Genomic DNA, 144,179 nt, shown 5'->3' with positions numbered 1-144,179 from the left:
AGTTTAATGCTAATCAAATGTCCAGTGCGCTTCCGATGCGACAATGTCCCATTACAGCAGAGCATTTCGCACAGCGGCTCAAGAAGGGCTGGAGAGTCAGCATCTTTTCAATAAAGGAATCTTGGAGCAAGCGGTTTGGAACTCAAATAAAAGGTTTATTTACACAAAACAAAAAACCCTGGTGAAGAACCACACATTTCAGCAAACACGCCCCAAAAGAAAGGGGAAGGGGGAGGGGACAAACACACGAGTGAGCTGACTATTTATACAAACTCACATTCCTGGAAGCTTAACGACCTCCAGCTGCTCAGTGACTAGAGCGTCTTGATTAGAGCTTCTTAACCCTTTAATACCAACACCCCCTCTCGCTCGTAACACTGAGCTGTACCAACCTTAATTCAAATTTAAACCTGAACAGAAATATTTATGAGATTGCGGACTCAAAGCTTTTGTAAAACCGTCTGCGAGATTTTCTTGGCTTGGACAATACTTTAGTTCAATTAAACCTTGTTTTACACTTTGGCATACATTTTGATAACGGATATCCAAGTGTTTTGTGTGCGCCTTGAATTGACCTGATTTAGCTAGTTTAATACAAGGTTGATTGTCTTCCCACACTCTGATAGGTAGGGAACATTCTCCAAACAATTCTTGTACCAGTTGCTTATAAAATTCCAGTTCTCTACATACATCTGATAATGCATTGAACTCAGATTCAGCTGAACTTAAAGCTATAAGTGATTGTTTTCTTGATCTCCAACCAATTAGTGCATTTCCAAATTTTATCGCCATTCCTGACACTGATTTTCTATCTGGTCCAGCATCTGCCCAACTGCTGTCGGCCCAACATTCAAGTTGTGTGCTGCCCTCTGCTGATAATTTTAAGCGAAACCTTTTGGTAGTTTGGAGATACCTTAAAACTCTTTTTACTCCTTGCCAAGCATGCATTGATGGTTTTTCAGCTTGTCTACACAGCATGTTGACAGCATATGTTATATCGGGCCGAGTCCACTGTGCAATGTGGAGTAGACTGCCTATCGCTGACTGATAAACCCCGGGATTACAGAACTCTGCCTGTTGCTCAGTTTGAGCATCCTTTGTGTAACTTAACTCCATTGGGGTTTTAACACCAGCACAGTTGTCCATTTTAAACCTTTCCAGCAACTGCTGGATCTTAGCTTCTTGGCTGAGCCAATAGTTCCCATCTTCATCTTGCTGAATTTTAACTCCTAGATAAACAGATACATTGCCTAGTGATTTTATCTGAAACTTTTCTCCAAGCTTTGTGGCAAATTGTTGTGCAAGTTTATCGTCCTTTCCACTGTATAATAAATCGTCAACAAATATCAAGACTGCTTCTTGTTCACATCCCGAGCCTTTTAGATAAAGACACGCATCTGCTGCGCTCTTTCTGAACCCCATGCTCTCTAGAGCATCGTTTAAGCAGGAATTCCAATTACGGGCGGACTGTTTCAACCCATAAATGGATTTGTGTAGGCGCCAGACCTGGTTTGGCTTGTCTCCTTCAAAACCTGGTGGTGGCGTCATATAGACTTCCTCCTGTAAGTCTGCATTTAAATAAGCCACATTGACATCAAAATGAAACAGCTTATTTCCCTTCTTAGCTGAAGAGGCTAAAAGCATTCTTAATGACTCCGATCTTGAAGTAGGGGCATAGATTTGAGAATAGTGAACTCCTTTGCGCTGCGAAAACCCTTTTGCAACTAGTCGGGCTTTATATTGCAACTCCTCAGTAGTTGTGGGCTTTAAACGATATACCCATCGACAACCTACAGCTTGTTGCCCTTTTGGAAGCTCTGTACTTGTAAACACACCGAGAGACTTCATTGAAGCCATCTCTTTTTCCATTGCTTCCTGCCACTTTACGGCTTCTGAGCTTGGAAGCTGTTGTACCTCTACATAGCTATCTGGCTCACACTGTGCCATATTTACGTATACACTTGTCACCTTAAAACGCTCTGGCGGCTTGCCCTTTGTGGCACGTTTTGACCTGCGCAATTGCTCCTCTTGTGCCCCCTCTGACTGTTGGCTGTCAGAATCTGTCTCAGACTTTATGTCTGGACGTGCCTCTAGGGATAAAGACCTCCGTTTAGATACCTCCCTTGGGCTTGGTGTTGCAGGCGACCTGCTTCGCTTTTGCTGTCTGCTAGGCCTAACGACTGGCGATGTTGGAACACTCTTAGATTCTGGCTTTTCTACCTTAGGAGAAGAACCTTGTGCCTGGTCAGAATCTGCATCTGAACCATGTGCACCGTCCCCTTCTGGCTCATCACCCTCTGGACTTTCTTTCTCAGCATAAATGCCTAAATCATCTCTCAAAATGTCAGGGTTAGCATGTAAGTGAGTCCATCCGGATTGCTCACAAAATTCAGCGCTCCTACTGAGGACCACTCTTGTAGTATCCCCATCTGGGTTCACGAACCTCCAAGATTTGGCGTGTGGTTCGTACCCACAAAAGATGAGTTTCCTAGCCCTTGGACTTCCCTTTTTCCTTAACGCTTTTGGGATAAGTACATAGGCTTGAGATCCAAACACCCGAAAGTAATTAACTTTGGGCTTCTTCCCATATAAAGCAAAATATGGCGTAGTATCAATTACCGAATTATATACTCGGTTCAGAACATGAGTAGCCGTCTGCCAGGCTTCCGCCCAGTAACTTTGAGGAAGTTTAGCATCAAACAACATAGAGTTTGCCAACTCTTGCAGAACCCTGTTTTTACGTTCGGCCACACCTCCTTCTTGGGGGGAATAAGGTGTAGACAGACGATGCTTAATTCCTTTTTTCTTAAAGAAATTCTGCAACACAGACCCGGTAAATTCTGACCCTCTGTCTGTCTGAAAAGCAAGAACTCTAGTACCAAATTCAAGTTCTACTGCATGAACCCAATTTTTAACTGTTTCTGCAGTATCTGCTTTTGTTTTGAGAGGAAAAAACCATGTAACCTTTGTTTTGTCATCCGAGAGACACAGTGCATACCTCGAACCTCCCATGCTAGCAACAGGCATTGGGCCACATAGGTCCATATGCACAAGTTGGAATACTTTGTCAGATTTCCTATTTGAACTGGGATAGCTGCATCTATGAACCTTCGCCCTTTTGCATGCAGTACAATCCAAATACTTAGTACATTTGTTCAATTTGCACCCTTCTGATAATTCAGGTTGCCTTTTAACATACTGAAAATTAATATGTCCCAAACGGCGGTGCCATAAATGAACACAAGAATTATGGGTAGGCGAGTTCACACAACCAGCATGAACCTGTTCAACTTCATCTGGACTTGTCTCAAAATAATATAACCCATCTCTGCATTCCACCTGCAAAAGAGATACGTTATTCTTTGAAATAGTGCAAACCCCATTTTCAAACACAGTTTTAAACCCATTTCTATCAAGTTCTGACACAGACAAAATACACCCCTTCATTCCCTTTAGCACATAGGCATCAATTTCTGTTTGCAAACACTTCAAAAACACTGTGCCTACGGTCTCTAAGGAACGTTTAGTTGAATCTGCCATTGTCACAACTTTAAGGGTTTGCAAATGTCTGCAATTCTGCAAACGGACACTAGATGGCGCCACCAGGTGGTGAGATGCACCACTGTCGATCAACCAGCGTAGATTGCTGCCTTGGCCACGCCCTTGCATCAACGCCATTGCTGAAGCCATGTGCTGTGTGCTGTGGGAGTAGCCACGACCTCCTCCTCTTCTTCGACGTCCCCTGGAACTCCTTGTCTGGTAACTAGGGGTAATGGCCTTGGTGCTGTCTTGACCAGGTTCACGTGTACAATTCCTGATTAAATGGGAAGAGGAACCACAGCGAAAACAGTGTCTAGCTGCAAAAGCATTTACTGTGTTCTCAAACTCAGCATCCCCACTCTTAGGCACAGCATAACTCCCCTTTGAAGACAAACCTCTTTCTCTTTGCCTTTTATCCTGTTCATCTGCAAGTCGAGAAGAAATGTATTCAAGGGTTAATTCAGTTGAAGGCATAGCTTCCAAAGTTAAAGCTAGAGTCTCATAGCTTTTATCAAGAGAAGACAACAATATGTATGACTGCTGCTCCATAGAGAAAGGAATGCCCAGCTGTCTTAGTTGATTAAAGGCAGACACCATTTTGGCAATATGTTCTTTCACACACGCTCCCGGTTGGAGACGTAAATCAAACAAACATCTTGTAGCATGGATCTTGGCCCCCGCAGTGTTTCTGGAATTTAGCCGCTGCAGAACCGTCCAGACCTCATGCGTGTTCTTTAACTCAGAAACATAAGGCATTTGCTCTGGTCCCACTGCCAAAACTAGTAGACCTTGGGCTTTCCTGTCGCGTTTCTGTGAAGCTGCCGCTGCTGCTTTGTCTTCTGCAGACGCGTCTGCAGCTGCCTGTAAAGGCGGTGCTTCAGTACAACTCCACAACTCTTTTGCTTGCAACCAAACCCTTACTCTAGCCTTCCAATCTTGCCAATTTTTCCCATTGAGTCGCGTAAAGGGGACAGTAAAACTTTCCTGGGACTCTGCCATCCTCCCTGGGGCTTAGGAACGATACTCACAGACCTGTAGACCGTCTCCCAGCTGCTGAGGTGGCTCCTCGAGGAATAAGACGTCTTCCAGCGAGTACAAACTGCGCAGTGCCTCTTTAAAACTTTTCCTAGGCACGTTGCAGGACTCAAGCTGCTTTGAAGGCTTTCGTTGTCGGCAACCGCTTCTGTCTTCGCTCCAGTCCTTTCATAAATCACTCTGAACTGCACTCCTTATCTCCTTCTTGACGTACAAACAGCCATAACCTGTCCCATTAAACTTTAATTAGTTTAATGCTAATCAAATGTCCAGTGCGCTTCCGATGCGACAATGTCCCATTACAGCAGAGCATTTCGCACAGCGGCTCAAGAAGGGCTGGAGAGTCAGCATCTTTTCAATAAAGGAATCTTGGAGCAAGCGGTTTGGAACTCAAATAAAAGGTTTATTTACACAAAACAAAAAACCCTGGTGAAGAACCACACATTTCAGCAAACACGCCCCAAAAGAAAGGGGAAGGGGGAGGGGACAAACACACGAGTGAGCTGACTATTTATACAAACTCACATTCCTGGAAGCTTAACGACCTCCAGCTGCTCAGTGACTAGAGCGTCTTGATTAGAGCTTCTTAACCCTTTAATACCAACAATGATGACAACATGACCTAAGTAAAACTGTGGGTGCTCCCTAGGGAGCAGCGGACTTAATTTGTAAATGGGTTGTGAAGAGATCAGAGCCGGATTTAGGTTTGATGAGGCCCTAAGCTACTGAAGGTAATGGGGCCCTTTATAAGTCCAGCTGTCCTTTGCCAACAACAAATTGCCGCTGTTTTTATGTGTTGAATATATGCTATCTGGTAATTTATGGACCTAATAGGTATCTAAAGCCATTTGCACATAACATTTGCAACCAGTCCATGCAGAATGTAGGCACCCTATATATAGAAATGAGCAAACCAGTGATATTTTAGGGAGCAGGCTAGCAGGCGGGACCCGTTACTTACATCATAGGAGCCTACACAACACAAAACACTGTTGCTGTATGTAGGTTATATATGTAGGTTCTTTGTTTTGTAACTCATATTTTGGAAATGTACATCCAGGTTTATTTTCCTTTAAATTTTTTGGGGGCCCCCAAGAGAGTGGGGCCCTAAGCCATAGCTTGTTTAGCTTATACATAAATCCAGCACAGGAAGAGATCATAAGCCAGTCATTGGCAGCAGGTGCCCATCCCCCCAATTTATCAGATTTACCCCCTAGATTTCCAAGAGAAACCCCATGGAAGGTTCTGATGTTACCTTTTCCCCACTGTCTAGTCTTCCTACCAGTGCTGCTGCTGCTCTTGTGGGGACAAATGGGTTTTGTCAAGTGAATTTCATTGACTGGCATTTATTTCTGTTGTTTCTTTCGTTCCAGCGAGAGGGGAGGGCTCTAGTAATGAGCATTCTAATCAGGGACACACTTCACTGGGCATTTCCATAGCAACTGAAAACACTTCAACTCTTTTTTTACATGTACTTTTCTCGCAGAGTCCCTTAACCAGATCCTTTCGTAGCCAAGCTAACCATAAACAAATATTTAGCATCATAAAGGAGATGATATTCATGGAAAGATGAAAACCGTGGGTTTTTTATGCATCCGTTGTCGATGATGGAATTTTTTTCTCTCAATTCTAGAAGGTTTAAGGTTATGTCGTACAGTTAATATGGTTTTAGTTTAGTATCTTGGGCAATTATTTCAGAACTTCTTTCACTGTAATTCTGCCTGTTTGTCCACCTATTCCTGGGGTCCCCAATATGGCACCTGGACATACCATGATGCCCTCAGAAACTCCCTTAGGTGCCTGCCAGTGACTTTTGACCCTCCCAATTTTATTTTTGTCTTAAAAAAAAAGAGATTGTGGTTTTTGCCTGTTTGATGGGACATTTCCTGGTTTTTTTGGGGTGGTCTCTGGGTTTTTGGTTTTGTTTTAGGGGCTATTTGCCTGTTTATTTTGGGGTGGGGTGGGGAGATTCTGATCATTACCAGTTTTTCTTCTTTGAAATTGTGTTTTGTGGTGTTCCCAACAATTTCTTAAATTTCCAAATACGCTCCTGGGCCCAAAAGGTTGAAGACTTCCAATCTCATCTCCTTATCTTAAACCACCAGGCTCAATTTGACAACACTGCTGGCATCCAAAATCCAGAGCAAAAATTCTTAAAATGTTTCTGCACTCAGAGGTACAATTTGTATAAAAATGCCATCATAAAAGCATAAACATATTTTAAAACTAAAGAAATGAGGGTTGTTGTACAGCCTGAATTCCCCAGACATGTCCAAGATTTAATTGGCAAAAATAGCGTCCTGCAAAATGTTCAGGATTTTGAGGTTGACAACAGCTTTGTTTTTCCGGAATTTTACTTCTAGAAATATGGCAGCCCTAATAAAATATTAACCATTGGATGTTGAATAAAGAAAGTCTGGCAAGTGGCTAACTGATCAGGTTAAGGGTTGGGAAACAATTAAGATCCATATCTGAGGAAGCATAGCTGCTTTCCGTTCTTTAGTTTTGGGGGAATTAGATATAAGATTAAGATCAACTGCTTCTCTGTTATAGGATATAGGTGTTGGCCTGGAAGGATATTACTAATGTTTATTACATTTTTGCATGTTTATTTGAATTCATCTGGACTTTATATAAAACAGGAATATGTTTAGGTTATTTTTATATTTTCATACAATGAATCACACATTTATATATTGATCAAATTTATTTTTTTTAAAAACCAGCAGAAGTATTAACACCATCGAAATAATTTTTAACATGACATCCTCTTCTTGTGTTTGATAAACCACCACCATTTATGGTTTTGAATGGGTGAGGCTTCTGCTGTTCCCAGTGCCTTTTTGTCCAACTCATCTTTTTCTCTTGGCTTTTTAAGAGAGCCTGTGATTGTTCATTAATGAGATACTTTAGTCCATTCAAGCAGACGAGCTCCCAGGCCTCTCCTTGCCTCTGACATTAGTCATCCATTCAACAATCCTTTCTTTCCCAGTCAAATAGCACTGATTGTAAGTGCAGAATCTTTTTAAAAGGGAAAGGTGAGCTTCCTTCACTTCACTGAGGTTTATCCTTCGAGAGATTGCAGAAAACTCTTTGCCACTTCTAAATGCCAAAAAAAAAGGCTATTGTGTGCCAGACTCGCACACAATTCATTTCAATCCATTCAGAATTCCTTGAGAGCATAAATTTGCTAAAGTTGCTCATTGATAACTTTCTTCAGACTCTTTTTTCCCCACCTATCCATTCATCCTTTGTTCCGCTGCTTTTCCTATCCAGCTGAAAATGACCAGATCATTACTCATTCTTCTCTTTCTCGTTGGCATGTGATTCTGTCTCAGGGAGGAAAATATCTTCTTTTATTGCTTTGGAGTAGGATCTGCAGTATCCCACCCACAAATGGAGGCTCTGCTTTTCTTCCCAGATTCATAAACCTGAAGTGTGAGGTTTCAAGCGGAGCACAAATTGAGAAGAACAGGTTGATCCATGCAAGTGATGAGCTTTGGAAAGAGGCAGCTGATGAAGGTGAGATCCAGCAGGGTAGCAAGTGGGGAAGAAGGAAAACCCACGCAATACCAATATTCTGGTACCATACAAGCGCAGATCCAGCTATTTGCACTCGGTCATAACAGCTTTTAGGAGCGACAACAAGAGCAAATATTGGAAATCATCATCACCTGGGCTGAGTCAAACCATTTGCCCATCTCTGTCAGTATTGTCTACACACCAGGCATGGCCAAACTTAGCCCTCCAGCTGTTTTGGGACTACAACTCCCATCATCCCTAGCTAACAGGACCAGTAGTCAGGGATGATGGGAACTGTAGACCCAAAACAGCTGGAGGGCCATGTCTGGTCTACACTGTCTGATAGTGGCTCTCCAGGATTCCAGGCAGGATTTTTCTTCCAGCCCTACCTGGAGATACCACGAATTGAATCTGGGTCCTTCTTCACACAATGTAGATGGTCTACCACTGAGCCATAGCCCTTCCCCAGTTGCTCTTCTCTGAGCTTTGCCAGTTTGTCTTCCGTGAAATGGGCACTTTATTGTGTTGTGTGGAGGTCAAACATGTGGTTACACATTTGGGGCTCAGACCCAGGCTTTGCCTTGGACTCAGCTTCTTGTGCTTTGTGACTTGCCGTAATCCTCTTGGCAGCCATTTTGTGACTAACCACACTCTTCACAGCGGCCATTTTGTGATGGTGCCCTTGATACTTCCGTAGATTTCAAAATGTGCTGGTGACCCCATTTTGGACATTCTCCCCTAGTGGTTTCATGTAGATGGTGATGTTTTCCTTGCCTCAGTTCTCCAGTGCTGAGAATTCCAGTGTGTATTGTGTTTTTCCCACCCCTGTTGTCACTAGAGCCTCGTTTACACAATGTTAAGGGTGTGTGTAACATTTCAAAGGAAGGGAACAAAAAGGGAACTTAACTTGGAATTTTAAACTAAACCTGGCCCTTGCAATTGCCAGACCAGGGCAAATGTGGAGCAGCTTTAAGGATTCCTTCCACAAAGACAATAAGTCTAGGAGATAATGTAGGGGGTACTTAGGTTGGTAGGGTTACAATAAGTTGCATTGCCCCTGAAAACTGATTGATAAACCTACAATGTGCTGTATTATCTATAGCCGTTCATTTCAACAAGCACCTGCTGAGATCCTTCTCTCTGTATTCTTCTGCATATAGGTTATCCCTCCGGTTTTCCTTTGAAGATTGTAATGCAGCATTTTTAATTAAAGAAAACTGTCCTTGATTGATCAAACAAGTGTGGTGTTTTATTTACAGCCATGATCCCATTTCCAACAATTGTCAGCATCTTCACATTTTTTTCCCCTTGCTATTTGTCATCACTAAATCCATTCACCTTTGATTTTTCAAACTATTCTTCAATTTCTTTTCATTCTGCATGGAGGGATTTACCAAGTACAAAGGAAAGAGCTTTCTAAATTGCCTTTTTATGGTATAAGAAATCAATGTGCTTTTGTAAATATACTTTTCTTCATGTCCTCAACATCCAGTATACTAAATCTCTGTAGCCAAAATGCTTTAACCAGTGAGACATAAAACTTTTGCAGAATGTGCATCAAACTAGAAGGCAATTTTCTTGCCTAATATAGAGACTCCAATTCCCATCAGCTCCAGCCAGCATGGCCAGTGGTCAGAGTTGATACGAACTATAGTCCAAAATATCCAGAGGGCACCAGATTAGGGGAAGCTGATTAGTCCAACCCTCTGCTCAATACAGGATCTGCAATACAGGGCAAAACTATGTCTTCTCTATCAGATGTCAATTCAGCCTAAAGACTGCCACTTATGAAGGCATATTGCTCCACTGCTGCCCTTACTGTTACAAAGTTCATAGAATCAGAATCATAGAGTTGGAAGGGACCAAAAATGTCATCTATTCCAACCCCCTGCAATGCAGGAATCTTTTACCCAATGTGATGCTTGAACCCACGACCCTGAGATTAAGATTCTCATGCTCTACTGACTGAACTTCTCTTACTGTTTTGCTGAAAGGTGCTTCCTTGTATTTTCCTTGTAAAATTATTTTAAAAAATTAAAATATGACTAGACCACCCTTTATCCACTCAGACTCCCATGCGGTATACAATGGGCATAAATAAAAATTATTCATTCCGCAGTAAAACAATAAAATATAACAATGCATTCCAAAGTCAGGGTGCCATCACAGAATGCCCCTGTATTGTAAATCCAGAACATACCTCCACTAAGGAAAGCACTTGGGGGAAAGACCCAATAGATTTTTGTATTTTATTCTCAAGAATACATTGAATGTAAAGCAACAAGAATTAAACTGGTTGGCCTTTCTTTCCTATCCTTCCCCACACCCCTATCCTTGAATGTCTAGATTTCTCATTACTTACATTCCGTATAAATTCCATACTTGTTTGGATGTTCACATAGTGTAACATAACTCATCTTATACAGTATTTATCTCAACAGAACCCTCATAATTGGCAAGTGTTGCCGGTGGGACTCCACTCCACCCCACCTTCTGTATGTCCAATAGGGTCTCTCTTCTCTCTATAAGCCCAGAGCTCTGATGTTGTCAGAGACAATGGGCTTTGTGCTAATTAACTGTGTGCTACTGTAGACTATGTGTGCTGAAGTCTCATAACCTCCTTTCAATCTAAATGAAACAGGGGTGTGGAAGATCAGTCTCAGAAATTATCAAATAATGGTCGCTGGATTGGCCAGACCTATGTGAAATTCTAGAAACCTGGCCTTCTCCTTTTGCTTTGGCAATAAGGCAGTAGCTCCTATCTGCTGAGCTTCCAGCTTCTCTGACTTCCATCTCAGGGACTCTGAGCAGAGGAACACAGACTTCAAGACTGGAGTGGGCATGATTTAGCCATGACCCTAACCCAGTCCTAATGACGACATAGCCACTCAATTCCCAATGCAATCCCTTGTGCTCAGACATTTTATCCCGTTTGGTCTCAGTGATCCTGACGTAAATAATAGATGATGGATATGTGAGAGAAATAGTAAGTCTAGAGGATAATATGGGGAAAAGATATGGAATAATGAACAGACAGCATCCAAAGTAAATCACAGTGAGACAAGCTGTCATGGGAGCTGAAAGAAAACCTGCTGGTGCTTTTTTGAAATATGGATGAATGTTAGAAAGATTTTCATGAATTATAGAGTTATAGGAATCAGCAGTCACTTGTTTTATAAGTTCTCACCTTGCTGACATTTACAGGTCTTTCCATCCACATGAAGGTGATATCCATCTATCTGTCTATCCATCCATCTATCTAGTACTAAGATAAATAGTCTGTTTAGAAGAACAAAATAATAGGAAGGGCAGAAATCTAGTACTATTGTTTTTCTTTAAAACAAACACAGCAGTCTGTGTCTACTCAGAACTAAGCCCCACTGGGTTGAAAGGGACTTATTCCCTGATAAATTAGTACAGGATTAATATTTGTTTAAGGAATAAAAACAAATGAATGACTGAGATAGTCATATAAACCTGGCCTGAGATATGGAGAAGACACGTACCAAAGAGACAGCCTCTACTAGCAGCTGCTACTAGCACTTTAGAAACGAACTGCTCAAAGATTGGCATCAATTATATGTGTGATAGATATAAATCGGGAAAGGGGCTTTGTCAAGTGGTGGGCAGTTCAGGGTACTCTTTAACACAGCCCAACAGCGACTTCATAATAAGCCATTCTGGGCTATCCAACCTGATCTGTAGCTATCCGTGGCTGTCTCAATCCACCTTGGTCAATGCCCATATCCTTCCAAGTAGACCCATTTAGGCTCAGCCCTAATAAGCAATGCATCTCAAAATTCAGAAAAAGTGTGAAAACCAAAGGGTAACTGTATTCTGAACTATGTGTTTAGTCCTGGAAGTGTGAATCAGGTTAGTTCACTTTTAAAGGTGGACTGAACAAAATCCTTGAGCGTCCCAAGATTCTGCATACAGTGTTTGTGGTTGCCCACTGAACTATAGTTCTTCTGTTGACGTTTCAGTCTCTGATTATTTTAGTCCTCCTCAGCAAATTGCCCTCAGCTTTCTGCCATCCTGGCATTGACTCTGGGTGGTGTCGAATTAGTGGAATGTTACAGTGGCCTCTCATCTGTATTTTTGGTTACCTACAGCTTTCTCTTCTATTGAGTCTGGGGTAGAGCAGCTTCTTGCAAGGTTGAATAAGGCCTACAGCAGATAACTCATCCATCCATAAATTTTTAATGCATTATGACAACATATGAGCAATCCGAAGGCAAAAATAGATTCCCTGCTGTTTTTATTAATCCATTCATTTTGTTTCCGTGACTATAATGCAAGAAGGTGAAAGAGATACTATTTGTCTAAAATGCCGACAACAAACCTTTGTCGAGAGTTAAAACAAGTGTTGTGTGTTGCTTTCGACCTCTTTTAATAGACTCTTTGAATTTTGTGCAAAAATCGCTTCTTATCGTCTCTTACATATTTCCTTTGCAAGACAGCTGATGTCTCCACATAATTATATCTTAGGATATTTTCAGATAGGAAGCTCTGGGTGCCATTGTTGAAGAATGGAAAGGGCTGTAAATAACATTTTTAGCTTTAAGGGATGAGAATGATGTAAATGTCATGTCAAGCACATATCTTATAAATGTAACTTTAGACTACTAATCTCTTCCTGTTGAAAAATGCAAAAACTTCCCATCACCTGTAAAATGACACCAGCTGAATTTGCCTTATATTTTGTAGGTACCATGTAAGACTGCAACTGGGAGGTACAATTTCTAAATCCCTGCACACAACCCCATACCCTATATGCAAGAAAAGACCTGCCGCAATCAAAATAATGTGCATCGTATACTCTTTTCTCCACCATTTAGTTCTTTACTTGTAGGACTTCGGGGGTGATGTATTTGTTTTGAATGCTCATCTGAGGTGTCAAGTTGTCCACTATTCTGTCATCTTAGGAAAATTCTACCCCATGCCCTCCTAATTCTGTGACATGTGTGGATCCAATTTAGGGCACAAAGAATTATGAATCTTTTAGCTTTAAAGCTGTGTACACATTGGACGGAGTCACATATCACAGCAAGGCATGGTTTAGCATGAGATGTAAGGTAAAGGACCCCTGGATGGTTAAGTCCAGTCAAAGGCGAATATGGGGTGCAGCGCTCATCTTGCTTTCAGGCTGAGGGAGCCAGCATTTGTCCACAGACAGCTTTCCAGGTCATGTGGCCAGCAGGACTAAACCACTTCTGGTGCAACGGAACACTGTGACAGAAACCAGAGCGCATGGAAATGCCATTTGCCTTCCTGCCACAGCAGTACCTATTTATCTACTTGCACTGGCATGCTTGAACCCTGCCCAGCAGTTTAACTATGGTTTGCTTACTGTCAACAAACCACAGTCTGAAGTCATGGTTTGTTGTCAGTTTACAAACCTTTTACTACGGTGTAGCATTATGTGTACCCTTTCTTAACCATGGCTTGTTTGCCAACCTCACCACTGACACCCACCAAATGACAAAGGCATGAAGCAAGAGTAGCTGGAACACAAAACACACTTTGGAGAAACAAGCCATGGCCTGTTTGATCATCTGGGGACAACTCGAGGTTAAGCCATGGCTTAGCATTATGCATGAACACAGGTCACTTTATTCTTCTTGGGCATTTACGGCTCTCATCTAATATCACAGACTCTGCTATGTCATCCAGAGGCAAGAAAAGAATCTGGACCAGCCCCAGTAATGATAATGGGGCTCATAAATCCAGTAAAGCGGAGAAACCGATAAGGATGGACTCCTATCTCACCACCATAAGGTCAACGCCAAACGTGAGCAAAGGAATAACAGCTACAGGATCCCCCTCTAACCTCAAAGAATAAGACTCAACAGAAGGCAGCTACAAGCCAAGCTTCTTCCCCGACCCTAAAAAACTGCAGCCCAGGTCACTCCCCGGAAGAGGAAGGATGCAGAGATACTGCATTTTTTGCTCTATAAGACTCACTTTTCCCCTCCTAAAAAGTAAGGGGAAATGTGTGTGCATCTTATGGAGCGAATGCAGGCTGCACAGCTATCCCAGAAGCCAGAACAGCAAGAGGGATTGATGCTTTCACTGCGTAGCGATCCCTCTTGCTGTTCTGGCTTCTGAGATTCAGAATATTTTTTTTCTTGTTTTCCCCCTCCAAAAACTAGGTGCGTCTTTTGGTCTGGTGCATCTTATAGAGCGAAAAATACGGTAATTTCCCGGACCAAGTCTCCTGCACCCCCCGCAACTATATCACCCAACCTCTCCAAGAGGTTTGTTTTCTGTCTGTGGAAACTTTGATCCTTATATTGCAACAGCTAAATAACACAGACTGTGTTGCAAAACAGTTGCAAATGAACACAAGTGCAGCTGTTTGGGCAATGAAAATGGGCATTTATTTTGAGAGCTGCTGATATTGCGGGAATGGTGTAGTGCGGCAGTCATGACCACCTCTTGATTACTGCCTGAAAAGCATGACAGGGTTTTTGATATCACTGCCAGAAGATCAGGAAATTCTGAAATTGCAATATTTGACCACAGTGCAATTTATTGTTAATTTTGATAACAGGTCTAAATAACCCCACAGCCGCATTCGTGTTTTGTTTGTGCGCTGTCTGCCGTGATTGGTGACTCTAGTTCTCACTGTTTTGTTTTTGGATTTGCATTGCAAAAGCAATAAAGGCTTGAAAGAGAAGAATTTGCTAATTGCTATCTTAATGAGAGGCATTCGCAGAAAGTTAATTAGGTCATTCCCCTGAGCTACAGTAATTATGTTTGGGGGTTTCTTTAAGAAAAGAAAATCTTTACAAATGTCTGTCCTGTTGTTTGTCAAGGAAGAAGGCATCAGGTTCATTGCAGAGACCCCTTTTATCAGGGATAACAGTTGCCAAGCTGAGAAATCATTGTTAGAAATATGCTATTCAAGAAAATGAAATCAGACGTGCTACTAGTACATGCAATGTTTATTCTCGAAAATTCAGGAGCTAGCAAGGCAATGGTGGTAATTCAAGCAAATATATCTTAAAATTCAAGGTGCTGCAATCCTATACCCACTCTCAAGCGAATAAGACCAAGTGATGTTAGAATTTTTATCCACCGGTGCTGCTCCAGTACGTAGCACTATGTTGTTTATATCATGTGAGTTTCTGAGAGCGTGAGACAGGAAGTCTCAGTACTGTTGGGAAAGTTAGTTTCACTTCTGTGTGTGATGCTTTTTCTGTACTGATGCTGAGAGAGCACAGACATGCTGATGGATTCTTTGTATACAGACTGTAAAATAAAGTACAGTGGTACCTCGGGTTAAGTACTTAATTCGTTCCGGAGGTCCGTTCTTAACCTGAAACTGTTCTTAACCTGAAGCACCGCTTTAGCTCATGAGGCCTCCTGCTGTCGCTGCACCACCGGAGCATGATTTCTGTTCTCATCCTGAAGCAAAGTTCTTAACCTGAGGCACTATTTATGGGTTAGCAGAGTCTGTAACCTGAAGTGTATGTAACCTGAAGCGTATGTAACCCGAGGTACCACTGTAGTTTAGAGCTACTGATTGACTCTTTCTTCTGCTATGAGATGCAAGAAGACGAGTGTGCTCCTCTCAGGAGGGAGGGGTCGCTTATCACCAGCCTCTCTGGACTGAGGAAGATTTACAGCCAGAGAGTGACCACCGGAGAGACACCCCGGTGTCTTGGGAAGTTGGTGGTCTTCCTGGGTGCTTTTCCCAACAATGAATTCATAGAATCTTAGAACTGGAAGGCACCCCAAGTGTCATCTAGTCCAATGCCCTGCAATGGAGGAATCTCAGCTAAAGCATCCATAACACATAGCCATCCAACCTCTACTTAAAAATCTTCAAGGAAGGAGAGTCCCCTGTCTCCTGAGGGAGACCGTTCCACTGTCGAACAGCTCTTACTGTCTGAAAGTTTTTCCCTATGTTTAGTCAGAATCTCCTTTCTTGTAACTTGAAGCCGTTGATTTGAGTCCTACTCTCCATAGGATTTAGTTCATAGGCCCACATAGGTATGCACTGTAAAGGGCATATAGTACAAAACCTCAAGGACCTACTCACTCATCATTATACAGTTCTATCATTTTGCAAAGTTTGATATAAAGAATTGGGGGGAGGGGGAGTTGAATAATTGGCTTGAGCAAACAGATGGGGAATAGGCTGCTGGTTTTCTCTCCTTGGGCTTTTCCACACTTCTGCTCGTCACATGCCTAGGATGCACAGGTCTGAGCAGTTTTCTGTTTCTCACATGATTTCTAGGCAGTTTTGCACCTGCCCCACAGCTTTCCCCTGGAAAACACACTCTTTGCAGCTGAATCAGAACAAACAGCAGTCACCATAAAACTGGATTCTTTTGATTCAGGGGTAAAAAGTGTGTTTTCCCTGGGTGAAAGCGGCAGGGCAAAGTGAGGTGTGGATGAGACATTTCTCTCTCTCTCACACACACACACACACAGAGAGAGAGAGAGAGAGAGAGAGAGAGAGAGAGAGAGAGGTGTTAAAGTGGTTTTCTTCCGTGTCGTCTGGTAACAAGGCTGATTTTAGACACAACTTGCATATTTTTATTAGAAGTTCAATTTTTTCCCTTTCAGGTTGAGACAGGTTGATGGTGCCTGATTTAGGTATTTGAACTGTGAACGTGATATTGGACAGTATTTCAACAGCTGGAATGCAGTGGCATTTCATATTTAATGGTATTGACCATTTAATGTTAGATAGCCACTGACGATCAAAAGAATAACCAGATGCCAACAAGAACTCACATTTGGAGATAAGATTTCATTTAAAATTCACATTCAAAACCAGAATGGCAAAATTGGGGAGTCGGGCAACGTTTGAAGAGTCCTAGATAATTGTTTCAGCTCTAGAAAAAAAAGTACAAAGAATACCCCTCTGATGTTTAAAAGCCCACCCCATGTTTTCCTAGGAGAACCTGTGGCTCTTCAAATGTTGTTGGACTCCAACTTTAATCATCAACCTCAGCTAGAAGAGCAAAGAGTCAGGGATGATGGGATCTGTACACTTAGCAACATCTGGAAGATCATGAGCTCCTCAATGCTTTTCTAAGATTTCAATCACAAACCTGCTTTCCCAGCCTTGTCACCTTAGATCCCTAAAATAGGAAAACTAGGAACTGAACCGTAGGGCTTTATGATGCAAAACATGTGCTCTACAACTAGAAAGACAAGTATGAAATGATGCTATGAAATTTATAGTTCTTTGCTCCTGTTTCTCCTTCCAAATAGGGAAGCTTTTGTGGCACAACACATTTTGTTTTTTGTTTCCCCATATTTATACATGCAAAATGTTGTCACATTCTTGTATAAACTCTCTTCAGCAAATCCTTAGAGAACCAAACACCTTTTTGCAGTTGAAACCATGCCCAGAATGTCTTCCTCTTTATATTCAGAGCAATGTAATGTTTCCATTTCCCCAAGAATGCTGTACATAATTACACCTGGATTATTTGTATGCCATGAATATTTTTTATAAAGCTTCATTTGCTAGGGTTACCAACCAATGCCCTTGTGTATTTCATCCATCTACTCCCACTGTCCTGGAGATATTCATAAAAGTGATGGCATTTCTCATGGCCTTGTGATGCCTGATAAAACCACATTGTAGGCAGATGAAGCTGGTGAGAATGGAAGAGGAATTTCTGGAGAGTCTTAGGACCAAACAACACTTGACATGGAATGCAAAGCTTGCACTTGTGTCCAGAAGCAGCAGCAACAGCTACCCGAGATGCCCAGTCTTGATTGTGACCATCGCAGGGGTGTGTTTAAGAAAAATCCTGGACAGCTGCTGTTTGCTTGATTCAAACATATTTGGATATCCAGCAAGGGTGTCAGGGATAGGACTAGATTTCGTTCAATACTCCAGGTTCAGTGTCATACTTGCAGGTGTGAGGGTATTGGTGGCGAGCCTTCAGCTCAAGTGGTTGTTGTTTAGTCGTTTAGTCGTGTCCGACTCTTCGTCACCCCATGGACCAGAGCACACCGGGCACTCCTGTCTTCCACCGCCTCCCGAAGTTTGGTCAAACTCATGCTGGTAGCTTCGAGAACACTGTCCAACCATCTCGTCCTCTGTTGTCCCCTTCTCCTTGTGCCCTCCATCTTTCCCAACATTAGGTTCTTTTCCAGGGAGTCTTCTCTTCTCATGAGGTGGCCAAAGTATTGGAGCCTCAGCTTCAGGATCTGTCCTTCCAGTGAGTACTCAGGGCTGATTTCCTGCACAATGGGTCGGTTTGATCTTCCTACAGTCCATGGGACTCTCAAGAGTCTCCTCAAGCACCATAATTCAAAAGCATCAATTCTTTGGCGATCAGCCTTCTTTATGGTCCAGAACCTTGTTTGGGGGATGGGAGGTGTGGCCATCACCTGCCCCTCCATACTAAAGGGTATGCTGTTAAAGCAGGCATGGCCAAACTTGGCCCTTCAGCTGTTTGGGGACTACAATTCCCATCATCCCTGACCACTGGTCCTGTTAGCTAGGGTGATGGGAGTTGTAGTCCCAAAACAGCTGGAGGGCCAAGTTTGGCCATGCCTGTGTGAAAGGAATCCGGGGGTCGTGGTTCCTGTCTGAAGCCTGGGTGGAGGCTAGGGCCATGGCACAACCTTCTGGTGACCCGGGGGGGGGGGGGAGCTTCAAGTTGATGTGCATCAACAGGGCTCCTCCTACTGGTGCTTAACCCTTGTGAGACTTCCTGCAGGCAGGCAGGAGTCAGATATAGAAGGTTCAATTCCAGTGCCTAAGCCAATGCTGCTCACATTCTGTAACCAATAAAGTTGTGGCCTAAATGTTGCCCATTAACCTAAAATATGGTGTCCACATATTATTATTCAACATAAGGGGGAGGCCTCGGGGTCTTGACACGCAACAGTAGTAGCCCTTGCAGCTTACTGAGCAGGGCTCCAACTGCTGGCCGCAGTTAAATTGTTTCATCTGTGCTTTGACGAAGGGGAGCCATTCCGGGCCACAACCGCTACCCACCTGGAATACCAGTGCGTGGTCCCAATGTGAAAGGACTGCCCACGGTTTCTGGTGTTTTAAAAAAAGGTAAAGGTAAAGGTAAAGGGACCCCAGACCATAAGGTCCAGTCATGACCGACTCTGGGGTTGTGGTGCTCATCTCGCTTTATTGGCCGAGGAAGCTGGCATACAGCTTCCAGGTCATGTGGCCAGTATGACTAAGCCGCTTCTGGCAAACCAGAGCAGCGCACGGAAACACCGTTTACCTTCCCGCCAGAGCGGTACCTATTTATCTACTTGCACTTTGACGTGCTTTCGAACTGCTAGGTTGGCAGGAGCAGGGACCAAGCAACGGGAGCTCACCCCATTGCGGGGATTCGAACCGCAACCTTCTGATCAGCAAGTCCTAGGCTCTGTGGCTTAACCCACAGCGCCACCCGCGTCCCACGATGTTGTTGTTTTTTTAACGCACAAAAAAGACACAATGGAAAGCCACACGTTTCAAATGATGTAAAATGCCTCTCCAAAATGCCTCTTGTTCGACACAGAAGAAAAACTGCCTTAGTAGCACTCATTTGTGCATGTGATTCATGCAATCCATCTGGGGAAAAGCACACAGAAGCCTTGTCTTGCACCCATCAGGCTCCACAATGGCCATTTTTTTAAGCTGCCTTTGAACAAAAGGCTTCAGACAACAACAGCTACTATTATTTATTGCAATTTGTTTCTATGAGCAAATTATCTGCGTTACACATTGTCTAATCTCCTTGTCAAATAGCACAATCCAATATTCCCCGGGGGGAATATAAGGAAGACCTAACCTAATTCTGAGCACATTTACTTGGAAGCGAAGCTCATTAATTTCATTAGACCTTACAATGAAAGGCTTATACCAGGCACTTGCATTGGAGATCAAAGCCCTGTCTGAGAAAAGAGAGTCGCCACTCATGCAAATGGCAAATGTAGCCTTAATAAGAATAAGAACACACAAATTATTCCCCAGTAACTTTTCAGGTAAACTTTGTTTTCTGGGTGTCTTGAATTCCTTTGGTGATGAGCTGAAATCCAGCAGAGTAAAGGTTGTTCCCATTACTGCAATTGTTTCCCAGGAAAATTCCAACTGTTGCATTGTTCCCTGGTCCTGAATTCCCTGGTCCTGAATGGGGTAACTGTGCTCCTGAAGGACCAGGTACGCAGCCTGGGAGTCATTTTGGACTCGCAGCTGTCCATGGAGGCGCAGGTCAATTCTGTGTCCAGGGCAGCTGTCTACCAGCTCCACCTGGTACACAGGCTAAGACCCTACCTGCCCGTGGACTGTCTCGCCAGAGTGGTGCATGCTCTAGTTATCTCCCGCTTGGACTGCTGCAACGCGCTCTACGGGGGGGGGGTACCTTTGAAGGTGACCCAGAAACTGCAATTAATCCAGAATGCGGCAGCTAGACTGGTGACTGGGAGTGGCCGCCAGGACCACATAACACCAGTTCTGGGAGATCTGCATTGGCTCCTAGTACATTTCCGAGCACAATTCAAAGTGTTGGTGCTGACCTTTAAAGCCCTAAATGGCCTCGGTCCTATATACCTGAAGGAGCGTCTCCACCCCCATCGTTCAGCCCGGACACTGAGATCCAGCGCTGGAGGCCTTCTGGTGGTTCCCTCATTGCGAGAAGTGAGGTTACAGGGAACCAGACAGAGGGCCTTCTCGGTAGTGGCACCCACCCTGTGGAACACCCTCCCTTCAGATGTGAAGGAAATAAGCAGCTATCCTATTTTAAAAAGACATCTGAAGGCAGCCCTGTTCAGGGAAGTTTTTAATATTTAACGCTGTACAGTGGTGCCTCGCAAGACGAAATTAATCCGTTCCGCGAGTATCTTCGTCTAGCGGTTTTTTCGTCTTGCGAAGCAACCCTATTAGCGGCTTAGCGGATTAGCGCTATTAGCGGTTTAGCGGCTATTAAAGGCTTAGCGGCTTAGCTGCTAAAAGGCTATTAAAGGCTTAGCGGCTTAGAAAAAGGGGGGGGGAGCGAAAAAAAATCTCAAGACTCGCAAGACATTTTCGTCTTGCGAAGCAAGCCCATAGGGAAATTCGTCCTGCGAAGCGCATGGAAAAACGGAAAACCATTTCGTCTAGCGGGTTTTCCATCTTGCGAGGCATTCGTCTTGCGGGGCACCCCTGTACTGTTTTTAACACTTGATTGGGAGCCACCCAGAGTGGCTGGGGAAACTCAGCCAGATGGGCGGGGTATAAATAAATAAATTATTATTATTATTATTATTCCTTTTCACTCAGCTATTTATGGAAGAGGAGCCCTGCCGGTGGAATAGCTGGCAACCCTTGTTGTTTTGTGAACAAATAAGCTATAAGGATTCCTGTGCAATGGAAGGCTTGCTGAGATTCACTAAGCAGGCAAAGGTGAAATGGAAGGAATAAATTGATTCTACTCAATGCAGAATCAATTTCCTACATTGGTTTTCTTGTTAATTGAGTTTTTAGCAGCAAGAAAGCCGAAAGAAGGAAAAACGGAATAGGAAATTTTAATCTGAGTTTATTACAGATATATTAAGCAGAGAACACTAAGCCTTTGAAAAAGTACCAAAAATAATTCCTTTTTTATAGAGAAAAAAGCACCTCTCTTTCCTCCCCCAACATCGTTCCCACTTCATTATATAAAACACTTTGCATTGGATTATGCACCATTTTTGGTGGTGAAAGTACTGCCAAACACACCAGGAGACTTTTTCTCTGATTAGTGTGATAAGGGAGGGTGGGGAGAATATCTGTTTCCATAGCAAATACTAAACTTGCTGCGCTGCTGTACCGTTCTGTCAGTTTTGGGATTATATAAGAACCTGAAGCATAAAGGTTGAGCAATACACTGGAATCATTAAACCCCGTTTGTGAATTGGAATAATGATGGCTTTTTGTCATTATGGAATTTAAGTTGCGCAAACCCCCTTCGTAAGGAGTTGACATCGCACGGTAAAGCTATTCCAGGCCTCAGTTGCTTCAAATTACAGCTGTTGGTTGGGGTTCTTTATAGTATTGTTTCAGTCTTCTATGAGAAAAACCCTCCCTGTATATTGAAAACTAGTATTTCGGGGGAGCAACCTAGACTAGGTTACTGCCCTTTCCCTTGATACCAAGTTTCTCTCTCTCTCTCTCTCTCTCTCTCTCTCTCTCTCTCACACACACACACACACACATTCCTGCTTTCTTTCAGATTTCTTTTAAAAACTGCTTTATTCAGACAAGCCATTCAAACCTATCTATGGTGCTGGAGCTGTCCATATATCAAGTGCTGAAAAATTGTGGCAAACTGCTGTAACTCAGTGCATCATAAATCTGCCCTGCTTTTAAAAGGGCAGGAAGACAGAGCACCCTTTATGTCAGCAGATATTGGCCATAGTTCTTAAGTGCAACTATTACCAACACAGCACCCACAGAGGCCTTCCTTAGTGCCCAGAGGGTCCCCCTTCCCTTGGTAGTGGTGATCAGGACAGGTTGGTTTGAAAATATGCCCTCACATCCCCCAAAAGTAGGCAACCCTTGCTTTAGTATGTTGGTTTTCATTTCTGGTTGTAAATTGACAAGCTTTTCCAAAACAAAACAAAAAAAACTGTGCTGTGCATTGTTGAAAAGAAAAAGCATGTGCAAGTCACACACTTAACTACAGTGGTACCTCAGGTTAAGAACTTAATTCGTTTTGGAGGTCCGTTCTTAACCTGAAACTGTTCTTAACCTGAAGCACCACTTTAGCTAATGGGGCCTCCCACTGCTGCTGCGCCGCCGGAGAACGGTTTCTGTTCTCATCCTGAAGCAAAATTCTTAACCTGAGGTACTATTTCTGGGTTAGCGGAGTCTGTAACCTGAAGCGTATGTAACCCGAGGTACCACTGTATATTACACAGGTAGAGTTGCCCTTTAACAGACTCGTGCCAGACAGGAATTACCGTAGTTTTCCATGTGTAAGACTATGTTTTTTTCTTTAAAAATCATGCTAAAAAGTGGGGGTTGTCTTATACATGGGTACTGCGTAGAGTGAACATTTGATTGGTTGCTGCTGAGGCTCTCAGTGGCTATTGTGCATGTTATTGGTTGCTTCGTCAATGGGTGGTGTTGACTGGCTGATGTTCCGGCAGTTGTGTGGGCGATTGGCAGCTTCTGCCGGCGATGAGACAGACGGGAGGTGGATTATGCGACGCATGTGGATGAGCGATTTTTGGCAATCCCCCCTAAAAATGCTCAACTAACCCTGGGTAATCCCCCCCAAAATGTTCAACAACTCTGTGCCATCTCCCCCCCATTTTCTTAAATCTGAGTCCCCAAATATAGGGGGCATCCTATACATGGGGGCATCTTATAGGCAGAAAAATATGGTAAGCATATAGTTTTGGATTAGACTGAATGGTTTGGCATGTAGGTTTCCAGAGACCGGCTTCTTATGTTGTTCACTTACTTCACTACATTCCTGGCAGCAGCACCTTAGCTCTTTATGTACAACGTGTTACTGTAAGTACTATAAGTAAGATAACACCTCGTTGGACTATATAACACATGACATGACAATCTGACCTATATAACACATAAAGTGATGCTCCATGGCTTGTTGTTCTTCCCAGACTGTAGTGACACTTGTGCTCTTATATAATGCCTTTTTTTGTGTGGGGTATCTGGGCTTTGAACAGGCTGTTTCCCTTGCACAAACCAGAGGTGCCAATTCCTAGGGGCAGAGGTATGTTCAGCCCCCTCAATATCTGCTGGCAGGGGACTGGGCCCCCTCAAAGTTGAGGGGGGCAGAGGAGGTCAAGCGTGGAGCTGAGTGTGGTGCAGTTCAGTGACCAGCTCCTGGGCGCATGACATCGCACACGTCATACGTCGCGCACATGGCATCCGTGCCGGGCCTCCCCCCCCCAAAAAAAACTCTTGGCCGCAATACAGCGCTTCTGTACACAGCTTACATGGACAATAGACTATGTCCGTTCTTTATTAACCATTTGCACTAATTAGTTTGTGCAGAGGTTATACAACATCGTGGTTGGCTTGGGCAGCATTCTTCTTCCCATTAACCATCCACTCCCCCTATGTTATTCTGTGCATTTCCCTGTAACATTCCTGACTGCAAAATGTCTTTTTTCAAAAGTAAATTTGTTGTGCCAAGGGTGAGAGGGCACCTTGTTGTTGTTGTTGTTGTTGTTGTTTAGTCGTTTAGTCGTGTCCAACTCTTCATGATCCCATGGACCAGAGCACGCCAGGCACTCCTGTCTTCCACTGCCTCCCACAGTTTGGGCAAATTCATGCTGGTAGCTTCGAGAACACTGTCCAACCATCTCATCCTCTGTCGTCCCCTTCTCCTTCTGCCCTCCATCTTTCCCAACATCAGGGTCTTTTCCAGGGAGTCTTCTCTTCTCATGAGGTGGCCAAAGTATTGGAGCCTCAGCTTCAGGATCTGTCCTTCCAGTGAGCACTCAGGGCTGATTTCCTTCAGAATGGATAGGTTTGATCTTCTTGCAATCCATGGGACTCTCAAGAGTCTCCTCCAGCACCATAATTCAAAAGCATCAATTCTTTGGCGATCAGCCTTCTTTATGGTCCAGCTCTCGCTTCCATACATCACTACTGGGAAAAACATAGCTTTAACTATACGGACCTTTGTTGGCAAGGTGATGTCTCTGCTTTTTAAGATGCTGTCTAGGTTTGTCATTGCTTTTCTCCCAAGAAGCAGGCGTCTTTTAATTTCGTGACTGCTGTCACCACCTGCAGTGATCATGGAGCCCAAGAAAGTAAAATCTCTCACTGCCTCCATTTCTTTCCCTTCTATTTGCCAGGAGGTGATGTGCAAACTTAAAATTCTGATGTGCATTTGAGCCCCTCCTACAAAAGAATGATAGCCTGGAGGCCGCCAAGTCTTCCATTCAAAGGTTTGTCTGCTGATTTCCAATAAAAATGTGAACATCAGCCAACCTCTGACACTCACAGGCATATGTACTTCGCCTCTCTGCCCAGTGTCCATAGATTTTGTGCCTGAAATTGCATTTCCTTCCACATGCATAAGCCCTTCCCTTCCTCACCTGAAACCATATTTCCCTCCTGCTTCCTGTTAGGGTCATGTTGCCACAATAGGCACAATAACTACCAGCATTACTCTCAGCAGAGGTCAGTAACTAAGCACAACAGCTCATTTTTTAAAGCAGAACTGTTTCTCAGTCAGAGTTGCATGGTGTCCCAGTCACTTCACAAGTATGTGTGAAAGAACGAGAGAGTAGAAGCATAATGCGTTGCGACTGGAGAATACTTGGAAGCATCGCCATGACCAAACAAGACACAAAGCAGTCTGCTACCAGCTTTTTGCTTCTTTAGAAACATCCCTCTTTTTAATAACATTTCTCTACACCAAGGAAAATAAATATTACTAATAAAATTCACAGCTGATGACAGTTAGTGGGGGACCCAGTACCCCACAAACAACATAATGTTTTGGCTAGACCAAGTCTTTTAAGGAACTGCTTGTATTTTTCTCTCTGTCATTTTTAGACCTTAAGTTCAGATTCCTATTTCAAGTATGGTTAGTGCTGTTTAGGAAAAATAATAATATTTGCAGTTATTTTTGAGGCATTTTTATTATTTCAGTGTGCTATTCTGTTGTTGTGCTTGAGGGTTTGTTTTTGTTTATAGCAAGAAACTATAGCCTTTTTAATGAAAAGGTGAGATAGAAATACACTTAATAATCCTTGGTGATGTCAGTCTAAGTCCGTTGATTTCAATGGGCAGTGTGATTCCAATTTATGATTGATATTGGATTAGTGATGGTGGTGGTGACAACAGCGATGGGAAACAGAGTTGTGATAACACACTGCAGCAGCGGAGGAATGAGAAGGTCGTCATTCCATAGCAACAAAACTGATCAGTAACTAAGGATGCAGCAAAAGCAAGCACAACATCACTTGAAGCCAGCCACAGTTATCTCTATTACTGCACCTTATCGTACCTTTAAGAAGCAGACAAATTCCCTCATATTCCCCACATATTAGGCCAGCCCAATACATTTTGCCAACTGAAGAGAAAGAGAAGATGTTGCCTCCCTCATTCCAGACACAGAACCAACTGAACTAGCAGCTGAATTTTATTTTAGACAACATCCCCTTCCTGAGGGTAGCTGGCTAGCCTAGGGAGTGAAGAACAGGCCGCCTGCCTGCTTAAACTGCCCCAGACAGTGCCAAAACAGTCCTAAAGGCAAGCAAAATATGGTGAGCTGCTAAGTTCTGATCCACATATTAGCCTGAGAACAGCAAATCAGTTTGCTTTTCTATAAGAATTTGTGAATTCAGTTTGCAAATCAGTTTGCTTTTCTATAAGAATTTGGAATTCAGTTTGCAAATCAGTTTGCTTTTCTATAAGAAATTGGAATTTCTCCAGCATTCTTCCTCCTAATCCTTCATTATCTAGGCTGAGGCTTAAATGGTTACTTGTGGCTATAAGAAGACCTTTCTGCAACACACTGAATTTCAAAAATATTCTACAGGAGTTTTTTTGAGGGGGGTGGCAGTGATTTTCTTTCTGGCTCCCTCATCACCTTTGGCTGCCCAGTTTCATTTGTCATTTTCACCTTTCTCCAGGCAAAGTTGGACGAAGAAGAACTTAAGTAATACAGGAAAGGTCTCCCCTGCCGTCCAGTCAGAAATAGAAAGTATCAGAAGTATCGCCAGAGAGACTCCCATTAGTCTCCATCACAGAACTATTAAGCCTGTGCAGCTCCTGGAATTCAGATGGTCTGGCTTTTCTGAACTTTCCCTCGCTTAGAAATGGATGTGCAGGACAATGTTGAAGGTCAAGACTGAAGCACACAGTGACTGAGAAAATAGGCAGGTAGCAAAAGCCTGCATCACTATAGCTGCACCAGAGAAGCTGGGAGAGGATGGATGAAGTGCTCCTTGTGTAACCCCATTGACATCGCCTTTACATAAGCACTTGGAGACCTGATTGACCTTCTTACTTACATCCTGACTCCTGAATCAGCCGCCAGCAACATCTGTGGAAACCTTTTAAGGACCTGAGAGTTGAGGGTGCAGGGAGGGCACTGAGAAATCGCCAAGAGCAGAGAAGTATTATAAAATATTTAGTGTTTCTAAATTAGTCTTGAGGGTGTTCCTGGGGGCAGGAAGGGACAAGATGAACTTACTGAAGTCACGATCTCAGCAATTCATATCTACTGGTTCTCCAAGTGACCCTATTTACCTCTGAAGTCACTATTTTTCTGGAAACTGACCTGGTTATGAGTCGGGGAGATTTTGGAGGCATTGTTGTTGTTTTTCTATTTAAAAACATCATTTTAGTGTATGTACCAGAGTTGTCAATTTTCAGGTTCCATTCACTTCCCATCTCTAGAGCAGGGGTAGCTAACCTCACCTCAGGGGCTTGATCTTCCCACCTACCCATTTGTTCTGCCCTTTCCAGACCCCACCAATTTTGGCAAAAAGAAAGAAAGAAAATAATAATAATAATAATAATAATAATAATAATAATAATAATAATTTATTTATATGCCACCCTTCCAATTGGGTTACCCCAGCAATGCCAGGCGGCTTCCAACAAATTAAAACACAGGAAGACATCAGACATTAAAAACCTCCCTATGTAGGGCTGCCTTCTAAAAGTCGTTTATTTCCTTGACATCTGGTGGGAGGGTGTTCCACAGGGCAGACGCCACTACTGAGAAGGCCCTCTGCCTGGTTCCCTGTAACCTCGCAGTGGAGGGACCGCCAGAAGGCCCTCAGAGCTGGACCTCAGTGTCCGGGCTGAACGATGGGGATGGAGACGCCCCTTCGGGTATACTGGGCTGAGACCATTTAGGGCTTTAGAGGTGAGCACCAACACTTTGAATTGTGCTTGGAAGCATACTGGGAGCCAATATAGATCCATTGTAAACACAACTGTGGGTTGGGTGGAAAGATTTAAATCTCTCCACTGGATAGGGATGTAAACTGCCCTCTCCTCCCCTTCCCCCATCATGAGATCAGTCATTGGATGATAAGGGAACAGGTGATAAATGCCATCTGTATGCCTACCACATATGGAAATGGATCGCTAGGTGGGAGTGTCTGTCCTCTGTTAAACTGAGTCTCTGGCTCTTGCTAAATTATCTTGGATGTTACCAGTATAAATAGTAGTGCTCATCTTAGACATGACCTCTTTAAAATTCACTGTAATTCAGAATAAAGCAGTTGCTTCCTCATTCCAAGGCAACAGAGTCATGACCATGTTTACAACCATAGTAAAATGCACCAAATGCTGAAATGCCAGCAGGGTGTCTTCTGTTTTACAGAGGATTTCAGGGACAGAACAGTAGGAGTTCAGTGCTGTCATGCTTTAAACTAGTCCGGCTCATGTGTCTTTAATAGCGGCCTGATTTAATAGCAGGAATTTAAGAGACAAAAGTTCTTTTCCTGGCATGATGGAGGTGCTTAATTTCAAGGAGCAAGGTGCTGTAAAAGACCCAGGAGCGAGACCGGTGAAAGGAAATGGCATGGTAGATAAGGCAGGTGGGAATCAGAGAGGACCTTAGCAGATAACTCCATTTGTAGGTGAATATTGGGAGAATATGTGATGTATGAGCCAGAGACAACTGGAACCCTAAAACACAATTCAGCCTAAGTCCCCACCTCCTTTTAGTATGCCTCTGTGGCCGTCTTTTCATGTTACATTAGACTTACTTTTTCGTCTTCATTTTTACCAGGCCCTCTTTCCTCCCAAAAAATAAATAAAAGGAAAGCAATGCAGCTCACAAAAATAAACATTAAAAACAAAGATAACAACATGTATAAAACAACCTAAAATGCATAATTAATATAGGTGTATAAAAAACAGATCTGACTCCATGCACTCCCAGTGCCCAGAAGTGGAGATTTTGAGTTATATCCAGTGTCAGTCCTACCCAGAGTAGACCTATTGAAGTTAAGTGATGTGAATAATTTGGATCCATTAATTTCGATAAGTTGACTCAGAAAAGAACATAGCTGAATTCAACTCTTTCTTCCCTTCTCTCTTTGTAGCAACTGCCTGTAAGTGAGTGGTACTACTCACACCTAAATCTCTCTCTCTCTCTTTTGCCCATGGAGGACCTCTGCCTGCTACTTTGTGGCTGTTCAGATATTTAAATAATCTCCAGATCCGAGATGAGAGAAATGCATCTGCTCCACCTGCTCCTGTTATGCAAAACATTTCGCACATCTGGACCTCAAAAGCATCCTTAAATGAGATTGGCACTAGAGGGAGTAGTAGCTACAATTTTTATATCATTTAACTTTTAAATTTCCCCCTCACCCTTCTCTGTGTCACAGCTTGCTCTTGTTCTGTCACATGCACACATTCTCTGTCTCTCTGTCTGTCTGTCTCTCACTCATTCACACACACACCCCAACCCCACAATGTGCACCAGGCTATCAGACTAGCAAACAAAGCACAGATCTTTCCATTCAATGGATAGCCGCAGCTCCAACGCCACTTCTGACAGCTTAATTGCAGGCTTTAACTAAGCAACCTCTGGGCACTTGAAGTAAGTCCTGCAGCTAGGGCTGGATATTGACGTTTCTAATCTATAAGGATTTCTCACTATTGCACAAATATGGCAATCAGTTAATGAGTTGTGTGTCGTTGCTCTTTCCAGAATAGCCAGAATAAATTACTGTTATGTCAACGACACCATTTGCCTTGCAGCAGTGGTAAATTGAAATAACAATTAATGCGCAAGGGGAGCGATTTGGTTGGTCTTCTTTAAAAAATATCAGCCTTTTGAAAAGCCAGGAAATGGAGAGCCTGGTCGATGTAGGGGTGCCCCTAAAAATGGCACAAAGGTTCAAAGGGGAGGAGCTAAAAAAAATCAAATCCCCCCCCCCTCGCTCAAATGAAGTCTGACTTCAACCCTGGATTGGCTGTAAGTTAAGAGGATAAGAAGAAGAGAAGAAGAGTTTGGATTTGATATCCCACTTTATCACTACCCGAAGGAGTCTCAAAGCGGCTAACATTCTCCTTAGAATCCGAGACCAGGGAGAAGAGTCGGTGGAAGAAGATTGGAAGAAATTTAAAGACTATTTACAGAAATATTGCAAAATTAATGAATGTTAGAATGATGTTGGAATGAAGCTAGGTGGTTTAAGCAGTAATGCTATAAAGGTGTATGTAAAAAAGGATTGATAACAGATGAAAATTTAAAGTTATAGTATATTAAGTTAAAGGATCATGAGAAAACAAAGAGGGAAAGAAATTGCTGACTTAACTAATTGAATTGGAATACAAAAAAGGGAGGTATGAGGAGGTCAGGGAAACAAGGATATGAATGTAAGCTATGGAAAGATTGACCCATTTTTCTTTTTTTCTTTTCTTTTTAAGTGTCTTTTATTCTTTTATTCTGTATTTTGTATTTTTCTGGTATTTTTACTTTTTGTTTTTATGTAATTCTTTTTTTTCTCTGAAATTTTAATAAATATCATTAAAAAAAAACATTCTCCTTTCCCTTCCTCCCCCACAACAAACATTCTGTGAGGTGAGTGAGGGCTGAGAGACTTCAGAGAAGTGTGACTGGCCCAAGGTCACCCAGCAGCTGCATGTGGAGGAGTGGGGAAGTGAACCCGGTTCACCAGATTACGAGTCCACCGCTCTTAACCACTACACCACAGCAGGTTGGGGGGTTGACTGAGGGCAAACTGAGGTTGGTGGTGCCTCTATCGACCAGCCTCTATTGACTTCTGCTTCTATCCACCTTCCTTTGTGGGGGGAGGGGAGCCTTATCTTTAGAGATGGGGGATAATTTCAATTCAGTTGTCATTCTTACTTCCTAAACCAATACACAAACTGAAACATAAAAGATAAAGGACCCCTGACAGTTAAGTCCAGTCGCAAATGACTCCGGCGTTGCGGCGCTCATCTCGCTTTACAGGCCGAGGGAGCCGGCGTTTGTCTGCAGACAGTTTTCCCGGGTGATGTGGCCAGCATGACTAAGCCGCTTCTGGTGTAATGGAACACCGAAACCAGAGCAGTGCATGGAAACACCGTTTAACTTCCCGCCAGAGCAGTACCTCTTTATCTACTTGCACTTTTTGGCGTGCTTTCAAACTGCTAGTTTGGCAGGAGCTGGGACTGAGCAACAGGAGCTCACCTCGTCACGGGGATTCGAACCGCCGACCTTCTGATCAGCAAGCCCAAGAGGCTCAGTGGTTTAGACCACAGCGCCACATAGCTACCCTTTTAAACTCCCACCTCTGTGAATTTTGCAATGTAATTCTCCAGCCAAGTAATGTGTACAAACATGCATATACTGGAGGAAAGTGTTTGTGAAAATGTGTTATCTTAGAGGAAGTTGCTCTGCAGAAATGTCATGTTGGGCAAAATTGCATACAAAAAAAATATGTGTATATTAGGAGAAATTCATACAAAGGTGCTGTTGAATTTTCAGGAGAAATGCTTTCATATTCCGAAGAATGAACTGTTTCTGTTGCATCACAGAACAGACTTCTATGCAAGTTTTGTCTCTGGTGACCACAGAATTTTATTTTTCAGTGCTGTTGCCCCTATTCACCCACTGGGTCTGTTTGACATAGTATGCCTTCATTAGCCCTTAACCCTGCCCCATGCTGCCCTTTGCTTATTTTCACTTTAAGCTGTTCTACTTTGTTTAAAACTGTTGCTGGGAGGGAAATCCCTTTTCCTCCCCTATGACAGGAAAGTTATTGACATGCCAAGGAAGATAGATGCAATGGCCAAGAGCAGGAACAGAAAAGATCCCGCCATGGATGCTAAGAGGAAATGGACTGCACTGCAGAACTAACACTATCAGGGCAACAAATTTCACCAGAGACCAACTCTGCCATTAGTTCCCTGGGTTCCTCCCTAGCTGTGTAGCATGTCCAGTTGACTAGAACTGGTGTAGCCAATGGCTTGCCTTCTAGATATTACATTCCAACTCCCATCAGACCCAGTCCGCATGGCTGATGGTCAGAGATTATGGGAGTCCAATAACATCTGAGCAGAGCACTGTGTTGGCTGCCCCTGGACTAGAATGAATACTTGATTTTACAGTGACTCTTCCACTTCCAATCCTGCACAGATAATATTCATGTGAAATGTATCCTTATTGTTGTTTGTGAAAAACCCTGTAGGCTGTTGACTTTCAACTGGTAGGTGGGTCATGACAGTGGCACAGCAAACATTTTCTTTTGTGGTGATGTTGCTTAGATTTTTTTAAGAGGAGGAGAAAGGAGGGAAGAAAAGAAAAAACACCAAGAGAAGGGGAATAATAGTCGTTAAAGCGAGAGAGTAGCAGGTACTTATGGCAACCAATGATAAGTGGATTCCCCATTGGAGCTTGGGGTTAAACACGGGCTCCAGATATGAAAAGCTTGACACTTATAAAGGACTAAAGTTTCATGGCAACGACAGTGATTCTTGGATATCTGACAAGCCAGGCATTTAAAACATAGCCTTCCAAAATTCTGCGTTCAGTTGATGAGTGGCACAATCAGAGAGGAGTGGATTTGGTCAAATATCCTTGGGGAGAACTTCCCACCATCTCCCAAGAAAATTATCTTCTGGGAAATTTCTGCTCACATTAGAAATGAATGAACCTCTACTTCACATTGGTGGGTGAAGGAAGGAATGGACTAAGGAGGAATGCTTCCATCAACAATATTAAAGGATATGCAGTTGCACCCAAAATTCATGAATGCAGAAAATGGGGAGACCATGTCACTGAATATTCTGCAGGGAAGGCTTGAGATTCCCCAACAGTTCTGGAAGAGCTCAAAAAAGAAAGAAAAAGAAAAACCAGCATAAAACATGGGAGGAGGGGGAATCTAAAATTCATTCACATTTTTTAAAGGCATGATTAAAGCATCCCACCCACTGAAAGAGACCACAGTTGACTCAGAAATATTATCATTACCATTGTTTATATTTACAAGCCAACTTCCAATCTGAAGGTTTTCAGGGTGGTCTACAACACTTAATTAAAATGCAACACCAAAAACACCATTAAGGCAATAAACAGCATAAGACAGTAATTCAGCACCGGAGAAACCAGTTCTTTGGCTGTTGTTTGATGTAAAAGGAGCTCTTCATAGTTCCAAAGGGACTGTTCATAATGGATGTCAAACATCAGTTGCGACAAAGGGGGCATTTTGTTATAGGTTGCAATAGGGTGACGGATTTCCTAATTAAGCAATATAATTCATTACAGATGTGTCTCAAACACACACACACACACCCCAAGAGCCTTGCTGGAGCTCTTGCCGTTTCTCCTGGCTAAACTCCCCGTGAATTTAATTGGAGCCTCAGTTGCAGACAACAAATCAGGATGATGATCCCCGGGAAAAGAACAAAAGATGAATTATAGGGAAAAACCAAAGCCAGCTTTCATCGGAGAAAACTGAAGTGCCAGGCACATTAATTGAGACAAATACAAGCTGTGGCATCATCAAGCATTTTGAGTAGACAAGAGCGTTCAGGTAAGAGTGCCAAAAACATCCCCATATGTAACTTTCTTAACCAAGCTATGGACAAGTACAGAACTGAAGGCTTTCCTCAAAATTGCTAGAGGGGAAAACAAGAATAACTCTTCGTGCAGCAGACGTGTAAAGTTGTTATCTATTTACATCCATAGTAGCCGTAGTCATAGGAGTAGTAACTTTGGCTGTTCAAAATGCTTTACACTAGGGGTCAGCAAACTTTTTCATCAGGGGGCCGGTCCACTGTCTCTCAGACCTTGTGGGGGGCCAGACTATATTTTGAAGGGAAAAAAATTAACGAATTCCTATACCCCACAAATAACCCAGAGATGCATTTTAAATAAAAGGACACATTCTACTCATGTAAAAACACACTGATTCCCAGACTGACTGTCTGCGGGCTGGATTTAGAAGGTGATTGGGCCGGATTTGGCCCCCGGGCCTTAGTTTGCCTACCCATGCTTTACACACATTATTTTCTTGTGAGTCTTACGACGACTCTGCAGAGCAAGTGAACCTTTTCCATCCTCTTGTGGGGGACCACTTGCGTATAAGGGACAGGGACAGAGACAAAAGTGGGTGGAGCAATGGATGTGGCTCCTGTCTCTGTTGAATAGGCAATACTGCAGCAGAGGGAGGGAGGTTTCTGTGCAAACTCCTGCCTCCATCCAGACAAGCAAAAGGCATTCACCAATCCAGGAGAACTTGCAGCTAGACCAAAATGTGCAAGGGAGCTTGGGAGCAGGTCCAGTGAGGCCTTGGGCCTTGGGAGAGTCTGTGAGGGGCAGACAGAGATACCTGGAGGGCCCCTGAGATGGAGATTCCCCATTACTGCTGTGAAGTATGTTAGTACAGGTATGTCCCGACTTGCACGCATTGTATTTGTGTGTGATCGCGTATACACATGGTGCCAAGAAATCAATCAATCAATTCAAACCCAGAAATAGCAGGAGAGAGTGGGAGAGTCCTTGTGGCTCGTGAGGAGACTCTCCTGGGAGTCCAAAGAGGACATCAGTGAGGTCGGAGGAAGCTAAGGCACCATGGAGCTTTGTTTAGACTGCTCCATTTCCCTGCCTAACAGCTGGCACACAGGGTAGCACAGCAGCAGATGACAACAACACTTTCCCACACGTCCTCAAGCCTCCAGCCAGCCCCAGAGCTTCAACTGTAGATATTTTGGTCTGGATTGGAGAGAGAGCTGGAGAGCAGGGGGAAATAGGCATTTAGAGGCTTTTCAGAGGATACTCCCAACTTTATGCCATTTCACTTATGGGTGTAGAGTCCCAGAATGTAGCCCTTGTTTAAGTGGGGGGCACACATGTACTATTATTCTCATTTTACAGATGGTGGACTAAGGTGACTTATCTACTGAGTTCAGGGTAGAGATGAGAGTTGAAGGTGGACCTGTTATACTTTAAGTCATGGACGGCTAACCTGTGGCTTTGCGAATGTTACTAGACTGCAGTCTGGCTAGTGTACAAACTGGATACAGCATCTAGCTCTAGCAGGTACATTCTGGTTACCCGTAATCCAAGTGATCAGGAGACGGCCCTGAGGAGATTTCACCCCTCCCATATCCAAGAATCTCCTGAGGAGTCTGCTGATTCTCCAGAGAGGAGGAGGCGTGTTCTGCTCTCTACTTATTCTGCTCCAGCACCACATCAAAGAGTCAGTCAGTGTGTCGGAGAGAGAGAGTGTTAGAGAGAGATTGTGTGTTTAGATAAGGTTGCTGCTAAGAGCAGCTGCAGACACTCAGTGCGGTTCAGCATTCATTTATGCTTAGACCTATTTAGCTCTGTATATAGTTGTATTATAGTTGTAGTTATAGAATAAAGAAGATATTCTACAGAGCTGCTCTCCGAGTTGTTTATATACTCTGCTAGACTCTGCTGTACTCTGCTGTGCGACGACTGTCTTCTTGTGGGAGTGAATCCAGTGCTCACAACTCTAAGCTGTGAGTCCACAGCACTTTGACCTGTTCCTGTGCAGAAGGTGGTCTCTGGAAGTGCTACCCAGCTCGCCTATCCCAGTCGGGGCTGAAGTGGATGAGTCCAGTTAGTGGCACTGGCTCAAGGGCCATGCTGACAGGCCCAAGGGAGAGAGAGAGAGAGACTGCACTTTGTGCCTTTAACATCAGTCTGACATGCAGAAATCACCAGGGGAAGCTTTTCATTGCATGGATATCAATGTTATCACCGGCTCAAATGACACTTAAAAGACTAACAGATAAATTGTGGTATCGGCTTTCTTGGTTGAAGTCAGCTTTTGGTGCATGGAAGTTTATTACCTAGCTTTTTAAAGGCACCACAAAGCTCCTTGTTTTGCCCGCATACTGCCCACATGTTGGAGGAAGCTCCAAAGTGGGGAAGCATTCTGAATGTGCAGAGTTCCACCACATGGAGACAGTCTGTGTGTATTCAGTAGACTTATCCACTTCTGACCTTTTTCCTGATGCAGGGGCAGTGTGGAGGTGGGGCCAGCAGTGTTAGTGCAGTCTCACTCTTCCTTAATCAATCCTCTCTCTTTTCAACTACAATTGGAAAGCAAATGACTCACCATTCTACAGTTATTCAGATGTCCTGGCCAACATGTTAGAATGTGGTGCTGATAACGCCAAGGCTGCAGGTTTGATCCCCCTAAGGGACAGCTGCATATTCCTGCATTGCAGGCAGTTGGACTAGAATCAGTGGTGTCCAAACTTTTTTCAAAGAGGGCCAGATTTGATGAAGTGAAGGGCCGTGAGGGCCAACCAAAGGGCCAACCAAAGTTGTTAAGGATTGAAGTTGTTGAGCTTTTTTATGATTTTACCCCAAAATAGTTGAGCTTTTTTGGGGGGGATTGAAGTTGTTGAGGTTTTGGGGGGATTTTACCCCAGGAAATGAACTGCCACAGGGGCCGGATTAAACTGACTGGCGGGCCGGATTAGGCCCCCGAAACGGACTTTGGACATGCCTGGACTAGATGATCCTCAGGTCCCTTGCAACTCTATGATTCTGTGTGCAGCAGGACTGTGTATGGAGTGGTGGCCCTGGGTGAGAGATGTCAGGATCGCTCAGGTGGCTTGTCTTTCTTTGAAACTGGTAATTCTGAGCCAAACAGAAGCTACATTATGATAACAAGAAACCATCAGGGCACGATGGATCTTTACCAAGGGAACGTTCAGGAAATATGCTAAGAACAGCAATCACTTCATGGTTTTTGGTGAGTGTGTGTGTGTTTCTTTTTCTTCCCCAAGATTCTGCATTGCAGTAGATTTTTGGCTTTGAAAATCCCGGGGAGGCGAACTTGCAACTGATGAGCATTCAGCATTAGATAACCTGCATGTGTCCTTTCAGAGCGACTCTGAATTGTTGTTAGCTTTTGTACTCCCGCTGGCTGGGCGACAAAGGCAGCGATGTCATTGTCAGATGTAGAAGAAAACGGAGAACAAAGTCAAGGCGGCAGGAAACATAATTGAACAAAAGAGGCGTTTGACTAGAGAGGAATCAGGTATAAGTGGCTATCCATTTGCACAAATGGAGTAAAGGAGAAAGGAAAGGTAAACAAGGAAGTGGACCAGAATCCTTAGATATTTAAGCTTCCCCTCCTGCTTCCCCACCCTTCCATCTGCCCCTGAAGCATGTCAGGCTTCTGGCAACAGCAAGAGAGGACCATTGCTCTCATGAGCTGCTTTGAGCTTGCAGGAGACATCTGGTTGGCTAATGTAGGAATTAGACTGCTATGGCAGTCAGATGCAAAAGAGGGAGCTGCTGCTTCTTTAATAGCTGTGTCAAATTTCAGCACCTTGCAACCCCATTCGACTCAGAGGAGGAGGAAGAAATTTCAGCAGCACCTTGCAATGCTATTGAACTCCAAGTAGGAAGAAATTCCAGCAAGTTTGGATTTGATATCCTGCTTTATCACTACCCGAAGGAGTCTCAAAGCGGGTAACAATCTCCTTTCCCTTGCTCCCCGACAACAAACACTCTGTGAGGTGAGTGGGGCTGAGAGACTTCAGAGAAGTGTGACTAGCCCAAGGTCACCCAGCAGCTGCATACGGAGGAGCGGAGACGCGAACCCGGTTCACCAGATTACGAGTCTACCACTCTTAACCACTACACCACACTGGCTCTCTGAAGTTCTGAAGCTCTCTGAAGTTCTGAAGTTCCCTCTTCTACACAATTATTAAAAACATCGTATTGGGCCACAGTCGGAGAAAAGATATGATGCAAGAAAACAAAACAAAAAAAGAATGCCCCCCAAGATTATATGTTTAATGTGCTCCAGAAAAAGTTTTCCTTCTTCAGAGCAATCTAAAACCCATGCAAACACCATTACTAGGATTGTTCTGTAGCGTTCTAACATAAAGAGTAAGCAGGCAGTGAGGTATTTCTTCTGCTCTCCACTCCCTTTTTTGTTGCTTTCTGAGAAAGCATATTTGTAGTTCCTGACATAAGGGGATTCATTAAGACTTAATAGGTTTGATTTATGCCAGCAATGGTTTTCTGTTTCACAGTTGTTGAGTGAGAAAGCGGTGCAAGGTTTCACAGGCTGCTATAAATTGCGTTTGTTCATTAAGAGGTTTTCTAAAAGTTTTTGAGACATTCCAATTTTTAAAAGAAATTCTACTTTATCATTAAAAATGAGCACAATAATATCAAGCAGCGATCAACAGCACATTGTACAATGGTGAATCTTGGGGTTGAGAGAAATAATGAACAGCATATGCAAATGCAGTCAGTCGTACCTTGGAAGTCAAAAGGAATCTGTTATGGAAGTCCGTTTGACTTCAAAAATGTTTGAAAACCAAAGTGTGGCTTCTGATTGGCTGCAGGAAGCTTCTGCAGCCCACTGGAAGTCGCAGAAGCCCTGTTGGATGTTCAGCTTCCAAAAATAGTTCACAAACCAGAACAGTCACCTCCAGGTTTGCGATGTTCAAAAGCCAAAACATTCGGGAACTAAGCTGTTTGACTTCCAAGGTACGACTGTAATGATCACATGGAAGACAAAATAGATTAGGATTGGCAATTTATAAAGTTATTTCTACTCATAAGAACAATACACAAGATTAAAATTAACTACGACTCGTTAAATTGGCCTACCTAAACTCCACTAGCCCTCAAGTTAAAGCTTACTACATTATCGCGCCCAATCCCAAGGCCTTTTAGTCTGAGAGAAGGACACATCTACCAATCCAGAGAAATCCAACAATACCTGGAAAGCTGCAAAAACAGCTTTCATATGCACACTCATCCCAGGCTGACCATGCAAATATATTCCTACCAACTTCAGAGTCTGAGGAGTCTCTTCTGAGGAAAAAGATCTGTTTTCCTTTGTAGGTTCAGAAATGGATTTCTCTCTGTATCTCTCTCCTGCTGACTCCATTTCCATTTGCCAGAACACACCAAATCTGCACTCGGTTGGAAACCTAATTGTGTTGTGTTTCTCTCCCTGTTTCCTTATAATCAGTCAAATATGTACAGCTGGTGTTCTATCAGTGATAAATTTATTGTCACTTCCACAAGGTCCCTATTTTATTTTTTATTAAATCTGATTTCAGTGTAGCCCCAGTAGGCTGTGAAAATGGTAGGATTTTCTGGGAGAGCAGAGAGTGTGCAAAATCTGGTAAAAGATAGTGATTTTCAGCTTTCTGATGATCCCAGGCAAGGGATCTGTCAGATTTCCCAAAGAGAAGCATATGAATGAAATGGATGGATGGATGGATGGATGGATGGATGGATGGATGGATGGCATCCTATTCTTCCTAAAAGGAGCCTAGCCCTTACAAGCATTCGCATTGGATAATTCTTGTAAAACACCCACTTGCACAGAGGGCTGGCCCACCCATCAGGCAAGGTGAGGCAACCACCTCAGGTGGCAGGATCCACAGGGACAGCAGATCCCAATGTGGATCTTCATTCTCTCCTTATTCCTGATTTGGCTCGTCACTCATCCCTCCTTCCATATGTATGTATGTATGTATGTATGTATGTTGTTGTTTGGTAATTCAATGTTGTGAACTGCCCTGAGATCAATGGGTATAAGGCGGTATATGATTATGGAATATTGCTTGGATTATTGAATATTATTTTATTTGATATAAGTTGTTTATTTTAAGGTTATGTTTTTATTATATTTTTGTATTGGATCAGGTAGTTACAAGGTGTGCAATCTTTGTTGTTTCTTCAGCTGGTAAACCATCTTGTGCACAGAAATACAGAAAGGTAGAATACAAATTAAAAGTGAAGTGAAGTGAAATGAAATGAAATTGTAATTATTATTATTATTATTATTATTATTATTATTATTTTGTGGTTCGCCTCAGGTGCCAAAATATCTTGGGCTGTCTCTGGGTGCACAGAACATCAATTTCATACTGGGGATTCTGGGGCTTCTCATCAGAAGAAAAGACACTCGGCTGTAGACTAATCTACATTGGTGAGTTATAACTTTAAAAATGCGTTATAAAAATGTGACACCAGTGCAGCAATCCATCGCCAATGGAAAACTGCATTGAGAGCTATATTTTTAATAGCGTTTTTTATAGCGTGTTTCAGATCAGTGTAGATCCAGCCATCACAACTTGCCAGGGCTGGTTCAGCTACAGGTCAGCATGAAGATTCAGAGATGAGCAGTAAAATTGAATCCTTATTCATGGAAGTGGAATACAAGCAGAAAAACCTGTGGACAAGACTGGCCCATAGTAAAATAGTTGCCAGAACTGACGATCTGAGCCTCCCACTTCCCTCTGCATCTCCTAATCGTCTGGATGTTTTCCAAGCAGTCTTAAACTCCTTTGAGGAGGGGGCCTCTCTGTGCTCTTTGTTCTGCTACATGCTAGGCCCTCTGTGACTTTAGAGACAAGGAAGGAGGGGAGCTGAATATTACCCTTCTCTGCCTGAAAGTTGAGTTTTGGGGGTCTTGGGGCAGGGGAAGAGGGTGCAACAACTTACAGAGCTGAAGTCAGCACAATCGTGCTTCCAGCATGCTTCAGGCACAGGTGGGTTTGCAATCGTTCATCTATGTGTGCACCCCTGCTCAGACACTCACCGCACCTTCTGCTTTCTCTTTAAAGATTAAAAAAAGTGGATAGATTTTCTAGCTGTAAAGATAGACTTGAAAGCAGACAATGGTTGCTGAATTCTCGGAAGTCAGAGGAGTAATAATAACTGCACAAGCTTTTTAGTAGTGGGGTCCAGGGCTTCAGCGCTCTTCATAACCCTTTGCCCATCTCCATGACTACAAAACGCAGAACAAATGCATTCATAATAATACAAGAAATTATAATTTCACATCCACTCTGTGTCCGTCTGTTCCATATTTAATGCTGCGTTGCCCTGCCAACAAGGGTATACTTTTATTGTTTCATTTAAATAACATGTAGCCAAAATGATTGCCACATTAAGTGTGACTCATCCACAAAGGCAGGGCCAGCTCTGCAATGTAGCAAAGTGAAGTGGCCACCAATAGTAATATTATTAGGATTTCTTTACCATGGTGAGTTCAAAGAATATAAAAATACAACATTTAAAACAGATATTGGACATCAGCGAATGGTAGAAAATTTGCTTTTGCATTGTTGTTTTTAACCAAAAATAATAATTTTGGCATATTTGTGCACATGTGTGAACCTAAAGGTATTTTCTTTGATGCCTTTCAAGCATTTCCACCCCCAGCTCTCCTACACACAATGTTAAATAGTGGTGTTATAGTAAAATTAAATAATAAATACCCCGTGTCTGTTCTGGGTTTTCTCCAACTCTCTTGAGCAGATTGGGGAGAGGGGAGGGGGAGGGAAAGTTCCTTTGCAGAAGTGAAAGTTCTTGCACAACTCAGAAATTTGGTATTTCATTGCCCTACCTAGGCAGCGAGAAATGCTAAACATTCAGGTTACTCCTCTGTTGCTTAAAAAAAAAAAGTTTCAGCGGCTTCAGATCTCAACAGAAATTGTACAAGAGCACACAAGCTCTCACATGACTTTGGGCGAGATCTCACCCAAAACTGGCCCAATCCTTCCCCAAATCAGTGCCGATAGTGGCGCCACTTCTCCACCAGCAACGGATGCAGCTGGGCTCATGGCGGCTACAGGAGCAGACAGGCGGGGGTAGCAAAGGCAGGGCAAAGCAACACTTCCTGTTTCATCACTGTGGGAATGTTCAGGGACGCAGGAGAGGATATATTGCTTGCTAATATCCTTCCTAACTTGCGCTAGCAAGTTCCTTTACTTAGCAGAGTTTCACATTCCCCTTTTAAACGCACAGCAAGTAGCTGGTTGCAGGCTTGTGTAAGCCTCTCAATATCAGGTTCCTGGTAAGTTCCTTTATATCCCTCTTAAAAGAATAAACACGCCAAAAAGTATATAAAAGTAGTTTACTCACATTCAGTTCACAGATAGATCCCTGAAGGCAGACTTAGTTACAAAGTATATACATTTGGAGCTATCCCATATGGGGATAATCCCGGTGTCCTCTGTAGGCTGGAAGCCAACAGAGCAATTCTAGCGAAAAGCTGTTCCAACAAAGGAGGAAGTCAAAAAGAGGGAAAGTGCTGTGTGCCTTGTCCCTTTTGTTACCTGGACAGGTAAGGTCACGCCCACCTCTAGTCACATGCAAAGGAAGTATGTCCCAGCCAGGAGGAAACAGGAAACATAAAGGTAAAGGTACCCCTGACCATTAGGTCCAGTCGTGACCGACTCTGGGGTTCTGCGCTCATCTCACTCTATAGGCCGAGGGAGCCGGCGTTTGTCCGCAGACAGCTTCCAGGTCATGTGGCCAGCATGACTAAGCCACTTTTAGCGAACCAGAGCAGCGCATGGAAACGCCGTTTACCTTCCCGCCGGAGCGGTACCTATTTATCTACTTGCACTTTGACGTGCTTTTGAACTGCTAAGTTGGTAGGAGCAACGGAAGCTCACCCCGTCGTGGGGATTTGAACTGCCAACCTTCTGATTGGCAAGTCCTAGGCTCTGTGGTTTAACCCACAGCGCCACCCGCATCCCAACATATAAAAACATAATAATACATTAAACATTAAACAACTTCTCTATACAGGGCTGCCTTCAGATGTCTTCTAAAGGTTGTATAGTTTAGGGTTGCCATATTCCGGGGATCAAAAACCCAGACGTCCACACACACACCATCAGGACACACACCCCACCATCCCGCATCTCCCTCACTTGCCCCCTCCCTGCAGCTAACCCCTTCCTTGCCTGTTTGCTACCCCCTTCTTCCCTCCCCTCTCTTACCTTTGCTGTCTTCAGCCGCCTGCTCACAATGGGAGGCTGAGCGGCCCCGGGGACATCGCGCAAGGCTTGGTGATGGCCTGGAGTGGCACAGGGCCCAGCACGGCCCCAGGAAAGCCATGCCAGATTTGGCAGTCACCGGGAGCCGTGCAGGGCCTAGCACGGCCGCAGGAAGGCTGCTTCAGGTCACCCAAAGCCCGCTTCCTGTTCCGGGGCACAGCGCCTTCTGAGCATGTAAATTTAAAAAAACATAAATGTAAAAAACAAAAAACCCCAAACCCAGACATTTATTCCAAAATGCAAAAATCCACCCGGATGCGGGTGCTGGCCTCCCAAAAGTGGACATGTCCAGGAAATCCCGGACGTATGGTCACCCTAGTATAGTTACTTGTCTCCTTTGCTCAGGGGCTGCATAACTCCATACCCTCCAACATTTTTCCAATGAAAATGGGGACGTCCTAAGGAAAAGAGGGACATTCTGGGATCAAACCAGAAACTGGGACAGATTCTGTAAATCCAGAACTGTCCCTGGAAAATAGGGAGACTTGGAGGGTCTGTGATTCTACTGGTCCTTGCCTATCTTCCAACTTTCTTACTTCCCATCTCTCTTTTGCTTCTCCATCTCAGTTTGGTTTGGCTCTCTTTAAGAATGTTCCAGCAGTGCCTCTTTGGCAGCCTTTTGTTTTACCTCCATGCGGCCACACCTGCATCTCATTTTTGTGGCACAATCACTAAAATAAGGCATAGCATTAGTTGGTTGACATCTGTCATCATCCCTAGGCTTCTTCGCTCATCATTATATTTCTTAGGTAATTGCTTCAGAATATTTCTGCTCCCAGAATAGTCCTGCTATTCATATTTGTTCCTGAATGCTGCGTACCGATTTAGAAGGGCCTATTTTCAGCTCGCATTACTTTGTCATCATGTGTCAGCCGTGTCAGGATCCCCCTCAAAAGATAAGGCTTCTGAATGATTCAGTGCATGGTGGTGGAGGAGGAGGAGTGGGACTGGAAAAGAACTCAGCCCCTTTAATTACCCCCGTTTTTTGGGGGGGGGGAGTGTATACAGTTCTGAATTTCCTGAAATGACAATCCTTGCTGTCACTAAGTCATTCCTTGGTAGTTGCAAACAAATATGAAACTTATGTGATATTTCTTGGCCTGTTGCATCTCAGCAAGAATATGTGGGGTGACTTTGGAAGCCGTGGGGAGTGGAGAGGGTGAGCTGAAGAAGCAAGGTTGCCTTCCTCTATTCTTCTTCCCCAGAAAGATTCAGGGCAAGCAAAAGGAAGGACTTCTTCACACCATGCCTAGCTAAACAACAGCATTTGATCCTACAGGATATAGTGATGGTCACCAACTTAGATGGCTTTAAAACACGATTAGACAGATTCACTAAGGATCAGGCTACTGATGGCTACTAAATAAAACACTCTAGCTTGCAAAATATCAATAGAAGCCAAACGTGTTTTGACATTGGTGTTTCCTCTGTGGTTTCTGTTGTGTGTACGTAAATGTTACTTGGCATGAAAGCAAATGTAAATGTACAAATACGAAAACAAATTAGATAGATAGGCAGAAAAGGTGTACTCCAACCATTCTGAAACTGGAGGCAAACTAGAAATTATATGTGTGTGTGTGTAGATAGATAAATAGATAGATGAGAGAGAGAGAGAGTGAGAGAGAGAGAGAGAGAGAGAGAGAGATGATAGATGATAGATGATAGATGATAGATGATAGATGATAGATGATAGATGATAGATGATAGATAGATGATTATGATATATGATAGATAGATGATAGATGATAGATAGATAGATAGATAGATAGATAGATAGATAGATGATAGATAGATAGACAGATAGACAGATAGATAGATAGATGATAGATAGATGATAGATAGATAGATAGATAGATAGATAGATAGATAGATGATAGATAGATAGATAGATAGATAGATAGATAGATAGATAGATGATAGAGATAGGTAGATGGTAGGTAGGTAGGTAGCTAGATAGATACATAGATATAGATACACACACACACACACACACACACATACACACACATCAAAAGCAACACCACTTGCAAATGCAAAATATAACGGTTAAGATATGGTTGAACATTTAAAACAACACTCTGGTTTAAAATAGACAAGTATTCAAATTTAAAGTTCTATAAGATAGTTCAGAAGTCAAATCCTGCTGATTTTAGTGGTGCTTTTGCGCAGTTCCAGGTTCCTTTTTGCTCTCTATTAATAATATATATTTTCCTACCTGATTCTAGCCTGGTTTTCTCCAAAGTACATTCCACTGATTTCAACGGGACTCACTTCTGAGCAAGTTTGCATTGGATTGCATCCTTAGTAATAATTCAAAAATTCCTGAGGACCTTGTTCAGAGGCATTCTATACAAAACAAAAATGAGCATGGAATGGCTTTTGAGGGAAAGGTACTGCTGTTTTATCAGCCCCACTGCAGAAAACAAATACCCACTACTGGAAAAGGACTGACAAGAAGGAAGAAATTAAGAGAAATGAGGTGTCTGCCTGCCTGTGAAAACCGCTATTAGGAAAACTGACCCAGAAGGATACAAAGATGATAACCCGATGGAACTGTTGCCTTGATTTGAGTTTATTTACTGTAAACTGGATCACAGTCTGTAGTGCCCATTTCCTGCCATAGGGTTTTATCTCGTACATATGACCTTGTCTCCACTAAATACAAAATTATGGGCAATATGTTGTTTGGTCTAGCTATAAACAGCTGACTTCTATGACTTCTTGTTCTACCAAGTTAAGTCTTCATGCTAGGAGTATATCATGTTCCGTGAAAATGTACACATCAGCCAGCCTCTCTGTCCAACTCCTGCTTTTGAATCACTTTTTTGGTAGGGCTGGGAAAGAGACCCTCAGAAAGATGTAAGGCTGTGCTTGGGGGACCTGCCAAATTTCACTAGGAAGAAACTCCGCCCCCCAAAAAACCCTCTTCCTCTTAGAAATAGGGAAATATCACTGCTTCCCCATCCTTAAGGACAACACTAGTGCCATTGTGACATCAGGAGCCATTCTACCAATCCCCACCCTCATCTCTGACCTATTTGCATGCCTACAAGGCTACACACCTCAGACAGAAGCTGTGTACGTGTTAGCAGCTTAAAATGTAGCAAGCCCCCCCCCCCATGGCATTTCAAATAACATTTGCACATTGCTGTACACATCAGTAGTTTGATGTGTTTGCAATTTGCCCGCAATCTGTCCAAACCACTGGGTGGAGACAAGGTGTGGATGTCTTTGTGTTGTTTTCATTGTCATATCAGATCAAAGCTGGTTTGAGGGGAAAGGCATGAAGATGCAGTATTTCTCAAGGAACTACAGGAAATATGTGTCTTGCAGCTAACTTGGTGCGCACGCTGCTTCACAAACTAGCAGCAGGAGTGCGCCGGAGGCAGAGTAAACAGGGGTGTGCATACAGCCTTAGGGTAAAGCAGGTGTAATGTTAAGCATGCTTTTGATCATATGCTTCTGAGTGGCCAGATCTTCTTCTTCTACTACTACTTTTTTAAAATGTATTTTTATTAAAGATTTTCTTGATTTACAAATGTATGTGCAATGTCTCTCTCTCCCATTTTTTTCCCCTTCCATGTAACATTTTTACAAATCAGTTTCATTTGTTGAGACATTAGGAAGAAAAGGAGGAAAGAGGTGGGGGGAAGGATGGGTGGAGTCGGGTGACGATGTTTCTATTTTACTTAATATATGTAGACTTTGGTGTCAGCATTGCTTGTGCAGGTTCTTTGCTGTTCACTTGTGTTCCTTTGGTGGTGAGAGAGGTTGGGGTTGGACTAGGGTGTGGTTGTTCATTTGTGGTTGGCTGTGGTGGTCTTTGTTTTCATGTGTGAGTGGGGTGGGTGGGTGTTTTGGATCAGGTTAGCCATATTGATTTGTATGCTGTGGGTGGATTTTTGTCATTGTCTTGTTGGGCTGTGTGTGTGATAAAGGGGAGCCATACTGGGGTGAAGGCGTCTTCTTTTATTTGTTCCCGTGTCAATTTCAGTTTATTGGTTAGTTTTTCTAGTAAGGCTGTTTCCCATACTATTTGGTACCATTGGTCCATGCTTACTCCTGACAGGTCTCTCCAGTGTCTGGCTATGATGTTTCTGGCTGCTGAAAGTAGGTGGGTTATGAGTTCTTTTTTTTATGCAGGGTCCCCTGATCCAGAGCTCACATCTCCCACCCACCCACCCACACCCTGGCATACTAGGTTTGTTAGCTTTTAATGGGGCATCTATATTATCTATCATTTTCACTTTATCACCGTGTGTCAAATTATAAGAGGATATACTGCTGGTATTTTTAACTCCACAGCAGTTTGCAAATATTGATCCTATTATAAGGATCTACATGTATTTAGCCAGGTTAGGTTCTTCCCTGAGCCTCTCTAATATCAGGAACAATGCCGAAGTCTAGGTATGAGGCAGTGGTGTGTGGTCACTGAACTAGGGGGACCAGGCTGGTCCCCTAAATATTCCTGGTAAATTAGAGTATTAAAGTAGTAAAGCTAGGTGCCTCCTTCCCAAGGCCTGGGAAGCCTCTGTCCATCTTAGGAGGGAAGTGTGATTCTCCGACAGGGTCCAAGAGCCCTTCTGCCACCTTCCCAAAGTTTTGGGAAGGAGGCAGGAGGGCTCCAGCATTCTTTTATTAAAAAAAAATTTTAATTAAGCAATTTCAACATAACAAATTGTCAAACCATATAATCCCATACATTATTTTTCCCCTTTTTTCCAACCCCTCCTTCAATCCCTCCCTCCCCCCTCCCCCCAAGGACTTCCCTCAGCTCCTCTCTCTGATTTCTCTGCACATATTATTCTCTGCATGTTATAAAATTGTACATATCCTTACCTTATCTATCTATCATGTTCTCAACCAATAAATTTGTGTATGTTTATTCAAAACCTGACAAGGAGTCCAGTTCATTTTGTTGTCTTTTTAGATCATTTGTAAAAAGCTCCCATTCTTCCTTAAAGTCACCGTTGTCCTTGGCCTGCAGTTTGTATGTCAGTTTGGCCAATTCTGCATAGCTCATCCATTTTTCTTGCCATTGTTCTTTCCCTGGGATTTCCTCATTCTTCCATCCTTGTGCTATCAAGACTCTTGCCGCTGTTGTAGCATACATAAATAAGTTCTTTGTTTTTCTTGGCAGGTCTTGTCCTACAATCCCTAACAAGGTGTGCTCCAGCAGCCTTCCCAAAGCCTGGGAAGCTTCTGCCCAGTTTAGTGAGGAGGCAAGATGCTCACATGCATGACATCATGATGTTGCCCCCACCCCCAATTACCCTTGCAAGCTGGCACCTCTGGCCTTACTGTTCCCCTACACACACACACACACCATGATCACTGCAGATGGTGACAGCAGCCACAAAATTAAAAGACGCCTGCTTCTTGGGAGAAAAGCAATGACAAACCTAGACAGCATCTTAAAAAGCAGAGACATCACCTTGACAACAAAGGTCCGTAGAGTTAAAGCTATGGTTTTCCCAGTAGTGATGTATGGAAGTGAGAGCTGGACCATAAAGGCTGATCGCTGAAGAATTGATAGTTTTGAATTATGGTGCTGGAGGAGACTCTTGAAAGCCCCATGGACTGCAAGAAGATCAAACGTATCCATTCTGAAGGAAATCAGCCCTGAGTGCTCACTGGAAGGACAGATCGTGAAGCTGAGGCTCCAACACTTTGGCCACCTCATGAGAAGAGAAGATTCCCTGGAAAAGACCCCGATGTTGGGAAAGCTGGAGGGCACAAGGAGAAGGGGACGACAGAGGACGAGATGGTCGGATAGTGTTCTTGAAGCTACCAGCATGAGTTTGACCAAACTGCGGGAGGCAGTGGAAGACAGGAGTGCCTGGCGTGCTCTGGTCCATGGGGTCATGAAGAGTCGGACACGACTAAACGACTAAACAACAACAACACACACACAAAATCACCACACTCCACTGGTATGAGGAATTCTTCCAGATTCTTTTCTGTCCAGTTCCTATTCTAAGACAGCAAGTTATTCAAGTGGGCTGTTAAAAATCACATCAAATTTCATGCTTACATTTATTTCTATTGAGCCATGCCATCTCAATTGACATTCACAGCTCTCATGATTTCCAATGGGCCTTCAGATAAAGACTCATTGTTTTCAACGGGCATTCTTGCCATTTGCTGTAGTATGTCCCCTGTCTGTGCGGTGCTGAATATGGTATATTTTCGAGAGCGAAGTGTGAAAAGGGCATTGTGGGGCAGTTGAGTTTACTGAGAAGGGCACAGGATGTGACAGATGGGCAGAGAAGCAAAAGGACCCATGTCCTCATACTCAAGAAGGAAACCGAGTTAACTGGAAATGACACTTTACTGGTGCGGAAGTTTGAGTTCACTGGTGGGGAATTCATGAGGGCTGGCAGGGAATTTTCTCCACTACTTAATATATTTTATATATTTTTAAAATTCTTATAGATTCTTTGAAAACTGAACCGTGGCTAAAACATTCTATTTTAGCTAGAAACTTAAGAACAAGGGGAAATGTTATTTGACACCACATGATGCACACTAATAATGCCCACTGATGAAAGTGTGGTTTAACAAAATATGGTATGTCACTATGATGTCCAAGCTTACAGGATTTGTACAGCTTAAGATATAGGAAAGAGAACCATTTGGAACACGTTGGTCCTCCTCTATTACTTATATAAAACAAAGGTTTTACTGGGAGCTTTCTCACTACTGAAGCAATATAGTAGATAAAAGAATGTATTATGGTAACATAAGAGAAGATATATGTTTCTGTTTTCTAGGGACAGTCCTGGATTTACAGAAGCTGTCCTGGTTTTTTATTTGATCCTGGAATGTCCTGCTTGGCCTTAGGACGTCCATATTTTCATCAGGGCAATGCTGGAGGGTATGGTAAGGCGTCCCTATTTTCATTGGGAAAATGTTGGAGGATATGGAGTTATGCGACCCCTGAGCCAAGGAAATAAATAACTATATAACCTTTAGAAGACATCTAAAGGCAGCCCTGTATAGGGAAGTTATATTAATGTTGGAAGCTGCCCAGAGTGGCTGGGACAACCCAGTCGGATGGGCAGGGTATTAATAATAATAATAATGGAATGGGACATCCCAATTTTCATTGGAGAAATGTTGGAGGGTATGGGAAATTGGTGAACATAGCTCCAGGGAGAATTTTAGCAGAGAACAGCATGGGAGAAAGGATTAAATCCCCCTTCCCACCTGTGCCACAGTTTCAGTTCAGTTCAAGACTACTTCGAAGGGAGGAGGAGACATGGGACTCATCTATACAGTTGCAAATAAAATGTTTTAAATGTGTTGTAAAGTGCAATAGGATTGCCCAGCGTGCACTGGTCCATGGAGTCACGAGGAGTTGGACACGACTAAATGGCTAAACAACAACAACCAAGTGCAATATACAAATGAGACACTAGATGGCAACAGTGAGCTATGCAAAATTAAACTTGTTTTTCAAAACTTTTTTCCCCCCAAAGAATAGCGTTATCACAGCGTTCTTTTATATGTGTGTAGATTCCACCATGGTCTAATAAGCATTATTTTTTTAAAAAATGCTTAAGGCCATACCTGGTGTGACCCTAAATAAAAGCTAAAAGAATGGAATGGAAAAACTGAGAATGCTGGAACGGTAGCAAAAGAGATAAGGAAAACTATAGGCATCTGTAGCAGTCAGTGTGGTGGGACAAAGCTGCCAGCTCCCTTCCCAACACATTCATGAAGGATGGGACTGGATTGGGGCAGTGTAATGAACACACTGGTGGGTCAGTCTGGTGGGTCCACCTGGCACACTCGACTGGGCAGCCGCAACCTCACTCCACTCCAGTCACAATGATAAGAGTCACAATGTCCAACCCAAATTTTGTTTGTTTGTTTGCTGACAAGTCTGTGCCTTCACTGCAATATTCAATCTGCTTCCATCGTTTTGTGCTTCTCCCGCCACTAGAGGACATAATGAGCATTATAAAACAGGGGACATTTGACAAAGCATCCCCTCTGACAGGAATAACTTCAGCGACACTAATCACTGTTTTGCTTCAAATGTGAGGCATTATTTCTCCGTTCTTTGCTCTGTAAATCAGGCTGAAAAGGTGTACCCCAATCATTCTGAAACTGGAGGCAAACTAGAAATTGTGTGTGTGTGTAGATAGATAGATAAATAGATGAGAGAGAGAGAGAGAGAGAGAGAGAGAGAGAGAGAGAGAGAGAGATGATAGATATAGATGATAGATAGATAGATAGATAGATAGATAGATGATAGATGATAGATAGAGATAGATAGATGATTGATAGATGATAGATAGATAGATAGATAGATAGATAGATAGATAGATAGATAGAGATAGATGATAGATAGATAGATAGATAGATAGATAGATAGATGATAGATAGATAGATAGATAGATAGATAGATAGATAGATAGATAGATATAGATAGATGATAGATAGACAGATAGATGATAGATAGATAGATAGATAGATAGATAGATAGATAGATAGATGATAGGTAGATAGATAGATAGATAGATAGATAGATGATAGATAGATAGATAATGATAGATATAGATGGATGGATAGATAGATGATAGATGGATAGATAGATAGATAGATAGATAGATAGATAGATGATAGATAGATGATAGATAGATAGATAGATAGATAGATAGATGATAGATAGATAGATAGATAGATAGATAGATGATAGATAGATGATAGATAGCTAGATAGATGATAGATAGATAGATAGATCGATAGATAGATAGATAGATATAGATAGATGATAGACAGACAGACAGACAGATAAATGATAGATGCAATAGCCTATGTTGCATACCAGAAAAACAAAGTCAAATAATATGTGTTCACTGAGAATGTTTACACATTTTTTGTGTGTGGATGCAACTTTACTAAACAAGGTATACTCCCTCCCTTCACTTCTCCCAATTTACATTTCCTGATCTTGATTCTGCTTCCACCAACCAAATCTCTATAGTCAATGCATGTAAGAATTTATTTTTTTAATGTACACAACCAGTGTGTCCCACTGAAATAAATGAAGCTGGTGTCTGGTTCATGCACACATGGTCACCACTTAATAATTTGCAGGTGAGAATGGGCAATCACAGTTGGCACACCACAGACAGATATTCTTTAATGTCCTCTCTCAGACACAGTGCTCAGTTCATTTACAGTCACTTGCTAGTCATCAAATGCATAGAAATGAAGTGATATATGTACATGTGTGTACCAGAGTTAACTATATTAGTACATGTTAGCAAAAAACTATTTGGGTATCAAAGTGGAAGCGTTAATAGGTGAAAAGGCATGGGAATCTATATGGCATAATCCATCTCTAAAAACAATTTTGGCTCACCCCCAGGAAATTACCCTTAAAATGATCTTTCAGTAGCATTAGAATCCCACATGCCTTGCAACTCCACCCTTAAATCTAAAGAATGAATTTATTTCCTGTTCACAGCAGCTAGCCTACTTATTGCCCAACGATGGAAGGAAACCTCTAATATACCAACAGAGGCTTGGGTTAATAATATCTGGAGTATTGCTGTATCAGAACGCCTCGAATACCATTGGCGACTAATCAAAGGCATCTCCAAAAAATATACCTTTGATACAATCTGGTCTCCCTTTTTCTCTTTCATTGAAGAAGGGCAGGATATTTTAATGCCATCATCACCACAGAGGTGTCTGTGGAGGGGATATATTCATTGAAAATCTTACCTTTTTTTCCTTTCCTCTTTTAAAAAAGGAACCTACTTGTTAAGTCTGGCTCCAGAGGTCCTTCTCTAAATATCCCTGCCACTCTGTAGGCTTTCTTAATAATAATTACCATCATTTATATGCCACCAGGGTTGCCTGGAGAGGCATGTGTGTTGTTGTTGTTTTTTTAAAAAAAAAGATTGCCCAGGATTTAAACTGATTTTATATATATTGCTTTTTTTATTTTCACTGTTGCTATGATAACTGCTTTTGTTTCTGAAGTTTTTTATCTGTTTTATATTTGTTTTATGGTTCTCTTTTGTAGGCTATCTTGAAAACCTTGATTAAAAAGAAGAAGAAGAAGAAATTAAGGGTATCAAAGCAGAAGGGTCGATATTCTGTCAACTGAAAAAGGTAGGTGTAGATGATATGACATGCTACTGGACAAAAAAATTACACAAATTTGCCACCGTTTTACCTGAAGCAAAATCATCTGAGGGGTAAATTGGTAGTTCCTGTTTCAGTAAAACATTTGAAGCCATTTCCAGAGAAACTGGTTTTGGTAAGCTTAGGAACAAATGGGAGGGGTCTGAGTATCTTGACACATGACTGTGTCCATGTCTGCAAGCTTCCAGTCAAGAGGTTTGTCCAAGCTCACAAGATGCCTCCCAGATGGAAGAGAGAATCAGAGAACTTAACTGTCATCTTGTCTCCTTGATGGCCTAACTCTGAGAGAGGCATAGACTATGGCCCTATTGCCTGAAGTGTCAATTCAGCTTTATTTTATAATTCTCGATTCGTTTCACACATAATGCATTCCTTCTCTTTCCCTCTCACATAAGCCCCCTTATGTGAGAGAGCCACTATTTAAATGATACAAAGAGTTATTTTTAACCTGAATTGGCTGCTTTCAAGGCACTCTAAAATTAGACCTATTTGTAGGGATAATGCACGTCTGCCAAGCGATGAAAGCGGACAGAACCTGGAAGTAGAAAAAGGCAACGGAAGTCTCTTTTGCTAGATCAATGTTTTTCAAACTGTGTTTTGGAGAATGCTGGAGTTATTTAGTACCTTCTCAATGTTCTTCTGTGAGAAGACCGACCACTATGGGGCATAGATTGCCACAGCAGAGTGTTGGATATGTTGTTGGACATACCCTGAATTTTTAAAAATATAATTTAAAATATAATTTCCATTTAACATTATACATTCACATCATCTTTATCCATTATACCTTCTTGGCTCTTAGAGCCTATCGAATTCCTTCCCTCCCGCCTCATGGCTTTCAAAATTAACCTTTATATCTTTGCAATCTATACATTTTCCAATTCTAATTACACTCACTACAGAATATCTTTAAAAATTAAATAAATAAATACGGAAAGATAGAAAATTTCTCCTCACATGTCTTCAGACAACCCTGCTAGCAATGTTAATTGCTTACAATGATCTTTCAGATATCATATAAATTTACTCCAGTCTTTTTGGAAATACTTGATCTTGCTGGCTTCGGATTTTTCCTGTCAGCTTCGCCTGTTCTGCAACTCTTCTTCTGCCACTCTTCTTTCGTTGGTACTTTTAAAATTATTATTGGCTTAAAAAAATTTTATACAGACAGCAAAACAAAGAAGTCTAAATTAACATTGCCTTCTATCGATAAGAAATAATAATAACTATTACAATAATGAAAATACTAAAAGTACATTTACTTCCCCTTTTAAACTTCTGTTCTGGTTACAATATATTACTATTCTATAAGAATCTATTATGAAGAAGAAGAAGAAGAGTTTGGATTTGATATCCCGCTTTATCACTACCCGAAGGAGTCTCAAAGCGGCTAACAATCTCCTTTCCCTTCCTCCCCCACAACAAACACTCTGTGAGGTGAGTGGGACTGAGAGACTTCAAAGAAGTGTGACTAGCCCAAGGTCACCCAGCAGCTGCATGTGGAAGAGCGGGGAATCGAACCCGGTTCACCAGATTACAAGTCCGCTACTCCTAACCACTACACCACTGCTGTCCCAGATATTATTTTATTTCCCAAATTCAACCTAACCCTCCCCTCCTCCCCACTGCTTCCCTTCACCTGTGTGAGATCTTCCCATCATAGTATTTATTTTCTAGTTGCTTTGATAAAATAGAATAACATGAAAACTGTTAAATTATAATTACTTCTTTTGTCCTTACACGCTTAACAATTGCCTATTAAGAGTTCTGCTTTAACACCGTATTTCTTCATGTATTCCCCTATGCATTCCCATTCTGTATAGAATTTTTGATTGGAGCAGCCCCTGATTGCTGCAGTCGTTTTTGCCATCTTTCGTTGGTACTTCTTGTTGTTTCCATTTTGGGGCTAAAAGAATTCTTGCCGCAGTTGTTGCATAGGACGTACACTGAATTTACATGGGAAGGATCAGGCCAATGGCCCATCTAGCTCAGCATCCTGTTCTCAAATGGCGAACCAGATTCCAAATGGGATGCTCGTGAGCAGGACCTGAGCTCAAGAGCAGTCTCTGTTGGGAAACTGTGTACGTGCAGCTACTCACACAGAGTCAATGAAGGTTTGGCAGACAGCCAGAAGGTCACGTGAAGGAGTAAGTCTGCCTGGTTATAACAGAGACATGGAGAGTGCTCCCTGATTGGTCAAGCTCTCTCAAGGGAGTGATAATTAATGGCCTGCTAACTGGTAGTTCATGAGTTCAGAAATTCAGTGCTTCAGTGTGTCAGTGTAGGAGTTGTGAGTTGTGTCAGAGAGAGCTAGCTAAAGATCCGTGTTCTGTTCCTGTAAATAGTCCACTGTATATAATAAACACCTAACTACAAGTTCCTGGTTCCTGCTTCGTCTATCCTGTCTGCAGCCAAGTCGCCAATTGCTTCCGTGGATTCTGCGTTGACTCTGCTAGGTCTGGCTAAGGTCCTGCAACTAGTCAGAAAGTTGCGAAACACCAAACAGGTTTTACCAATAGTCTCTCCATCACAACACAATTAAAATAATCAAATACAATAAATAACAACCAAGAGGTCAAAAAACCCCTAGAGTTCTATAGTGGCAGGCATCAACAGCCAGCCCAAGACATGGTGAACAGAGATGTTTTCAGCCTGCATCTGAATTGCCCTTGTTGGTGCATGCCTTATTTCCAGAGGAAGACTATTCTAGAATTGTCTTGAATTATTTTCTTCATCACAACCTTGATGGCAGAAAGTGAGGAGGAATTAAAGAACCTTTAATTGAGGATGAAAGAGGAGAGCGCAAAATATGGTCTGAAACTGAACATCAAAAAACAAAGATCATGGCCACTGGTCCCATCACCTCCTGGCAAATAGAAGGGGAGGAAATGGAGGCAGTGAGAGATTTTACTTTCTTGGGCTCCATGATCACTGCAGATGGTGACAGCAGCCACGAAATTAAAAGACGCCTGCTTCTTGGGAGAAAAGCAATGACAAACTTAGACAGCATCTTAAAAAGTAGAGACATCACCTTGCCAACAAAGGTCTGTATAGTAAAAGCTATGGTTTTCCCAGTAGTGATGTATGGAAGTGAAAGCTGGACCATAAAGAAGGCTGATTGCCGAAGAATTGATGCTTTGAATTATGGTGCTGGAGGAGATTCTTGAGAGTCCCATGGACTGCAAGAAGATCAAACCTATCCATTCTTAAGGAAATCAGCCCTGAGTGCTCACTGGAAGGACAGATCGTGAAGCTGAGGCTCCAACACTTTGGCCACCTCATGAGAAGAGAAGATTCCCTGGAAAAGACCCTGATGTTGGGAAAGATGGAGGGCACAAGGAGAAGGGAATGACAGAGGACGAGATGGTTGGACAGTGTTCTCGAAGCTACCAGCATGAGTTTGACCAAACTGTGGGAGGCAGTGGAAGACAGGAGTGTCTGGCGTGCTCTGGTCCATGGGGTCACGAAGAGTCAGACATGACTAAATGACTAAACAACAACAACATTTTCTTCATAGGTTTCATCATGCTGGGTTTTATATGGAAGACGGTAAATCCATTAATTTTATAAATGTACTTCAGGCAGCCTTGGCTTGCTTGATCTTTTGTTTTTAAGCAATGAGAGGTTCAAAAGAGGAGGCACTTGTAATGATTGCCCACCTAGGTCGTACATATTCCTACCCACAATGTTAACCAGGCCAGTGCTGTTCAGCCTGATTTCAATTGCAAAATATCTGAGTAAGGAAACAGCTGTCAAGCAAGATTTAATAAACAGGCTCCTTGGTGACTGTGGTTATAAATCTGAAAGACAGCTTGCCTTTGAGAGAGGAACCCTTAAATATTCCACCAAAACTGGGACCTAAAATAAGATTTACATTTATTTATGTGTTTTTTTGTTGAAAGAGAGGCTGGAGAAATCTTCCCGGGAAGAAAGAAGCATTAATGAGTCAGTCAAGAATGAAACTTATCTAGTAGTTTAGAACTTGACCTATTTAAGCTTTCTGGCTGGATGAATGAAAAAAGCACTATAACTGCAAACTTCAAACAAGAAGTAGCAAGATAGCAGCTAATTAAATGACTACAATAGATGGATAAAGATGCAAACTCCTGCTGAGATGGCAGCTGGCAGTGGGGAAGGAGAGGGAGCCCAGGATACAGGCAGTAAAACTATCAGTGCAATCCTAGGCATGTCTGAGTTGCGTGGGGCTCACTCCTGGGCAAGTGTGCATAAGATTGCAAGCTAACTAATCTTAAAGTACACGGTGTGGATACGACAGGTGTGTTAAAATGGTGGGCACTATTTTCTCAATAGGCAAATTTTGAAGAGCAAAATATAGGACACACTTGCCAACATCTACTTTTAACTATGGATCGCTATGGTGCCTCTCATTTTACATACCCATGAAAAAGAGGACACGTCCTAGAAAAAGAGGACATATGGCAACCTGCCTGTGAATACTTTAATGCAGGGACGGCCAACTTCCAAGAAACTGCAATCTACTCACACAATTAAAACTGGCAGTGATCCACCCCTTTTGGGGGGGTTCAGGTCAAAGTTGTTCAGCTTTTTTGAGGAAGGAACGTCACGTTTTGGGAGGTTGAGGTCAACGTTGCTGAGCTTTCTTTAGGGAACAAAATCAGGAATCTGGAAGAATGGAGAATTTTAAAAAGTCACTCACCAAGAGAACGCTAATGATACACTAAGCCTCTCAACGAGAGCTCCGTCTTTTGGTATAGTGATCTAGAGGGTGGGGCGAGGGGCCAGGGCCGGATGGAGGAGCCGGCGGTTGGCCACAATCTACCAGAGCCTTCCAGGGATTGACCAGTAGATCACGATTGACCTGTTGGAAAATGTGTGAGTTTGTGCATGTGTGTGTGCGTGTGTGTGTGTGTGTGTGTGTGTGTGTGTGTCACATACTAGTGAGAGACAAATGAATAGAGAAATGTGGTCATTTAGATGGCTCTATAGTCAAGAAGAAAGGTGAATGTCAGTGGCAGTTACTCCACCTTTGCCCAGACCTCTCCCTCTCTCTATCCAATGAGACCATGTTTGTAGGTGTTCTCGATGTTTTTAGGTGCTCTAAATGTTTTCAAGTGATATTAAAACAGTTTAAATATATATTTATTTTAAATTGTATTGTTTTAACATTTTTATGTTTGGTGCCCTCTTTGGGCTCTTTGAGAGGAACATCAAAGTAGAAATTAAAGGAATTGATGAATGAAACAATTCAGCCTCTTGCCTCTTAATGTGAAATGAACTATGTTAACAGGCATGCAAATAGTTCCAAGGTGAGGGTCAGCCTTGGAATAATGGCTGCTGCCATCACAAAAGTGCTGATATCAAAACAAAACATAGTATTCTTCTAGGAAACAGAGGTGGCACAGTTCTGTCTCAGAAGAATGGACTAGAGGTTCCTCAAACACTCTTTGTTGACAGGCCTAAGGTTTCCCAGCCCTGCATTAAGGGGAGCAGGAGACCTTCAAATGGCTGAGGTTGGAGAAGCTTAAGGACTGAAGGAGCTGAAGGGCCACAGGACGCATGTGCAAGAATACAGAGCATATAGAGAATACAGGGCTAGAGTGGGGATTTAAGAAGGAGCACCATGTGGTCAGATTGTGGTGATGAGAAAGATGAATGAATGGTGTGACAGGGTTCCACAGAGGTGAAGGAACTGAGAAGAGACAATGGGAGTCTGCAAAGGAACGAAATTGCGGTAATGAAGGTGAGAGATGAACAGAGGCTGAACCAGAGTTTCCATCAACAGGGTGGAGAGAGTGTGCTGTAGCTTTGCAGTGTTGTAAATGGAAAAGCAACATGACTTGGCAATTGCCTGGGAACTGAAGGGAGAGAAGAGAGTCAGGAATAAAGCCAAGGCTTTAAGAATATATACAGTGGTGCCTCGCAAGACGAAATTAATTCGTTCTGCGAGTTTTTTCGTCTTGCGAAGCACGGTTTCCCAAAGTCTTCAAAATCACCAAAGTCTTCAAAAACCTCAAAAAAGGCTACCACACCGCGTGCTATGAGTTGCTCCTCGAAGTCACCCTGGGTATTAACGGTTTTAAGAAAAAGGAAACAAACTTGCAAGACGTTTTCGTTTTTCGTCTTGCGAAGCAAGCCCATAGGGAAATTCGTCTTGCGAAGCAACTCAAAAAAATGGAAAACTCTCTCGTCTTGCGAGGTACCACTGTAACAGAATGGAGTGCCGCATTTTCAATGGATATGAAGAACATAAGGTGAGAAGCGCCCGAGAGAAAAGATGAGATGTGGACTTAAACATATCGAGTCTGAGAGTAGAATTGATAAAGAAATCAAGTTTTATCTGCCGTGCTGTATTAACACCTCTCAAGCATCAGCATGCGCTGCTGAAAGGGAGAGCAAATCAGCCATTTTACTCATAAATAACTACCATGATTATCTGACAGAGCAGTAGTTTGGAGAGGAGATGGCTAGATCTGTAGTAGATCTGTAGTAAAGTGCTTCATTTAGAATTGCTATTTGTGTCTCTGTTATGACTGAAAATGGTGCAAAGTGTAGGAATCCACATCCTGAGATTGGCTGGTCACAAAAGTGTTCCAATCACTGCATTGGCAAAGATCAAGGTGTTGGTTTCAATCTGTTAGAACATTCCCCCTATTCTAAGGGCACTGGGTTTTTAAGGGTCCAGGGTGTCACTGTTTGCTCATCCTTCAACTGTTAAGCAAGGACAGCAGGGTTTGGATCGATGATTCCGTATTACCTCTCCTTGCCCTGATCTGGATGCACAGGCAAAAAGGAAAGTATCAGCACCATGGATAGCTCCTAAACCTGATGATAGACCTCCAAGGTCCTAGTAACTACACATGTTTGGAAGCCACCAATGCAGGGAGTAGCTTCCAGGTGCGTGACTGGGAGATCAGAAGAAAATAAAGAAAGAGTTTAACACCCTTGCTCTTGTCACTTTTCTGCTCCTAATCGTCCCATCCCAAAGGTACATTTGCTTACAAAAGTGATGGCTGGGAGTTGAAAAATGTAAACAGACTTCTGCTACTTCAGAATATCTATTCAGTGGCCTGTGACCACGTGGCCCTTGTCTAGAAGGGAATGGGCCAAAAAGGATAATGCAAGCAAAGAATAGTGTTTTCTGGCTCAAAGTGATGAACGTCTACAAAATATAGTTGCTAAATTCCACACATCAGGGCTTTTGTTTCTGACCCATGGCAGAACCTGGACCACAGTGATGGGTAATCTGTAGCCCTCCAGATGTTGTCAAACTCAACTCCAAATGGTCAGGTATTATAGACACTGTGTAGATCAACAACATCTGGAGGGCAAGGGGCTCAGCCAAACTTGCTGTACTGAGTCATTTTGAAGATGAAATATAGGTCCTTTCTGGTTCTGGTTCCAAAGTTATTATCTTGGACATTCTGAGCTGAACGTTTGAACTAAACTCTGAGCATCACAACAGGTTGCTTCAGCAAAACAGGGAGAGAATAGAATCCTTACAAAGAATGTAAACAAGATTATTTGAAGGCTACTCCTATGGTGGTGGTTGTTTTAAGATTTATATTTCAAAAACTTGTCATTGTAGCAGCAGCTAAAATGGAATATTTTATAAAATAAAGGAGGGAAATCAAATAATCAAAATAATAACACTGGCTGTGGCAAGCAAGCTGTCTCCAGTCCTGTCAGTATTGCTTTAGATGATGTCATTCCAGACAGAATGTAGCTATCATCGGGGGAAATAGAAGGTTTGCTTATATTTGTGTCGCTTAAACTTTGCTGTTGGTAGGCATTACTTAGATGTGCAGCTTTTAACCTCTGTTTTGAATAGGTATAAAGAGGTGATGTTGGAAAGCTTACAGGAGCTCTATGCATTCATCAAAACATGTACTTTCTGGCTAAAATTGTGTATATAAAATGGTTGTTTATCATTCTTATCATCAATTTGAATGCATCCCGCTGTTTCAAAAGGTTGGCTGTGAGTGTTAACATGTATAAGGGTGCAAGGAAGTTGCTGTGCTGCAGAATTAAGTGATGGGTTATGGGAATGCAACTCTGTTGTGTCCAGTGAAGAGGCGACCCCTCTTTGTTCAGCTTAATTGCTTGCTTTAAAAGCCATTGGCAGCTGAGAACCTGAAGGTCACACCCACCAGGCAGGATGACAGGGGGGGAAATCTGCTTCCTGTATGTGTCTGTGTGCCATAGGAAAAAGTTTGTGTTTACGCAGTGAGAGAAGACAACCCAAGTTTTACAAACAGTAGGCAAGAAGCAAATTTGGGAAGCTGTTTGTTGTTAAGTCGTTTAGTCGTGTCTGACTCTTCGTGACCCCATGGACCAGAGCACGCCAGGCACTCCTGTCTTCCACTGCCTCCCACAGTCTGGGCAAACTCATGCTGGTAGCTTTGAGAACACTGTCCAACCATCTCGTCCTCTGTTGTCCCCTTCTCCTTGTGCCCTCCATCTTTCCCAACATCAGGGTCTTTTCCAGGGAGTCTTCTCTTCTCATGAGGTGGCCAAAGTACTGGAGCCTCAGCTTCACAATCTGTCCTTCCAGTGAGCACTCAGGGCTGATTTCCTTAAGAATGGATAGGTTTGATCTTCTTGCAGTCCATGGGACTCTCAAGAGTCTCCTCCAGCACCATAATTCAAAAGCATCAATTCTTCGGTGATCAGCCTTCTTTATGGTCCAGCTCTCACTTCCATACATCACTACTGGGAAAACCATAGCTTTAACTATGCGGACCTTTGTTGGCAAGGTGATGTCTCTGCTTTTTAAGATGCTGTCTAGGTTTGTCATTGTCGCTGCCTTGCCGTGGGGAAGGGGCTTGAATAACTCAGAGAAGCTATGAGCTATGCCATGCAGGGCCACCCAAGATGGACAGGTCATAGTGGAGAGTTTTGACCAAACGTGATCCACCTGGAGCAGGAACCGGCAAGCCACTCCAGTATCCCTGCCAAGAAAACTCCATGGACAAAAACAACAGGCATATAAAATTTGGGAAGAGTTGCAAGTAAATGCTGTTGCTTTTGGGGAAACGAATGCTGCTGCCTCCAGACTGAGACGTTATACCTCTGAATTGCTGGCAGCCACAAATGGGAGAGTGCTGTTTCACTCAAATCATCCCTGCAGGCTTTCCATAAGCATCAAATTAGCCACTGTGAGAACAGGATGCTGGACCTGATAGGTCTTTGGCTTAATCCAGCAGAGCTCTTTTTATGCTCTTCACTAGTATTGTCTGTCACAGTCTTGGCTTGTTCCCCCAGCTCACCATCTATATGCAAAATAAACAGCTATCACAGCAGTACAAGCTTGCCAAGGCGACTGTCCCTGCTAAAGCGTGCCCCCAAATGTCCTGTTAGTCGAGGAAGTGGAGAACGCAGTAAATAAACCAGTCAGTATATGCTGCGGTTGATGATTAATGTGTTAATACTGAATTGGGGGATTGAGCCAACCTCAAATAAAGCTGCTGTTGTTGTTGTTGTTGTTGTTGTTGTTGTTGTTGTTGTTGTTGTTACACCCCACTTTTCCCCTCACATGAACCCAAGGTTTCCCCAGCCACTCTGGGTTGCTTCCAACAAAGATTAAAAAAATATTAAAATGTCACACATTAAAAACTTCCCTGAACAGGGCTGCCTTCAGATGTCTTCCAAATGTCAGGTAGTTGTTTATCTCTTTGATATCTGATGGGAGGGCGTTCCACAGGGCGGGCGCTGCTACCCAGAAGGCCCTCTGCCTAGTTCCCTGTAGCTTTGCTTCTCTCAGTGAGGGAACCGCCAGAAGGTCCTCGGGGCTGGACCTCAGCATCCAGGCAGAACGATGGGGGTGGAGACGCTCCTTCAGGTATACTGGGCCGAGGCCGTTTAGTGCTTTAAAGGTCAACACAAACACTTTGAATTGTGCTTGGAAACGTACTGGGAGCTAATGTAGGTCTTTCAAGACCGGTGTTATGTGATCTCAGTGGCCACCCCCAGTCACCAGTCTAGCTGCCCCATTCTGGATTAGTTGCAATTTCCGGGTCACCTTCAAAGGTAGCCCCATGTAGAGTCCCACAAAGGCTCCAGGCAGAACGTTCCACAAGTGAGGAGCCACCACAGAAAAGGCCTGTTCTTGTGGTGCCACCCTCCAGACCTCTCATGGACATGGCACACAAAGAAGGCCCTCAGATGATGATTGCAGGGCCTGGGTAGGTTCATATGGTGAGATGCAGTACTTGAGGTATTGTCCTTCTGAACCATTTAAGGTTTTATAGGTATAAATCATCACTTCCTATGGGCGTAGTGATTCCCTCGAGATGGAAAAGATTAGCCAAGCCTGCAAATTCTGGAGGAAGCTCAGTGTCAGAACACTGGAGTCTATTTCGCTTCACAGCTAAATTTGCAAAAGCAGCTGTGGTAAAAACAGATGCAAAGCAGTCTAAAATTAATGGACTGCTTTTCAAGGATAGTCTTTCTGGGGGGAAATAAAAAACACAAATCCTTATGTTTTTCATCCTGCCTCTCATATTACAAATTCTGGTGACAGTCAGGATTGAAAACATCAGGATTTGAATTTTTAAAGATTACCCTTGCAAAAGAGTAATAGGATTCAGAATGTATCTAGGGCATTTTAACTTAGGTCTTATGTCATAATGTATCACACCTCTGAAAGTCTGTCCATCTCATCCTCTCAAAGTGTTTTTCAGGTGTGGATAGAAGAGGCATTGTCTGAAAGTTGAGAATGGGAAGAAGGTAAAGGTCTGGATTTTGAGAATTCTCAGTCTTTCACTTTGCCAAGAGCACCTCAAGTGCTATTTTTCTTGAAAAAGAGGTGTCAGAATTCAACACAAACGCCTCCCTTGTTCTCTTATAACGGCAACGGCGCCCACCAGAGAGGTGCCAAAACTGAGTACCAGTGAGTTCTGGCTGGAAAAACCTGGGCCTCCCCAACTAAGATTTGCTTTGGAAAATTGCACTGTTTTCCTCTGCTTAAGGGAAACACCAGCCCCTTTTATGATATCGGCAGCCATTATACCAACCACTCACCTCCTCTCAAACTTATTTGCATACCTAGCAATCAGCATACTTCATGTTAAAGAAAGGAGCTAGCAAGGAACACATTCTGCAAGGCTTCGACAATTAGGATGGGTGAAATATACTCGGAGTCAAGAGTGGATTTCATGCTCTTTATTCAGCTCATAGTGGTGAGGAGGAATGGAAGTTCCCCCAGAATGTCTGCTTTATATACATTATTTCCACAATGGGCCCCACGTGATTGGGTAATTCCGGGATTCACCTCTATGCCAATCAGGTTGCTGATTCACTTCCACCTGGAGCTGGATTGGGTGGTTCCTGTGGACCAATCAGACTGCTGCATTCTGGACCCTATTGTTCTAGGACCATTCAGACTGCTGTATTCTGAATCCTATTGTTCTAGGACCAATCAGAATGCTGCTGTTTGGATCCTACTCAACTCAATACATAACAGTGGGCATCTTGTGAGAATGGCCACAGAGCTGGGTTGAATAGGACTGAACTGAAAAAGAGGAAGGAAGGATGCAGATGAGGCAAGGATGGAAGAGGGCCCCAGTGGATTGAAAAAAGTGGACAGTGGGAAGGAAACTGAGGCCAAGCTGCCTGGGAACAGAAGCTGGGCCGCATCTTATCTCCATTATCTATAGTTACCTTTATTATCTTCTGCCATCTTCTTCCATCAAGCTTTTAAATGGAGGTTTTAACCCTGGTCTTTTATCTGCATTGGACTAGAAAATGCGTTTGTGTTTTTACTGCTGATGTTTTTACTGTTAATTGCTTTGGGATGCATCATGGCAAACAATTCGCAAATGAAATAAATAATACAAAGAATTCATGCTTTAAATAATACTGTGCCTTTTTCTGTGGAGTACTATGAAGTCAGGTCAATCTTTTAAATGCCAGGGATAGTTGGCTATTTTAGTGTAACACCTAAAAATGGCAGGGGAAGGGAGAGGATGTGAAAATATTTTGTCTGGTGGGGTGAAAACAAAGAATGTGGAAGAAAAGCTTTCTGGTACAATTTCATAGTTTCTAGCTTTACGGTGCAAGCCAGTGCATGTCAATTCAGAAGTAAACCCAAATGAGTTCAATGGGACTTACTCCACTGTAAGTGTGTATAGGATTGTGGCCCAAGTTGCACTGCTGTCATTTTGGCAGCCCCTCTCAGGGGCAAGAATTACTCAGCTCAGGAGGGTGACTAGAAAGAAAGCAAAGTTAGAGTTTTGAATCCTGCAAAGATGCAGTGATCAGCCTTATCTGTCGGTTGAACTTCGGGCTGATTGGAGCTGTTAATATTTCTTGCAGCGGTTCCACAAGTATTCCTGTGAAAAGATTAATCAGGAGGATGTCCTGACCATGTTGCTGTTGGGAGGCAATTCTCAGGGCCACCTGGTGACATTTAAGAGAGAAAGCATTGAGACCAAATGTGTGTTCTCCCTCCCTCACTGCTCTTCATTCTCCTGAGAGTTGCATCCAGGTTGGGATTACCAATTTCTTCCACATCTCTCCACTCCCAAAATGGCATATCCATTTGTCCAGGAACTAAAATGACTAATTTCTCTTTCACACACATTTTATACGGTGCTATTTTTCTAGAAAAAGAGGTGCCAGAACTCACCATGAATGCCTCCCTTGTTTCCTTATAATGGCAATAGTGTCCACCTAAGAACTGCCGGAACTGAATCCCGGAAAGTTCCAGCTGAAAAAAAATAAACTCTGATTTTATAATTTGTAATCTCTGACTAAGACAAAACAGCCTCGGCCCAGTATACCTGAAGGAGCGTCTCCACCCCCATCGTTCTGCCCAGACGCTGAGGTCCAGTGCCGAGGGCCTTCTGGAGGTTCCCTCATTGCGAGAAGCCAAGTTACAGGGAACCAGGCAGAGGGCCTTCTCGGTAGTGGCGCCTGCCCTGTGGAATGCCCTCCCATCAGATGTCAAAGAGATAAACAACTACCTGACATTCAGAAGACATCTGAAGGCAGCCCTGTTCAGGGAAGTTTTTAATGTGTGACATTTTAGGGTATTTTTCATCTTTGTTGGAAGCCACCCAGAGTGGCTGGGGAAACCCAGCCAGATGGGCAGGGTACAAATAATAAATTATTTATCATGATTATTATTATTATTATTATTATTATTATTATTATTATTCATCTTCTTTCACGGGCATTTTTAGTGATGCTAAATAATGCCTCCTTTCCTTAGTGCTTTGGAGGGGAGGAGTTGATGCTCCTTTAAACCATATTATTTATTTAAATTGCCCTCAGTCACCATTACTTCCCCCATCATTCCGCAGCCAAATCGGATTTCATTTCATCTAATGAGGACAATTGCCTTCAACCGGGTGATATTCTGTGAATTCTGATTGGGTGGGATAGTCCATGTGACCACAATTCTGAAAAAGAGTGGAGCAGTAAGGGAGGAGGGAAAACAGGACCAAAATGGCAGAGAGGGTTACAGTGGCATTTGAGCAGATTTGGAGCAGAGGGAGGGTGAATATCCAAACACCGTTGCACAGGAGGAATTCTACGTCAAAACTGCAGCATTAAAAGCTAAAACTGAAGTGAATATTTAGCACAGATCTAGGACATTTGCATAGGAGCATTGATCGTGAACTCGTTTCAAGCTGAGAGGCAGCATCTTGAGACAACTCAGCCAGAGATATTGGTTTACTCGTACTGCTCTTTCCTGAACACATCTTCAGATTGCGGCACATTATTTTCCTTCTCCTTCTGAGACTCTGTCCTGTAAGGAAGACAAACTGTAATAATACTTTCTGCCTAAGGGATTTGTTCTACCATCACATGGAGCTACCAAATAATTTTAGCCCACCAGAGTTCATATCCATAGCCAACTTTTATGTCCATATTACAGATAGAGGGGGAATTTACAATAGAAGGAGGCTGTACAATCATTGGTTATTTCAATTTACAGGAAGGAAGATAGATTAATACTATATTTTCACACCCAGCTTTAAGGCTACTATGTTTTCTTGATCAGCTGTGCCTCACGGCTCCATCCACTGCTAGAGGACTTGGAGAGGCCAAGTGTAATTGATGCTTCATTCCAAAACTGGTCATTTCTTTGACCAAAGCAGACTCCTAATTTGACCTTCTGCATCTGGATTTAACTCTGGACTGATGCCTTTGGAAACAACAGGATATGGCAAATATCACATATTTCAAATTCACAAACTCGATACAGTTTGTACACAGTTTGTACACTTTCAGGAGGTGGTGGAACAGAGTCAGTGTGGTGCAGGAAGAGTCCCAAATGTCAAACAGAGAGACCTAGGTCTATGATGGACTGGGAGAAGGGAGGAGGCAATGAATTTTCTTCTCTCTTTAATTCTTTTAAAGCTTCACCTGGCATCTACAGGTCATGACCCCATACCCTAAAAACTCCATATTCTGTTCACATACGAGCCCTGCTTCCAAGTGGCCAGACCAGGAAGTGAGACAATGAAATGGCCAAAGGGAGCTTGTTTGAAATTAACATGCATTCCGGCGAGGACATCAACTTTCTCCTAATTAGCTTGCATATAGAGAGGATAGCACACATCTTAAAAGAACACCCATCACACCTCCCTTAAAAGCTCTGAACAGAAAATGAACTTCTTAAAAGTAATTGGGAGAGGGCAGAGAAGAATGCAATTAGTGCCCTCACATTAGAGACTCCACCTCAATTAATACAACACTAGAATTATCAGTCTGGTTTGGCGGCAACAAAAAGCCCCGAAGAACAATGTGCCATTGTTAAATGTTAAATGTATTGTGAGATAAGCTTTCAGGAGCCAGATCTCACTTAAACTAAAGCAGGGATGGGGAATCTATAATCCTGCAGGTGTCCTTATCCCCAGTCAGCTTAAATAGATATCACTTGCCAAAATGGCTTCTAAGCAGGTAAATAGGTAAAGGTAAATGACCCCTGGACGGTTAAGTCCAGTCAAAGGTAACTATGGGGTGTGGTGCTCATCTCACTTCAAGCCGAGGGAGCCAGCATTTGTCCACAGATGGCTTTCTGGGTCATGCGGCCAGCATGACTAAACCGCTTCTGGCACAACGGGACACCGTGATGGAAGCCAGAGAACACAGAAACACTGTTTACCTTCCCACCACAGTGGTACCTATTTATCTACTTGCATTGGTGTGCTTTTGAACTGCTAGGTTGGCAGGAGCTGGGACAGAGCAATGGGAACTCACCGCCATTGCACGGATTCAAACCACTGACTTTCCAATCAGCAAGCCCCAGATGCTCAGTGGATTAGACCACAGTGCCACTCGCGTCCCTCATGGTGGTCTGTGGGTATACATACAAAGAGAGAACCAGAAGGCCGGATCACATTATTATGTGATTGGTTTCATTCTGAAGAACTTCATTGCCCAATTGTGTGACCTGCCAAGTTTAATGCACCAGTCATAATGACGTCCTATGTTCCTGAAAGCTCCTCTTCCCAGTTTTACAGTTCCCAACCAAAATTGAAAAACTGGAAGCTTATGGAGCCATTGGTGAACCACCACACATGGCTAATGTGCTACTTTTACCCTGTGCATCACAGGATATGCAGGCTTGCTGCAGAACAATATGAAATGATAGTAACTCATGCATCTAATTTGTGGACAACTGGCACTCAATGGGACATGGATGTTGTGAAAGGAAACAACAGCCCACAGCCACAAATCTATCAAGGAGACAGGGTGTCATCTATATTGAACACTAATTAGCATCAGGGTGAGAGAAAACATATTGATCCTGAAGCAAACCACAGTGAGAGGCGTTCAGTAGCATTTCTAATTGTTTGGCTTACCATTTTTCACGCTGGCTGGCCTTGAGTGTACCAAAGAAACTTCTTTGTTTATTTATTTGTAAGATTTCTATCCTGCCCTACTGGATCATGCCAAAGACCCATCTAGAAAAGCACTCTGATCTCACAGAGGCCAACAAGAGGCCCATGGGAAGCCCATATGCAGGACACAAGTGAAGTGTAACTGCACTCTCACATAATCATGTTCTGATGTATTCAGAGGTATACTGCCTCCAACTAAGTATTAGCTCATTTCCTGTGCTCCTATGACATCAGAACACATATCAAATTGCACTACACATTAAAGGTAAAGGTAAAGGGACCCCTGACCATTAGGTCCAGTCGTGGCCAACTCTGGGGTTGCGACGCTCATCTCGCTTTACTGGCCGAGGGAGCCGGCGTACAGCTTCCGGGTCATGTGGCCAGCATGACTAAGCCACTTCTGACGAACCAGAGCAGCGCAGGGAAACACTGTTTACCTTCCCGCTGGAGCGGTACCTAGTTATCTACTTGCACTTTGACGTGCAACTACTAGGTTGGCAGGAGCGGGGACCGAGCAATGGGAGCTCACCCCATTGCGGGGATTCAAACCGCCAACCTTCTGATCAGCAAGTCCTAGGCTCTGTGGTTTAACCCACAGCGCCACCCTTGTCCCGCACTACACATTACAGAGGCAGAAATCAATATTGGGCTGCTACATTCGGTAGTAGCATGGAGCATGCACATAAGAATAAGAATAAGAATAAGAATAAGAATAAGAATAACAACAACAAGAAGAAGAAGAAGAAGAAGAACAATAGAAGTATAAAACATTGAAGTATAAAGCATCATTTTCAAATTCCACATTTTTTTTTAATGCGAAGAATGTATAAATGAGAGATGTGGAGACAGAATGAAAACAACAATAACAGGAAATGTATTTTTTTTTTCAGAATGATGTTGAAAATGCACATTTAGTGGTTTCAACTGCAGGCATAGAATTAGCTTAATTTGTTTAGCTTTTAGCTGATTAATGGACCGAGCTGCATCTTGACAATAATATTAGGATGCTCGCCAGCTTCTGTGCCACTTCAATAAATTATACAGCACTTTTAACATTCATCATCTCACTGATGAAGCCCATCCTCTTACCTGTCCATCTGCAACATCTTAGCAATAAATCAGTGGGGTGTAGGATTTAACATGACTACAAAAAGGAGCTCTGAGTCCCATGGTTACAGAAGTTTGAGCAAAAAATGTATTCTTATGAAGAGAAAAGAGATACTGCAAGAAGACAAATTGCACCCCTAGATGGATCCTATCATTGTAGGCTTTGTCTCTGTCCTGATGCTGATCTCCAGAGCAGATGTTGGTGATGATCATGATGATGATTTTCCATAGGACAGAATAGCACCAATTCTCTTACATGGGGGAAAATAAAAGGATGTACTCTGAATAGACCTGCACAACTTGTGTCTCACCAAGCCAAAATCATGCACACACCAGAAGGGGCCCTTTGACACAAGCTCCCTGGAACTGCAGACTCTCCAAGTGCCCCTATTTTCCAAGGACAGTCCTGGATTTACAGAAGCCATCCCCGTTTCTGATTTGATCCCAGAATGTCCCACTTTTCCTTAGGATGTCCCTATTTTCATGGGAGAAATGTTGCAGGATATGGAATAGGATGTGCCTAGGGCTTTTTTCCCAGCCAGAACTCACCAGAACTCAGTCCCAGGACCTCTCGGGTGGGTACCATTGCCATTCTAAGAGAAAGAGGGATGTGTTCATGAAGAGTTCCAGCACCTCTTTTTCTGGAAAAAAAGAGCCCTGGGGCTGTATCTAGACACATCGAAGAAGTGTTACACGCGTTGTAAATTTTAACAGGGAAAACAGGTAGAGAAAAATAGGACTCCACTGCGCCATCTGGTGGCACAATGTTATATTGCATATACAACGCATATAAATTGCTTTTTCTTTGCCAATCTAGCTAAGTCCTGGGTGTTCCTATTTTCATCAGAGAAATGTTGGAGGGTATGGCCATAGGATGTCCTTTTCATTGGGAAAATGTTGAAGGGTATGGAACTGCCGCAGTGAGGGGGTGGACTCATTTGGGGAGAAGGTCCCATGGAAGATGTCTTGACCAAGGGCCTTCCAGAATCTGGAGCCGACACTGGTTAAGAACTCTCACAATATAGTATTTTATTGACACCAGCAGCATACATTGGAATATAATAGGAACAGTTTTGCACAACCTCTCCCTTTTCAAGATGGATTTCTTTTTTTTTTTCAAAAGACACAGATGTTCATAATACAGGTAAGGTAACAATTAAGCTGCACAATACCAAAACAAGTTTACAGTTATTTTCACCACTCTAGATTTTTGTGGTTCGGGTCAGGTGACCGAGACTGAATGTATACATTCAGATTCAATAATTAGCTGGGTTATTTTATCATCGTCGTTATTATTTACTCATTAATCCTCTGGGCACATTGCTTTACCATGCAAACCTACACTCGGATCTACTCAAACATTAGTCCCACTGAGTTCAATGGGCCTTACTCACCAGTAAACAGGTATAGGATTGCACATGTACAGTGCAAATCTATACATGTCCATGCAAAAGTAAGCCCCATTTGGTTCAATGGGACTCATAAGAAAGTGCGTATAGAATTGCAACTTGTGATGAATGAACTGGGACGCTTTTGGACTTGATGACTCAGATGAATGTGCTGTGTCCATTTCAAACAGCCCCCAAACTCCATTTTAAGAATCATCCCAGCTTGAAACTAGCACAACCAAACTAGACTGTGCAGAAGTTTGATTTCCTCTGCATAATTCAGTGCTGAATGGACCTGTCACATCTTTCTTCTTGATCAGGTTGTTTCTAGGATGTGGTTGTGTATTGTCTGCCTATGAGTCTCAGAGTTTTCTCCCTTTTAAATAGAAATCTGCCTTGGTTAGTAAGCTGAGATTCAGATATCCAACTTGATGTTATGCCTTAAGCTGCTCTGATTGGCTTTTCACAAGCCTGAAAATCTTCACACACTTGAATAGGGCATGAAGAAGAAGAAGAAGAAGAAGAAGAAGAAGAAGAAGAGGAGGAGGAGGAGGAGTTTGGATTTGATATCCCGCTTCATCACTACCCGAAGGAGTCTCAAAGCGGCTAACATTCTCCTTTCCCTTCCTCCCCCACAACAAATACTCTGTGAGGTGAGTGAGGCTGAGAGACTTCAGAGAAGTGTGACTAGCCCAAGGTCACCCAGCAGCTGCATGTGGAGGAGTGGGGAAGCGAACCCGGTTCACCAGATTACAAGTCCACCGCTCTTAACCACTACACCACGCTGGCTCTCTTTATATGACAGTAAACAGGGCTCTCTTTTTGCTAATTGTGAAGGTTTTCCTTGTTATGAAGCAAGATTCGAGTGCCTGAGAAATTCAGAGTTAATATCCAGATAAAGTTTGGAGTTTGGTGATGTCATGGGGTACAGTGGTACCTCGGTTTATGAACAGCCCTGTTTATGAACTATTCAGTTTACAAACTCCGCAAAACCAGAAGTAGTGTTCCGGTTTAAGAACTTTACCTTGGTCTACGTATGGAAGCCAAACGGTGGAAGGGCACTTGCAACTTGTTCATACAAGTTGTTTACTGGCTTTAAAACTAAATCCGTGATAGTGTAGGTGCACCACATTTGTGATGTATTGGTGATATGCAGAAATCCCGCAGGTTGTGTGGATCACGCTGAACGTTTTTGCTGGGGGGGGGGGAGAGGAGAGGTCAAAGTGTTTTCTATGGACAGGATTCAACCAATGAGTCCTGTCAATGGAAGTCCTACAGAAGGGTTTCTGCTAGGACAAGGGGCCTTTCCCACCTTTACTCATCCTGCACCCCTCAAAATTGACTCAAGGGTCAAGAGAACCACTGGAACAGCAAGCAGGGGGAGGGGAGGGTGATTGTTCCATCTGGCAAGCCGAAATGTCTTCCCTGATGGAAGGATCACCTTAGGGCAATGTTGAATTCCTCCTTCCATCTTCAGTATCACAACCGTTTAACAGTGTGGGATATAACAAGGAAACATTGGTTGTGCCCTGTCCTCAATGGACTACCACCACAGCAAGATGGAAGCAATACCAGCTGATGTCTAAGAATCAGACCAAACACTTTGAATAACTATAAACTAAGTCTTATTTTTAAAAGTTTTTGTAGTGCTTCAAAACCCTGCAAAACCAGTTGGGCCAGAGGCAACAAGGAAAGAAAAGAAACCACAAATGCCTCTATCATACTACTGTCAGCTCCTAAAACGCTCTTGTCTCCAATATTTCCAACCCTAGATTTGAAAGGAACAGCAACAACAAAAAAATAACCCCAGACAATAAGATTGTCTCTCTTCCAATTCAACCTAAACAATGAAGCACATACATAGTCATCTTTTCCCTTCTGAAAATACATTATTCATGGTTCCTCTTGCCATGAAAGTGAATAAGCTCTGAGCTGCTGGGGAGGGAGACTCTGACATTAATTGGCGCAGTGATGAGGTTTATAAGCCCCTTCAGCTGAAATGTGGAAGAAAGGAAAATATTCATGATTTCCAGGCTCCCTGGTTTCTTATGTTCTCACATAAGAGGACAACAAGCTGTCATAATTAAGAGTCAACAAGCCAAGCTACAATACTTTAACACGTAAAGTGACTGAGTTTGGGAGTCCTGTCGAGCAATTCATGCAGATTTCTGCCTTCTCCATCAATCTCCATTCCACCTCTTTTTTTTTTTAATAATAATAAAAAAAACCAATAAACATGCTTATAAATAACAGTGACTTGAAAAGAAACACCTTTTGTTCTGTATGACAACCACAGTTATACAGTCCTTGTTTCTTTGCAGAATAAAACAGTGGCTTTTGATAAGTCACTCCAGAAGACAATGTGGATACAGAATTTTGTTAATTGTATAGCAAGCATGCTGAAACCAGATAATCGGAAACAAGTTAAAAAAAATAAATCAGAGTAGATCAACAAACTAATCAAAGTTAATTATAGCAGTACACATAATACACATTAGTTCTCTTGTCTCATTATCTTCCACTTCTCAATGCCTGCAAGACATTTGATGTTGCAAATAGAAGTGTGGGGGGTGGGGAATAAAAGGAACCAGTTGCAAATGAGCTTTGGTTGCTAAGATGTACAATTTGTGGCTGTGTACACACTTTGTAACTCTACATATCGGGAGAAAGATAGTTGTACTTAGGTGCATTGAAACCAGTGGGGGAACTAACTCAATGCTCATTCCTTTCAATAGGACTTAAGCATGGCAAACCTTCTTGGGCTCCAGGCCTGCTAAAAACTATGAGTTGGATCTTGCCCTCTTGAACAATTTGGGATGGGTGCTGCTGCTTGGAGGAAACTTTCCTTCCATGAACTTCCTTAAGTTAATTTAGGAGCCAGTCTTGGTTTGAGGTGTTTCCTCCCTCTCCCACCTGTCCTCCCCTCACATCATTTTGGAAGACACCCACCCACCTACCCCCAGCTGCAGGGGGAAAGAAGGGATGGGAGAATTGTCTTCAATTCAATCAACTTATCTTAAGGCCCAAGCCAATGGCCCTAATCCACCTCCTATTAGTAAGGACTAAGCCCCATTAAAAGCAACCATCCTTGAGTTAGTCACTATCTTGTTCCATTGATTTCAAGGGGAGTAAGTCCTAACTAGCAATCTATAGCTGGACTGAGAGCACTGTTGATGAAACTTTCTACATTGGGCTGATCCCAGATATTTAGGCCCAGTTCTGTAGGCAGAGGGAGGATTCACTAGATAATTCTGGTTGTGATTAAATTAATTCATTCATTTATTGTTGTTGTATTTCTACTCCCAAGAAGAGGTGCTAGTGAGATTTCCCCCCTCAAGTGCTGAAATAACTTGGCCACACTTGGGCTGGATCTACATTGATCCATAAAAACATTATTAAAAATAATGTTATATAATGCTCAGTGCATTTTTCCATTGCTGGTGGATCGCTGTTCTGCAGCACCCTCGGGTGTCACATTTCTAACATTATAACAAACAGGTGTAGATGAGTCCTTAGATTCTATGCAACATGACTTGCTCTGGCCAGGACCTTTGCTGTAAAGGCAGCAAAGTGTATTTTTCAGGGCCCTGGTGATAGCCCCTACCCCTTGTGGAAGCTGCTCTCAAGAAGCATCATAAGAAGGCACCATTTGTGAGAACCAGCAGCACCCTGTTGTGTGTTCTTTGTGCAGCTAGAATTGGAAAAATCACACAAAACATGCTAAGCACATACACTGGAGGCTGGTCCGCTTGTCAAAGAGGTACTGTGTCACCAACCTCACTTTGTTCTCAGCCAGCCCTCCACCTACTTACAAGAGACTGGGGGCGGATACTGTCTTTTAGTTTCCTTCTCCTTTCCCATCCACAACTCAAAAGGGAGGAAAATGGGGACAAAAGATGAATTAGTTGGCCCTGCCTGTTGATGTGCCTCCACCTACTGTTGGTCTCCCTACCTTCTGCCCTACCTTCTGCCCTAACATTCCCATTGAGCACAGGCCACAACTGATCCTATATTGAACACCTATGTGAAAGTACCAGTCTTCACAAAAGATGCCTTTTTATGGATGGAAGAGTTTGGATTTGGATTTGATATCCCGCCTTTCACTCCCTTTAAGGTGTCTCAAAGCGGCTAACATTCTCCTTTCCTTTCCCTTCCTCCCCCACAACAAACACTCTGTGAGGTGAGTGGGGCTGAGAGACTTCAGAGAAGTGTGACTGGCCCAAGGTCACCCAGCAGCTGCATGTGGAGGAGCAGAGACGCGAACCCGGTTCCCCAGATTAAGAGACTACCGCTCTTAACCACTACACCACACTGGAACCCACTGTTCCCAAAGGGCTCTTGATAACAAGGAGCTCTAGTTTATATTACTCATATGTTTGATTTAAAAATAAATAAATGAGAGTTTCACACTGCCCTTTGAAGAATCCCTGTTTGGATTTGAGAAGTTTTCTGAAGCCACCTTCACAGAATTGCATCTGTTCTTGATGCATTTGCTGATTTACAAAGGAAAAGAAGCTAATTTACAAAGAAAAGCTAATTTACCAATTAAAAAGGAGGATTCTCTCATTGCCTTCTTCAAAAGGATTGAAGACACAATTCGACTTCAAATTTTACATTCCAATAGACTGATTTGCTTCGAAAATCCTTATAATGCAAGAACACAGAAAGATGTCCCCCAAAAGTAAATCAAATTACATATTACAAAGCAACACAATAGAAAATATTTTTTAAAGCATATCTGTTGCATCAGCAGATTCAGTACTGGAAACCAAACATGCTCAGCTGGCGGTGCTTAACAAAAAAAATACATTTTGCTTCTCAGAGACTTAAGCTCGGAACACTTAAAAAAACACTGTATAAAAATGATAAGGATGACTGTTACTTCTTGACTTGGAATAGAATTATCTTTATCTGTGTTTTTTGGATGTAAGCACACAGGTGTTTAGAGGTATTTATATGATCCCTTGTAAAATGACAGATTAAAAGGAAAAAGATTTGAAAATAGCCTCAGAAACTTTCTTAAGAGAGAAGGGGCTTGTTTTCAGGAAATCTTGCTCTGTACAGTGGTACCTCGGGTTACATACGCTTCAGGTTACAGACTCCGCTAACCCAGAAATAGTGCTTCAGGTTAAGAACTTTGCTTCAGGATAAGAACAGAAATTGTGCTCTGGCGGCACAGCGGCAGCAGGAGGCCCCTTTAGCTTCAGGTTAAGAACAGTTTCAGGTTAAGAATGGACCTCTGGAATAAATTAAGTACTTAACCTGAGGTACCACTGTATTCAAATCTATAAGAAGCAACTTCCATTCTCAAGTTGTACAGTCCCAGGGGGATATTGGTTGCCCTATTCCTTTGCCACTTCCTAGACACTACTGTGTTTGATCCCAGAGTTGGGAGGTGGGGAACTGTAGAGAATCTGGGGCTTTACTCATGATTTCCCAGCATTTTTTAAAATGGCATTGGTGAGGAATGACAGCATGAAATGACAATCACCATTCAAATGAAGAAATAAGTACGAGAGGGAGAGCGCATGTCAGATGAGGGAAGAATGTAGACTGGTGATGAAAGCAACCTTAACAGCAATACTGCAGGCTTCTGAGGCACCCAGAAAATCTGTGTCTCCTCTGACTAGAAACTACTTCAATGAAGCCCAGGTCATCTCAAACAGAGGGGGAGCAAGCAATTTTGCATGCTTTATTGGAGTAACCAGTAAACAAGTTGTATTTGTGGGTTGTGACTCTGCCTGGATAGCTGAAAGAAGGAGATTTGATTGTGAGTTATTAACTACAGTAGGCCCAGCTACTTGTGGGGCTGAAGACAGATATGGTGCAAGAAGAACGATGTGAAGAAGTCAAGAAAGATGGTACCCATGGTGGGAGCATGGAATGTAGGAGGCCGGGGGCCACTTTACATGAACAAACTATGCTTTCCCACACACAGCAGTGTACTTGAGTATCTGACCATGTGATGAAACTTCAGTGTGAACCTGCTGCTTACTCAAGGACAGCTGCAGCCATCTTGATGTGTGAATATAAGCAATTAGCTGACTCTCAAGAGAGGTCTGCGCAACTTGTGACCCACCAAGCCAAACACAGCCCACCAGTCATGCACTGTGGCCTGCCAGATAGCTGCCATCATACTACAAAAAATGATAATTTATCAAGCCCCTGGTAGCCCACTAACTATGGCTAGCAGACTATATACAGCTTGTTTGCTTAGTCATTGTACAGGCCCAAATCCCAAGATGGCATGGAGGAAATGAACAATGTGATTTCATAAAGGCAGAGAAACAATAATGTAACCCAACCAAAAAGCTTTTACTATATACTACTTGTAGGCATTTGAAATCTTTGAATCATTGTGATGTACTTTCAGCAGAGTCCAAAATTCACAAGGAGTGACAGAGAAAAAGGCTTCTGTAATGCATTGATTTCCTCTGATTTGCCCAGTCTTTGCTTCATAAATGTACTACATGACTCAAAATAAATACAAAACATTCCAACTGGACAGCTACAATATTGAAATTCCCAGAATGTGGAGGTGGACACAGACACTTATTTTACCGTGAATCTGTACCTGAATGATTCAAACAAGTTTGCCTCAGAGTGAGAGGACTCATTTAAGGACAATTTGATCACCTGTATGGGCTCAGGCTTAACTCTGATTACCACCCGCCCCCTCTCAGAATCTAACTTAGATATGGGGCAATAATAAAGCCATTAATTCATTTCACTAGTTCCACCATCTATGGAATTCTAATATCATTGGGCTTACCAGTTGTAGAGTTTGTTAAGCAAGAAAGGCGTCATCTAAAGATAGTATTCTAGCTAGCTGCCATGCATAGAGCCATCTGTACCACAGTCGGAGTTACTGCCATGAGGGTAGAGACAGGTCACCTGGTCACACCTTTAGCTCTGCCTATTTTATTGTGCTTTTCCTTTTGACTGCTCTTCTGTTTGGCTACTACTTCTGAAGTGAGGCTTCTCCTAAATTCACAGGGATGCCCCACATCTTTTAACATGTTTTTAAACCCTGGAAGATCAGGATTCACAAATGCATGGGGAGGCTCCATTAGAACAGGAGATCCCCCATTTCAGAAGTAGAATTATTATTATTATTATTATTATTATTATTATTAATATCCCACCCATCTGGCTGGGTTTCCTCAGCCACTCTGGGTGGCTCCCAACAGAACATTAAAAACACGATAAAAGATCAGACATAAAAAAAACTTCCCTAAACAGGGCTGCCTTCAGGTGTCTTCTAAAAGTCAGATAGTTGTTCATTTCCTTGACATCTGATGGGAAGGCGTTCCACATTGCAGGTGCCACTACCAAGAAGGTCCACTGCCTGGTTCCCGTTAACCTCACTTCTCGCAGTGGGGGAACCGCCAGAAGGCCCTTGAAGCTAGATCTCAGTGTCTGGGCTGAACGATGGAGGTGGAGATGCTCCTTCAGGTATATTGGGCCGAGGCCGTAAGAATGCAAGTAACTTTAATATCAGACCAAGCACCCATCTAGTCCAGCATCCTGTTCTTATAGTGGCCAGCCACACCTGAGTGTGACAACACTCTTCTCTGTCCTGAATCTTCCAACTTTCAGCTTCACTGGAGGACCCAACTTCTTGATTTTTCATGGGAAAGGGAGGAAAACTTGTTTCAATTCACATTCTCTGCACTATGCATAATCGAAAACAGTCAAGAGTCACGCAGTGATGAGCAGTGCTTCTTCATGGCACTGTAGAAGGCTCTTTTTAGAACTGTATGAAACCAGGTGAATTATAAGAAGAAAACTTGGAAACAGGCTTTTTTAAAGGGACTTTGTCCATATATCTTGAGAAAATATGGGCAATAACAGCTGCCTGCTTTTAAAGGCACTGAAGACACTACTAGAGAGAAAACAGAAGTACAGTGGTACCTCGGGTTATGAACTTAATTTGTTCCAGAGGTCCGTTCTTAACCCAAAACCGTTCTTAACCTGAGGCAAGCAGGTTATTCATTCACCTGAACCTTCACAACTTGCATTACAGACAGACATACAAAAATGTTGAAGGAAGTATTCATAGTTACTTCCCGTGCCAATGTGCTGACCTACCCCTCTTGTAACATATTGGCTGTCTGCCTTTTGGTGAAACATTCAATCCAGGGAGTGGGGAGACTCATGGACAGATAAATAAGAAATGCAGAAATGAGAGGAGACATGAGGAGAGATACGATTTTGATGGAAACAATACTTTCCGAGCTTGATCTTCCTTTTCTTTTCAGAGTTGTAACTCAAGAGAAACACAAACGGCTCTCCAAAGCAATCCCGTAGGACTAGCCCACAGAAGTCGTAAATGTTTGCTCCAGTGCAATGTTATCATAATGTTGCTGCAGTGCTGCCAAAATTTAACATTTGTAGTTTGTAGTTGTCACTAATCCACATTCTAAATATTTATGGGTCGGTGCTGCAGGCTGTACAATTCAGCTAAACCAGTAAAGTGCTTAAAACATGGTACTCTCAGAATTGGCTCATTTCTTATGTTCTGACACTGGTATGGGAATCGCTTTGCCATGACCCAGTTCCATGGTCAGACAGAGGCTGTTGAACATTCATGTGGGAAACATAGGTTCCTACATACAAATGTCACAGAAGTACCTAGGTTAAAATCCACAGGAAGCAGCCCCAGTGCCACAGTGGAAAGACCTGAAGTTATTGTGACTAAGGCCACTGAAACAGGAACAACAACCAGGCCCTGGTTCAATATTCACATATTCAAGGTAAGATGTATTAGAAATGTAAGCTAAAGACATCAAAGCAAGTGAAGAGGGGAAACATCCTGGCAAGAGAGGGAAGAAAAAACAAAAATATCACGGAAAGTAGAGGGGCAAATCCATCCATTTGGTACTCTTCTTCTATAAAACAACTGTTGAAGGGCAAACATTAAGTGAACTTGAGCCTAACATAGCTTAAATGGAAGAATGATGCTTAAATGATTTATGGAGGATGCACATGAAATGCAGGGCAATGCAACTAGCAAGATTTAAATGAGACAAGTTCCAGTTTACTTAGACAGGTTATACAATCCAATTCAAGCTTAGCACTATTGTGTCCCATTCATATTAGTGGAACTGACTTAAATTGGGCTTGGTCATGACCCTAATTTGCCAGCCAAAAAGATTTTGTGCAAGTGTTTTACCTTAAGACCCACCCAAGCTTAGTTCAAAAACATAATTGCCTGTGCATTTTGTTTAGTGGAAATTATCTACCTCCTTATTTGCATAGCTCTTTTCTCCTAAAGCTTCCCCACATACAGCAAGTTTTTTTTTGCTTTGCTTTCCACTACATGAATGCATGCTTTTTTCCCCCAGGGTGTGTCTTTACCAGCGAAGGTATGAATAACCTCCAATTCACAGCCACCCCAACTCACAGGAGAGAATACTGTCCTGCAGCTAGGCCATGAAAACATCAGCTTCTACCTACTGATGCACACTTTCGGGAAAGCCAGACCACATTTATTGTATACATGTATCTGTATATCACTATAATATATTTGCTTCCCATCTCTGTTCTTCCCAATGGCCCCATGCATTTTTGTTCAAAGAGAACACCATTTCAAGAAGGCCTGGAAGACAGTGTCCATACTCCCTGCCCCTCCATTTTGCTGCGTTAATTTACCTAATAATACCTGCCCTTTACCATGGGAAAACGAGCACAGAGCTTTTTCTCTCTCTTTTTTTTTTTATATAAAATAAGCATTAAAGGTTTCTTTTTTAAAAAATAGCTTTAAAAGAAGAAACTCTGCATTCAAATGTGTGTAGAATAAATTTCAGAAAAAAACCTACTACATAGCAGCAAGGCTACATTAGACTTTTCGATTTCTCCATCGTGTCCTTGGATAGATACACCACCCAGTAGACCATATTAAATGCTCCAAAGGTGACGGGGAACAAAATGCGTGCATATTTGTCTATCTTACTGGTGCCAGAGCTTGAGGGTGGGGGAGGGGGAGGAGGAGGAGGAGCGACGACTGACGACTTTGAAGGCGCCCCCAAAGTATTTGCTGTAGTCTGAATCTGCTCCAGTCTAGATCCAAGTAAACGGTGAATGGTTGGAGATCCAGCCGTGGCTTGCTGGGGTATATATCCTGTTAAAACTGGGGTAGAGGGAGGAGCTGAAGGAGTAGCTCTTGCAGAAGCCAATGTTTCTGATATGCTAATTCGGCTGAAGGGGTTCGGACTTGATGCTGAAGGAGATCGGGGCATAACGTCCGAAGGCCCCTGAGTTACCGTTGAAGGTGGCATGGAACTGTTTCCTGTATCAATTCTCCTGACGCTCTCCGTTTCCGCCTGTACGGTGGTATTAGTTCTTTTTCTTACATTTGAATTCGAGTCCGTGCTCTGCAATATGAAAAGGAACAACATCAGAAAATATCATGAGCAGATGAAATCGCGAGCAGGATTTGAAATATGAGCAGCGGTAGAAAATTTGATAATATATGAAATCGAAGAGAATCTCCTAGGCGAAAAGTTTGTTAAAATGCAATATGTAAATGGGATGGGATTAAGAACAGCACAGAGGGGAAAGCAGGAAGTCAAAGTTTAAAGAGAAATGTATAACAAATTTGGGATATGGAATTTATATCCAAAAATTTTAAAGTTTAATAAAAAATTGACACAAAAAGAACATCTGCAGCTTTAGAAAGAATTTTGCATGAGCAAAACCCTGAAATTTAGGAATGCGGCTAGGGCATTCAGTGCAGATTTGTTGGTCAACATGAAATCTCTTATTCCCATTACATAGCAACATATTCATATGGCCAGTTAGACAATCACAGTTAGAAAACTATCTCACTGAATTTTCGTTACGATTTGGCAATGTAGACACTAGACAGCTATTTTGGTTGGGTTGCTGATGATTGAGAAGCTATTAGGCATATTACATAAAGTTATATCACGGTAGAATTCCAGACTGTAGCATTTCATACTGCAGAGTACAGGGAGTTATATGGTCCCCTACATAAAGACCTCCCTAAATGTAATAAACCAGTCGATCAAGGTCATGCTAAAACTTTCAGCCTGAAGAGCTACTTTGCATAGAGTAGACGGAGGTTACATACAATAGACAAACCCCTCAATGTGAGGGAACTTTCCAATGTGCAGTCAGAAGTGGTCCAGTCCATTATTCTACCACTTCTGTCTACAACCTCATTCTTGTAATATGTTGAAAGGCTCTGACAACAGGGACAATATCCATGGGAAAGATCCATGTAATGCAAGCCACATCGATATTTCTGGAAATAGCCCAGGTACTCAGCTGTGTTCTAGCACAACTCTATGCCCATTTTAATAAAGCCCTGGGTAGGAAATGTCTTCAACACACTGTAGTTTGCATAGTTCATGCAGACTGAATTTCAAATCTGGATGTAAAGCTTGTTCATAGAGATTGAACGTGCCAATCTTCCCTCTGGCAGTGCTTGTATGCTTAGCCCAGTGTGAAATGGTGCAGTGTGACTGACCTTAATACTCACAGCTATGGCTAAATGTGGCTCCAATTTTCAGGGAGTAAAAAAAAAAAAATCTTAATGGAATAAATGCCAATGATGTAACTCATTTGAGCATTTTTTCTTCCTGACAAAATAAATCTCGACCCAAAGTAATGCTGTCTCTTGCAGTACCAAAGAACATAGGAATTTGATCAGTCTGTGAAATTTTTTGAACACTGTGGATATCTTTTTGTATCCAGCATTGCTTCTGATGACAAATGGTTTTACAGCAGAATTCTGTATGTGCCTACTCAGAATTAAGTGTCTCTGAGTTCAAAGGAACTTATTTGCAGGTAAATGGGTATAGGTTTGTAGTTTTTAGTTGCAGCCATGCACACATTTACGTCCAAACACACTGCCCAGGCCTGCAGCCACAGCAGGTGCTGTGATTCTCCAGCAGTTTCAGAGGTGCACTCCATTGTCTTGTGAGACAAAAGGATGTCACCAACCCTCTACATGTACAAACATGCAGTTTGATGTATAATTCCATCTCCATTTTTCCAGTGTGCTGATTTGTTAAGGCGTTCATGCTGTTAGACTACAACTCCCATCATGGCTGATCATTAGCCATCCTGGCTGGGGCTGATGGAAGCTGGAGTCCATCAACATCCCAAGAACCACATTGGTTATGCCTTGGCTTGAGTAAGTGGAATGGGGAGCGGAAATAAGCACAGGCAACGTTGAGGAGAGTTAAAAGAATGGCATGACTGCAGAATGGCATACACTTAGTAGAGTCCCTTTGTTATACGTACAACCTAACATGTGGCAGGATATACCACATATACTGAGCTTCACAATTCTTTCATCTCGAAAAGGGGGGAAGAGCAATGTACCATGTGGACGTACACACAGGTTGTGTAATTGTGTATAGAAGTTTATAAAACTCTGAGAGCAGAGCATTCACTGCTACTTAAGAAATCCTTGACAATACAGTGGTACCTCAGGTTACATATGCTTCAGGTTACAGACTCCGCTAACCCAGAAATAGTACCTCAGGTTAAGTACTTTGCTTCAGGGTGAGAACAGAAATCGTGCTCCAGCGGCACGGCAGCAGCAGGAGGCCCCATTAGCTAAAGTGGTGCTTCAGGTTAAGAACAGCTTCAGGTTAAGAACGGACCTCCAGAACGAATTAAGTTCTTAACCCGAGATACCACTGTAAAGCACTTTAAGCCTTCAAAAATGCAGAGAAATCCAGTGGCAATGTTCACATCTTTGAAAACACAGAGTAATTAAATGGTAAGGAAACTTGGTTATGCCATCGAGCGGGCTACATGAAGGCACTATGGGGGTGGGGATTTGTTAGGAAGGAAACATAATTTGTTTCCCACACAAATCATTTACATTTGAAGAGGAACCCAAAAATATGATTGTGTGCAGCCACAAAAATGTATAATAAATAGGAAGACCTCTTTCATGTGGTCTTTTGAACCCTATTGCTATTAAGCCTACTGCCAGCTTTTCTGCCACTTGAGAATGCACGGCATGAAGAGACAGAAGAAGAATAACAGTGAAAAATAATACCGTTAAAAGATAAAGGTTTGTTTTTAGGACCTCTGCCTGGTATGTTATTATTGTTTGTTTACTAGAGTGGTGATTATGCAGGGTGTTGTTTTGATGAACAGGATGAGTTTTTTTATGAACAGGGTAACCTTTGATATTGTTCCCCACAGAAACTGATACAAAATACATTGACATGCAAATGCTTTCCTTTCAAAATGGAATCCGAAGCACCTTATTATGGGGAAAAAAGAGAGTTTAATTTTCCTCAGAGGTGTTCTCTGTTATGCATTCAGCTGACAGTTTGCTCCTGGCCTTTACTTCAGGTAGGCCAAAACTTGCAGTATTAAGCAGAATTTACTTCTGAGATCTCCCCCTGCTGCCCCTTCCAGAAGCATTTAGTCATTACCTATCCAACACAATGTTTTGAATATTCTTTGTTTTGAAAAGGGGTGTGTGTGTGTGTTTGACAACCAGAAACAGCAGAGTTTTAACTTTTTTTATTTCTCCCAAGGGCTCGCACAAGATGCTCTTTTCATCAGTACAGTCACTTGTGGAAATCTTATCAGCTCTATTTGGCACAAAGGTATGATAACTAGGCAAACTTCCTTGCAGGCATGTATAAATATTGTAATTAATGCTGCAGCCGTCTCTTTCCAAATGGAAGCACATTTAATTGACCGTGTGTAATGCAATGGAGTATGCCGTTGGCATAATTTGCTGCAAATCTGTCTAATCTATTGTTAAACATTGTGGCAGCTCTGTTCAATAAGATTGTGTGTCTCACCTTATGGTTCAAAATCCATCTTGATACAATAAGGGGTGGTGAGGGATGGGGGGAGAGGAGCTACTAATCTCTGTTTGCAAAAACAACTCACAGATCTTTCGCTGCTTCCTTCTCACCAACTAAACTCTCTAGGTGTGACCGCTTGTTATCAAGCAAACGTGGTGCTCAAGTACAAGCCAACCCATGCTCTTTGATTTTTAACAAGGTTTGCCCATTAGAAACAGCTGTTCACCTGCAGTGCAAATTTTGAAGAAGAAGAAAGTCCTCTGAGCCACCGTAATCCTCCACTTGAGCCAGAAAAAGAAGTATTATATTGTTTTGCTCGTATTAGCAGCTTATGACAAGCAAGCCAATTTTGCACTCCAGTGAAGTCGGATTGCAAATTTAGCATGAGCTGAAACTGTGCATCCCAGCAAAAGCTGAGATTTGCAGCAGGTAGCTCACCTGCCTATTAATCAGCACCACAAAAATTACAAACAAAAATTACAAACAGTGGAACCAAATGAACAAGTAAAAAAACATACCACAGTAGATTTAGAGAGCAAGACACAGAATTCCAGAATATCATGGAGATGGTATATCTAAATGCTTCCTCATATGTGATGGCTTACAATGTGTAGGAAATATTTTACATGGGGGAGCATGAAACATAAAACCATAGACTTAGAGGGCATCTCCTCCAACCTTCTGTTCAGTGCAGAAAACCCAAAGCTGAATCATGTTCAACTGATGACTAGCCTGCTTTGAAGTCCTTCAGCAAGGGAAAGCCTCCTATCAACCCTCTAAATCAGGATTTCCCAGACGTGTCTCCAGCTGTTTTTGGACTACAACTCCCATGACCCTTAGCTAGCCAGTGGTCAGGGGTGATGGAAACTGTAGTCCAAAAACGGCTGGAGACACAAGTTTGGGAAACCCTGCTCTAAATCAAAGATGAGTGTTGTCATCCAAAAATATCTGGAGGACCACTGGTTCCCCATCTCTCCTCTAAGTAATCGGTTCCATTGCTGAACTCCTCTAACCACCAAAAGGTTTCTCCTAATGTTCAGCTGAAATGTCCCCTCCAGTATATGGGACACTGATCTCTCCCCCCCCCCCCCCAGTTTGAGTCATGGCTTCAAGTTACAAGAAAGGAGATTGTCAGGAAAAACTTTCTGACAATAAGAGCTGTTCAACGGTGGAACGGTCTCCTTCAGGAGGTTGTGGACTCTGCTTCCTTGGAGGTTTTGAAGCAGAGGTTGGATGGCCATCTTTCATGGATGCTTTAGATGAGATTCCTGCATTGCAGGGGTTGGAGCAGATAACCCCTGGGGTCCCTTCCAACTCTACAATTCTATGATTCTATGACATCCAATTATATGAAGATAAGGAGTAAATCTTTAGCTCTTATAATGCTGGAGATCAATGATGATGAGGATCCTATACATAACTTAAAAATTAAGCACTACACTAAAGCTAAAAGAAGGCAACTCTGTCCACAGACATACAATCCAATATATGTATTATGATCATTAGCTCTCACACATTGAAATAAACGGGACTTAAGCATGCTCAGCTTGGGCTGGATGATACTCCATGCATTACGAGTTGCAGGGCATCTCTTGCAGGCATAGCTTGCAGGCTTCTGGGCAGAATCTGCCCAAGGCTTAGACACTTAAGCAGCCTAGAGAAACATTGCAGGGATGCAAGGCTGCTTCAGATATGTATCTGCCCCACAAGCTGAACAACTGCAGAATTTAATATTTGGGATCTTCCTAGCACACAGCAGCCAACACTCTTATTCTTCATTCTAGAATCTACCCTGCCCTCCCAGTCTACTGGGAAAGACTAACCCAGCCTTTCCCAACCTGGTGTCTTCCAGATGCTGTTGGACTCATATCTGACCATTGCTCATGTTGCCTAGGGGTAATGGAGCAACATCTGGAAGGCAATAGGCTGGAGAAGACTGGACCAGCCTATGATTATTCTAAAATGGTAACTTGAATGAAGGAATGGCACTGTCGCAGTAGTTAGAGTAACACCACATTCAGTGTTTTGCTCTCCGCCGGAAGCAACATGCACTGAACTGGCATGGAGATGGATGGATGGATGCCAATACAATGGCATCATGTTATTGTGGGAGATTAGTAGCCAAACCTAGCATGCATGTTCTTGCTAGTTAGCATGAGAAGGGGCTAATACAACAGAACTGCATTGCTGATACTCAGGTACTCAAACCATAAAAATACAATTGGGAGGAAGGGCTTTGTGTGATGTCATTTCCCCTTGCTGTTGGAAAGGAAGGAGAAAATGGTATTTCCTGTTCCTCTCTCTCTTCTGTTGACCAGCAATGGATGCAAGACATGCCTTCACTTGCTCCAACTTTAGGTACATGCCAAAAGCTGTACCTTTACCTTTACCTATACTGTAAGTATAAGTATTTCCCCTGCATAGTTTTTACTGCTGCCATTGCTGTGAACCAACGCAATATTATAAGGGAGTAATTCATGTTTTTAAACTTACTTCCCAAGTTGTTGCCTGATTCTTTGTTGAGCAGGGTGAGATAGGGAGAGCCATAGCTCACTCCATGGCTGGACTTGCTCAAAAAAAGGGTTTTACAGTCTAATTTCTATGCTTTTAATTTTGCTGCCAAGGGTGGGGTTCTAAAACTCCGCTCAACCCCCACAAATGGGCACCTGGAGGGATAAATCACAATTAATATCCTCTCCTGCCCATTAAATCCCATCCCACAGTTATGTCTTTCTTTTACTAGACCTTATTTTTGTAAAGTGCCTAAAGGTTTTCTTACAATCAAGCAGCGTATGCATTTTATTAAATAAATAAAATAGATAAAAACCAGCAGGGAGATGGGTGGAAAGCCTTATGCTGATAGCAGACACATATCCTCCAAAAGAACTAGTTGGGCTCCCACATGGGATTTTTCATGGAAATCATTATTATAGTCTTCATGCTCCTGAGTTAGGTTCTTCTTGTTTTTATTCCATTAAATTGTATATTTAAAGATGTATGGATTTTCTTTTAAAAAAACAAAACAAATTCTTGTGATAAAGCATTTCCTTGCGAATCAGGTCAAGGCAAAATGTTTCCTTTTCTGGTAATCTCCTAATCTTTATTAGCACAATATTTAACCCTTGTCATGTACCCCTGGAGAGTATAGCTTAGAAACTAGGTCAGCTTCCAGCAAACCCTCTTCTAACATTCGGTGTCTGCTTCAAAGTAAATGATAGGATTCCTCCCCCCCCGCCCCAAACTAAAAGTTAGTGGCGATTCAAACTAGCAGAGTTTATTCTCTGATTATCTAGGCTGGTTTCCCATGTAGCAACTACAGGTTGGGTTTTAACTTCTGTTCCGAAGCCAGCACAAAAGGAGGCATGCTAGTTCAGAATGTTTTCTGTTATGCTCATTATCTTTCACTCACAGTTGTCCTCCAATGCTCTGTTTGTTGGAAGTCCTCACAAAGAAGCCCCATTGGTGGCTTGGGCAGAGCAATTTGGCATGGGGAGGCCGGGGTGGGACTGGCATGCGCGTCCCCATGCTCCCTGCTCATGTCTTCGTTCACTATTCAGGCACAACTAAAGGGTTAATTCCATTAGCGCTGAAATCAACTAGCCAAAAGGGATAAGGCTGGAGGTGTTGCTTAGCAACCATGAAGAGGGGCATAAATTTGCTGAGGTACCATGTTTCCTGATTAGTTCTGTAGTTCAGAGGGAGTTTTCCCCCTTGTGTGTTTGGTTGAATGTCTCCCTCTGATGTACAAAGAAAGACAAGACCTCTCTGTTCCTTTCCTCTCAAATTATACCAGTGTCCTCAGTACTGGTGCTGACATTTAAAGCCCTAAATGGCCTCGGTTCTGTATACCTGAAGGAGTGTCTCCACCCCCATCGTTCAGCCCGTACACTGAGGTCCAGCACCGAGGACCTTCTGGTGGTTCCCTCACTGTGAGAAGTGAGGTTACAGGGAAACAGGCAGAGGGCATTCTCAGTAGTGGTGCCCGCCCTGTGGAACACCCTCCCACCAGATGTCAAGGAAATAAGCAACTATCCTACTTTTAAAAGACATCTGAAGGCAGCCCTGTTTAGGGAAGTTTTTAATGTTTAATGCTGTACAGAGGAACTTTGGGTTACATTACCAGCACCCCTGGAAGTGTTTCTCTGCATTCACTTGCATGCGCAGAAGCGGCACCTCCAGTAGCGAAAACTTCAGGATACGGCCGGACCTCCGGAACGGATCCCATTCGCAACCAGAGGTACCACTGTGTTGTGTTTTTAATATTCAATTGGGAGCCGCCCAGAGTGGCTGGGGAAACCCAGCCAGATGGGTGGGATATAAATAATATTATTATTATTATTATTATTATTATTATTATTATTATTATTATTTGCTATCAGGTTTTATTTTCTCTCCAGTCTCCACCTGCATCATTTAAGTGACTTTGCTAACACTATTTACTCTCACACTATACATTATGACTCACCAAGCCAGACTCACATGGCCTATCAACCATCTATTGCGGCTTGTGAGATACTTAACAAACTTCCCTTTCTGAAGTTCAAGCAAGGCAAAAAAAAACTCTCAACCCCTAGGAGACTCATTGAGCATCTCTGTAGCATCCCTCTAGGGCAGGAGTAGCCAATGTGGTGCCTTCCAGATGTTTTGGACTGTATCTTTCATCGGCCCCAGCCAGCATGCTTAATGAGAAGAGATAACAGGAATCCTGAATACTGCGAATAATTCAGAGAAGTTTTTAGGTGAACATTCAGTTCATCCTGGCTACTGGCAAGGCTTCTTTGGCTTCCTTGATTTTACCTTATATAAACAGAGGGTATGCCCTGGAATAGAATTATAAAATAATACCCCATATTCCCTGCAGTTGCACATTGCAGGAGATGATGAGTAGTGATAGGCCTTTAGGAATAACTTGCTCAGCAATTCTGATCTTCTCATTAAGGATTCTCAATAAGCTTCGGAGGAACTCCAGGGTTCCACAGAACATAATTTGAAAACCACTGGGGAAGCCGCAAAAGATCGAGGGGTGTGTGTGTGTGCTGTGTGTGTTACAAGACTGTTGGAAGGGGCAAAACAACCTTCCTCAAGGTCAAACCCCTTGTCACAAGGGAGGGCATCCATCTATCAGCCTCACACACAGTAATCCATACAATCCAAAGCATGGTGTTTATAAGTAGCAAGTAGCAAAAAGGTACTAACCCTCCAAATAACAAGTAGGTGCTTTTCCTTCTTAGAAACTAAATGTAGGGAGAGCTGTAAATCAGTGGCTCAGCATCTGCTTGCATGCAGAGGCTTCTATCGCAGGTACCTTCAGTTATGAATGGGAGCGACCCAGACCTCCAAGTGTCCCTATTTTCCAGGGACAGTCACAGATTTACAGAAGCCATCCCTGTTTCTGATTTGATCCAGGGCAGCTGTCTACCAGCTCCACCTGCTACACAGGCTGAGACCCTACCTGCCCGCGGACTGTCTTGCCAGAGTGGTGCATGCTCTAGTTATCTCCCACTTAGACTACTGCAATGCGCTCTACGTGGGGCTACCTTTGAAGGTGACCCGGAAACTGCAATTAATCCAGAATGCGGCAGCTAGATTGGTGCCTGGGAGTGGCCACCGAGACCACATAACACCTATCTTGAAAGACCTACATTGCCTCACAGTACGTTTCCGAGCACAATTCAAAGTGTTGGTGCTGACCTTTAAAGCCCTAAACGGCCTCGGTCCTGTATACCTGAAGGAGCGTCTCCACACCCATCGTTCAGCCCGGACACTGAGATCCAGCGCCGAGGGCCTTCTGGCGGTTCCCTCATTGCAAGAAGTGAGGTTACAGGGAACCAAACAGAGGGCCTTCTTGGTAGTGGCGCCCGCCCTGTAGAACGCCCTCCCTTCAGATGTGAAGGAAATAAGTAGCTATCTTATCTTAAAAGACAACTGAAGGCAGCCCTGTTTAGGGAAGTTTTTAATATTTAATGCTGTATTGTTTTTAACACTCAATTGGAAGCCACCCAGAGTGGCTGGGGAAACTCAGCCAGATGGGTGGGGTATAAATGAATTATTATTATTATTATTATTATTATTATTATTATTATTATTATCCCAGAATGTCACTTTTCCTTAGGATGTCCCTATTTTCATCAGAGAATTGTTAGAGGGTATGGAGTTATGTGACCCCCAAGCCAATGAGATAAGTAACAATACAACCTTTAGAAGACATCTTAAGTTTCCTGTGTTCCTACAAATGGATTAACAAGCCTAATTTGAAATGTCACCATAAGTGACCTTCAGATCAATCTTGTTGGATCCGTATTTCCTGTCACAAATCTTCTGAGGCATCTTCTCCCAAGCTACACTCCACCTGTGTATTTTCTTTTCAATTATCTTCAGACTGCATACTATAAATATGAACTCCTGCAAGCCAATTACTTCTTATGACTTCACCCCAGCAAAGAAACTCTGAACCTAGAAGCAATCAGAGGCGAAATGAACTCTTATATGTAACCCATTTTTATTTCAGATGAAATAAAGTTTCTTGCTGGAGTGGAGAATAGGGCCCATGAATTTTGCATGATTTTCCAGTTCGTGGAAACCAATTATTCACTTGTTGCCTCAAAAATATGGGTAACGAAAGAAAAACAATTTAGATAAAGCAGCACGGCAAGCTTTTTTTAAAATGCTATTATTTTATGAGAAGCTGGGGACAAATAAAAGAGGGGGAACCTGGGGGGGAATGCAAGAAAGGGTGATTGCTTTTGCAGTGCCCATAAGGAAAGGGCTAGTAAAAACCAATGTAGGGCAGTATTTGTGCATATACAATGAAGTAACCAAAGTTAAATTAGCTTACGAAGGGACATGTGAAACTTATAGCCTTTGGAGGCCTGTTAGGAGAAGTTATTGCATTGGGTTAACCAAGAAAAAAATAATAATTGCTTATGCTTTAGGCCAAATGTTGGTACTTGCGGTGGAAAGAGCGGGGGCAGGGAAGAGTTTAATTACAGAAGTACAAGTAAATCTCAGAAGCAACCAGAAGGTTTAAAATTATTTCCAAGTCCCATCAAACTCTTTTGTTACATTTGCATTCATATCACATGAGACTGGCCATGGATGGCTCCAACAGGGTGCCATTGCGTCCTGCTTTACAGATGACAATCCTTTAACTGAAGAAGACGTCTATCTGAAGGGCAGCCTGGCCCAAGTCCAGTTTAAAAATGAGGAGCCATAAGAAAGGAGAAGAAAGGCTTTGAAGTTGCCCATCAATAGCACCTGAATAGGCACGCGGGCCACCTTGCCCCAGTCTCCTCCACTGTGGTGAGATGTGTTCTTATTTAAATTATAGTAATTATATCTGGGGGACACGGGTGGCACAGTGGGTTAAACCACAGAGCCTAGGACTTGCCGATCAGAAGGTCGGCGGTTCGAATCCCCGCAACGGGGTGAGCTCCCATTGCTCGGTCCCCGCTCCTGCCAACCTAGCAGTTCGAAAGCACATCAAAGGGCAAGTAGATAAATAGGTACCACTCCAGCAGGAAGGTAAACGGTGTTTCTGTGCGCTGCTCTGGTTCGCTAGAAGTGGCTTAGTCGTGCTGACGTGGAAGCTGTACGCCGGCTTCCTTGGCCAATAAAGCGAGATGAGCGCCACAACCCCAGAGTCAGCCATGACTGGACCTAATGGTCAGGGGTCCCTTTACCTTTACCTTTAATTATATCTGGATTGACATCTATACATATACATTTTCATATTATATGCAAATCCATGTCCTTCTCGCTTCCTATTTACTTATGTACTTCTTCTTTTCTGGTGATGTTTTAATATGGGGCAGTCAAAGTGCTTTTCCTTTCCTGCTCACCACTTTCTTTTTTAAAGGCTTGCCACCACATCAAGCATCATCTTGACTGGCTGCAGCAATCTTGTGGCTTTCCTGGGAATAAAATACCCTTGCTATGTTATCATTCCCAGGAGTATTCTTCAGGGGGGGCGGAGATGGCTGATCCCAAGGGGAGACTTTGAACACTAAGTGTGGGGCCTGGGAGTGAAGAGGAAGGAGACTACAGCTCCATGACATGTAGGATTTATCAGCCCTGTTGTCTCTCTCTTCTTGGCTGATTGGCAAAGGAACCTTTTCCACTTGGGATGGATCTTAAACCCTTGTTCCTCACCCCTGAGTTGAGCATGCGCTGGATATGGCAGCTGTTCTGTTGCTGTAATATTTTGAGTCCGAATGTAAAGTACAGGCAGCAACCTGATCCCCAGCCTTGACAGCCAGTTCAGATTGTGTGATAGCACTTTGATGATGTGGCTTTATCTCAGGGTCAGCCTAAATGAGCTGAGGATTCATTTTATACAGCAATGTCTCATGTGGATGTCTGCTTCCGATAACAGTTTAATGGAGGGTAATTTCCTTCAGATGCGTCAAGTGAAAATAAAAGCCTCTGCGTTTCCTGTTCGTTTTATCACACCCTTAAAACATGGCACTAAATAAGGAATGTATACAATTCCATCTCTGCCTGCAGGATCCAATCCACTTTCTTTGGACTGGGCCAAGGAAATTTTTTGAGAATATGCAGCCTGAAGAATGGTCTCGGAAAGGATTTTCCAAAATGGCGTTGACACATGGTAGACACCAATTTGAAAGATAGAATTGTGAGAAGCCTTCCTAGCTTCAAAGCTTTCTAGCTTTGAAAATCCTGGTTAAAAGTGTACAGAAGAGTCACATCATGAGTCCCAGGATCATAGGTTGGATCCAGTCCCAGAAACCAAGCCCACAGCAAGTCCAGCATCCAATCTTCAAAGTAATCATGGCGGTACAATGTAGACTGAGACCACAGCATGCAAAGAAAGGAAGTTCAATCGTTCCTTTCCCCACTATGATTTCCCCCAGAATCAGCCCAACACCAAGTAGTGAAAGGTAGGTGGAAGCTCCCATTGATGCCCATGGGAGCTTTTTTCTATTTGCTACTTAGAGCATGGAGGCGGCTGGGAAAGATGGTACAGGAGATTATAAATAAACCTTTCTTCCTCACATGCAGTGATCCTGATCTGAATAAGGGCCCCACAAGCTTACTTTTAAGTTTAAATATGCTACATGGAGCTGCCTACTCTTTAACATAATCTATATTTTTGACCTTCAGACCTCCTTGCCTATCTAGGAAAATGGCAACAAGGAAGTAAAGCAAAGAGGTCTGGTTTTAAGGGGAGCAAAAGAGTGTACAGGTTACATACGCTTCAGGTTACATATGGTTCAGGTTACAAACTTCGCTAACCCAGAAATAGTACCTGGGGTTAAGAACTTTGCTTCAGGATGAGAACAGAAATTGTGCTCCGGCGGCACGGCGGCAGCGGGAAGCCCCATTAGCTAAAGTGGTGCTTCAGGTTAAGAACAGTTTCAGGTATCTCAGTTTTCGAACGTCTCCACTGACGAACATTTCGGTTTTCAAACACCATAAACCCGGAAATGCTTCAGTTTTTGAACACACCTCAGAAGTCGAACATGCTACGCAGCTTCCGCTGAGTGCAAGATCCTGAGGCCTAGCTTTCGGCTGTTGAGTTTTTGGTTTTCAAATGTTTCAGAACTCGAACTGTCTTCCGGAACGGATTACGCTCGAAAACCGAGGTACCACTGTAATTGCTACTGGTGTTGCAGATGCACTGCTTTCTGCCTTAGTAACACTGAAATGTTACTGTAGTAACACTTAGTAACACTAAGTAACACTGAAATGTAAGATTGAAGGGAAATGACAAAGAAGTCAGTTTAAGTAAGGGTGCAGTCTAGGCTGTGGACAAAAGTAACAGTCTCAAAGGAAGCTAGAGGACAGTGGAAAGCAAGATGGGTTCAAACCACCCTAGAATGGAAGCTGACCATGCACTTCAACCCTGTCCCAGCTTTGAATGCACTTTTGGTCAACATTTCACTAGTCACGTTTTAATGCATACTGTATTAAATAGGCTAAATACCGTGGGTGCCTCTTCTGCACAGTTTTCCTTCTGCATAGGAGTTGCTGGAACTTCAGGAGCAGATCTCGCAGCCTTCCTTTTGGCTTTTTCCATCTGAATGTTAGTGAAATAGTTGACAGCTGCAAACTCAATCAGCGCAGAGAAGACGAAGGCGAAGCACACGGCAATGAACCAGTCCATGGCGGTGGCGTAGGAGACTTTGGGCAAAGAATGCCGCGCACTGATGCTCAGAGTTGTCATGGTCAAAACCGTTGTTATCCCTGTAAAAAGAAAAGAAGCAAAGCAACGCTGCTGCATTTGAGAATCATATCAATTTTTTAAATTAAAAAATCACTCCAATATATTTGGGGCCATAGCCAAATACAAAATGGTGCAAGTTGAAATAGTTTGGAAGTGTTTCAACACTCTCCTTACCAAAAAGGGGGGGAGGAGTGCATTTGAGGATTTCATTAAAAAGCATTGAGACAAATGAGACCCCAGCTGAAATTAAAGTGGGGAGGATGAAACACTGCATGAGTGCGGTATTGATTGATTGATTGATTGATTGATTGATTGATTGCAATCATATCCCTTTTCCCAGCCCAAGGAACTCAAGGTAGTGTCAGGGCTGGGCCCAGATGTCGGTCAGCACACAGGAAGCAGAGACTATTGGTGCAGCTAATTCTTTATTCAAGAATATGGCATACAACTTAGCAACACTTCCAGCAGGACTTGCCCTGCTAGTTCCCAGGACTGACAGTCCTCACCTTCCACTTCCTCTAGGGCTCCTCCTCTGCCGGATGTTTTCCAAGCAGTCTCAAACTTCACCTGGGCACCTGTAATCTCTGCTCCACTCTACACATCGCCTTGCATGTCCTTGGAGACTAGTGGAGAGGGGAGTTTGTCGCAGTAGGAGAGGCAGGCCCCTGGAATTTTTCTACTTTAGCCTCTGAGTCAGAACAGTTCCCGGTCACCAACTCTCCTTGCTCCCTATATCCTGCTGCCTCTCGGCCTCCAATCCCTCCTCCCACTCTTCTCCCTCTGACCTCCATCAATTTTCTTGGCTCTGAGCCTTCCTCCTCTGGGGTTTCCCATGGGGATCTCCCGCCTGATGCTTCCTACCACTCTTTATCATCCAGCCAGTCTGTGACAGGTGGCATACATGGTTCTCCCCCTCCTCAGTTAATCCCCGCAACAGCCCTGCAAAGTAGGTTTGGCTGAGAGGCAATGAGAGGTCACCCGACAAGCTTCTAGGTAGGTTTGGCTGAGAGGTCACCCAACGAGCTTCATGGTCAAGGGCAGATTCGAACCCTCGGTCTCCCAGGTACTAGTCCAGCATTCACTGGAGAGCCAGTGTGGTGTAGTGGTTAAGAGTGGTAGACTCGTAATCTGGTGAACCGGGTTCGCGTCTCTGCTCCTCCACATGCAGCTGCTGGGTGACCTTGGGCTAGTCACACTTCTCTGAAGTCTCTCAGCCTCATTCACCTCACAGAGTGTTTGTTGTGGGGGAGGAAGGGAAAGGAGAATGTTAGCTGCTTTGAGACTCCTTCGGGTAGTGATAAAGCAGGATATCAAATCCAAACTCTTCTTCTTCTTCTTCTAGCCACAATGCCACACTGACTGTTAGTGTCTAAGTTACTCCAGTGTGGTGAAAACTCTCCTTTAACAGCACCATAACTATTTTAGATTAATGCAGAAGTTAAAACTATGGCCTCACCCATTCCATATTTTTTATTCCTAGCTACTAGAGATAGCCAGGATCCATGAGACATCACGGGCATTAACATGGGGGCTGCCATTACATACACACCCTAATATCATTTGGATACAGTTGCATGCACTCATTATAAGCACTGAAAACAAATTCATAATTTTACATTAAAATGGAGTCATTACTTCCGTGAAAGAATGCCTAGAACTCTGACTGTGGTCAAAAAAGTTTTCATACTTGAAAATTGATCAAGGTCTTGGTGGACCAGTCAACTGATTATTTTTACGCCTGTTTTAGCAATTGAAACCTGCTGTGCTATGTGCTGTATGATTTTCCAGTGTATTTTTAAAGACATACCACTACAGATTGAATCCCTGGGTCCAATACATCTTGTTATTGCTTTTTAAAAAATCTTACTTAGTTGTGGTCTACGTGACCCCAATAGCAATTAAAGCGTTTTATCCAAGGAGGGTGGGGGGGGGGCAAAAACCTATTTTTTGCAAACCTAAAAGGCTCCACTGAAGCTCAGAGCTCTAAATGACAGTGATTCCACTGCAAATTCTGTTTATGGCTCTCTCTCTCTCTCTTTCTCCACCAGAAGGCAGAGAGGAAGAATGAACTCAATATTGCTTTAAAATAACATGAGAGACTATACATTTTAATAAAGCAGCCAAGGAGACAGCGGTATGTGATCAAATACAGCAGTACAGTGTTCCTCCTGACAGTTCTGTAATATAGCTCTAATGATATGGAACAATCCACTTACAGCTCTAGGACTGAGGCTGCAGCTTGAATTAGTACAGAGCATAACCACCTCGGGGAAAGGCTCTCTGTGTTCTGCAATGCTGTGTGCATGTGTGTGCATGCACACATGTGCTCATTCCAGCAAAAGGAAAGCTGTGCATGGAAAGTTTGTGTTTAGACTGTACACTTTCAAAACTGCATCTGTGTCACAATGCACACTTGAGACATTATTATTATTATTATTATTATTAATTTATTTATACCCCGCCCATCTGGCTGGGTTTCCCCAGCCACTCTGGGCATCTGACAGCACATCTAAAAACATATTTAATGTGGATTCAGGATCACCTGAAGCGTGGGTTTGGTATGCACATTCACATCTGCCTTGCGATGCAGAAGAGGATAAAGAAATTAACAGAAGCATCAAAAGCAAGAGTATGGGGAAGCAGAGAGGAGGTGACCTCACTGAAAAGACCTACACTGGCTCCCAGTACGTTTCCAAGCACAATTCGAAGTGTTGGTGCTGACCCTTAAAACCCTAAACGGCCTCAGCCCAGAATACCTGAAGGAGCGTCTCCACCTCCATCGTTCTACCTGGACACTGAGGTCCAGCGCCGAGGGCCTTCTGGCGGTTCCCTCATTACGAGAAGCAAAGCTACAGGGAACCAGGCAGAGGGCCTTCTCGGTAGTGGCACCCGCCCTGTGGAACGCCCTCCCACCAGATGTCAAAGAGAAAAATAACGACAGTACCAAACTTTTAGAAGACATCTGAAGGCAGCCCTGTTTAGGGAAGCTTTTAATGTTTAATAGGTTACTGTATTTTAGTGTTTTGTTGGAAGCCGCCCAGAGTGGCTGGGGAAACCCAGCCAGATGGGTGGGGTATAAATAATAAATTATTATTATTATTATTATTATTATTATTATTATTAACTACAGTCCATTGAAATGAGGCTGAGCCCAAGGGATCTTGGGTAGAAAACTCTCATTTCGGAGCAAGTTTCCTTACTCAAGATTGGTGCCTCTAACAATGGCAGGCCAGATACCTAATAAAATAAAGATCGGATACTGTAAGGGGCACACACTACATCAGCAAACCAGGTTTCAGCAGTCGACAACATCAACTATCTGGCCAAACTGGGGGCACTAAGAAACAATGCAGGGTTGCTGAGGACCATTGGCAATGCACGATAACTGTCCTTTTCCCCCCCACCCCGGCCTGAGGTGTGAACAGAGACATGGAATTTGGAAGGTTGCCATGGTAACTGGGTGTGATGTCACAAGAAGAGGTTGGGGTCTTTGGCATGAGGCCTGAGGACAGCTGAGAGCTTGGCTGAAGGCAGGCCGGGTGAGATACCTTGGACTCCAGTGCTGTACGGCTGTGGGGAACAAGCCCCTCTTAAGCTGACCATGCTGACTAAAGGTGTAAATATGTGTAACGAAACCATATTTCTGAAGACACATCCTAACTCTCATGGGAACACAGGCCCTAGGTGAGCTCCTGGAACCCCCTGGAATCTTGCCACAGCTTAGCAGGGAGCTGCTCTCCTTGCTGTGTCCAGCAGGGCAAAAGTTTGAAGACTTGGCCTCAGATCCATGAGGAATCACCCCAAAGAGATGATTCCCTTCTGGCAGCCTCCAAGAGGCAGCCACTTTCCAGATCTCATGCTGGGGAGTTGGGCAGTACAGGCAGAAAGCACAGGGGGGGGGGGAAGTGTGTTGCATTATGTAGACAGGGATTGTATCCTACTGGAAGACAATTCCTTTATTTGGGAACTTACACATTTTATTTTGAAGGGGCCTTTCAGATTAAAATAGTAATTCCAAACATAACAAAAGACTACTGTTAATCCTTCTGATTCTCTCTGGGTATATACACAGAAGCACAGCAGAGAAGTGCTCCCCGGATATTTAATTGTTAAGTATTATCCTATCGTGTATTTCATTAAAAACTCAAGTCTTTTTAAAGAGAGTATCAGATTGCCTAATTGGCATATGAATGCTAATATATTTATGTTGTAGCCTAAACTGTGACTGTTCTTATTCCTCTCGTAATCCAAATAGAACTGTTGACATCGATATTAATGGGAACAATTCACTTTGCTTCTTGGAGGGGAAATGGCAGGATTATCACTTGGCACTTTTTAAGGAAGCTCTTTATCTGTTAAATCTTTCTGCAGGAAGGCTACTAGGAATGAGATTCATCTGGGAATATGGAAAGAGAGCATACCCTCCAACATTTCTCCAATGAAAACAAGGACATCCCATCCCATAATAACCCTTCCCTATAAAGGGCTGCCTTCAGATGTCTGAAGAAGAAGAAGAAGAAGAAGAAGAAGAAGAAGAAGAAGAAGAAGAAGAAGAAGAAGAAGAAGAAAAGTAGTTTGGATTTGATATCCCACTTTATCACTACCCGAAGGAGTCTCAAAGCGGCTAACATTCTCCTTTCCCTTCCTCCCTCACAACAAACACTCTGTGAGGTGAGTGGGGCTGAGAGACTTCAAAGAAGTGTGACTAGCCCAAGGTCACGCAGCAGCTGCATGTGGAGGAGTGGAGACGCTAACCCGGTTCCCCAGATTACGAGTCTACCACTCTACACCACTACACCACACTGGCTATGAAGGTTGTATAGTTACTTATCTCCTTGGCTTGAGGTCACATAACCATACCCTTCAACATTTCTCCAATGAAAATAGAGATGTCCTAAGGCAGGCGTGTCCAAAGTCCGTTTCGGGGGCCTAATCCAGCCCGCCGGTCAATTTAATCCGGCCCCTGTGGCAGTATATGTCCTTGGGTAAAATCCTACTTCAATCTAAAAAAAGTTCAACAACTTTGGCCAGCCCTCATGCATGTTCACTTCATCAAATCTGGCCCTTTTGGAAAAGGTTTGGGCACCCCTGTCTAAGGAAAAGTGGAACATTCCAGGATCAGATTAGAAACCGAGATGGCTTCTGTAAATCTGGGACTGTCTCTGGAAAATACAGACACTTGATTAGTCTGCTTCTGGTGAGTGGTATGGCATGGGGAGCATAATATTTGCCTCAGACAGAGAAATGTCTTAGCTGGGCCTTGCCCTTCCTCTAGTCTCACACCTAGAACATCTCACTGTTTCATAAGCATTTTTTGCAAAGGAGGGGGATGATGAAACCCTGAACCATCATGTTTATTTTACATGAAGCTGGCTCACATTAGCTATCCCTGGCTCTTGGCATCAGCTGTACTTATAAGAGCTTCCCATTGAAAACTTTTCACCCAGACAAAAGCTGCTGGGTCTCTGTAAACATTAAAAATATAAAGAGCTTCTTCATGCCTGCTTGAAGATGGAGAAATGTAATCTGAATGGCTATGCAAGACCCTGCTTCTCATATAATCAAATCTAACAAGACAAAGGCAGGCCGCTGGGAGCCTGAAGCGCCTCTGATGGGAAAGAGAACAAACAAAGCAGGAAACACTGAACTGTACTTCTTGGAATGATGGAATTTTCCAAACTTGCTGAATGACTGCTAGCTAGAAAAAAAATCCAAGGAAACTATACAGTATTTTTTTAAAGCATTTTCACCTTTGAGCACAAAGACCAGCAAATGAAGGTTTATTGCTACAAACTTCAGGGTGCGTTCAGATGGGGACTTAATACCACCAATGGTTTATTGGCAACTAGGTTTTTTGGTCCCATCATCTCCTTGCAAATAGAAGGGGAAGAAATGGAGGCAGTGAGAGATTTTACTCTCTTGGGCTCCATGATCCCTGCAGATGGTGACAGCAGTCATGAAATTAAAGATGCCTGCTTCTTGGGAGAAAAGCAATGACAAACCTAGACAGCATCTTAAAAAGCAGACATCACCTTGCCAACAAAGGTCCGTATAGTTAAAGCTATGGTTTTCCCAGTGGAGATGTATGGAAATGAGAGCTGGACCATAAAGAAGGCTGATCGCCGAAGAATTGATTCTTTTGAAATATGGTGCTGGAGGAGACTCTTGAAAGTCCCATGGACTGCAAGAAGATCAAACCTATCCATTCTGAAGGAAATCAGCCCTGAATACTCACTGGAAGGACAGATCCTGAAGCTGAGGCTCCAATACTTTGGCCACCTCATAAGAAGAGAAGACTCCCTGGAAAAGGCCCTGATGTTGGGAAAGATGGAGGGCACAAGGAGAAGGGGACGACAAAGGACGAGATGGTTGGACAATGTTCTCAAAACATGAGTTTGGCCAAACTGCGGGAGGCAGTGGAAGACAGGCATGCCTGGTGTGCTCTGGTCCAGGGGTCACGAAGAGTCGGACACGACTAAACAACTAAACAACAACAACAAAGTTTTTTAACTGATTGGATTTTCCATGGAAAGGGTAAGTCTAGATTAAAGCTGCAATACCTGGTTTCCTGGAAGTAAGCCTCATTGAGTTAGGTGGGACTTCCAAGTAGACACTTCTAGGCTTGTTAGGTAAATAAGGAGAAAAATACAGGCTGGCATTTGGATGACATTGTGTGGAGCTCAAGAAGCTTGCCAGCAGGAGCAGCACCCATCCTACAACAAATAGTTCTCTGGCAACACACACAGTACAGCAAACGCATTGCTAAATGCTCATCAGCCTTACTTATACAGGACAGTCAAAGGCAACAATGTTATTTAAGTTACCATGGATACTTTCCATCCTTCTGAGCTCCTCTTGGTGTGGGTAAGCCAACCCCAAACCCCCTTTGTAATTGACAGCCACCCACCACAACCCATTACAGCATACACATCACCACCTGCCTGCTGGGTGCACATACAAATACTATCCCACTAAAGATAGTCATGTCAGCCATGGGGGTGGGGGGAGAATCCAAAATTCCTCCAATTCAGAATCCTGTCTCCCAGGTCATTTGTGTGGGGTGTCTGTGTGTGAGAGAGAGTCTCCAACCAACCCTCTAAATCAGGGTTTCCTGAACTTGTGTCTCCAGCATTTTTTGGACTACCATTCCCATCATCCCTAGCTAGCAGGATCAGTGGTCAGGGATGATGGGAACTGTAGTTCAAAAACAGCTGGAGACCCACGTTTGGGAATCACTGATCGAGTCATATTAGGAGTTCAGGGCAACTCAAAAACTTTTGTGACCTTTTGGTTAGCCCAATAAAGGCATTGCCCTAATATGGATTTCTGAATCCATCCCACCATTATTTATTTATTCATGAATTTAATAATCTGCACTTTCGTAGAAATCAAGCAAGGTGGAGTAAAACATATAAGGACAAAATCAACAGCAGAGCCATAAAAACATCGATGAAACATCAACGTCATCTCTGACAAAACCTATTTATCAGGCTTTAATTTATTATGGGAACCTGTCTGAGCAGAGACAACTTAGGCTTAGGTGGGGATAAATCTATACACCCCAAGCAAAAATGGATCTATATCAAAGCACTTTCAGTTCTGTAAAACCTATTACCTTTCTACAGCCTCAACAAGAAAAGCCGCCACTGGAGTTTTCTTTTGCGATTTCTTGCTGGGATGAAATGGAGGAGGGCTAAGTAATACATACATATTCAGATTTCTCTTTCAGATGGAAAGTCCGCCCCTGCCAGGCCTAATTTTAACCTCTTTTATTCATCTCCCTCTGAAATGTACTGCTTAATAGGTCTTTTGGTTCAATGGTCTCCACTTGATTAATCCTTCTCCAATGCATGGCAATGCTGAGGTTTAGAAAGATAACTTCTTTAGAAAATTGCTTCAGCTGTATCTGTATTCTCCTCTCCTTTGTCAGAAACCCAGATTTTCCCCCTCAGCTCCCTGTGCGCTGCCTCCATGCCGTTTGTCTCCTCTTGCTTTCAGTGTCAATTGGAGCATCCTCTTTCAAATTGCATTTTAATGTGCTTCATTCTAATATCGCGTAATCGATTTTCCTAATTGCTTTTTCAATTCACTCTCGCCAAGGCAGGAGGAGAAAGGGGCCTGTATGAGCGAAGCTGACATTACAGATTCAGAGCCTGAGGGCATACTCCTTCCTTGGCCAAATCTCTCATTCAAATCAGCTGGGCTCCTCAAGAAGACTAAAAAGACATACAAAGTCAGTGGTGAGACTTACCAAAAACAGTTCTGGCAGGAACAGACTCCTTATTGATCCAAAATGAAACTTGAGAGAGGATCACAGTCATGATGCATGGGATGTATGTTTGTATCATAAAATAACCCATTTTTCGTCTGAGGTGGAAGTGTACTGTCATAACGACATATTCACCTTAAAGGGGGGGAAGCCAAAAGTCATTTAAAAAAAAAACTTTCAGTACACCCAGATTTATTTATTTATTTTAACATATTCTCCAGCTACTCAAATTGCATTCAGTTCATTTAACTCTGAAAACATGAAGATTCACTAAATTGAACGAAGTTTCAGCCTAGCTAAGACAGCAGTGGGAGCTCACATGAGTCACTCCAAGCTCCACATAGGAAGAACAGGATATATAATAATAAACAAAAGCCATACTGATTCCAGGGAAAACAAGTAGATCTTAAAATACTACCCAGGAGGTGGGATGTAAAACATGAAATAATAGGGACTGTTTGACATCCCTCATACTTTCACGTACCATAAAGATATGTAGGTATACGCTGGAGGGTGGGAAAAATAAGTATAAGTAAAATATTAGCTGTCTGTTCTGATACTGCAGCATCTGGAAAACATATAATTACTACTTCAGGATTATATTTTCAACAGATGCACCAAGAAAATGTCTTCCTTTCATTGATTTTTTTAAGCCAATGAATACCAAGCATAGTTGTTATTCACCAGGTGAAGTTCTCCCATTTAAACCCCATTGAAATGAATGGGGGCAGCACAAAAGCACCTCCCTGGGCTTGTGTAGTTGAGTACCCATTCATTTCAGTGGGGCCTGCAATGGGAAATTTTCCATAATAGTGGCTGTATGGAAAGTATGCTTGGGACCTTGGGACCAGTCCAATGCTCAAAGCAGGAGGGGGGGGATGAAGTGAGGTGGTTATAGGTCCACCTGAAAAGAAATGGGCTGGCTCTCCATCCTACTTGGAGTCAGGCTTAGGACCTACCAAAAAATGCTGCACAAGAGCAAATGAGTTTCAAAGCCAAGACAGTAAAGAGCTAAGGATTATCAAACATATTACAGGCTTGCATGCCTTCTCCCATGCTCATGTCCTAGTCTACAGAGCCAAACATAGTTGACCAGATGTGTTGTCGCTGGCCACCTGCCTGTCACTGTTTTTCCATCCCTGTTTCTCCAGTCTAGGGCATGCATTAAGAACAGGAGGTTTATTAAGCCCATGATGGGTCAGGTCTGTTCCAAAGTGCAACTGTGTGCAGGATAGAACCAGACCAATGTTCTTCATTCCACACCGTGAAAATAAATTGCCTGCCAAAACCCAAAGCATGATCAAAATGCTCAATTAATTGCCTCACTTCCGCCCATCTTCTCCTCCCACATACCACCCACCCACTTAAAGGAAAGCTATAAACAACCTGAGCCTTCTGGTGGAAATTCTGGTATGAAACCATCATTCCAGATTTGGGCTGCTATTCAAACTCAATTTTAAAAGAAGTCGACGGAAATGTAAAGGCATCTTGCTGGGAAGTCCATTACACTCCAGGATCTAGTTGTTTTATAATTACTGTATTTTTTTCTCTATAAGATTCACTTTTTCCCTCCTAAAAAGTAAGGGGAAATGTGTGTGCGTCTTATGGAGCGAATGCAGGCTGCACAGCTATCCCAGATGCCAGAACAGCAAGAGGATTGCTGCTTTCACTGTGCAGTGATCCCTCTTGCTGTTCTGACTTCTGAGATTCAGAATATTTTTTTTCTTGTTTTCCTCCTCCAAAAACTAGGTGCGTCTTGTGGTCTGGTGCGTCTTATAGAGCGAAAAATACGGTACATACTGAGATTTTTTACCAAGATCACGGAGACACCTTCTTAAGGAGCAATCTAAGAATCTTGGCCTGATATTCCATTATAGATCAGTGATATCTCACTTACAGATAATATCCAATACATTAGGAAAATATTGCTTCATCTTGCTATCAATAACGACACTCGGAAATCTGTCGCCTACATCTGCTCCCTCTGTTGCTTAATTCTGTCGTGATCTCTGCTAGAGCATGTTTCAAACTGCACCAGTAATAGAGCGTTTAGCAATACAATCATATAACCAACCAACAGCCATCATTTTTAAAAAAATGAAAAACAAAAACACCCACAGATCTTAAACACTGCCACTTCTCACACTGCTGCCTGTTGCTATTTTTTATCACTACACAAAAATATATTAAAAAATTTAAAAAACAACCCAGCAGTAATAGCTGTTATGTTTAATGTGTTTGCTCCAGCAGCAATTCTAATAGGGATTTAGTTGGCCAATCTGCATGCAATTTGTAGCATGATAAATCACAAAGATCAACACTTGCCAGCAGCACGGCTATGAAAATATGTCGGTAGCGACAATCTTGCATTTTCAACCATTTTCACTTTGCTTTCCGAAGAGAGACAGCACAGCATGCAGCAACAGGCTATCTGCTTTAGTGTAAGCCTGGAGATAAATGGTCTAGGGTTTGTCATATGCTTATTATGCCTCTTAGGCTACACTGAGATTTCCAAAACATCTTTGGCTAAAACAAAATTAGACCGCTAACTCCACCCCTTAAGTTGATTATCACCAACTAGATTCTTACCTGTAATGGATTTAACAGTATCAGTGGATGCTGTATGCCCAAGCAGGTCATACTGAACTAAACTGGAAGACTCTTCAGGAACTTCCACTGAATTCTTAGGTCCTTTTGTCCAGGTGTAAATCATTTCACTCTTTGGATATGCATCTGGAAAAATACATACAATTAAAATGTTGGGTCTTAACCTATTCATGCCAACAGGCCTTTGGAGCGCTTCAGGTTTTTTTTACTTTGATTAGCCAGTCACCTTAATAATTATATTTTTATTTTTTTACTAAGGAGTGAACTGCTGCTCAGCTGTGCTTGCCAGACCCACCACTGACATTCGCCCCATATTAACCCCTAGAGCTTCCTCTTCCCACCCCATACAATTACTAAGCTAATTTTTCACCTTCCCAACCCCATTTCTGAAGCAGTTTCTCTCTTCAATTCTGCAGTGACTCCGCTTTACAGCCATTTCCACCTTCACCCCAATAATAATAATAATAATAATAATAATAATAATAATAATAATAATTTATTTATACCCCGTCCATCTGGCTGAGTTTCCCCAGCAACTCTGGGTGGCTTCCAATCAAGTGTTAAAAAAAATACAGCATTAAATATTAAAAACTTCCCTAAACAGGGCTGCCTTCAGATGTCTTTTAAAAAGAAGATAGCTGCTTATTTCCTTCACATCTGAAGGGAGGGCATTCCACAGGGCGGGCGCCACTACCGAGAAGGCCCTCTGCCTGGTTCCCTGAAACTTGGCTTCTCGCAGCAAGGGAACTGCCAGAAGGCCCTCGGCGCTGGATCTCAGTGTCTGGGCTGAATGATGGGGGTGGAGACGCTCCTTCAGGTATACTGGGCCGAGGCCGTATATTCATGCCTCCTCCTCCTCTCCCTCCTTATGTGCAACTTCCTCTTGAACACAAACTACCCTACTGGTAAACTCCTGAATCTTCCTCAAGCCACACATAGCAATTAGCTTCATTTTCAGTTTCCAATCAGTTGTGAAGCCACCATCCCATTCTATTCTGCATTTCTTTTCATGGCACTTCTCCCATTCCCTTGCCTCCTTTCCCCTCTTTTTTTTTTGCAACACCCCATTTTTACCTGCACCCCACATTTCCTCCCCCTTCCTCACTTTTCTCAGCTCTTCTTTACACCCAGATTGCCCCCACAGCCATCTTTGTGCACACACCCCATGATGATATATGTTACTGTATCTTTAAGATGAAACAGAATTTTAAGAGCAAGTGTGCCATTGAACTTGTTCACTTAGAGAAGGTTAAGTTCAGTTGATGGGTGTTGTACACATATGGGTGTCTTCTTGTTAATGAAATATATATATATTCTAAATTACTACAGTGCCCCTGGAACTTCACACTGAAGAAAACACATGGTACCAGGAGCAAAATACATTGTACTATGGAATATTAGAGGGCTCCACAACCTTTATCTCTGTCACATGAGCTGGCGAGAAATGGATGAGGGAGAGCTTTGAGTACAGTGAGAAGGGAGAGACACTTAAAGGGGGGGGGACAGCTATTTTAAACAATAGCAGAAGTTTGAGTAAGGCAGGGATGAAGAAACACTGACAGGAACATGGTGGTTTTAAATAGCCGCACAACTTTGAGTAAAGCAGGGATGGAGAAACACTGAGGGGTGGTTGTTTTTAACACACACACAAAACTTTGAGAAATGGCAGAGATGGGTACCACACAGTAGCCAACACCAAGAAGCAAAACAGCAGAACTTTTCCCAACTCCCTTCTCCCTTGTTTTAAGCTGCCATTTCTCAACCAGTCCAGTGATATCCCCTGCTATTAATTTCAATTGACCTAAGCCATGCAGCTCTGGATATTATCTGACCAGTTTCATACATAAAACGTTAAGTAGAGAAGGTCTGTGTGACTTACAACTCCCAAATTTCAGAGGACAGGCATGACCATCCATTGGGAAATCGACCAATCTCATGGGGCACTCAGCACTTATGGTGAGCCTATAAGGAACAAAATAGAATTAGCCCCAGAATGATGTGTTCCCTCTCTCACGCAAAGTAAAATAAAAGAACGGAAAGATAGATAAATCAACTACCTCATTGTATAAAGGATGGTACCATTTCTCATGATTCTGAATAGTTTATTTGGGGCTGTCATATTATGTGAGACAGATTTTTTCCCATTCCGGAAGAAAGTGTCTGGTGTCCACACTTTGGTAACCATCAAGTTGTTAAGTCTTAGAATTTCAATGGGACCATCATATCTTAATCTTTTGTCGACCCACGTCTGACGAAAGAAAACATCCATCGTGTATTCCTACAGTAATTTGGAAGAGACACAAACTTAATATGTTTTATAAGCATATCCTTTCTATGAATATCCCTCAAGGACAAATTAGTCACTGGTAACTGTAAACTCCCTAAACACATTTCTATCAATTAAACAGAACTATGTACTCCTTTAATACTTTAATTTTCCACATTACTCATATAAATAAATTGCTATACATATTAAATCAATCAAAAATAATTACTATAATCTAATAGAATGGCAAGAAGCACGCAATTAAACTTGTACTCTAGCACAGAACTGGAAACAGAATGATTAATTCATTAACATATGTTAATGGTTTTCATGTCCACGCTATTTTTTTTAAACAGATGGACAAATTAAAATATTCAGTGGGCCACATGATTAATTATATCAGCCAAAATCAAAGGAATATTATCTAATTTCAACAAATAAAACACAGATGGGATGATCCAAATGGGAAGTAGCATGTCACAAAATGATCATGCAGCCCTTTATTTGGACACAACTTATGTACACGCATCTTTCCAATGGCCTTCATAAATGCATTCACAGGACTAAAAAAAAGTGTGTGTGTGTGTAGATAAAGATCTATAGGTGCATGCATATGGCTTAATGCAGAACCCTATGTGAACTGCAAAGGTCATATGGACATCTAGAGCAAAGAGGCTCCAGAGCAAACGCGTTCAAACCTCAGCAGAGAGGGCAAGTCCATATGGAAAAGGATATGCACACGAAGTTGATATTTTCAGCTGAAATCAAGTCCCAAATAAATGTGACTAGGTCTGAAACCTTAGCGAACCAATTGTGAAATCACTGGGCACTTGAAAAACATGCACTGGAAAATGCACAGATTGAACAAGAGCAAGGCATAGACTAGCGTCACGACTATGCATTTGCTGCGACTTCCAAGCAGGAGGAGAGAAAATGTGTGGAAGATGGAACTGGGTGTGAAACTCAACTACCTGAGAACCTCAGCTTGCATTTACAGTGGTACCTTGGTTCTCAAACGCCTTGGTACTCAAACGCCTTGGTTCCCAAACACTGAAAACCCAGAAGTAAGTATTCCAGTTTTCGAACATTTTTTGGAAGTTGAGTGTCCATTGCAGCTGTCAGCTGTTGTTTCTGGGGCGCCTGCACCAATCAGAAGCTGCGCCTTGGTTTTTGAACATTTTGGAAGTCAAACAGACTTCCGGAATGGATTAAGTTTGGAGCTTTTGTTTTTGCTATTTATTTTGCAATTTTGTTTTTGAGGCTTTTTCAGTTAATTTGTTTTTGTGACTGTGTAGAACCCAGTTCATCTACTCATTGATTGATTGATTGATTGATTGATTGTGTGACTGTGGAAATGGATAAAAGCCCCCCCACCCTCCAAACAATGACTATCATCAGTGCAGGTAAGAACAAAATTTAATTTTAATTTTTATCATCTACAATACTTTCTTATTTATTTTATAGTACAGTACATTGATTATTGCTTTCATTTTATGGATCAATGGTCTCATTAGATAGCAAAATTCATGTTAAATTGCTGTTTTAGGGTTGTTTTTAAAAGTCTGGAATGGATTAATCCATTTTGAATTACTTTCTATAGGAAAGCGCGCCTTGCTTTTGGAACGCTTTCATTTTGGAATGGACTTCCGGAACGGATTAAGTTTGAGAACCAAGGTACCACTGTATTTGTTTATCTATTGGGAGAATTTATAGTCCTTACTGTTGGAATGAGAACAGGCAATACCTTATGAAACCTCAGAAGATTAATAAGATTTCTAGTAACTGAGGGCACAGCCTTATAGCTCTGCATTAGCTTCTTGCCCCTCCCCATGACTTAAAGGAGTAGTATAAATTGTGCAAAATGAGGCAACTCAGGGAAATGGGCGTCTTTTGTTTAATATGTACAGTTCACAGACTTCAGTCTGTGGCTCAGACTAAGTCTTTGATGCCAGTATCCAATGCCTCTGTTCCTGCCATTGTTGTCCTTCAAATCCAACAAGGTTATGAATTATTCTATATTGGGGTGACTCTTCTCCAAAGAACTGGCTATATCATTTCCATAGCTGTTGTAAATCTGCTGAAAGCGATTTAAACAAAAACCAAAAAAACTCACACACATTGGTCTAAATCCAGCCTGCATAGGAGGAACAGAATCAGGGCTGCCACATCTATTAATAGCCTGAAAATTAGGCTGCTGCTAATCTTCCCTATTTTGCATGATTGACAGCAGTGCACAAAGGCATCTGAATTAGTCGTTCACTCATTACTGGGGTTCATTTCCTCACTGCCACCTCAACCCTACAAAATCAAAGAAAGCGAGGGATACCTACCATCTCTACATCAGAAACAGGTCCAAAACTGGTGACATAGATATCTGTTTTGACTTCGGTTACAGGACCTAATATATATAAAAAGGAAGTGAGCAAGGAAAATTGGAATGTTTCAGGTTTAAAAGCAGGAAAGATTGTACTGGCAAAAAAAAAAAAAAGCCACATCTTATGCAATTGTCACTTTGACGATTCATTTGACTAATCGGAGGAAAATGCGCAGGCAGCATGTTCTTCCAACCAAGCCTGCTGAACTTGGAAATTCTTGCATAATGTTGATTTTCATGCCATCTCTTGACTTACGTAAGTACACTGGTATAATTCAGAAATGCTTTTGTAATGCGTTGTCACGGATTGACATGGGCAAGAAAATACATGCACATGAAGATCTGGAAAAAGCTCTTTTTTTATATAGAGAAAAGTGGTCTGGTCCTTCAAACTTTGTTTCAAATTGGGTTAATGGGGAATATACAACTGCATTCGCAAAGACTCAGTTCACATATAACACCAAACCATGGTTTGACACTAGAGGAGCAAGCCCTATACTCAGTTGCTCCCTTCTTCACACTCCCTATCCCTCTTCCCCTTTTGTGCTCCATCTGCTGCAGACCATGCCATTTGCCACAGACCATATTTTGCAGTTACATCCAAGCTGGCAAACTATGGTTTGTGCTTGCTTTGCAAATCAGTGTAACACCCTAAGATCAAATACTATTTTACAGTCCCATTCTGCAACGTAGGTACATGCCATAGTTTGCCAGTTTGGATGCAATGGCAAACTGGTTTACCAACCATCAGGAAGTAATCAATTGATAAGGGAGTGTAGAGGGGGGAGGACGAGGTAAAGGTGTGGGCACAGAGTTCATTCCTGCATGTGAACCTATCCAGAGTGTGATCCAACTACACGAGAAATAGAAAACATAAAGAAGTTAGAATTCCCAATGCAATCCTACCACACCTCACTCAGAATACACACAGGTCCCACTATCCACCTGCTCATTATGCGAAAATTCGCTTATCCAAACACAAAGAATTATGCCGAAACCTTGCTGCACACATGGCTGATTCAGATATCCAAACAGCCAGAGTTTGCCCACTTCCTTCCTTTTTTTGTGCTTTGCTGGCTAGGGGCTGCCATTTTTAAGCAAAAACCATGGAGAGAAGGAGTGGGGAGAAAGATTCGGACAAATCACCAAGCAGGATAATTCAGACAAATCAGGGAACAGGAGACATTAGACAAATCAGATTTTTCCTCTGCCTCTCTTTTGCTAGTTGGCTGCAGGAAGAGAGCTCATGGATTAAAAACGTTCCCATAAGAAATAATGGCTCATCAGCTCATTATGTGAATGCTCACTTAACAAATTATTTCCTGGGAATGCACTGTGTTCAGAAGGTGGGACCTGCATTTATTTATGAGAATACTGTGGTTCCCAAGCATTTTCGCGGAGTGGGGGTGGGGATTTGCCCTCCAAGTCATTTGAGTTTAACATCCTTGACCACAATTAATGTCCAGGTTAATCAGTTCACAGCAAAGGAAGGAGAAAAGTGGCCATGCGTGCAGTCAAAATGCTCATACATATTTTGTCTTAATAAGCCAAGTTATGGTTTATTAAGCCAAGTTACATAGCCAGCATGTTCACATACAGAGCTGGAAAACAAGTCACCAGCATCTATTGCCCATTATAGCCTCTTAATACCCTACGCACCATTTTAGTTTTTCAAACGATTACAGCAAACAAAATAGCAACAGTGTCCATAATATTTCTACAAAACAATTTATCCTTATTAGATTTTTTTAAAAATCAGCATACTGGCTGACAGTCTTTGCTGCCTCCAAAAGCTGTTTTGTCTCAAGTAGGTATATTTGAAAGGCACGATCTATTGGTGCTTGTTTGAGCACATCCTTCTGTCCCCTTAAACTATTATCCATAACACATTTATTACTTCAACCCCCCTGAAAGGCACACAGACTTACACTTAGGTAAGTCTGTGATGGGAAGGAATTATTTAGCTAGCCAGGTGGAAACCTCCACCATGCTCTCTCCAGGTTCAAAATCTGTATAGTATCATGGGGGCAACCTTTTGTCCAATCTAGCAGAGCTTTTCTTATGTTCTTATGACTTTAGCAGGTGGACGGGGATAATAACATAGATGGGTTCTGCTGCAAAACTGTGTATCTTAAAAAAGACCTCAGGCATATACAATATTTATTTTTTATTTTTTTATTTGGTTATTTGGTTGGTTAGTTAGTTAGTTAGTTAGTTAGTTAGTTAGTATACACACATACCCCTTCATTCATAGATTCAGGGCAGTTCACAACATAAACGTCTAATGCAGGAATCTCAATGCTATCAGTGATGGACCTACATTTTGCGGGCCTTGAAGCTTGAACCGTCACCAAAGCCCTTTCACAACCAACAATGAGGTCTGGGCATAGCTGTCAACCGTCCCTTATTTGGCGGGAAAGTCCCTTATCCCAGCGCTGTGTCCCACTGCTGTCCCTTATTGATGATGTCCCTTAAATTTCCCGGATTTCAAAAGAAGCATCTCCTCTCCCTCCCTCCCTGCTGGCCAGGGAGGAGGGAGGCTCCAACTGTGTTGCTTGGCTGCGTTGCTCACCCAATAAGGAGTCTAAGAACGACTGGGGAGGTGGAGCTTGCATGCCTTGTGCCGATCAAATCGGCCGCATTGCCTCGGGACTCGCCTTTGCTCAGCGCTTCCCAGCGGAGAGGTGACGGTGGTTTTCCTTGCTGCATCCCCTTTCCCGGGTTGCTGCGCTGTGGGAACCACCATTTGAGGCTTCGTTTGGCTGTTGGCTGGGCTTTCTGCCTTTGGCTTGGAGGGGCTCAGAAGTCGAACATACCTGTGTTTGGAAAATCCCTTATTTTGGCTGCTGATCCCTTATTTTCGAGGCTGCTGGTCCCTTATTTTCAAATCTGTAAGTTGACAGCTTTGGGTCTGGGTAGCCACTATTATCTTCTGCAGTGGGCTTGTTCCATGACAGATCAGCACACCTTTACAACATCTGTGCTACTGACTCTCAAACTTTGGGATGATTGAAATGTATGCAACAAATATATACAACTCAGATTGAGTTATGTGACTCTAATTGGGTCGCAGTGTGGACTAAAGTTGCTTCTGGGAACCCCAACAGGATTAGGGGCCCTGAAGGTTAAGCTTCATTAGTTTCATTGTTGATTTGTCCCTGATTGTTACCGTAATCTCTTTGGCTATACCAAAGAGGAAGACGTTCCATATATTTCGAAGCCTTCAAACTTCCAGGCTGTTGAGTTTATTGGGCTCTTTTAAACAACTCTTGCAGCCTAGCAGGCACAATGTGACAACACTGTGAAGATTTTGTTGAAAGGTAAAGCGCATTTGCCTTGTGCCTAACATTGTTGTGTGCGCAAATGTCACTTAGTGTCAAAATGCAGAAAGGAAGCATAAGGAATGAGAAAAGTGAAATTATTATTTCCCATTGGCCCGATATGGAGGTTTCAAGCTGCTAACTGAACACAGAACAAAAGCATGTAAAATTACCTCACTTCACAGTTTGTAAATTACACCTAAGAGTTCAGTTCGGAAGAAGATGAATGCAGGAATCACTAGAAGCTTTTCCCAACAAAGCAGCAATATACAAGCTATGTTCGGATCACAGTCACCTCAATCAGCTCCTGCAATTTTCTAGTTCAAAAGTCTTCACCTTCTATCTCTTTTTTCTGACTTTCCATTTTTAATTCATAAGTCATCAAGATTGTGCAGCTGCTTGAAATCAACTCCTGAAAGTCCCCACATCTTCCTGTTGGAATGACAGCTTTTCTGAACATGACTTTATTCGCTTAGCACAGGGTTGACAAACCTCTGACCTATGGGCAAAATTAGGCTTGCCAGGCCTCCCTACTTCACCTTCAAGGCCATTTTGGACTCACTGTACATCTGCCTTGAATGTCCTTGTTGTAAACTTATTGCTTATTGCAGGGCATTTGGTTCCATGTGTGTAAAGCTTTTGCATTGCTGGGTTCTCTTTTACACACCTGAAGATCTTGTATCAGTGGTCAAGCTAACATGCCAAAGCACGCAGAACTAATGCTTCAACTGTCATTGGAAATCCATCGGATTGCTTTTCTTTGAATCAAAGCCAGCGGACCTGATGGGATACCTGCCGAATTCTTCAAAGTGGGCAGAAATGAACTGACACAACAACTTCACAAGCTCATCAAAAAAATCTGGGAGAGAGAGGAGATACCAGAAGACTATAGGGATGCCAAAATTATCAACTTTTTTAAAAAAAGGTGATAGAATGGATTGTGGAAACTATAGAGGCATCTCTTTATTAACTGCGGCCTGCAAAATTCTTGTAAGGATCTTAGCAAACCACATCCTAACTATATCTGAGGCTACCCTTCCTGAATCCCAAAATGGTTTTTGACTTTCTAGTGTTTGAGCACCAGGACATTCTCAGGGAAACCAAAATGCTTGTTTACAAAGCTATTGTACTACCAGCCTTACTGTATGCTTGTGAAACACGGACCACTTATAAACGCCATCACCAACTCCTCAAAAGATTCCATCAACGGTGTCTCTGGAAAAAATTTTATATCACTTGGGAAGACAGGCAAACTAATGCTAGTGTACTGGAAGAAGCAAAGATCACCAGTGTCGAAGCAATGATTCTTCAACATCAACTTTGTTGGACGGCTCGTGTTGTTCGCATGCCTGATTATCGTCTTCCAAAGCAACTACTCTATTCCGAACTTAAAAATGGAAAGCGTAATGCTGGTGGTCAACAAAAGAGGTTTAAAGACTTTCTCAAGACAAATCTTTAAAAATGTATATAAACACCGACAACTGGGAAACACTGGCCTGCGAGAGCTCCAATTGGAGAACAGCCTTTACCAAAGGTGTTGTGGACTTTGAAGATGCTCAAACTCAGGACAAAAGGAAGAAACGTGCTAAGAGGAAGGCACGCTTGGCAAACCCTCACCTTGATCAACTCCTGCCCAGAAACCTATGTGCCTACTGTGGAAGGATGTGTTGATCCAGAACTGGCCTCCACAGTCACTTACGGACTCATTGTTAAAACCATGTTTATGGAAGACAATCTTACTCGGCTACAAGTGATCGCCAAAAAAGAAGAAGACATGTGCAATGGTAGAGGCCTGGCCGAAAGATTAAAACTCGCCACTGCTACACAGGAGACAGAATGAAGAAAAGGAAATAAGAATTTGCTCTACCCCATAGCTTGACCAAATGTGGCTAGGAGCTAGGTGGAGTCATAAGGTAAAGGTAAAGGGACCCCTGACCATTAGGTCCAGTCGTGACCGACTCTGGGGTTGCGGCGCTCATCTCGCTTTATTGGCCGAGGGAGCCGGCGTACAGCTTACGGGTCATGTGGCCAGCATGACTAAGCCGCTTTTGGCGAACCAGAGCAGCGCACGGAAACGCTGTTTACCGTCCCACCAGAGTGGTACCTATTTATCTACTTGCACTTTGACATGCTTTCAAACTGCTAGGTTGACAGGAGCAGGGACCGAACAACGGGAGCTCACTCCGTCGCAGGGATTCGAACCGCGACCTTCTGATCGGCAAGTCCTAGGCTCTGCGGTTTAACCCACAGCGCCACCTGCGTCCCTCAAGGTGGAGTCATAGATCTTAACAAAGTGTAGACTTGCATTTTGACTTGAAATGTCTGTTTTGAGCTTCTCAGAAGTATGTAAAGGCAAGAAGCGGGTGGGGAGCGCTGGCCCGCAATGGCACCCGCCAGAGAGGTGCCGGAACTGCGCTCCAGTGCACATCAACTGAAAAAACACTGATTAAAGCCTTTATAGATACATTTTTTAAAAGCCCACCTTCCTTCTATTGCTTCCCTCCCTCTGCTTCCTTCACTACTGATTGTTAGTTCTTTTTGGCAGAGTCCTCCTCTCTCTTTTTTAATGTGTTGTTCTCTAGAATTTCATGTGTCATAAAAGCACTATGAAAATTAAATAATAATATACTTTTAACCACCCCAGTGCATGCAACATGTATAGTAAACAACCAGCAATGGGAAACTTCCATAGTAAGATCTACTAACTGAACCTCAAGCTAATCCTAAGGGAGTGCACATACTCTGAAGCGTGAGACCAAAAGTAGTGAGGGGAATTTTTAGGAATTCAAAGACTAATTTAACACCATTTCAGACAGTACAGAACACCCTGGGTGCCAGCTTGCCTGCTGAAGTGTAAGACACAAATATGAAATGCCAGCCAGGACCTGCTTATCCTTAATACCTCAATTTATTTTGGTTTAGAACTTAACATACCCAGGCAAAGTGGCACAACAAGGTGCTACTGAGGGAAATTGTTTTATTACCCGATTGAAAAGAAAAACATCTGCTCACAGTACAGATGAACATTCTGATGCTAAGGTATACAGTTATTACACAAGAGCAAGCTAATGCTGGGTTGGAGAAAATTAAAAGCTGCTTCTTGGTGGACCTTCTAAAAAAATCCCCGCTTGCCTTCTAGGAACTATTTATAGATTCAGTGGTGAGCATTTTTAATGTCAGCTAAATAGTAGGGGAGCTTTACACATACTGCAATGGGCACTGTCAAGTATGAATCACCGCTCAGAGGAACAAACATTCCAAAGAATGGAAAGCAACTGAGTGCAAAATCCAATTATTACTCAGTTTCACATCAGGCAGGGAGAGTGTCCAGTGGCTGCCCCACCCCCCATCTCACGTCGGCTGCCGAGCCTCACTCTGTGCCACTCTCTTTCAGCTGAGATGATAACAGGCAAACTGGGAACAGAAGAACGGAAAAGGGACAGTTTCGGTGTGGAAAAGCACATTTGGAGCAGGCAGATCTGTAACTTCCCAGCAAATTACGTCTTTAAATTGATAATAAATATTTATGAATATAAAATGCTTTTATAGGTGGGCTGGGGAGGGGGGCAGTTGCATTTCTCTCTCTCCTACTCAGATATCTAGGCTGGTTGCTCAAGAGCAGCAACAGACTTCCAATTCATTAGTATTCCAAGTCTTCTTTGCCTGCACTAGCTCCTCAGCTTCTCAGCCCAATTCAAGGGGCGGCCTTGAAAGCCCGCAAGAGCCTTTGTCCTGCGCACCTTACGGAGCATCTCTAATATGCTGCTTCCTGTTCTTTAAGAACTGGTGTCGCCTAGTGATGCGTAAGGATTATATAACCTATCTGAATCTCTTTGAACACTTGAAAGCACTAAGTAACACTTAGCATTTATAATTCTTTAAATGTGACCCTGGACCATGTTCCACTGCTGGCACTAGGCACAAAGTCGGACTTCTCTAAGATGGTATGGTCGTTATTCTTTTTTCATAATGCATTTAATGCACACAAAAATATTTATATCCTGCTTCCCCAGTTCATCTCCAGGATGCCCAGGGTGGTGAACACCATCAGAATTTAATAATAATAATAATAATAATAATAATAATAATAATAATAAATTTTATTTATAGCACACACATACAGAGATGCAAGCTTACAGAAAGAGCAAGTTTTTTTTAAAAAAAAGATAATTTTTTAGCATTCAGTAACCAGAAAGGCTTGCCACCACGCACACACATACAAAATTCACTTTGTGCAAAATACCAACACAGACGGCTCTCTTGGGAAAGAGAGTGCAATCAACTGGGTGCTGCCACAGAGACGGCCTTTTCCTGAATCCCCCCCCCCAACAACATGTATGGCAGACAAATGGGGGCAAGAAGAAGAGGAGGAGTTTGGATTTGATATCCTGCTTTATCACTACCCGAAGGAGTCTCAAAGCGGCTAACATTCTCCTTTCCCTTCCTCCCCCACAACAAACACTCTGTGAGGGGAGTGAGGCTGAGAGACTTCAAAGAAGTGTGACTGGCCCAAGGTCACCCAGCAGCTGCATGTGGAGGAGCGGAGACGCGAACCCAGTTCACCAGATTACGAGTCTATCGCTCTTAACCACTACACCACACTGGCGAATCAAGCAGAGCTCCTCAAAAGTTCTGTATGGGCAGACAGGCTCATAGAGTTGGAGCTAGTGATGACCGGTGCCCATTTGGGCTGGCAGGATGGGAGGCAGGAAGGTCAGCAGTGGGTGGCACCACAGCCAATAGCAGGCAGAGCCACCCTCTGACTGGTTGCATGTAAGAAACGAGGCAGCCTGGGGCTTACTGAGGGTACACTGAAATTGGTGAGTCAATACCTCGTTTGCCCTAATGAAGCCACTTCTATTCCTGGAAGTATTTTGGTCCCAACTATTTAGGGTGTAAGTATGGTGCTCTCCGATCTCCCCCTTTTTTAGTTTAAGTTTTTTATCTTTCAGTTCGCTGTTAGTGTTTCTATGGGATTTTGAACCTGTGCAACGATTTGAGCATGGTTTATACAGTGGTACCTTGGGTTAAGTACTTAATTCGTTCCAGAGGTTCGTACTTAACCTGAAACTGTTCTTAACCTGAAGCACCACTTTAGCTAATGGGGCCTCCTGCTGCTGCTGCACCGCCGGAGCACGATTTCTGTTCTCATCTTGAAGCAAAGTTCTTAACCTGAAGCACTATTTCTGGGTTAGCGGAGTCTGTAACCTGAAGCTTATGTAACCTGAAGCATATGTAACCCGAGGTACCACTGTATACAAAAGGAACTAACCTACACACACATGCAACTAGAAGAGCAAATGTTCGCCACAGCCACAAAACTATGAAGTCAGCGTATATTTGCCACTCGTTTTGTACACCCTACTCACAGAAAAAATGATGTTTTAGTCTGCGTAGCTGCAATAATAGACTTGAAATGGTTTCTCCACACACGTTCAAGCCGATATATCTGTAGCCACACTACCTAGAAATTTGGTTGTGCATTTTTAAAAAAGACAACTGCAGTTCTCAGCAGGTTGCAGTCAAACTGTATGCTTGTACGGCAGTTCTTCAGAATCACAGAAGCTCTGTAGCCCTGCTGCTGAGTAGTTTATTTATTACCAAATAGATCTACTTTATTGGTATGGTTTTGAAGCTGTGGCCCTGCATGTTCCTTAGGGAGGGAGGTCATAAGAAACCTCCTCTTAAAGTTTGTATGCCATTATTGGTTTTTCTTTTCTGCAGTGAGTAGTCTCAGACAAGTGTGTGGTGTTTAATATGATGGAAAGGCAGATATCAACCTCTCTGCCAAGTTCCCCTCGCAAGCTGAGACCGTGCTCAAAGACCCGTCCAGAATCCCATGAAACAAGGATAGCCAGCATGGAGTTGGATTGCAGATGTTGTTGGACTACAATCCCTGACCATTGGCCTGATGGGAGTTCATCTGTAAAGCAACTCATTGGCCACCACATGCAGAGGTTACACAACAGGTATGTGCTGGGACACCTCAATAAACAAAAAAATATGATGTCTACATAGAAAGCATCCCCAGAGGAAAAGAAGTTTGAAAACATTGCTGTAGGAGAGATATACTGAAGATTGCAACCACATCTATGACATCTTCCTGATTCAAAGAAGGTCATTTGAAGAAATTATGAGGTAATTTGCTTTTCACTGTTATTCAACACACAGCCTATCAGCTAAAGATGCCAACAAGGTATCAACTGGGGCCAATTTCGTGAGCAGGACACCTGTCCACTGGGGACAGTGCTAAGAATACCATCTAATTTTGCCAAGGTCACTGAGCAGTAGACAGATGGTAATAACTTCAGTCACTACCAACCTGGGAAAGAAATCAAGAAAGACAATGTATAGGTAAATACTAGGCCCATATCTTTTTAGCAGTCATCTGAGTCATCCAGTTTTGCCATTTGGACAGCTGCCTGGAAAACCGATCAGCCTCACTTCATGGCTTAAATGACACTGACAATTTTGTTTTTCAGGTAAGCAGAATAAGTTTATAACAAAAGTATGAAGCCAATTGTACGGATGGCTTCTTGGAACACTTGTATGAAAATTATCTCCGAAGAATTGTAGAAAACCACATTCTTTGCATTTCCAATTTTTCTCTTGTTTTCCGACAGGCTGGCTACCAAGGCTTAAGTCAAAGCTTGAACTGAATACAGGTGGGGAGGATTTCACATGGGGGTTCCATTCCCAGCCCCCCCACATATTGACGGAGTGCATATAAGTGCACCCCACCCCATTATACCCCTTCTGCTCCACCCCCATTCCTTCTACAGTTCCACCCTCTTCTGGGTCCAAAAGGACCCCTGTGTTGGTGACTACATGTCATATATGACATTAGCTATAGGGCAGGTAAAAATATGACTGGGTCAAAGGTGGGCTAGAGGCTTCATCAGGTGATGAATAGCACACACAAAACATTTTGCAAGCACTAGCAAGTATTATTAAAGGATTCGGGTGGTGCTGTGGGTTAAACCACAGAGCCTAGGACTTGCCGATCAGAAGGTTGGTGGTTCAAATCCCCGCAACGGGGTGAGCTCCCATTGCTTGGTCCCTGCTCCTGCCAACCTAGCGGTTCGAAAGCCCGAAGTGCAAGTAGATAAATAGGTACCGCTCTGGCGGGAAGGTAAACGGCGTTTCCGTCTGCTGCTCTGGTTCGCCAGAAGCGGCTTAGTCATGCTGGCCACATGACCCGGAAGCTATATACCGGCTCCCTCAGCCAATAAAGTGAGATGAGCGCCACAACCCCAGAGTCGGTCACGACTGGACCTAATGGTCAGGGGTCCCTTTACCTTTTAAACAAGTATTATTATTATTATTATTATTATTATTATTATTACTACCCATTCTTCATTCTAACATCCCAGAGCGAGTGACAGCAATTCAAAATACAACATTTTAAAAAGTTTAAAACAATCAGCATCAAATGATATAGTTGCTTCCCAGTTCACAAGCTCCTGAACCAGCCCTCATTATATTTATTATTAACTGCACCCACGTACACACCCCTGCTGCAATTATCTGTCTGGTTACTGGCGAAGGAACTTAAGATCAAATCATATATTTTTTAATAAACAAAAAAAAGGGTTAGAACTCCTGCAGAGAAATGTCTTTTGATCCAGGGTAAATGCAGTCACATTTTCCAAAGGGTGAAGTTCTTTGGAGTATTATAATTATTACATTTTCTCTGAGCTGTCTAAGCACTCCGTGTATAATCACAGTAATGGTTAAAAGAAGCCTTTAAGGTAGGTCAGTATATTTAAACCCATATTACACATCAGGACTGGGGGCAAAACTCCCAGTACACACAATAATGACTTACCAACTATCTCCAAAATAATAAATATATAAGAAGCTTGAGGCTTCGTTTGGCTGCTGGCTGGGCTTTCTGCCTTTGGCTGGGAGGGGCTCAGAAGTTGAACATAGCTGTGCCCAAAAAATAACTTATTTTGGCTGCTGATCCCTTATTTTTGAGGCTGCTGGTCCCTTATTTTCAAATCTGTAAGTTGACAGCTATGGTCCCAAGCTCCACCCACTGCTACAGGAGCCCAAGAAGCTTGCAAAGCCACAGAGGGAAAAAGCAGGGAGCAGGGAGTTAAGTGGAATTGAATACCAGTCAGCAGAAAATAGGATAAGCACCCCTCCACCCAGACTTGGCCCTTTCCAAAAATGTTTTTCATTTTCAAAGAACACAGAGGCTTGGTAAGGCTCATTTGCGCCTAACACCTAGATTGCTCTTATGAGATACGGGTTTCAGTGCCGCATTTACGTATAAGCTAAACAAGCTGTAGCTTAGGGCCCCACTCTCTTGGGGACCCCCCAAACAATTAAAGGAAAAAAACGTGGATGTACATTTCCAAAATATAAGATAAAAACAAATAAAATAAAACCTACATAAGGCAACAGTGTTTTGTGTTGTGTAGGCTCCTGTGATGTACGTAAGTAATGGGCCCTGCCTGCTAGCCTGCTCCCTAAAATATCACTGGTTTGCTCATTTCTATATATAGGGTGCCTATCTTCTGTGTGGACTGGTTGCATGGCAACATGTGCAAATACATATTAGGTCCATAAATTACCATATAATATATATTCAACACAGAAAACAGTGACAGTTTGTTGTTGACAAAGGACAGCTATATTTCGGCATTTGTCCTGTGTTCAGTGCAATCCTATGCATGCCTACTTAGAAGGAAGCTCTGTTGTGTTCAATGGGGCTTCGCAATCCTAGGCATACCACAATGTGAGTTCCGCTAAAAACACCAGAGTGTTCTCTAGAGAAAACATTTCTGCTTCTGAGTAAACACAAACAGAATTTCACTGTGTATCATTTTTCTCCAGTTTTCTTTCCTACTTATCACAAGGGATCGTGTGGGTGTCAAATGTAGCCAGGGAAGGGATCGTTCCCTGGCAGGTGAAGTGTGTGCTCATTGGCTAAGTAGGTTTCTCTGGTAAAGCAGGGCTAAATCCACATCCTTTTTGCCTTCTCTACACCATACACTTAAAGTACATCCAACATGCATTACTTTCCCCGAAGAATGCTGGGAACTGTAGTCTACCCCCTAGGTAAAGGTAAAGGAACCCCTGACCATTAGGTCCAGTCGTGGCCGACTGTGGGGTTGCGGCGCTCTTCTCGCTTTATTGGCCGAGGGAGCCGGCGTACAGCCGGTCATGTGGCCAGCAATGACTAAGCCGCTTCTGGCGAACCACAGCAGCACACAGAAACGCCGTTTACCTTCCCACCAGAGCGGTACCTATTTATCTACTTGCACTTTGACGTGCTTTCAAACCACTAGGTTGGCAGGAGCAGGGACCGAGCAACGGGAGCTAACCCCGTTGCGGGGATTCGAACCGCCGACCTTCTGATCGGCAAGCCCTAGGCTCAGTGGTTTAACCCACAGCGCCACCCGTGTCCCTAGTCTACCCCCCCTTACAGAACTGCAATTCCCAGCACCCTTAACAAACTACATTTCCCAGGATTTGGGGTGGGGGAGCCATGTGCTTTAAATGTGCACTGAGTGTGCTTTAAAGTGCACATTCAGCTTTTCTTGTTAAGGTTGCTTTCATGTACCAGTCCCCCATCCTTTTTTTGTCCCAAATCCTTCACTTAGAAACTACTGAGCGCTTTGTGTGTGGCTATAAGCATCACTGCAGTCCCCCTGATTATTTCCTTCTGAAAGAACAGCAAACTCTAGTGATAAGTGGGAGTGGATAAGCTATGCTGTTGCATTAAATTAGTAACAATTAAAATGGCATGTTAAAGATTAAGGCAACCATCTGGGTAATACTTACAAGCTTGCAAATCCCATTGAAGAGAAGGCAAACTTGTAAGTCGTGTCAGGGCTACATCCTTTAATCAGTATCTGTGAGGAACAGCCACCAAATCCAACCTGAGAACACTTAACACTTAAATAAACCATAAAAAACCTAATTATAGTTATAGAATAACCAATCCATAATCACTCTTGGCATGTATATATCAAACTTCAAGTGGGCAAAGTGCATTGCATGCAACGTCTTCGTAGTTCTTACAACAACACCACAAGCTTGGTCTGTATCATCATCATCATCATCATCATCATATTGTAGAAGGTTTGTACTCAAGGGGATAGTGGCTTGTCTAGTAAATTGACAGCTCAGGTGAAACTTTTGGTATGACAGTAGGACAGGGATATGGAACCTGTGTCCCTCCAAAAGTTGATGAACTCCAATTCCCATCTTCCCTAGCACTGACCTGTTAGGATTCTTTCCCCGTCATGGGATTGGTTATATCACATGATGGTGTATATTTTCATTCCACGTTGTGGGAAGTGACAGAGACAGGATGTTTGTATTACTGTGTTTCTGTGATGTAGGACAATTGTCCTTTGTTCTTTCTCTTTGCTGTCTGATGCTGAAGAGGAAGGAGCTGAGTTACGATGCTCCGAGTGTGTATATGTAAAGAAACATAGTTTAGCCAAAATGTTGGGCTACTGAGTCTGTACACTGGCTGCCTATACTCTGATGATCCTGACGTGTACTGATGCCTCTAAGGCATCAGTCGCTGTAATGTTCAGGCTGGAGAAAGATTTTGAATCTCCCGAACAAACGACCAGGAGGGAGAGAACATGCCAGTCGGGCATGTGTCTCTGCCAGACTCATACTCATGTGTAGGAATCTGAGGGGAACTGGGGTCCAATATCACCTGAAAGGCCACAAGTTTTCCATCCTTTGGGGAAAGCATTGGGAAGTATGGATACAGCACAAGAAGTGGTACTATGCAGTGATTTGGTAGCCTTTCTAGAACTGAGCAATGGGTAATGTATGGAGCCAAATAAGCAGGTGTAATTATAACACTGGTTTACTATGAGCTTGAACAACCAATAAATACAGTGGTACCTCAGGTTAAGTACTTAATTCGCTCCGGAGGTCCGTACTTAACCTGAAACTGTTCTTAACCTGAAGCACCACATTAGTTAATGGGGCCTCCTGCTGCCGCTGTGCCGCCGGAGCACGATTTCTGTTCTCATCCTGAAGCAAAGTTCTTAACCTGAAGCACTATTTCTGGGTTAGCGGAGTCTGAAGCGTATGTAACCTCAAGCATATGTAACCTGCGGTACCACTGTAGTGAGAAACAAGGTCAGAGGCCTAAATTGATATAGCCCACGGCCACAAAATGGCTACCCCATTTGCTCCTCACAAATCCATTTCTGAAGTGTTGGGTACATTTTTCTGAATTGCTCACTGCACTTTTTGTTACAATAATAACCCTGACGTTTCTGCTTCTTTCTGCCATTACTAAGGACTGGCCTTCCTTCTGTTAGGGAGATTGGCCCAAGATGGTTGGCTGATAATTGTTTTCCTTACTGAGAGCTCATTGATTTTGTTAGCCATCAGTTTTGAGATGGTGGCATGTCTCAGCTATGGAGAAGGAATTGAACACCTCACGCAAACATAATCCAAAGGGGGTGAGAGAGAGAAAATTGAAGATGGTAGAACCACCAAGTCTTGCTGGGCTTTTTATAGCCCTCCCTTTCATTCAGGAATGCAGTGGGGAAACCACGAGCAGACTCATGCCCCACCAGCAAATCCCTCTCTCTGTTTATGGAGAGGAAGATCAGCAGAATGCTATGACCCCTGGGATGCCCATCCAGGAACCAAAGAATTACATTCTGAAAGTTAACAGTGACATTGTAAATTTGAACAGCTGTGGTTTAAGGCCCTTAAGAAAATAGGAAGGTGCCCTATACCAAGTCAACCCAATGGTCTATCTAACTCAATATCATCTACTCTAGACTGAATAGCTGTAGTTCTCCAATATTTCAGGCAGGGTTTATCCCAGTTGTTCTGCATGTAACGCAGTTGCTTTGCCACTGAACTATAGCCCTCCCCTGCTTCTAAGGTAGAGATATGGCTGATCAGTGAATTACTGCTGAGACGCCAGGCTTTCAAGGACCAATCAATACATCTGTGCACATGGAGCCTATAAATATGAGTCGTCGTCCCCCAAGCAAAAATTGGTGGGTTCAACTCCCACTGACTTTAATGACCGCTCCTACTACAAAGCAAACACAGGGTCTGAGAAACTACTAAAGAACTTTTGCTCACTTTGTGAGTAATCTGAAAATGAGCTAATATATTAAAATAGACACTTTAGCGTGTTAATTCATGAAGAGCTTTGTTATTGCCTCATCTGTCTTGGCTCTCCCAACTCCAAATATATGGCAAATCCTGAAGACTTTGGGGCATTTTGCTTGTTTCCCAGATTCATATCCCCCCTGTACATTCATGATGAGAAGCTCAGAGTGTTTTAGAATTAAAGATAATAAAGCATCGCTGATGTATCAAACTGCTGCTAGCATGATAGCCGAAATACAATAAAATGGGTTTTTTTATAAAAAAAAATACATAGAGGCTGTAAATCCTGCAGTCAGTAGAAAAAGAAAATTCCAAGTTCACAATGCATAAGTTCATTATTCATAAATGCCCTCCTAAATCAAAGAGTATGTACCTATTCTTTTTATAGAGATAAATAAAGCTCTTTCGGACAGTCTGTATGAGTGTCTTGTCCATGGTGCTGAAAGGTTTTTCCAAAGCCTTGCTATACAGAAGATCAGCAGGAGATGGACAGCTCCATTTCCCCCAATTCTTAACTAGGAGGAGCTAGCAGGGGAAGGCTCCATAAACGGAGCTATTTCTGCAAGTCCCTGCACCAGGCACAGAATCAACCATGTGAGGACACAGTATCGTCTTCCATGCAAGGAAAGATTAACCCATTGGCAGGAATCTATCAGCAAACTATTCCACTTAAATTATTTGAGTGAGACTCACGCTTTCTAACTTACAGCTATACTTCATGATCATATAATGTAGTTGGCAAGAGTCTGACTTGCTTTTGCACGTTGGAATAATGTAGTGTCAGGTTTTCTGCTAATGAACAAGTGCTGTGCATCATCCTAAATTGTCTCAGTGAAATATGCCATATACATATACATATATATATATATTTGAGGCAAACCAAGATAACAACTTCTTCCAAAGCAACATTGTTAAGCCAAAGATTTTGATGACAAGAAGTCTTTCCTTTTATCTCATCTTCTCTCTTTTTTCTAAATACAACCATTTCCTTAATACTGGCTGAAATATAGCTGGTGGCCAATAAATATTGTTTCCCACGGTTAACCAGAGTTAATGATTTGCTGTGAATGTACAGATCTCACCTGCCTTGTGTGCAGAAGCAACAAACCCAAATCCCTGGCTTAATGTTACCTTCAAACTGGGTATCATAATTTGTTTCACTCCAAACAAACCCTGAAGAATAAATCAAGAGCAAACTCTGGCTACAGATTTAGGTTTGATTGGAAAGAAACAAATTATGCTGCTAAGCCAGGGATCATGGTTTGTTTCTCCCACACACCAGTGGGAAGGATCAAAGCATGCAGGGATTGGCATGGCTTACTGTGATGTACAAACCAGGACCATGTTTCTGTATTTCAGTAAAGTGTTGTAATGAAGGACTGATATAAATGAGTTTGTTCCAGATGTTGCAAAGAACCAATGTGACTCCTTTTAGCACAAACCAATGCTGATTTTAAACAATTACTATTGAGTGATAAATTGTCGACTATTAAGGAACAGCAGCTAGCAGATTACAAACATAAAATAGCAAGTGGTATGCGATTACAAAATATGGGCTATCAAATATTGATAATTAAATATGAAACATAGTTTTTTTTAATATCTCACTTCAAGTCTCAAATTCTTATTTCCCCCCCTTTAAATTACCAAACTAGTCATGCTTCATGACTGGCATTTGTTTCACGTTATTATATAAGTCATTTATAACATATACAGTTGAAGGAGAAGCCAGAAATTATGTATGTTTCTGAAAGAAACCTACAGCAAATTGAATTCCTTTCTTACTGAGATCAGAAGCTATGATTGACAATGTTTTACAGGAGTCACGTGAATTTATATTTATCAAATGGCCTGCATCAGCTTATATTCTGGCTAGTTATCCAATAGTTTTTTTCCTTAAGCATAGCTTTAAAAACAAGCCTAAATCCCTCCTTGGTATCCTGAAAATCACAGATTCCAAACTCTTGGACAAAAAACTCTTGAGGGGAAAAAAGACCAAGAAAACATGATATTAAAAAAGGAAAGAAAAATACACAGTGCCAATAAACACTGTCAACTCACATTGATAATACAATATCAAGCAGTACTTCCATCCAAGATTGTACTTATAAGTCGATAAAAGCCCTCCAGATGTCCAAACAGGTATCCAACTATAGTAGAACTGTAATTGCACGACAGCATGAAAATCCCAATCACTTACTCTCCATCAACATTACAAAAATATTTCAGGTAACAGCGCAGAGAAAACACAATTTAGTTACATTTTCAGATCCTATCTAGCTATAAATTAAAAGCTGGTCCAAAGTGCTGGTTATTGAGTGTAAGACAGCTCTCGAACCAATCTTTGTTTGCTTTTTTGGCGTGGGTGAGTCACCTACGCCAAAAAAGCAGACAAAGAGTGGTTCGAGAGCTGTCTTACACTCAATGCCCATTCCATCACAATACACTTCCTGCCAGGTGAATAATTGGTGATCTTTAAGGAATATCTATGTCCTGAGAGACAATGACTCTTTTCCTGCTTCATTTCCCTTTTAACAATAGAGAAGGAAGGTCCATCTTCAAAGTTAACTTGCACACTGGCTGGTCACTTCAAGTAACAGTAATGACTGCTCACCTTGCCCACCAAAGGTAAAGGTAAAGGGACCCCTGGCCGACTCTGGGGTTGCAGCACTCATCTCACTCATCTCACTTTATTGGCCAAGGGAGCTGGCATACAGCTTCCAGGTCATGTGGCCAGCATGACTAAGCCACTTCTGCGAACCAGAGCAGTGCACAGGAACGCTGTTTACCTTCCTAGCGGAGTGGTACCTATTTATCTACTTGCACTTTGAGGTGCTTTCGAACTGCTAGGTTGGCAGGAGCAGGGACCGAGCGACAGGAGCTCACCCCGTCATGGGGATTCGAACCGCCGACCTTCTGATTGGCAAGTCCTAGGCTCTGTGGTTTAACCCACAGCGCCACCCGCATCCCTTATCACCCACCCTACCCTCTCTCTAACTGTTTTAAGGTTGTTGCAGGTTAACCTTTTCCTTTTCAGGTCCGTGGGCATTGCTGCAGTCGCACGATGGTTGCTGTTTCCCAGATTCTGCAGGTTTTGCCTTCCCCATAGCAATTGTCACAACTTTGGTGATTTTAGGCCTTGGGTGGTATTCTTTAGGCCATCAACGGAATGGAGGGGTAGCGTGGTTATGCACCCCTCGTGCAGTGCTGTTAGCAGGGCCCCGTTAAAGGGGTTTTCGCAGGGAATCACTGGCCACGAGTGCTCGGTGTATGGTCAAACTCTCAGAACTTGAGGGGGGCAGCTGCGTAAACATCCATTTTGCAGTCTCCCCCATATTTCCTGCCTCACCCTTGCCCAGCCTCAGTCCCCAATTGGGGGCTAAGAGGGATAACCGCCCAGTGCCTAAGCCAAGGTTTCCTACATCTGAAATTTAATAAAGTTGTGGCCTAATTTTAATCCTACTGCGTTGTGTCTTGTTTTTCCTGGCCTTGGCTCCCAGGGGGGTGAGGGGTCTGTGGCTAGGCACACAAAGCCCAACCCATTGGTCTGGCTGATCAAGAGATTTGAAGTAAAATTCACCTCTAAAGCATGGAGGAAGAGAGGGGGGATGGAGAGAGGATTGGAGAAGAGAATACCTATCATGGTTCCAATCCTGTTGTAATTGAATGGACATTCATACTTCCAAAATTATAAGTTCAAGCCCAGCAAATTATTATCAATGAAGAGTCGAAAGAGAAGTTAGGAGTTTTTTTATCATCTGGTTTCTTTTCTGTATTGACTGTCTTTTAATGCCTCTGTCTCTCTATGTTTACCAGTTAAAATACCTCTTTTGGGTATGAACTCCTAGAAGAAGCAGAGGGTGGATAACCAGGGGTGGCTGGAACTCACAGTGCCTGGGGGCTGGGCTGATGGCTGTTAGAACCATTCATACGCCCACTTTTAAAAAGCAGGGTGGTACAAATCCCCTTCTCTAGATGAGCAAGCTGATAGCACTTCCTACTCATTTTTCAGCCTTTTACCCTACAAATGCTAAGCAGTGTACTGACAGGGACTAATTTTAAGAGTCTAAGGTAATGTTGCAATTGATGAAATCTCTACTGAAGCCAAGATGGTTTCAGATTTCTTTGAATCTGGGTACATGCCATCTTTAGGAAATCAACAGAAAGCCAACAGTATCTCCACATTCCAGGAAAACTGTACGACAAAATTACTGATAAGGAAATATTTATCGGGTTGGGGAGGTGGGGAGTTTGGAAGACATCCAGGCTTCAGCAGACGCTTACACGTCATTCTGCTCTAACCTAGAAAGCAGAATGTTACATGATGATTTGTTGTAATAAACCGGTCGGATTTTATTTATAATTCACAAGGGGCACAGCCCAGCCAAGCTGACACATTTAAGGGCCATTAATTTCAGCAGGAAATCCATGTGACTTAAAATTTGGCCGGATCCTACCCAAGGTGTTTATCAGCAGAAGTCAACCCATTCTGTTTCAGCCTCTACATTTTTCATGCCAGTGCACTTTTAATCAGGGTTAGGACGCGGGTGGCACTGTGGGTTAAACCACAGAGCCTAGGACTTGCCGATCAGAAGGTCGGCAGTTCGAATCCCTTCAATGGGGTGAGCGCCTGTTGCTCAATCCCTGCTCCTGCCAACCTAGAAGTTCGAAAGCACGTCAAAGTGCAAGTAGATAAATAGGTATCGCTCGGGCGGGAAGGTAAATGGTGTTTCCGTGCGCTGCTCTGGTTCGCCAGAAGTGGCTTAGTCATGCTGGCCACGTGACCCGGAAGCTGTACGCCGGCTCCCTTGGCCAATAAAGCAAGATGAGCATCGCAACCCCAGAGTCGTCCGCGACTGGACCTAACAGTCAGGGGTCCCTTTACCTTTAGGGTTGAGATTGAAACTAAGCTAAATGGACACAGGCAGAAGTATGATAGAGGTATAATGTTGTAGTCCAATGGAGAGAGAGAGAGAGAGAGAGAGAGAGAGAGAGAGAGAGAGAGAGATGGGGCGTGGAAAAGTTGCCTCACTGGTAGTCTCTCCCAGCCCCCTCAAGAAAGTGCTTTCACCTTTTCTTTTTTTAAAAAAACAACACATATAAATCTTAAGCCCTTGCAGACAAGTTTTCTTTTTTATATTGGGTGTGGCCATGGTCAAATGCTGGCAGCTTCTAGGAGTCACAGGTGAAAGCTGAGTGCAGGGTGTGGACCAAAGGTGGGCAAACTCCCCCAGAAGGAGCACAATGTGTCCCCAACAAGAGATACTACCCCTCCCTTAACACTAAATAAAAGGTTTAAATGAAATGAAATGAAACTAAAAAGAAGGTTTAAGCAGAGGCTTCTAAACTGAGGTTGGATGGCCATCTGTCATGGATGCTTTAGCTGAGATTTCTGCATTGCAGGGCGTTGGACTAGATGACCCTTGGGTACCCTCTACAATTCTATGATTCTGGGTTTTTTTAAAATAATAACAACTGCCACACAGGTGCTTTCACAGAATCTGTGACATGTCAACCCAGCTCCTGTGAAATCTGTACAGAATTTAACTAGAGCTAAATGTGCTGGAGAACATGATTCAGCAGGAACATTAAATATTCCATTGCTTGTCAACCCGGAACACAACTTTAACATTAAATGTTCTCTTCTCATTGAATCTTGCCATGCTCTCTGACATTTGTTTACTTATGTGTTCATTGGTGAATTACATGATTTCCAAAAAAAAAGAAAAGAAAAAAGTGAAACACTTTTGGCATAAAAGTTTGTCAGCAAAAAAGAAAAAAACGAAGAAGAAAAAGAATATTTTAATGATTAATCAGCTGCTGCTATTCTGAGTTATGTCAAAGAAACAAACCTTTGCACACTGCCATACAATCACGATTAAATCATAATATGAGTTCTTTCTAGTTCAGCAGAAAGGTACCTTTACTACAAAAATGGACAATACAAGGCTAGATACTATCTCCCCAAATCAGAGTCTTTTATTCAATCTGCTTCTTAGGAGCTTTAAAAACTGTTCACCTTTTTGAGTTTGGACAAAGAAGCAACAAAAATGGCCCAACACCCAACTTGGATTTCAAAGGTTTTCTTTCTAGGGCTTTCATTGAATTTTCCTTCCATTCCAAATGTGAACACAAAGTAAACCCTATCTTATGCATGGTAGTTTTCCAACATTCCTAGTTTACAAGGTTGCTTCATTCATTTACATGGCAGCAACCCCAGGTCTGCTGCTGGATCTTCATTCAACAAGAATCAGCTGCCCCATTCCACACCTGAAGTGGTCTTCCACTGTTTCATCTTGGTCCATTATGTCCATCCATGATTCTGCTGTCAAAGCTTTCCACCTTCCTCATCACTCAAGATCATATAAAGCCCATCCTTAAATTCCTGCTTTGGCTTCCTGTTCGTAATGATATTTTGCACAAGTGTATTGTTCTTACCTTTAGAGTCCTCATCTCTCTGCGCTTGTATCCCAACAAACCTTCACTTATCCAGCTTCACCACCCTTAGCTGTCCAAATGCTCCCTGAAACTCCTCCATCTTTTCTCCCTGGCTGCCTAGGATCCACTCCTAGAATACACCTAGGAAGCCAACTACCTTCACTTCCTCCAGATCCCTCCTCAAAGCTCTTCTTTTTCTGCAAAGCCTTTGGAACAAACCCCTATTCACAATACCCTACTACTGCATCTAAGACTGCAGTCCTGTGCACACCCGGCCGGCAATAAGGCTTAGTGGGACTGACTTTCAAGGAGACGTGCCTAGGATTGCATTGTCAGTCACATGTAGCTAAAATAAGTACATGCACTTGAAATAATTGCACATCCTTCTCCTGTTTACCCTACCTAAATTTCCTTCCTCTGCCTCTGCTGTTCCGCTTGGGTCTCTTTTGAGGTTGTAAGCCCCTTGGAGTAGGGCCTACCAAGCCTACAGAGTACAGGGATGGTGTTATAACCCGGGCTTGCCATCAAACATACACCTTCGCCTCTCAAGCGGACATACCTGTACTAGACAAAGTGTTTCCAAACACATGCTTGTATCATTTACACACATTTCTCCTTAAGGTGTAAACCTATAACTGTAATTGTTGAAGCAGCCCAAATATCCACTATCTGCCCCATGTTGGACCAGGGTGGACAACCTTTTCTCCTTTTAAGGGTCACCATCTTTCCGGGGGGGTGTGCGGGTGGCGCTGTGGTCTAAACCACTGTGCCTCTTGGGCTTGCCGATCAGAAGGTTGGCGGTTTGAATCCCTGCGACGGGGTGAGCTCCCGTTGCTTGGTCCCAGCTCCTGCCAACCTACATAGCAGTTCGAAAGCATGCCAGTGGAAGTAGATAAATTGGTACCACTGTGGTGGGAAGGTAAACGGTGTTTCCATTTGCTGCTCTGGTTTCGGTGTTCCATTGCGCCAGAAGCGGCTTAGTCATGCTGGTCACATGACCCGGAAAAACTGTCTGCGGACAAACGCCGGCTCCCTCGGCCTGTAAAGCGAGATGAGCGCCGCAACCCCAGAGTCATCTCCGACTGGACTTAACTGTCAGGGGTCTTTTACCTTTACCTTTTTATCTTTCAGGGGCTGCAAGCCAGCTGTGGGTGGGGTCAAAGCCAGCAGTGGGTAGGGTTAGGAACTGAAAATGGATCAAATCACCCCTTTCCCCCTCTCTTTCTGCCAGCCCTCCTCCACCCCATGCCTAGCAGGTCACTGGTGAGGAACAGGTCACTCTTCCCACAGGTTTGAACAAATTGCTTGCAGGGGGATTTTGACAGAGAACACCCATGCGCCATACTTTACAGAGAGCATTCCTCTATATGGAAGCACCTTCCTCTGCATAGGAGACAACTCCGAGGAGCTAAGGTCCCTTTGCCCACCACCCAATAAAAATTTTGAGGGGGGCAGGGTGGCCCCCAAAGTTGATGGGCATTGCCATTCAATTGGTGTGTGTGCATCGCGTCCTGTGATTGATTATGTGGGGTGGGCCTTACCTGCCACTCCAATATTTTATTCAAGATGGCACCCCTGCTGCCCAGTGTGACCCAATTTAAATATATACTTAAGTGAAGGCAGAACTTGTCCATCAGCAGTTATCATTAGGAGAGAAGATGAGCAAGTAGACAAGTCACCTGGTCACAGTCTTCTCCACTCTGGTGAGATGTATTTAAATTATAGCAATTATTTCTAAAATAGTTATAAAGGGCAGCCCATGAAAATTATATGCGAATCTCTGCCCTTTATAACTATTTTTATGTTATCCATTTACTCTTTTTCTTTATGTTGTTGGTGATGGCTGCCCTACTTTGAAATTAGGCAGACCGTCATGTGTGCAATCTTTTAGTCACAGGAATCCCACCCCAATCTAGAGTCATCTCAGTGTGAATCCTGTGTAGCAATACTCCTATTTATCTGAACCACTGACTCTCCAACCATCAAATGGCCCCTGAGGGTACCTCTCAATTATATGACTTTATGTGCCTCAGATAGATAATGTGACATATAATCATTTATGGGACCCTAAAATTGGCATTTATTCCAGAAAGATTAACAGCCTCTTTCTCAGGTGAGTATGAAATCTGCACAAGATGTAAAATAGATGAGATCATGCATTTTAGCAGGCCAGCTATGGTTTGTGGGACACATCATTGTGGAGCCAGAAGCTGATACATCTGTTCATTCAACACTTCTGGGGCTGATTCTCAGTCATGTAGGGACTCTAGTTGCTTATTAATGCAAATGTTTGCTTCACTTTAGAGACAAAAAAGTTATCATTTTGAGTGTGTGTGTGTGTGTGTGTGTGTGTGTGTGTAAAGGACCTCTGGATGGTTAAGTCTAGTTGAATTTGACTTTGGGGTGCAGCGTTCATTTCTGCTTTCAGGCCAAGGGAGCTGGCGTTTGTCCTCAGACAGCTTTCCGGGTCATGTGGCCAGCATGACTAAACCGCTTCTGGTGCGACTGGACTTAACTGTGTGTGTACACCTTTTTAGCCTTCTAAACATTTTTAAGATACGTGGCCGGGGGACAGACTAGCAGGAAGCAATTCCTTTGAGTTCTTGGGTCAGTAGAACATCATATAACTCAAAGACCTTAAGCTCTTTAAGCCCCATGTGTGCTATTCAATAAGCAAACATGCATGTTTGAAGCAATTAAATAGTTGGGATGAGAGAAAATATTCTAAACATTACATGTAGTTGTCTGATTTTGTTCCACATATAGGCAAAAGAACTGTTTTAGGGTTGCGGTCTTAAACTCACTTACTTGACAGCAACCCCCACTGATTATAGTGAGACTTAGTTTTGAACAACATGCATAAGTTCATACTGTGCCTAAGCAGTTGGGTCCAGTATACTTTTTGATTCCTCCCCATCCCTTTGAATTGTAGTCTCCTATGCCATCAGGACTGGCCCTACCATTGGACAGTGTGGGGCAGCTTCCTCGGGTATCCAATCATGAGAGCCAGGGAGTGGCAGCAAGTTGCTGGGGGGCAGAGATGTGTTTGTGGCCTGACCTGGCCTGCATTCCCTAAGCTAGTCTGTTGCTCTCTATGGAAGCATAATGCCCCATCGCCAGTGTTGGAAATAAAATCCAGCTACCAGTCTGGTCATCTTATTGTCCTTGGATTCAGGCAGCAAAATATCTCAGACTAGTCCTGCATCCAGTATCACATAATCTCCCTCAAAAGGACTTTGCCATGTGACATGGAGAGCTGCTGTTCAAGAACCATAAATCCAAAAGCTCTCTTTATGTCTAACTTGGGCTACGGTTCTTTGGAGCTGAGCTAGAAAAAATTGGCTGCCTTTAATCTTCTTGGTAAAGTTTTCTACTGTAACTCAAAAGTTTCCAGAACCTTATGCCAACCAAAGTGGATCAAGTAAAAGCTATCATCTCACAAAAACACATGCAAAACATCTATGTGATTTCTGATCAGACAATATCTGTGCATGCACGCTGGAGAGAAATGTATAAAAGAGACAAGAAAACCATCGTGTCGCTGGTTGAGTGTCATGTTTTCATAAGGTTAACTTCATCTATGCTTCGTGTTCTTCAACAGACCTCAGAGCAGCCCAACTCTACTGAAAAGATGTCTAAAATAAGCAGGAACTGATAGTGCCAAGTTGCTTCCCATTATGACTGCACTGGGTAACAGCATATCTGGAAATTACCGGCATAGATGCCAGCGTAGGTGTATCACATGTCTAAACTAAGCACTTAAAGAAAGAAGCACAATGTTTTCACAGAACAAGCCGCAGCAAAGTCTTTGCTCAGTGCTGGTTGCATAGTAGCCTCCGAAATAACTCCATCGCCTCATCCTACATTTTGACACATGCCCGTTTCCAGAAACAAGGAAGAGCTGCAGCCAGCCCTCAACACTTTGTCATGGAAGCACAGGGGAGGCGGAGTGTTGCTTGATCCTGTGGGACTTTTTGCACCTCCTATGTCACAAATGCAACCCACAAATCTGGCCATGGGTTGACTCAAAGTTCAGCCACCCAACCTGCTAAATCAGAAAAATGAACAAGTATAATTAATGCAGCGGCGAGGGCAGCAATTAAGCGAAGCCAGGATGAGCGGCTGCTACAAAATCTGGAGGTCCCCATGTATTGGACGAGAGCTAAAAAAATTGAGGGGGCATAAATGCGAGCTAAAGAAGGGGGCGTTCCACTTTCTGCTGCTACCGCCTGCAAAGGATGGGGCTTTCGATGTGAACGTTGTTGCCAAGATCATCAGATGCAGGTGCAAGATTTATTTTAAAAAACCAAAAAACCCTCCCATAGCCTCACTGCCGGAGTGTGCGGGTGTGTTTTTAATCAGAAGCAGCAGCTGCATTTGCTCTCCTTTGACAGAATGCCAAGCGATTGCTGCCCCCAAAGTGGCAGGATCCAGGCAACCAACTCTCAACTTCTCTCCTACCACCATGTACACAATCTGCAGATGAGGTTGGGCGGGGGGGGGGTGGGGAGGAATGGGGGCCCAGCTGCTAAATCCCTGTTTTCTCTGCTTAATGTGGCAGAAATCAGAGAGGGGCAGGGGAGAGGAGGTAGCCGAAACTGGCAGGGAGGAAGGTTCCCCGGAGCCGCCTTGCCACTGCTGGATCGCCAAGGATGTGAACTCGGAGGAGGAGACCAAACTTCCTCCCTGCTCATGTTAAGCATGTAGCGGAATTTTGATTGACAAGCTGCCACCGAAATCCAAAACAGGACCCAGGAAACTGGTCTGAGCAGCTGTGCTAGAACCAGTGGGTGGCTGTGGCGTTTCTAAGCATCGAAGGAGCAGCTTTGGGTGCCACAATCTGGAATGTGGTTCTCTTTCTTTTGTAGGAGGGGGGATGTAAAGAATCAGAAGGCTCTCCCTTCCTTTTCTCCCCCCCCCCTTCCCCATCCAAGTGATCAGATATAGCAGAGCTGGAGGAGGGAAATGGGTTCAACATGGTTTGTGGAAGGCACACAACAAGAGAAAATCAACCATCATCATTACTTTGTTTTTGTTTTGGTTTGGAAAGGCACAGAAGCATACCTAGGCGAATTTCCCCCACAGACAAGACACACAGGCAGACTCAGCACAGACAGCAGGGACCGTACACAGTAACCATACCCCCAAATCCAGGACGCAGCCTGTTGTCATAACCATCCAGGAGACGGTCCAGGATGCGCGTGAAATTCTCCGGCCATAATTTCTCCTCCTTTTTCAGCTGTCCCGGGAGCACGGTGAGGCTACAAGGGAGTGGGGGGGGGTGGAAGCACAAAAGCATTTTAGTGGGAAAGAGGCAAGAAGAAAGGAGAGGCGGGGAGAGAGAGGTGGCAGCTTTGATTTAGCCCTCGCCAACTCACCTTCTTCCTCTCTCTCTCCCCTTCCCAAATCCGGGGCATCAAGTAAGGGGTGCCAGGGAATTGGACGGAGGGGTGGGATGGGGATGCTGCCCTGCTACTCACCAGGTCGTCAGGCACAGGAAGTGTAGGAAGGTGACAGACAGACCCCAAGGCATCGCGATCGCTGGCTCCTTGGCAGAAACCATCTTTGCTTGCCATACTTTAAGCCTGGTAGCACGTTCCCCCGTCACTAAACGCCTTGTCCAGGGATCACACAGCCGCGAAAAGGAGGAGAGGCGGGGTGGGGGGTGGAGAGAGAGAGAGAGAGAGAGAGAGAGAGAGAGAGAGAGAGACGGAGAAGAAGAGGAGCGGGGTGGAGTGGAGAGGAGGAGAGGGAGGGAAGCGAACCCACCACCACTGCCACCGGCGCACCCGCTCTTCCCAGCCACACGCTCGATGTGCCTGCTGCTTGCCTTGGAGAGCCAGCGAGGGAGCCTGGCAGACGCCAATCGACCAAAGCAGAGGAGGAGGTGAGGGGGCGAGCCTGGGCTGGGCTGGGGCCCCGATCCCCTGAGCCAAACCCCCGCCGCCCCGATCCTACATCGCGTCGGTTTCTCCCGTTGCCAAACGCGTGGCGCGCTCAGACGCAGGACGCGCGCAAGTTGCCTCCGCTCCCAAGTCCCTTTCCCTCCACTCCAGGGGGCAACAGGCTTCCAAACCCCACCTCTTCTTCTCCTTCTTCTTCTTTCTCCTGGCTGACTCCGCCCCGCTACTCCGCCCCAGGAGGATTTTTAATTTTTTATTTTATTTTGCAACATGGTTTCAGGGCCTCTCTTGTGGGTGTATGTTGTCCTTTCTCTCTCTAGCGAGAGTTGGGGCGGCAGCGAGTCCTCCGTCAAGAGGCCCGCCCCAGAACCTCGGGGCTCATATTCTCTGGAAATCTTAAGCGATGGCAATGACATATTGTTGATCCCGCACCTCTGAGCGTGTGCAGAGCGCCTTTTCTTCCAAGTGCTACGCCCTCCCACTTGGGAACATAAGGAGATGGTTTATAGCGAGGAGACTATTCGTTCTTCTGCCTCAGTATTGTCAACTGGAGACAATGAGTCTCTCTCAACCCTGACTGGAAATGTCTGGGATTGAACCCGGAACCTTTCGCATTGTGCTCTGCCTCTGAGCTACGCCACCATCAAGTCCGAAGGACTCCCTTTGCAAACCGGTTTAATTAAAGCTCCTCTTCTTCGCAACTGAAGACTTTCCAGAGATCCCATTTAGGCTTAAACATGAGTCTCCTTATTAAGTCTGTTCCCGTGGCCAAGTCATATGTCCTGAAACATAAGAAACACTCAGAAAAGAGTGGCTTTCGGCATATGCTTAGCATCTTCCCTTCACAAGCCATGGATACGAAATGACCAACTTTTATACACCTGGGATCAGTAGGAAAGACTTCCAAGCCCCACGCTTTAGACAGGCTTCAGACTCCTTAGAAAACGCAACCTGATCAGCAACAGCCACTACTAATCTTTCCTTCCTTAATGTGGATTAAAAACTGCTAGTAGTATCCCTCAAGAGCAATTTTTTTCCCCTATGGGAGAGAAGAGAGCACACACATAGCAATTGACAAGAAAAGTCATTTTGCAAATTCCAGCAAGGACCCTCATTCTCAAACACACACACACACAAACACACCCCTATCAACTGCCTGTGCAGACGCCTCTTTTTGCCTTCCCTTTCCTCCATCACAATGGCCCTCAGGGACCTTCACCCCCCCCCTTCCTGTCATTATCTAGCCTCATTGCCTACGGGCAACGCTACCACTTTCACTTCTGCTTCGAAACCCCACATCCCAGAATGACGCAGACTTGCTGTCACAGTTTCTCTCTAGCTATTCTGCTGTGCATGCCTCTGTCTCTCTTCCATCCCTTCCCAGATGTCCTGGCCGTGATCATGGTGATGAAGTCTTCATTTGTCTTGACTATCTTTTGGAGGGAGGGAGAGAGGGAGAGGGAGGCACCAAAAAAAGACAATGAAACCAGGGGAGAATAAAGAGCACATGTGCGCTCCTTTGATAGGAGAGGCTGGGTGACAAGGCGATTTCTTCCTACAGAGATCCTGGCATAAAATTAAAGAGGAGGGGGCTAGAGAAAGAGGAGCCCTCCCAGTGCACTGCGATGCTAAAAACAGTGCTCTCCCTACCAAATGCATATAATCCGGCTAATTATCCCTGGCCACTCAACAGAGAGATGTCAGCTTCAGAGAGGGTGGTAGTCAGATAAGTGCCTTTAGAACGGCACGATCAAGTCCAGGTTTTGGTGACCCAAATAATTTCCATCACACCAGCACCAAGGGATTAGGTGACTCTTCCTCAGATCCATTTTAGAAAGATTTCAGAGCTTGCTGGATTTCTCCTGGGAAATGTGCTTCATGCAAACAGTTTGAGCCAGCCAGACCCACAGCAGGGATTCTTGGATCCAAAGGCCATCCTATATTTAAATGTTATTTAAATACAGGTGTGGAGGTAGAACTTGAATAGTACAATCCTGTGCATGTCTACTCAGAAGTAAGCTCCACCGAGCCGACTAAGGCTAACCTTCCAGGTAGGTCTATAGAGAACTACAGCTTAAATGATTCATTTATCCCTGCATCACCAACCAGCAGAAATGAGCGTCTCATTACTTTTTTCTTTTCTTTTTTGCCTTTGAAACGGAATCTGATTATCTTCAATACTGTTGTACCCTTGAATTCTTCCAGATTGCACTTCAGATCTTGTTCCTCTAAAGGTGTCCTCCTGAGTCCTTTGGATAAAGAACGCACAGAGAGACTCTGTGATGCTGTACTTAAAATTTACTTCACTTTATTGTTCATTCAAAGGGCTTCCATCTAGATAAGCAACTCTTCAAAACAAAGGCCTGCTTGAGTTTGAGAAGACTGCAGGTTTATTTGCTCTGGCTGCATTTCTTCCTTCTTCTTCTTCTTCTTCTTCTTCGGAAATTCAGCTAGGTCCCATCTAGATTTGCTCTCTTTGCATACAGTATTCTGCGTGAATTCTATTACTGCTATATGGAAGTGTATCAGTATTATTCAAAACAGGAAAATGAGATTTACAGTCTCATAGTCCTGGATGCACATTAGTTTGGGGATCATCAACTGGAGGACCTATGGCCGAATCTGGCCTCCCTGTTCCTGCTCCAATGAAGAGGGGTGTGGAGAGAGCAGTGACTGGCAACAGGAATGATTAGCAGTTCACTCTGGGGCTTCTGCTGCACATCAAAATGTTATGGTAGATCTTGGAAAAGTTCAGAAAATGGGCAACTAAAATGACGGAAGGGCTGGGAAAACTTCCCTGTGTGGAAAAGTCTGAAGCTACAATATTTGGGGCTTATTAGTTTAGGGTGCTGGAGGAGACTCTTGAGAGTCCCATGGACTGCAAGAAGATCAAATGCATCCATTCTTAAGGAAATTAGCCCTGAGTGCTCACTGGAAGGACAGATTGTGAAGCTGAGGCTCCAATACTTTGGCCACCTCATGAGAAGAGAAGACTCCCTGGAAAAGACCCTGATGTTGGGAAAGATTGAGGGTACAAGGAGAAGGGGACGACAGAGGATGAGATGGTTGGACAGTGTTCTCGAAGCTAGCAGCATGAGTGTGACCAAACTGTGGGAGGCAGTGGAAGACAGAAGTGCCTGGCGTGCTCTGGTCCATGGGGTCACGAAGAGTTGGACACGACTAAATGACTAAACAACAACAACAATTAGTTTAGGGAAGGGAACGAATAACAGTGTATAAATTTACACATGGATGGTATGGAGAAGTTGATAAGGAGGTTTTTTCTTCTTCTCTCGTAATACCAGAACGTGGGACCATCCAGTGAAACTGAATGTTGTAAGTTTTAAGACAGGCAAAGGAAGCAACCTTTTATTGAGCAGTCATCTTGCTATGCTTGCATCAAGGGTAACAGCAATGGCTGTTAAATCAATCATTCATTCTGATCTGTCTGCAGGGAGGTTAGACAATGTTGCCTCGAGCAAATGTTATCATCTCATGCTCCCCAGTGCATTTTGCCATCACTTTCCTTATTGCAAAAAAAAAGCGGGTGGGTTTTGTTACGCAAGAGTTCCAAATCAACTTTCTTGTGCAACCTGCCAGTATGTGATTGAATAGGGAAAGAGTGGCAGTCTGGAAATGCTGTGAGTTATTTGGTCATTTGCTTGGATGAGCTGGGAGAGAGACCTTCTCAACGAAACGCAATCCTTCTCTCATCACAAAAGCAAAGTGAGTGCTCTGCTCTGCTGCAGTCCAGATGACTTGGTTCTGTTCTCTTGCCTACAACTTACCCTGATGCGCTCTCTCTCTCTCTCTCTCTCTCTCTCTCTCTCTCTCATGCACACACACATACACCATTCAGGAATTAGAGAAAGCAGTGTCCTGCATTCTTGTGTATCTGTTTCAGATATTGACACCTGCATACTGCACCTACAGCCAACAGGAAGGCTCCACCTGTTAATAGAATGCCTAATTTTGACTTCTTCTTCTTGTACCATCCTTTCTGTACCCAAAACAACAAACCAGTGTGACTGTTTTCCAGTGATAGATATCATAGCCAAAGATTTCCCCATAAATACAAAAAATAAAAATAAAATGTCCACTGGAAATAAACTCAAATACAACCAAATGGCATATAAAATTGTTATACTGGATTCTGTCATACAGAGAAAAATGCAACAGTAAATTCATCAAACACACGTGCACTTCACAAGTTGCAATAAAATAAAAAACATTATTTTAGTTAATTAATTACACACATTTAAAAAAACCAGAGCAGCATACAACGGAAGAATGCAATATGCCACATGAAATTCAGAAGAAAATAAAATCACATTGATCAATGTTGCATGTTGCTGGGGTCACATTTCAGAGAAAGGCCATGGAAACAGAAAACTCTGAAGGAAGTTTAACACAGTTGGTGCTTATCTAAGGTCAGTAGGAAGGGATTTCCATAAGGCAAGTGCTGCAACAGTGAATGTCCTGCTCCTAATGCCTTTGAAATGCACAAAGTCACCCATAGACTGTATGAGGGGAGGAAGCAGTGAACATCCTTAAAGTGGTGCTAGATTAATTCAGCACTAAATATTGTATGGAGGTGTCCTGACTGATGATGTTAGAAGAACTTGCTACTGGCCTTGTGGTTGCTATGCCTGGAAAAGACTGTGAGAAGATATGATAGCCATCTGCAAATATTTGAAGGGCTGTCACATGGAAGAGGGAACAAGATTGTTTTCTCCTGCTCTGGAGGGTAGAAGACAAACCAATGGCTTCAAATTACAAGAAGAGAGATTCTGACTAAATATCAGGAGGAACTTTCTGACAGTAAGAGCCGTTCAGCATTGGAATGGACTCCCTCAGGAGATTGTGGGCTCTCCTTCACTTGAGGTTTTTAAGCAGAGGTTGGATGGTCATCAGTTTTGGATGCTTTAGTTGAGATTCCTGCATTACAGGGGGTTGGACTAGATGAACCTTGGGGTACTTTCCAACTCTACGATTCTATGATTCTAAAAGCAGAGACATCACCTTGCCAACAAAGGTCCGTATAGTTAAAGCTATGGTTTCCCCAATAGTGATGTATGGAAGTGAGAGCTGGACCATAAAGAAGGCTGATCGCCGAAGAATTGATGCTTTTGAATTATGGTGCTGGAGGAGACTCTTGAGAGTCCCATGTACTGCAAGAAGAGCAAACCTATCCATTCTGAATGAAATCAGGCCTGAGTGCTCACTGGAAGGACAGATCCTGAAGCTGAGGCTCCAATACTTTGGCCACCTCATGAGAAGAGAAGACTCTCTGGAAAAGACCCTGATGTTGGGAAATATTGAGAGCACAAGGAGAAGGGGATGACAGAGGACAAGATGGTTGGACAGTGTTCTCAAAGCTACCAGCATGAGTTTGACCAAACTGCAGGAGGCAGTGGAAGACAGGAGTGCCTGGAGTGCTCTGGTCCATGGGGTCACGAAGAGTTGGACACAACTAAATGACTAAACAACAACAAAGTGTTCACAGACTGACTGTTGAATTATCTGTTCTAGGACCTTCCCTGGTATCGTCGTCAAGCACACCAGTTGGT

General features: G+C 43.1%; 1 protein-coding gene and 2 long non-coding RNA genes across 4 annotated transcripts; 2 read left to right on the top strand and 1 right to left on the bottom strand.

Annotated features, from left to right (window-relative positions):
- Positions 1 to 6,026: 6,026 nt before the first annotated feature.
- LOC308484968 lies at positions 6,027 to 9,336 on the top strand. The gene is made up of 3 exons (XR_013990246.1): positions 6,027 to 6,153; positions 7,997 to 8,097; positions 9,258 to 9,336. It is a non-coding gene; the product is annotated as an uncharacterized lncRNA (long non-coding RNA).
- A 71,326-nt stretch (positions 9,337 to 80,662) lies between these two features.
- On the bottom strand, positions 80,663 to 141,395 carry GABRA4 (gamma-aminobutyric acid type A receptor subunit alpha4). The gene is made up of 9 exons (XM_081020027.1): positions 138,187 to 141,395; positions 137,849 to 137,967; positions 110,785 to 110,852; positions 108,246 to 108,466; positions 108,068 to 108,150; positions 106,171 to 106,314; positions 103,564 to 103,716; positions 95,073 to 95,332; positions 80,663 to 81,694 (listed from the first exon to the last, which is right to left on the bottom strand). The coding sequence occupies exons 1-9, from the start codon at positions 138,267 to 138,269 to the stop codon at positions 81,155 to 81,157; spliced, it is 1,671 nt and encodes a 556-aa protein (XP_080876153.1). The 5' UTR covers positions 138,270 to 141,395; the 3' UTR covers positions 80,663 to 81,154.
- LOC308484988 lies at positions 98,779 to 103,546 on the top strand. 2 transcript variants are annotated; one of them, XR_013990270.1, is made up of 3 exons: positions 98,779 to 98,996; positions 99,684 to 101,846; positions 103,417 to 103,546. It is a non-coding gene; the product is annotated as an uncharacterized lncRNA (long non-coding RNA). The 2 variants fall into 2 exon arrangements; XR_013990271.1 differs by having other exon boundaries at positions 103,413 to 103,532.
- Positions 141,396 to 144,179: the final 2,784 nt, after the last annotated feature.

This window comes from Podarcis pityusensis (assembly GCF_964106645.2).
Source record: "Podarcis pityusensis genome assembly, chromosome: 9".
Lineage (NCBI taxonomy): Eukaryota > Metazoa > Chordata > Lepidosauria > Squamata > Lacertidae > Podarcis > Podarcis pityusensis.
Note: the sequence above shows the minus strand (reverse complement) of the source record. Positions and strands in the feature narration are given on the sequence as shown.

What these genes read in the sequence shown, in the direction of transcription:
- GABRA4 (XM_081020027.1), bottom strand. Translation starts at nt 138,269, where the DNA reads ATGGTTTCTGCCAAGGAGCCAGCGATCGCGATGCCTTGGGGTCTGTCT. An exon ending in TTCCTGTGCCTGACGACCTG is followed by an intron (nt 137,968 to 138,186) that starts GTGAGTAGCAGG and finishes ACTCCCTTGTAG; the next exon opens with CCTCACCGTGCTCCCGGGAC. An exon ending in TACTGTTAAATCCATTACAG is followed by an intron (nt 103,717 to 106,170) that starts GTAAGAATCTAG and finishes CCCCCCTTTAAG; the next exon opens with GTGAATATGTCGTTATGACA.